Raw genomic sequence first — 144179 nt, 5'->3', positions numbered from 1 at the left:
GGACTCAGACCCTTAACATAAAAACTAGCCATGTGACCTTGGGCAAGTCACTTAACCCCAATTGCCCTCCAAAAAAGCAACAAAAAAAAAAAAATCCACATTATAGTTGCCTTGCCAGGGGCAGGTGGAGAGGACAAGGGTAGCAAGAAAAATAAAGAAAAAAATATGCTTCAATCTATTTAGAGTGCATCAGTCCTTTCTCTGAAGGTAGATGGCATTTTCCCATCATGAGTCCTTTGGTAATGTGGATCATTTTAACATAGTAGCTAAGTCTTTCGTGGTTATTAATAATTACAACATTGCTATTATTGTGTACAATGTTTTAGTTCTGATCACTTCACTCTGCAAGAGGCACAAACATTTCCAAGTAACTTCTGTAAACATGTAGTTCTCATGAGACTATACCACCAATGTAAATGGTCATTCTTCCTGCACCATAATCTCTGCAACACTTCTATTAATGTCAATGTCACAAGACAAAAAAAAAATGATTTTTTAAAAAATCAGCTTTGCTTTCTAAACTAAGCAAATCTGATGTGTGTGTCATTAAGAAAAAATATGGGGGCGGCCAGGTAGCACAACGAGTAAGAGCACCAGCTCCAGTGTTGAGAAGACCTGGAGATCAAATCCCGGGCTCAGACACTTAGCACCCACCCAGCAACACCTGGCCGTGTAACCTTGAGCAAGTTACTTAACCCCAATTGCTTAGGGGCGGCCAGGTGGCTCAGTGAGTGGGAGCACCAGCTCCAGTGTCGGGCTGACCTGGATCAAATCTGGGCTCAGATGCTCAGCACCACACCCAGAGATAACTGGCCGTGTAACCTTGAGCAAGTTACTTAACCCCGATTGCTTAAAAAAAAAAAAAAGAAAAATATGGGACCATATAATATAATTTTCAGAAATGCTGCTAATCACACTAAGGCTCATTGTGGTACTGCTGAACATGTAATAAAGTATTACAGGATCGTAGTCATAGATTTAGAATTGGAAGGGACCTTAGAGGTCATCCATTTGAACTCCTACCTTTTAACAAAGGAGAAAATAGGTTTAGAGAGAATGAGTGGGATTTGAATCCATCTTCCTGACTCCAAAGTACTGTAAGTTATTCACCATGCAATAATTCCCATATCAACAAAAAGTCTGTGATCTGGGGCGGCTAGGTGGCTCAGTGAATAGAGCACTGCCCTGGAGTCAGGAGGACCTGGGTTCAGATCTGGCTTGGACACTTAACACACAAAAAAACAAAACAAACAAACAAAAAACAAGCCATGTGACCTTAGGCAAGTCACTTAACCCCAATTGCCCTACCTTCCCCTCTCATAAAAAAAAAAAACTAAAGTAACAGTCATTTTCATTAGCACTATTAAAAAAAAAAGAGGAAATGAAGCCTATTTTTAAGACAGCAAAAATCTACAGCAACCATAATAAAGTGAAGGAAAGTAACTGTCAATTCAGCAAAATTGTACAAAAATATTTTAGTAAGCTCTTCAAAACATTTTTTAGCAGGTTAAAGTCAGCTGGAAGATCCAGGAGACTGTAGGCATGACTGTCTTTGAAGTCTTGGGAGACAGGAAATGTTAACCCAAAAAACTCACAAATGCTATTCATATCATTATTTCCAGGATATTCCACCACACCAATATTTAAATGATGTGTTCTATTCTTATTCAAGATATTAAATATATTTGTACCAAAATATACCTCTCCAAAAGAACCTAGCACAACAATTCTTCCACAGTCTACCTTATATTTACTATTTTAGATGTATGTTGTAAGTGTGCCCCACCACCACTTCAGTTCCCTAGAATAAAAAGCTCAACTTGGAAAGGGCTGGTTTTTTTCATTTTTTGTCTTTGTGTCCCCATTAATAAGTACATGGTAACTTAATTAATGGTCGCCGAATTGAAAGGCAGTAGATTTTTTAAAATTCGCATTCCATTATATTGTGCCTGTGTCCAAACTCTGAGATAAAAATTAAAATTTTTACTCATAAAAATCAGTTCTAAATTTCTCAAACACTGTCTCATCTTCTGAGAACTGAGAAAACTTAATACGATCCCCAGAATGATCCCATTTTTCAAAATTGTTCATTCTTCCAACATTATTTTAGCACGTACTGTCAGGCATGGTGCAAAGCACTGGGGATTTAAAGAAAAAGTAAAACCAGCTCCCATCCTCAAGGAACTTGTATTCTAATAGAGAAGTTTAATACATACATAAACAGGAACCTATGAGATAAAAAAAAAAAAAAGGAGAGATGGAAGGCAGCCTTAGAAGAAGAGTCATGAGCACCACTGCTGGGGGAAGTAGAAAGGCCTGCTGGAAAGGATGGCACTTGAGATGTCTTTAAAAGAAGCCAGAAAAACTAAAAGGCAAAAGTAAAGAGAGAGAGCATTCCAAGTATGGAGTACAGCTAGTCAAAACACTGGAAAAATGGACACACCACATCCTTTGGGAGGAACATTATGGTTGGGTCATAGAGTGTGTGAAAATATCTATATGTTAAATGTGTTAAATAACTGCTGCTGATTGAAAGGTGAATTGGAGTGAGGAGAGATGTGGGTCAGGAAGAACAACAAGAAAGTTAATGGAATAGCCCAGACTATTAAGAGGTTACTGAAAGCATGAACTAGGTGATGCTTGTGTGAGTGAAGAATAAGAAAACTCTATAAAAGACATGTTAGAGAGAAACATTATACGATTTTAGCAGTTAACTGTATATGAGAAGTTCCTCACACCAGGAGTGAGAGAGTAACTGAAGATAACAATGGGGTTGCAAAAGCTGGGTTGAATTGAAAGGATGGTGGCACCCACAACAATAGGAAAGTTCAGAAGAGGGGAAGTTTTTAGTAAGGAAAGATGATGAATTTTGTTTGAGATATGTTAAGTTTAAGATACATCCAGTTTAAGATATTCAATAGACAGTTTGTGAGATATGACTGTAAACTCAGGAGAGAGATTAAGTTGGATAGATATACCTGAGAATCATCTGCAAAGAGAACTGAATGGATAGAAACTGTTGAGATTCTCAAATGAGAGAATACAGAGAGAAATGAAGGCCTATGAAAAGAGCCATAGGGGACATCCACAATTAATAGGAGAGTAAACCAGATGAAGATCCAGCAAAGAAGACTAAGAAGAAGCAGTCAGATAGGTAGGAGGAAAACCAAAAGAGAAGAGTTGGGAAAACCCAGAGAGGAGAGAATATTCAGGAAATGGTCAACTGTGTCAAAAGCTACAGAGACATTAAGAAGAGATATTAAGGGACAGCTAGGTGGCACAGTGAATAGAACACCAGCCCTAGAGTCAGGAGGACCTGAGGTCAAATTTGGCTTCAAACACTTAACACTTACTAGCCCTTTGACCTTGGGCAAGTCACTTAACCCCAATTGCTCTGCCCTCCCCCCTCCAAAGAAAAAAAAGCAAAAAAAAAAAAAAAAAAAGAAGAGACATTAAGAGGACTGAGAAAAGACTAGTAGATCTTTCAATTAAGAGATCATTGGGGTCTGGGTCAAGTAAGCACCAAGATGAAGGATTCAACATTTTCTCTGATCCCTGCCTCTCAAATTTCTCTAAAACAGAAATTATGCACCAAAGATAAAGCAAATCAAGACTATGGATACATCCACATAATCTAGGACACTCAAAATCCAAAAGAAAATTTAAAGGAAAAAAACCCTATGAACTAATGCTCACTGACCCCGAGCTCACTTAACACCCTGCCCTCACCTCCCAACCTACAGGCAACAAAGCCACCAAGGAGAGGAAACAGGCTTACAACAAAATCCATGTCCACAACCCAGTCTCCCTCCCACTTTTAAGTGCCATGGAGATCCCAGCTCCAGGCTGCAAACATTTGCCCTGGCCATGACAGATAGCCCTTCAGAAATAAATGCCTTCCAGAAGCCAAAATCTCGTATCATCAGAGCTGCAAAGCTCCAAACTGCTGGTGCCAGATCAAAGAACTAATGAACAGAGGGGAAAAAGACAAGACACCAGGACAGGACACTGTATATGCATGTATATGTGGGTACTATTCACCACTCCACTAAGTTTGCTGAAAACTGCATGCAGCTGGGGTCATTTCTGATGACCCAAAAGTTACTTGGGGCAGGGCCTAGGCAAGTGAACCATAAATTGGCCAGTGTGGGATGAAGGTGAGAAGCTTTGAGATCAAGCCTCCAAGGAAACCACCATCAGAGGGGAGGAAGCCAGAAAGTGAGTGATAAGTAAAAATAAAGGAGGAGGACTGAAGTTACCAAAAATCTCAGAAAGAAAAAAAATTCACAGACTTTGAACATAAGTAGATAAGTCAACAGGGAAAACACTTAACAAGAAAAGGAAATACGGTCTCCAGATCTAGTTCAGATAGAACAAGTTCAGGTACCTATGAATAAATAATTGTAAAACAAAGAAAAATGATCCAGTACTTGAAAAAGACAGAAGATCCTGTCTTTTGTGAGAATGTGAGAACATGGAATCACAACACACTGTTCCTGAGTGGCTCAAAAGAGAAATGAGAATTATGAAAGCAGAACTTATGACCTGTGCAGCAAAAATGATGGGCAGAATAAAAAACAAAAACAAAACAAAAAAAAATCACAAATCCTGCCCCTCCCCCCCACACATACACACAGAAAACTGGAATCTGCGATGGCAAGTCTTACCAATGAAACAAAAGAAAGAAAAGAGTGGGAGTACAACACACAGAAGTAAAAGACAACCTAAAAAAATATAAGTAGAAAACTATAACAGTAAGAGAGAAAAAGAAAGAAGTACAGAAAGTTCCCCCACAAAAATAAACACACACACACACACAAATTAAAAACACCTCCTCCAAATAGATCTAGAAAATGCACCAGACCAATCCTGACGCAGAAATCCAAGAAAAAAGGCACAGTGAATCTCCTCAGCCCAGGTCTACATAGTGAGAAAGAGAAGTCTGCACACAGTGGGAATAAAGTCTGGCCAAGACCATGCCACTCAAAGCATTCCAGCAAAGAGAGGCTATGCACCAGGGCAACATGAGGTCCCAGATCTAGAATGAAGCACTCTAAACTCGTGTAGGGTATAGGAACAGTTATCAACCGGCAGTTCTGTTGCTTGGACCAATTCCAGGTCCAAGGTAAAAAGTAGTCATTGAGGGGCGGCTAGGTGGTGCAGTGAGTAGAGCACTGGCCCTGGAGTCAGGAGGACCTGAGTTCAAATTCGACCTCAGACACTAACAACACAAAAACTAGCCATGTGACCTTGGAAAAGTCACTTAACCCCAACTGCCCTCTAAAAAAAAAAGCAAAAAAAAAAGTAGTCCTTGATCCTAGACTATATATACTAAACAAGAAGCAAGTTCAGAAGCAAGGAGAAGTTATATGGCTCTGACCCTAGAAGAAGAGCAGGGTCCCAAATCTGGATTCTAAACCAGTCTGAAGGCTGCACAGGAATAACTAAAGCAGCAATCCCAGACCAAAGGGGTGCCTGAAGTTCTCTCACCGTAAACCAGCAGAGCCTTCCAATTGGCTGATAGTAACTAAGTCAAGCAGCAGTCTACTGGTACTCCAAAAGAATACTCCCAAAGGCCTATTGCTCAGACCCAAATCTACCTTAGGAACTGGCAAAAGTAAGATCGAGAGGGCAATACCAGACTCTGTCCTGGAGAGCACTGAAAACTTGCAGTTCCTAAGCTGTCCCTGAGATCCTAAAATAATTCAACACTCAGTATTCTGAAAAAGTAAAAGCCCAGAAAATCCTTCCAGAAGTACACAGAGCTCAGACATAATATAAAGTCCAAAGTCAAGAAGTAGACTAGAAGAATGAACAAACAATAAAAGAATCCCACAACTGAAAACTATTATGGTAACAGGGATGCTCAAGTTATAAATACTGAACAAGAGAATGACTTTAAAATATCTACAAACAAAGCCTCAAAGAAAAGCTTGGGAACAAATTCAACTAGAATTCATAGAAAAGATGAGGAAAGAGTTTTTAAATGTTGGGGTGGCTAGGTGGCGCAGTGAGTAAAGTGCTGGCCCCAGAGTCAGGAGAACCTGAGTTTGGTTCCTGCCTCAGACAGACACTTAACACCCACACAAAAAAACTAGCCGTGTAACCTTGGGCAAGTTACTTAACCCCAACTGCCCTCCAAAGAGAAAACTAAAAACAAACAAACAAACACATTTTTATTCATGAAATCAAGGCTCTAGAGAAAAAAACTGGAAAACAAATGAGAGTTAAGGAAGAAAGAATGGCAAAGGGCATTAACAGGTTGACACAAAAAATACAAAACCTTGCCCAGGCAAAACATTTTTTTGAAAATTAGAATGGACCATGAAATAAAAAGAAATATTAAAACAAAGTCAAAAGACAGAGAAAAAAAAAAAACAGAAGAAAATGTAAGGTACCCCACTGCAAAAATGACTGAGCTGGAAAACAAAACAACGATAAAACATGTAAAGATCATTGAACTACCTGTTTGTCATGACCAAAAAAAGGGAACCTAGACATATTTTGAGAACTTTTTTTAAATTCACCAGATCTCTCAGAGAGGGCTAAATGAAACTAGAAAAAAATCCACTGGTGACTACCTAAAAGAAACCCCCAAAACGAAAACTCCCGGGGAACATTATAGCCAAAATCCAGAGCCTCTTGGTCAAAGAGGGAAAAAAATACTGCAAGCATCTAGAATGAATTTAAGTACTTAAGGAGTCCATAGTCAGACTCACACACAATTTAGCAGTCACCACTATAAAGTAGCAGAGAGCTTAGAATATGCTACTCCAGGGACAGCTAGGTAGTGCAGTGAATAGAGCACCAGCCCTGGAGTCAGAAGGACCTGGGTTTAAATCTGGCCTCAGACACTTAACACAAAAACTAGCTGTGTGACCTTGGGCAAGTCACTTGACCTCAACTGCCCTCCAAAAAGCAAAAAAGAAAAAGAATATGCTACTCCAAAAGGCAAAGGATATATGTTTGGAGCCAAGAATAACATACCTAGCAAAACTGAGCATAATTCAACAGGGGAAAAAAATAGATCTTTAATAAAAAAGACTAATTCCAAGCATTCTGGAAGAAAAGAACAAAGTGGAAACTTTGAAGTTCAAACACAGGAATCAAGAGAAACAAACAAAAAAAAAAAAACATGAGAGAAGCATCAGAGACTAAACAGGGAATAATTTGCTTATATTAAAATATGGGGAGATGTAAGTATCCCTTCTGAACTCTACTATCATCAGGGTTCACAGAGGGGGCCCAATTAGACAGAAGGGCTGGGAATTGTCTTATGTCTTGCTGGTTTTAAGAATGGAAAGAGAAGAGGAATACACAGTTTGGGGGAGGGAAAAGAAGGGAAAGGAAAGTTAGGGAAAATTTATTCCATGTGATGGTGCACAAGTAGACATCTAAACAAAGAGGACATAGAGGGGGGCTATTGACACTTGGACCTCTCATGTGAACTGGTCAAAAGAAGAAAGAAAAAGGAAAAAGATCTACATGTACAAAAATATTTATAGACTCTTTGTGGTGGCAAAGAACTGGAAACTGTGGAGCTGTCCATCAACTGGGGAATGGCAGAAAAAGTTGTGGCATATGATCATGATAAAACACTATTGTGCTATAAGAAATGACAAACAGGATGGTTTCAAAAAAAACCTTAAAGACATATACGAACTGATGCAAAGTGAAGTGAGCAGAACCAAGGGAACATTGTGCACGGTGAACAGTAATATGACGATGATCTCTAATAGACAATGATGTAAAACAATTCCAAAGGACTCAATGAAAACATGCTATCCATCTCCAGAAAGAGAACTGATGAACTGAGTACAGACTGAAGTGTAATTTTTTCCACTTTCTTTATTTTTCTTGACTTTTTTGTTTTGCAACAAGGCTAATATGGGACTATGTTTTGAATTATTTCATATATATAATTGATATCACATTCTTTGCCTTCTCAGTGGGTGGAATGGGGCAAGAGGAAGGGAGAGAATTCAGAACCAAAAAAAATTTTTTAATAAATATTCAAAATAAATAATAGGTGTACTAAAATAAAATGTGACAAAATAAGGAAGAATACACATACACATACACATACACACAGGTCAGGTATAGAAATACATTTCATTCAACAATGAAACAGGAGGGAAAGGGAAGAAAAAGGGAAAGGGGAGAAAAAGGGAACAAGAATTAAAGGAATGGATTAACCCTGAGCAAAACAAATTCTAAGATGTATAAAAATATTTATGGCTCTTTTTACAGCGGTAAAGAATGGGAATCTGAAGGAGTGCCTAAAATTATGGAATGGATGAACACATTATAGTATATGGACTTGATGTAATACTACTGTCCTAAATTCTTATCAGTGTAATGACCTATCAGGATGCCAAAGTACTAAGGTTGAAACATGCTAACCACCTCCTGAAAAAGACACAAAGAACTCAGAATGCAGAATGAGACAAATTTTTTTTTAGGACATGGGCATTATGGAAATTTGTCTTGATTGACCAAACATGTTTGTAATGGGTTTTGATTGTGTTCCCAAATTGGTGGGGATGGGTGGGGGTGGAGGGAAGGTTTGGTTGAGGGGGAAGAGATGGGATCTTGGCTAAATAAAACAAAAGAATGTTTTTTTTTTAAAGAGAAAACTTGGGAACCCTGCTCAACAAAATGAACAACTACAAATCCTGAGGACTCCTGATGAAACATGCTGCCTACCTCCTGACAGAGAAGCAATGAACTCAGCACATTTTGAACCATATTATTTTTAGATATTGCTAATTTTGTTTCGCTTGAATATACAGGCAAAAACAGTCCCTTCTCTCAAGAAGTTCAAATCCTAATGGGAGAAACAACATGCAACAGCTATGTACATAAAATCTATATATACAGAGTAAGGTGGAGGTTATCTCAGAAGGAAGTTACTACTAGCATTAGAGTGGAATAAAGGAAGTCGACAAGCTAGGAGGTAGAGATGAGGAAGGAAAGCTTTCCAGGCTTGGAGGAAGAGTGAAAATGTTTTGAGTTGAGAGATGGAGTATCTAGTTCGTGAACAGCAAAGAGGTCAGTGTCACTGGATCACAGACTATACAGAAGAAAGTAAGGTATAAGAAGACTGGAAAGGTAGAAGACTTTAAAAATCAACCAGGGAATTTTATAGTTTATTCTGAAAGTAACAGAGAGTCACTGGAGTATACTTAATAGAATCACAGGGTTACACCCTTTAGGAAGAATATTTTGGCAGCTGAGTGAATAATGGACTAGAATGGGGAGAATCATGAGGCAGACAGACCAACCAGAAGACTATTATAAAAGTCCAGGTATGAGGTAATAAGGGTACACCAGAGAGGTAGGAGTGCTAGAGAGGAAAGGAGGACTTAAAAAAAAGATGTTGCCAAGGTAGAAATGATAGTACTTGGTAACAGATTGGATATGTAAGATGAAAATGTGGAATCAAGGATGACACCTTGAGGTTGTAAGCCTGGGTGACTGGGAAGATGGTGATACCCCTGATAATAAGGAAGTAATAAGGAAATTCCAAAGAGGGGTGGGTTTGGAGAGAAAGAAAATGAGTTCAGTTTCGGACAAGTTGAAAGTTAAATCTAAGATATCTATGGCACATCCAATCCAATGTCCACCAGGCAGTTGGAAATGTGAGAATGGGGGTCAGGAAACAAGTAAGGACAGGATAAGGAGATCTGAGAATCATCAGCATAGATACAGATGATTATTTAATCCATGGGAGTTAACAATGTTAATATGAGAGATAGTATATAGGAAGAAGAGGGCCCAGGACAGAGAGCCCTGGGGAGACACAGTTAGTGCTTATAATCAGAATGAAGATCTAGCAAAGAGATTAACGATCAGTCAGAGAAGAGTAAGAGTGAAGGAGGGATGTAATAGGAGTGATACACGGTTGAGATTTGGCAAGCTGTCAGCATTGCTGGGATAAAAGAACAATCAATCAATAGATCAATAAAAATTTATTAAGCATCTAATGTGTGTCAGGCACAGTGCTAAGCAATGGAGATTCAAAAAGAGGTAAAATACAGTGCCTGCCCTCAAGGAGTTTACAATATGATGCAAACAAATATAGATAAAGCAGGAATATACAAAATATATAGAAATATATAAATATATATGTATATATAGACTATACAGAATAGAAAATAATTAATAGGGGAAGGCACTAGAATTAAGAGGGGCTGGGAAAGGCTTCCAGAAAAAGATGGGATTTTAGTTGGGACTTAAAGGAATCCAAGGAGGTCAACAGCTGGAGTGGAGGAAGGTGACCATTCCTGGCATTGGGACAGAGAAAATGCCAAGAGCCAACAGATAGAGTGCCTTGTTTGTGGAAAATCCATGAGGCCAGTGCCAATGGATCACAGAGTAAGTATAAGGGAATATGGGGTAAGAAGACTGGAAAAGTAGGAAGGGGCTAGGTTATGAAGAGCTATGAATGTCAAACAGAGCATTTTGTATTTGATCCCAGAAGCAAAAGAGAAACACTGGAGTTTGGGGGGGGGGGTTAGGAAGGAGGAGGAAAGGTGGTTTACATGGTCAGACCAGCACTTAAGGAATATCACTTTGGTGGCTTAATGGATGATAGAATCACATGGAGAGAGATTTGTGGCAGAAGACCCACCTGCAAGCTACTGCAATAGTCAAGGTCTGCACTACAGTGGTGGCAGTGTCAGAAGAGAGAAGAGATAGGACAGATGTTAGAAAGGTGAAATTGATAGGTCTTGGCAACAAATTGGATGGAGGGTGAGGGGGGAGTAAGGTGTCCAGGATATCTCCCTAGGTTGTGAGCCTGAGGAACTGAGAGGATGGTGCTGCCCTCTACAGTAATAGTAATAGGGAAGGAATGGGGGAAGAAGAGTTTAGGGGGGGAAATAATGAGTTCCATTTTGGACATACTGAATTTAAGATAACCACTGGACATCCATTTTGAAATATCTGAAAGGCAGTTGGAGATTCAAGATTAGAAGTCAGCAGAGAGTTTGAGGCAACATAGATAGATTTAAGAATCATGAGCATATAGTGAAGAGTCAGAAGGACCTGAGTTCAAATCAGGCCTCAGAAACTTAACACTTACTAGCTGTGTGACCTTGGGCAAGTCACTTAACCCCAACTGCCCTGCCTTCCCCCTCCAAAAAGCAAAAAAAAAAAATCATCAGCATAGAGATGGTGACTTAATCAATAGGACCTGTTGAGGTCACCAAGTGAAGTAGTATAGAAGGACAAGATGGCCCAGGATAGAACCATGAGGGATACCTACCTATGGTTAGAGGGCATGATCTGGAGAAGGAACCACCAAAGGAGACAGAAAAGGAGAAGAAAAAGGACATTCCAAGGTAAAGAATAGTGTGCAGATACGAACTTGTTCAACAAGAAATTGAAATGCAGAAGGGAAGAGAATGTAGCCAGAGAAAAGGGCACTATTCAGACCAAGACAGTACTTAGGAATGGAGGGATTGGGAGTCAGGGTGAGGACAATGAATAAGTTTAAAGCATAAGCAGACATGGAAAGATTCAAAAAGTCTATAAAACAGATAAAGGAAACTCAGAGTTCTTGAACAAAAAATAGAACATGTGTGTAGCAGAGGTAGAGGGGTAGAGTAAGTCATGGAAGCTGGGTAGATTGGGAAGTTAGGATATACAAGGAAACATCAATCTGCATGCTGAAATCCCTTCATATAAGGGCAAGAAATGGATTAGAGGAAAGGGGGGATGGGAAGATTCTGGTGTTGGCACTGAATTCATTCAGAGAGGAGGGCAAATACCCTGAAGGGTTGGTATCCAGAATCTGGATTAAGTAATAAATATGGATTGGACAAATCTCAACCTGAAATTGGCAAATTCTCCCTACTAGAACCAGTGAAGAAAGGAAAAAGAAAAGGGGCTTGAGTGAAAGTGCAGCCAGTAGTACCAAGATGCAGATTTCTTCCAGAACATTTGCACCTCTGAGATATTTGTATCTGTTTCTGGTTAGTGTTGTTCTTTGTTAATATTAAGTAAAAAATAAGTTGTTGTAAGTCACATTTACCTCTACAATCTATAACTTCTGAGTTCTTTTTCTAGGAACTGCCCCACCTTTCTAACTCTTCACATTTCTGTCACTGTGGTCCCCCGGTTTCCCAAGTCTGAAAATTTAATGTTGCCTTAACTCTTCTCTCTCACCTCTTATATCTAATGGTTACTATGTTCTATAAATACAGCTACACAATCTCCTCCTCATGTCTTTCCCTTCTGTCTACTCCCTATGTCACTCAAGTATAGGGTCTTATTACCATTCACGATACTTAATTCAACACACCACCCCCCACAAAAGAGCTTCCCACCCTCACTCTGACCAACCCCACCCCAAACCCAACACATTTCTACTTTAAACAGAAATTTTCAATGGCTCCTTGTTGCCTACAGAGTGAAGTTAAACTCTTTTAGTGGGCATGTTGGGTGCTCTGAAATCTGGCAACAATCCTGTATTACCTATATATACCAAGGAAACTGGACTTCTGTCTCCCATACACTCCATCACTTTTCTGATACAATGTATTATTGATCAGAATGGGTCAAATTGTCCTCCTTGTCCATAGAACTGCTATTCTTTTAAAACTCAGCTCAGAGGCCTCCTCCATGAAACCTTCCCTCATCTCCCATCAATCATTAATTACTTTCTCCCCATATGTACTTCAGGAATTACTGTTCTATGTAAATTCTTTGAGCATAATTATATATTATTTTATAATTTAATTATTTATGTCATCTTCCCCTTGCACTATCAGTCTGTAAGGTCCACTAGAACCTTATTTTTCCTTTATACTCCCCTCAGTATTTGGTTCTAAAGGCCTATAAAAAATGAAGGGTTGAATGTTTCAGATTCAATCCTTTCATAAGCTATTATAACAATCTTCCTTCCAGCCTTCCTGAACTCTTCTGTTTGATTTAGGTTCTCCCTGCTTCTGGAATCTTAAAGTTTACTTTATTTTACCTTTCATTCTCATAATCATTTCAATGTCTTGATTTATGATTTTAGTTTTCTTCATAGCCAGACTTTTTCTTTTTCACCTTTCAGTTAAACCCAAATCTTTCTGCATTTGTATCCCATTTTTCTACAAATTCAGTAGTCTAACTAAACAATAAAACTCTCCCAATAAGGCTCAAATGTGTGTCTACTATACCAAGTAATCAGTCAGACTCTGTGAAATCAAAATTATAATCCACAGCCTCTACCCACCAAAACTGTCCAATATAATTGAAGAGTAAATGGTGATATTTGTAAAACAATTAGTATTTTACGTATAATACAATCTCAGCTATACCAAATCCATATGGAATAAGACCTCTTTGAAGAAGAAAAAAACTTTTCTAGATAGCAAAGCATTCATCCCTTTAAAAAAATAATTGTCAGGACAGCCAGGTAGCACAGAGAGTAAGAGCAGCAGCTCCAGTGTCAGGATGATCTAGGGATCAAATCCGGGCTAAGACACTTAGCACCCCCCCAGAAACACCTGGCCATGTAACCTTGAGCAAGTTACTTAACCCCAATTGCTTAAAAAAATAATAATAATAATTGTCGGGGCAGCTAGGTGGCGCAGTGAATAGAGCACCAGCCCTGGAGTCAGGAGGACCTGAGTTCAAATGCAGCCTCAGACACTTAACACAAAACTAGCCATGTGACCATAGGCAAGTCACTTAACCCCAATTGCCCTACCCTACCCCCTCAAAAAAAAAATAAAAATAAAAAAGTACTTGTTTAAAAGTATAATCAACTCGAATATAAATATTTTTAAGCAGAATACAGTAACCTGAATGTAACCTTTTCTCGAAAAATCGGGATTTTTATGAACGTTGCTATATACAGACTATTTCCCCCAACACTAAACTGTCCCCAAAATGTTGTATTTTTTTAATTCCTGCATCTACTTTTAAAGTATTTTTTTTCTTAAATTCAGAACAGTTATTTCTTGCTGTTGCTTGCATGCCACTTCCAAGTTTCTAATTTGTTATTTTAATCTGCTGGGTGGTTGGAAACCACATAAACAAGTCTGTCAGAGGTTAGTGTAAAATGAGAGTAAAGAGTCTTCTGGTAAGATTCTGAGGGGCAACCTTTGACTAAAGAGAGTGGATTTTAATGAATTAACATCACATTTATTTTTGGCTGATATTTGATATAACATCACATATATTTTCTTCCTCATTCTCAGTTACATCTAGAGTAAGGTGTTACTGTATATCAGAATTACATACTGATGTAATAAAGTGCTAAACTGTGTAGCACAGACAATTAGAATATAAAAGGAAAAAAAAAGTACAGGTGGGGTACTGTAGCCAAGATGTGCAAAAAAAAAAAAAAATAAGTTATGGATAGCATCAATGTTACCCTGGAGTCTACTAGGACTAGATGAGATTCGAATAGGGTCTAGAAGCATTGACACTAAGTATATAGATAAGAGGTTAGAGGTTGGGAACACAGACTAATAAACCAAATGTGTCCTAGGCATTAGCTATGTCAAATTCACATATGTGTAATCATAGATTCCATCTAGGTCTACAAAGTCTTGTTTCACACAGAAAAACAACACTATGTTGTTTATGTATGACACAGCATGGCAGAGTGGACAGAAAGTCAAACACAAAGAATAAGTTGGGGATTCAAATATGATTTCTGCCACATACTAGCTCAGTGACTCTAGGCAAGTCACTTAACTTCTCAGTATCCCAGGGCAACTTCCAAAGACTATAAAATGGCAGAGTAGGTTCCAATTTGCCTAAGAAAAGGGAGTCTTCTCACTAGGTTTTTATCAACCTAGTTGATATATGGTGGGGGTTTTTTTTTGGTTTGGTTTGGTTTTTGCTTTTTTGGAGGGCAATTGGGGTTAAGTGACTTGCCCAAGGTCACACAGCTAGTAAGTGTTAAGTGTCTGAGTCCGAATTTGAACTCAGGTCTTCCTGACTTCAGGGCTGGTCTCTGTTCACTGTACACTATGTGTATATATGGAGATAAATAGAAAGATACTTAGACAGACAGATATAGATAAGCAGATGAAATTACAGGTCCAAAAGAAAAAAACCAAGTTGTAGTTAAGATTCTGGGGGAGGGATGATGTAAGGGGGCAGTGGAACGTGGGCGTAGAGAAGGAATAAAAGAGGATAGAGAAGAAAGGAGTTATGGGGAAAAAAAGCAAAATGAAATGAGACAGTTCTTTGATTACGTGGTAGGGCAAATTCAAGGGTTTTGAAAAAGAACACTAACATTTCTACACAAAAGGAAGAAGAATCACTGACCTAAGTAATATTTAAGTTTATGTTCTCATTGGGTAAGAAATCTTTCAATACTTTTAATCAGAGACATCTCTAAGAAGGTCATAATTAATGACACACCTGGCATAACTAGTAACTAAAGCATCATCCTCCCTGCCCCCAGGAGCCATGGGAACAAGAGACTGGAGCAACACTTATACATCTCTATTATCATATCAACAGAGGAATGAACAAGTAAGCCCTATCTTACCCTAGAGGAATGAAGACAACACCCACCCTTTAACAAGAAGACAAAATGCCAGCCACAGTAACATAAAATGAGCTCAACTGTGATTTCATAGTCTTCCTATCGTTTGGAAGCTAAATTCTCATAGAATATCACCAACCAGGGTGGTATCTGTCTGTGACTGGCATGTGACTATCTATATTTGAAGCTAAGAAATTTATGAGACTCCACTACATCTCATATTAATAAGGTATTCTAGAGAATTATGGTGTCATTGCCAAACACCTCAATACTTCATGATTCATCTGGAGTAAAAGTTCACCTATCTATCCAACCTTGTTTTTCACAACAAAAATCATACCTTCTAATCCAATTAGGACTCTCTTATACTATCACCAACTGCTGTTGGTGTTGTGTCCGACTCTTTCTTGGCAAAGATAACTGGAGTGGTTTGCCATTTCTTTCTTCAGCTCATTTTCCAGATAAGGAAACTGAAGCAAAACAGGGTTAAGTGAGTTGCCCAGGGTACCATAGCTAGTATGTGTCTGAGGCCAGATTTGAACCCAGGAAGAGACTTCTAGACTCCAGGTCTAGCATTCAATCCACTGCACCACGTAGCTGTCCTACACTAGGACTTCCCTGTCTTTACTACTATTTCCCCTACTATTTGGAATGCCACAATCTCTCTCCATCATCTATTCAAATCCTATCTATCTATTAAGGTTCAACCTAAGTCCCCCATTTCCTATGAAGATTTCCCTGAACAACTCAGCCCAGCATACCTTTTCCTATTTTGAAGATCTATTGTGCTTAAATTAAATACAGCATACTATGTTCCAGACACTGTGCTGGCATTGGGGATTGAAAGACCAAACAATAACAAGAGATTCAAAGAGGCAAAGATGAGGAAGGTAGAAAAGAACACATTCATAGGTAAAGGATGGAGGCAGGAGATGGAATGCCATGCATGAGAACAGAAAGTAAGCCAGTATGGCTGGAAAATAAATATATAAAAGAGTAATACGTAGTGAGTCTGGAAAGGTAGGTTGAAGCCAGATTGTAAAGAGTTAAATACTAGCGGAGTTTATTATATGCACTAAAGGCAACTGGGAGTCACTGGAGTTTTATTTAGTACTTTTTGCTCTTCACTTGTTCCATTTTAATCTTGTCTCTTAAAGGAGACTAGGAATCAGGGCAATTTTACAATTACACTTTTATATCCCAAAACTACCTAGTATGATGCTAAGCACCGAAGGTACTCAATAAATACTTGTAGATTAAATGAAGTTGGACACATTTGAAATAAGCACAAACAACTAAAACAAAAGGGCTAATGCGGAAACAAAAACTAACAAAGCCATTTCTAAATAACTTCCACTTCTTAAAACCTCAAAAATAAAACGGGGAAGGAAAAGAACCCAGGCTACAAAAGAAAGCTGCTGAATCACTATCAAATTCTACACATGATAACAAAGCACCCCAAATTGTCTTCTAGTCACAAAAAATGTTTGTTTTTTAATAATCGTTCCTGCTACTATCTACTTACACTTTTAAAGTCTCAGTGAAAGTTAAAAACTACCCCATTTTTAAAAACATCTTTCAATTTCTCTCCTTTTATTAGTGAGCTCAGTGATTAATCCTTAAAAGTGCAATACCCTATTGTGGTTCAATTTGAGGAATTCAAAATGTTTTACGTTTAGCGTGAATTAAAAGAAAAGCATACTAAACTTGATGGACGCAGAAACAATTTAACAATCTGCCCATAAGCAAGCAACATGAGCCAGATCATATGGAACCAGATGAGGCAAGCAGCAAGGTCTTCCTAAGAGAACAGAATCAACAAAATTCCCACTGGGAGGAAAGAGTAGATTCTGCATCTGGGTAGCAAAGGAAGTAGCCTGATAAAAGTGACAGCTGGTGACCCATAACGGACATAGAGGAAGCCGTGCCATGAGGTGGAGAGTGCCACCTGAGCACAGCCTCAACCTTACCAGTGCCGCCGAATCGATACACCTAGCAGCAAGCACATGGTAAGCGCTCACACTGCTATGGTGTTTTAAGGTTTCCAAAGCCCTTTGCTCACAACGACCCGTGGAGTAAAAGCAACTCAATTATCAACATCGGTTTCTCCAGATGGGAAAAGTGAGGTTCGGAGACTTGACCCAAATCAGCCGTCATACGGTTTAGAGCAGAGAGACCGACTTCGGAGTCTGGTCCAACTCTGTTATATGACAGTTGAGGAAAATGAGTCTCCATATCCAAAGATTGAGAAATTTGCCCAAGGTCACACAGGAATTAAGTGCATCTGCATCCCTCTCCACGTACACACCCAGGGGGACCCTGGTTGCCACTCCAGGGGGCATGCACTGGACCACACAGCTTCCAGGGCAGGACCCGAGCCCTCTTCTCTCAGCCTGTCCCGCTGGGCTCCGGAGCCTCGGCTCCTGGAAAGTGTGTGGGGGTGGGGTGGGGAGGGGGGTGTGTGTGGGGGTTACCTTCGCCTTCCTCCCGCCCCATACCCCAGGTGCTTGGGCCTCCCTGGGGTTCCCCCTCCCTCTGGCGCGGGCGGGGGCAAGGGGAGGCCCGCCGCGCGCCACCCCTCTTCCCGCGAGGCTCACACCCACCTGAGGAGACTGGAGAGAGGGTGACTGGAGGAGCCCAGGCCGCCGCCGCTGCCGCCTCCCGAGCCACCCCCAGAACCGCCGCCAGAGCCGCCGCCGCCGCCGAAGCCCGAAGAGAGCCGCTTCCCGGACAGCAGCTTCTCCACAGCCGGGAGGTGCCCGGTGCGGGCCGCCTCCAGCAACTCCTGCTCCTTCCCCATTCTACCGGGTCCGTCGTCCTCCTCCCCGGACCCCCAGCACCCCGCCCCGGGGCCACTGCGTCCGCTCCGGATCCCAAACTTTCTGTCTCCGGGCAACGCACCCCCCCCCCACCGGCCGGGGACGCCACCTCCCCCCGCCCCGTGCCGTTCCCTCCCCTTCCCCCACCCCGCCTCCCGAGAGCGCGTCACTTCCGGCATCCGGCGTACGCGTCACCGCACCCCGCCTTCCTTCTCCCCAATCCTGGACTTTGTGAACGTCCCGCCCCTTTTCCTACCTAAGCGGGAAAGTACAATACGGGCGAGAGTTGTGTGGCTGGGTCCAGAGCGGGGGGCGTGGCTTCGGAGTAGGGACCGAGCTGAGCATTTCACGGACCCGGCTCTAGAAATTATTGCCTTATGCTGCAGAAGTAACGTTTGCTTTCTGTCTCTCCGCTGGTCTGGGGCACACCTAGGAGGCCCTTTAGGGAATGCTCATTTACTTCCCCCAACCTTGGGTCTCAAAAACTCCCAGACAGGAAATAGAGTCGGGGAACAAAGGGCTCAAATCCTAGGTTTGCCACTTACTACCTGCGCGACCTTGGGCAGGTCACTTAACCTCTCCGGTCCTCAATTTCCTTCTTTGTAGCACAGTGCCTGGCACATAGTGGGCGTGTAATAAATGTTTATTTTCTGTTAAATGCATTTATCACAAATCTTGTAATAAACGTTTATTGGATTGAAATGGAATTGGACCAGATGGCCCACCAAGAGCCTAACAAGAGTAGGTCCTAGTATTTAGAGTTGGAAAGGAATCATCTGGTCCAAACTAATTTTACAGAGGAGGAAACAGGCTCCTAGAGGGGAAATAATTTGACCACGGAGGAAATTAGTGGATGGTAGAACCAGGATTCAAATCCAGCTAAGTTTGGGGTTTTGCTGTTTTTTAAAATTCTGGCTGAAACACTTGGCAGCTCATGAAAGATGTCTAGAAGCTAGATGGAAACGCTAGACTTGGAAACAGGAAGAACTGAGATTAAATTTGAGTTCAGATACTTAGAAGTTGTTTGATTCTGTGCAAGTCACTTAAGTTCTGTCTGTCTCAGTTTCCTCATCTGTAAAATATAGCACCTCCCCCTGGGATGCTGTGAAAACAAACTGAGATCATATTTATAAAGCACTTTGCAAACCTTCAAGGCCTATATAAATGCTAGCTTCTCTTAGGAAAGAGCTGTTGGGGTCAGTCAGGCAAGCTTTCTATCTCCTGCACTGAACAAGAGTTTCAGAGACACAGGAAATCAATGAGGGCTTATAAAATGACCCAGTGTGTTCCTTCCCTAGAGGCTATGAATCGGAAAGGGCGTTCACGGAGACAATAAAATAGCCTTGAAAGAGTCAGAAGATGTGGGTTGGAGTTTAAATTCTGCCTCTGGCAGTATTAATAAGAACTCACATTTGTATGACACTCTAGTATTTCCTTACCACAACCCCGTGAGGTAAGTAGTAACAAGTTTTATTACTCTCATTGTATAATTGAGGAAACGGGCTCAGATTAAGTGAACTGTCCAGAATCACAGTACTGGTAGAGTCAGGACTCTGAACCAGACAGGTCTTGTGACAAAGGATCCGGTTGTCCGGTGATCTTTGAGTAGAAAAGGACCTGAGAGAACTTTTTTTTTGTTATTTTGCTTTGTTTTTTAATGGGATAGAGCTCTGGGTGGGTTCTGGTTTGGTGATTTATCAAATAGTTGAACAATAGAAATAAATTTAACTTTCACTTTCTAGTTCCTCTGATTTGGCTTCACAAAGAACTACTGCCCTATGCTTATTCTCGGACCACTTTCTTTGGGAACTAGAAAAAAGAAAGAAAGCCAAAACTAGAGTCAGGAACCAAAAAGGAGATAAATAAAAAGCAATGTTGTAGAAGAGATTCCTATTCAGATGTGGGTTTTACTGCGTGTTCATTGATATCTATGGAAGCATATTAACCTTTTTTAAAGTTTTCTAAAGATATTTTAAAAATAAATATTTCTCCAGCTTAAAACTCTTTCCAGAGTACTCCTCTTTGATAGGTAAATTAACTCAAAAACAGATGGCCTATCTGAAAGAAACTAGATTAAGGGTGCTAATCAAATTTGGGACCAAGGTACCTCTTGTCTTTTTTTTTATTATTAAATTTTATTTTATTTTCAAAGGAAAATCTACTTTCTGTCCCTTCCACTTCCTGTAACCCTCCTCCTGTTGTAAACATGCATAGTCTAGCAAAACAAATTCCTGATTGACCATCTATATAAAAATGTCTTAATCTGTGCTCTGAGTTCATCACCTGTTTATCAGGAGTAGGACAACACATTCATCATGAATGCTCAGGAATTGTGGTTGTTGCTTATGCTGATCAGAGTTTCTAAGTCTTTCAAAGTTGTTTATCTTTACACTATTGTTATTGTTGTATAAATTGTTCTCATTCTTTTCACCTCACTCTGCATGGGTTTATGTCTTTTCAGATTTATTATACTGTCACCATCATTTCTTACAGCACAATAGCACAGTTCTTCCTTGACATTCAAATATTATAATTTGTTCCATTATTCCCTGATGAATGGGTACCCCTCACTTTCCAATTCTTTGCCACCACTAAAAGAGTTGCTATAAATATTTTTTATGTAGGTGTCCTTTTCCTCTTTATTTGATCCCTAAGGTATAGACCCTAGTAGTGATATTACTGAGTCAGAGGGTATGCATACTTCAGTAGCTATTTAGGCATAGTTCCAAATTGCTTTCCAGAATGTCTGGACCAGCTAACAGTTCCACCAAGATTTCCTGAACTTACCTGTTTTCTACCTCTTGGGAAGTTCCTAGCTTTCCTCATTGCCCATAGTCATTGGTCAAGGATGCACTTAACAGAAGTACTCTCTTTTTCTTTCAAAAAAATGTCCTCTTCTCATTCATTAAAGATTATGATAGGGGCAGCTAGGTGGCATAGTGAATAGAGTACCGGCCCTGAAGTCAGGAAGACCTGAGTTCAAATGCAGACTCAGACAATTAATACTTACTAGCCATATGACCCTGGGCAAGTAAGCTAACCCCAATTGCCCTGCCCTCCCCCCTCCAAAAAGCAAAAAAAAAAAAAATTATGGTATTGATCACAGACAGGAGATCCTTTCAGTCTTGGATGGAAGTGGTCAAGGAAAGAGTTGAGAGGTTCTAGCTGAAAGCTGAGTGACTCTTATTCTGCAATGTTAACCCAAAATTGTTGCTTTGTGACATACTGTGACCTTCCTTATTCAAGAATTCTATACATGTTGCCTCATCTTGTCTTGGCTTAGGGGGATATGTCTAAGGGAATGGAGTAGGGGGAAGAATCTATGCCAGTTTTGACATTTCTCTCTTTAAACTAGAAATGCTTAGACTTAGAATACTGTTGAATCAATTTTTAAAATTGCTTCTGGCAGATTTCTGTCTAAAACTTAAAAACATTCCAATAACTTTTTTTGACACATCCTTTCTAACTCTGAATGAAGTTCTATGACTGTAGGTTGGTTTGTCCAATATATGTGATAAACATTTTGCAGAATAAAGAGTACAGTTTTCCAGATAGCAGTACTTTTGTTGGAGAATCAGTGTGTTGTGGTAGATAAATTGTTGGATTTGGACTAAGGAAGACCTGTGTTTAAATCCTCTGACACTGGCTCTGTAACTGATAAGAAAGCCACCCAAATTTTATCAGTTTCAGTTTCTTCCTCTATAAAATAAGAGTAATGATAGCATAATAATACAGTAATACATAAAGCAGAATTGTCACATTCATATGAAATAATACATTTAAGGTGCTTTGCATTTTTGATTCTCCAGAATTTTCTACCATCCCAGAGGGAAGGGAATAGGCATTTATAGAGTATCTGTTATGTACCAGGCACTTTACAAATAATATTTCATTTGATCCTCACAATAACCTGTTATTATCCTGATTTTACATGAGGAAACCGAGGCTAAGTGACTCTCTCAGGGTCACACAGTAAACACCAGCTTGGATTTGAACTCAGGTATTCCTGATACCAGATCTATCCACTGTACTACCTAGCTGCCTGTAGGCAACCTATTCACCTTCAAAGTTCACACTGTACCTTAAAGGTCTCCTCTGATTGGTTGGTTCTTCCTTGAATCTTCATTTTTAAGGAAGTTGCTCAGGGAAGTCATTCCTTTATTCCCTCCCAGGCTCTACTAGGGATTCTCCAGACTCCTTTCTGCCCCACTATGCTTTTCTCCCATACCCCAATTTCAGCTTCTTTTTGTCTTCCTCCATTAGAATGTAAGATCGTTGAGAGTAGAAATTGTCTTTCCTTTTGCTTCTATTTGTCTTCCCAGAACTTGGCACAGTGCCTGGCACAAGAGTAAATGCTTTAAAAATGCTTATTGACTTAATTTAACTTTGCATACTTTAGGCTTTGTCACCCTGCTTAGAATCTCAGCTCATTTCCAGTCCTTTCTCCACATGCTACCACACAGCTACCAAAACAATCTGCCTAAAGGACAGAGGGAAGGCAGAGAGGGAACAAGCATTTATTAAGTGCCTACTACATACCAGGCACTATGCTAAGTTTTAAAAATATCTAATTTTATCCTTACAACAACTCTTTGAGGGAGGTACTATTATTCTCATTTTATACATGAGGAAACTGAGGCAGACAGTTTAAGTTACTTACCAAGGTCACATACCTAGTAGTGTCCAAGGTTAGATTTGAATTCAGGTCCCCCCCTAACTTCAGGCCCAGTGCTCTAGGCACTGCCTACCTACCTGACTGTGAGCACAGGTCTGATCATCAGTCCTCTGCATGGATATCTTCACTGACTCCTTATTATTTCTGTTCATCCTTTGTTTTCAAAGAGGATCAGTGACATCACAGGTGATGACTTGCCCATAAATTGGTTTTCAGGGAGGCAGAGCTGTACAAAGTCATCACCTCACTCTCTCTTCCAGAGTCATTGAAGTCCAGTGGTCCAGGACAAAAGTCAAGATGACTGGCAATGGCCAGGGATGCAGTGGATGACCTTGGCATCTTCAGTGTCTGACCAAACTCTAAGCCCCTTACAATACCTGCTTCAACCTTCTTCATGGCCTTTGGAACAAATTGTTTCCATCTGCCCATTCCACTGGGGCAAAGTCTTTACATGCTTAGGGTAGACTACCCCCCCTCCAATTCACCTATGGATTTGATACATGTTGGTTACCCTCAACCTGGTTTAGTCCATCTGCCTAGAAGGTTTTACTGAAGTGTGGCCTCTGGGAATGCTACAGCTTCTTGGAGCCACAGGTGAGAATTGGATGACAGGTGGACATCAAAGGTGGATGAGTAGCCTCACATCAGAAGTGCTAGTCCATCCTGAATACCCCATATGCCCTTTATTATTTTCCATAGGGAAAATACAAACTCCTCAGCTTGGAACTTAAGACCCTTTATACTTTGGCTCTAGTCTACTTTATTTATATTAGTCCAGACTTATTTATATCACTCCTCTTCCTTAATTCCATAATCCCACCAAAATAGCCTATTGGCTAGCTTGTTTCCCAAATTTAGTATTTTATTTCCTCCCACTCCTTTGCACAGACTGTCCCCCTCCCCATGCACCAAGCTTTCTTTACTTCTGCCTCTTAGGATTCTTAGCTTTGCAAGGTACAATTCAGGTAGAGAAACCTTTCTTCATCTCCATAGTTATTAGTACTTTCTTCCTTTTTACTCAAGGATAGTAAGGCTTTTCATGTAGTAACATGGGGTTAAACTAATTGTAAAATTTTCACTCCAATTTTATGAGGTATGAAGTTTCATGAGTTAATCAGAAAGGAACAACACAATTGGCTGAATAACAAATAAGCCACATACCCCTGAGGCTTTAAATTACCAAGTCCTAGAAATTTCCAGATAGACTCACAAACAGCTTTGTGGAAGAGATCCCTGAAGAGTGAGAGAGAGGAGCCAGGGGTAGGAGTCTGTGGGGGAAGAGTAGAAGGGGTAAGGGACAGATTTTTCTATGGCATTTCAAAAGATCAGTGATTCTAGAGTTGGAAGCACAATTGAGGGAATAGAGACACATACTTGACAGAAATGGATACTGAAAGACAGTCACTAGAGGGAAGAAGCAGCTTTAACAATGGGAAATCTAAGAGCAGGTTGTGGAGAGGACCAGACCCAGGGACCCCAAATGAGTGGCTCATCTACCAAACAGAATCTAGCCAAAGGGAATTTCATGAGAACGCTATAAAAAAGGGAAAGGATATTCAGTATATGTAGTTGTGAATTGCTTTTGCAATAAATTTACCATACATGTGTGCCTCGCTACCATTATACTCTGAATTTGTAATCTTCCTATGGACTCTATATTTGTGGGAGAAAGCACCCCAGTAGTAAGAGGCAGGCATCATTCCAAGACTCCTGGTTCAGGTTCTGTTTTGGAATGAAATGATGTACTTGTAAATCACTGAACAGTTAACAAAAGCAAACTTCACTCTACCTTAACACAGCAAGGATATGCAACAAGGATATGAAAACATCTGGTCAGGAGGTCAATAGGGCAAGATAGAGCAGGGCATGGCAACATGTAGTCTCAGGCACCTATGAAGTCTTAGAGGCTCAGACTCCACCTAGTATGAACTTCTTATTCTCGTAAGTGATCGAGGACAGAGGTGCCAATCAGATCCAGGACCACTTTGCCTCCTTTTAGGGAAAACTAATTGTAGCAGCAAGCACCCCAAGCGTCCTCAGGGTTTGCAGCTACCACAGGTTCTTGGATCTGCTTTGTTAAAGGAAAGCAACTCAAAATGGATTAACAAGCTTACTTTAATCAGTCAGACATATATTGTTTACCTTGTTCAGGAGAAAAGGTCAGCACCCTGAACCTCAAAGTATACAGGCATAATTATCAAGACAGAAACATCAAGTAGACAGATTTCCAAACTGTCCAACCATTACATCCATACCCAGTCAACATCTGGGTTTCCACATTCTGGGTTTTTCAAAGCCGGGGGGCTCAGGAAAACGGCTTCCCAGAATCCATATCAAATCACAGAACACTTCTCAAAGTGAGCCCCAAAACAAAGCTACACATCAGTGCTTATATAGCCTTCTCCTGGCTCAGAGAATGTAACAACCTTTTTGACCCACTGGCCAATCAAAAAGTATCTACTGAAAAACAAGCCTCCCTCCCCAGGCTTCTGGTGCACTTTAGCCTAGGGGCAGGGAAGATCTTTAAATCTGCATTTCCATTACACTAATCTACATCACAGGATGAAAAAAAAGGAGGGGAAGCCTAACCTATCTTGTGGGGAAATACTGACAGATATTAATCATATCACACCAGATTTATGGGGAGAATAGTTTGTACTTTCTCTTTTCAGACCCTGGGACTCCAACTAAATGGTCAATCGAACAGAGACGATATAGCCAAATTGCCATTGTGAGAAACACGGTCATGAGCATCATGGGCACTTCCCATGCAGGGAGATCCACGTGATAGACCCATTCTTACTGAAAGAACTCAGAAACAGAGTTGGCAGAGGAAGGTGTTTATTATGCTTCTCTTGTGAAAGAAGGTGCAGTGCTCATGAGGAATACCCACGCTATACAGGAGCAAGAACAAGCTTAAATATTGTTAGCGTAGTCTTACTCCTCCCATTAGAGTTGGGATTCGTCCAGACTCTTTCAGGCTACAACTCTTCCTTATATTCCCACTACATGCCCTCATTAACATGTTTCCCCTCCTAGATCATATATCTCATGTTTAGAAAATGGTGGAATCTCCACCCTTTGGGCATGTAAGTTAGTATTAATGAGGTTAGTTGAGCAGGTACAGTAGCGAGGACACTGGTGACCGGGGCATGACCCCTCAGGTTTGAACGAGTTGTCCTGTCCCAACCTTTTCTGATTCCTCTGGCTCCAGGATGGCCATTGTCTTAGTAAAATAAGATAAGGGAGCTTCCCCAATAGCTTGGGAGTGTTAATTATCTCCCAATAGCATCTGTGGGAGCAAAACAAAATTCCATAATATCCCCTCTTACACCAATTTAGTAAATACCTTTGCTAAGAGCTAATTATGTCTTCTGGCTAAATATTATTAGGAAATAGACTAATGTAGGCTTATGAGCTATCTAGTTTTAGGAGTGGGTATATTCTTTGACCCCTGAATTTAACAGCTTCCTTCTGGGGACCCAAAGATTCAATGCAAGTTGGGGAGTAACTGAAAAACACGACTACATCTGTAAATATTGAATTCCTAAGTAGAATATAAGGTCCTTGAGGACAAGGACAGCTATTTGTTTTGTTTTATTTTTATTTTTTGCCTTCGTATTCCCAGCAGGAGTATGATGCTTCCCTAAGCACACAGTAAGTGCTAACAAAATACCTCTTGTCACATCTACTTAGGTATATATTGATATACATATATGTGTATATATATATATTTCATAAGCTAAGCATAATGCAGTTTAATACAAATATTAAATGTCATCTTAATTGTATTTTTTTTTATATAGCTCTAATAAAATATGTAGTCCCTAAGTTTATGGTCTTAAGGAACTCAAGGTCATCTTTAGATACTAATTCAGATAATCAAACGAAGTTTTTATTTTCTCCTGTCCCCTTTACAATGAAGAATGTTCAATATTTCTATTCAAATATTAAACAAAAACACAAGAATACCTTAGTACCAACAGCTTCCATAATGTGCCAGGAAGAAGCTTAGTGTATTTATTTGTGGAGAATTGGTTGAAACTGAAAGTTCAGAATAGAGGGTATGGAGAAAATTTGTTCCCTGAAACTAGAATAGTACCCCTCCACAATCCCTCTTGTCTGGTGCTTCCTCTGACTGAGTTCCCCTCTCTCTTCTTCCTGTCACTGTCCTCCATCTCTTCCCATCCTTTATCTACCTTCCTTCTCTTTACATCCCTTCCCCATACTCTCTTCTCCTCTTTGTCTCCTCTCTCTTCTTTTTTCCCCTCTTAACTTTTTCTAATCACTTCTTTTCTATTCTCTTCTCTCTCTTCCCCTAATTCAATCCAACAACTTTTATCAAATGCCTACTACATTCCAGACATTATACTAGGCTCTGGAATTAGTACAAAAAAAAGTCCTTGGCCTCAAGGAATTTACTTTGTAGATGGAGTTGATAAATGTTACCTATACATAGGTAAGAAAATTAGAAATATGGAGAGGGAGAGGAGGCATTAACAACTAGGTGGACACTGAAAGGTTTACCAAGGTACAGTTTTCCAAATTCTGAAGATTCTAAAAAGAAAGGCTCTTGCTTTTCAGGGGGTAGGCAAAGCTATGGCTAAACTTATAAGGTATTTTATAATACATTTCTCAATAAATAATTCACTTTTTTTCAGAAAAAACAAAATTCAGAGTCAATAAGAGCTATTTTTTAAGATGTAGGTATAAAAATTATATAAAGGATTTTGTCATCAAATATCTGAATGTTCCATTGCTTTATTGTAAGTTTAAGGTTTGTGTGCTGTTATAAAAATTGTGGTATGAATAACTTTATTTCAATAAAGTATAGCTAAGAAAATTTGATTTATAAAAAGTATTGGGAGAATAACACAACATTGTAGTTTTAAAAAAACAACAATTGGGAGTTACCACATAAATTTTGAAACCATAGCCTGAGGAGGTGGCAACTGAACTGGACTTTGAAGGAAGTCATGAATTCTGAGGAATGAAGATAAGGAGGGAGGACAGACATTCCAGGAAAGGGAGATAGTCCAGCAAATGGGGCAAGGAAGCAGTCTATGGCATGCTGAGTTCTGAGAACAGCTACCAGTTTGACTGGGTGAGGGCTATAAAGTGAAATGAGGCTATAAAGGTTGATGAGAGACAGATTGTGAAGGACCCGGAATGTTATGATAGCTAAGGAGTGTGTATTTTGTCCTAGAGGCAATAGAGGAAGCCATGGAAGATTTTTGAGCAGGCAAATGACACATCAGATGATCTTAGAAAGACTATTTAAGAGATGCATGTGTATCTATATATCTTGTTTGTATAGTTGCTTGTATGTTGTCTCCCCTATTAAACTGTGAGCTTCTTAAAAGCAAAAAGTGTCTTTTGCCTTTCTTTGTAGCTTCAGTACTTAGCACAGTCCTTTGCACATAGGAGGTACTTAATAGATGTTTATTGACTAACTCAGGGTGAGAAATCTTTGGCCTGGAGGCCACGTGTGACCCTCTAGGTCCTCAAGTACCCTTCGACTGAATTCAAACTTCACAAAACAAATCCTTTTATTGGGGGGGGGGATTTCTCACCCTTGCACTAACTAGTTAACAGAGGGATAGGTCAGATTAGGGAGTGACTTGAGGCAGGAAGCACAGTTACAGTAGTCCAAGTGAGAAGTGATAAGAACATAAATTAGGTTGGTGGCACTGTCAGTACAGAGAAAGGGATGGATACCAAAGATATTGTGGAAACAACACAGCCTCTCTGGCCATCCTTTACAGTACTGACTGTACCTACACTCACTATCCATGGCTTTAAAGTGGTAGAGTTGGAACACCCCTTTCCACTTCCACGTTCTCCCCCTATCTCTGCAACTCAGTAGCCTTTCTTTGTTTGAGGTCCATGTTATTCATATCTACCCCCAATCAAAATTCTAGTGGCTATTATCAATAGCCACGCCGCACCCCCCCCCCTTCCCCCAAGACAATTCCCTTCCTTCCTCAATGAGTTCCATACCTGGCTCATAATTTTCTCTTTTCTTCATCTCCTGTCCTCATACTAGAAGACTTCAACAATATGTTGACTCTCCCTCAATCTTCCTAACCATTCAATTCCTCAACCTACTCACTTCCCATGAGCTACTCATCTACCCCACCTCAGCCACATACAAAGACAGTCATATCTTGATCTTACCATCACCCACAAATGTACCACCTCCATGTTCAAGAATTCCAAAATCTGCTTAGCCAACCACAGCCTCCTGGCTTTTTATCTCTCCCTCTGTCTTCCCTTACAAAACCCTATTATTTGTGCACACCAAGACCTCTAATCCCTTGACTCCTCAGTTCTCTCCCAGACCATCTCCCCTGCACTAGCCACTCTCTCTTCCTCTCCCTATCTTGACCCTTTGGTGAACCAATTCAACCCTACACTTTCCTCCATTCTTGAATCCTTATCATATCACCAGTCATACCCAGGCTTGGCCTTGGATCCCACCATTTGCTTCTTTACTCCTACACACATGCTGCTGAATGAAGATGAAAAAAATCATGGAGCCATTCTGACTGGATCCATTCCAGTTTATGTATCAACTGGGCCCTAACTACAGCTAAGCAATCCTTATCACTCTCCATAGAGGTTCTTCTAAGCCTTTTCACCCCTCCTCAAACTTTTCAAGACTTCCCCTCCCCCTACCATCTTAACTGAGAAATATGTCTCATATTTTGCAGGAAAACAATTGAAGCCATTTGTGCTCAGAGTTTTCTTCTACCTCTTCCTTATCTCATCTCACTCATTTCTGCCACACTATTTCCTCCTTTGCCCCTGTCTCACATGATGAAATGACCTTACAGCTTACCAAGGCTAACCCCTCTACTTGTTCAAGTGATCCCATTCTATCCTGTCTCCAGATTGTCCATATCCTCATTCTCCTTGACCTCCCTGCAGCCTTTCACACTACTGATCACTCCTCCTTGATATTCTCTTCTCTCTAGGTTTTCAGGACACCGCTCTATTCTCCTGGCTTCCTCTTACCTATCTGACCACTTCTCTGTCTCTTTTGCTTCATCCTCCTCCAGAGAATGCCTTCTAACTGTAGATGTCTTTTGGGGTTCTGTAGTGGGCCCTCTTCTCTTCTTCCTCTATGCTACTTCACTTAGTGATCTCATCAGCTTCCATGGATGTAGTTACCATCTCTATGATTGATTCTTGAATCTACCTTTCCTGCCCCAATCTCTCTACTGACTTCCAATCTCAAATCTCCAACTACTTATTAGACATCTCAAACTGAATGTCCAGCAGACATCTTAAACTAAATGTGTCCAAAACAGAATTCATTATCTTTTCCCCCAAACAATTCCCCCTCCTATCTTCCCTGTTACTGTAGGGGCCAACACCATCCTCCCAGTCCCTTGAGATTGAAACCTAGGAGTTATTAATTTCGCTTCTGCAACATGTCTCTCCAATATACCCCCTTCTTTCCTCTGACACTATTGCCACCATTCTGGTGCAGGCCTTCATCACCTCACACATTGATTATTGCAATAGCCTGCAGTTGGGTCTGCCTGCCTTGTCTCACTCCATTCCAATACATCCTTCAGCCACCAAAGTGATTTTCCTCCACTCTGACCATGGATCAAATAAAAAATACTCTGTTTGGCATTCAAAATCCTTCATAATCTAGCCCCCTCCTACCTTTCCAGTCTTCTTACTACTTACTCCCCAACACTTATTCTTCAATCCAGTGACACCGCCCTTCTTGGCTGTTGGTAGAACAAGACACTTCATTCCTCCACCCTGGGCATTCTTTCTGGCTGTCCCCCCATACCTGGAATGTTCTTCCTTCTCCACTCCCACTCCCAACTCCACTGTTTTCTTTTAAGTCCCAACTGAAATCCCACCTTTTTCTGGAAGTCCTTCTCAACTTCTGTTTTATTCTCTTAATTATTTCCCATTTGTCCTGTATATAGCTTGCTTTGTAAATATTTATTTGCACATTGTCATCCCTGTTAGATTGTTAGTAAGCTCCTAGAGGGTAGAGGCTGTTCTTTGCCTTCTTTTGAATCCCCAGGGCTTAGCACCCTGCCTGACACCTTGTAGGCGCTTAATAAATGTTTATTGATTGATTGAAGCAACACTTGGCAACTAATTGTTTGGATGTGGTGAGAGAAACGTAGTAGACAACAATGAAAGCTGTCAGCCTGGGTGATTGGAAACACATGGGCGTCCTGGACTGATAGATCAAGTTAGGGTAGGTTTGGTGAGAAATTAGAATCCCCCGCAGGGCACCTAGCACAGGGTAAGCGCTAGATAAATATTCATTTCTGGGAAAGGGAATGATTCCGGGAGATGCCTCCAGGTGGGAATGTCCACCCTGGGTTGTAGCTGCCCCAGCAGAGATAAGATCTGGGCTTGTTCTCTAGCGGAGGAAGAAGCAGGAGGGAGAGGTGGAACAGAACTTCCCTCCCTTCGCCCAGCTCCCCCAGCTCGGCTCCCCCAATCCCCCCCGTCCCGGTCCATGGAACGGATTGGCTCCTCCGACGCTCCATAGTGTGTCGTCATTGCTGCGCGACGAAAGGAAGTCTGTTTTGCCCTGCAGGCCCTGCTCTGACGGCTTTACACTGGGCTGGTGGAAAGGCTACACGCTTTCTTCCGTTCCTGCGGGGCCGCCATGGTTGAGCCCGATCAACGGTTGTCCCAGGTGAAGGCAGGAAAGGGCTCCGCGTCAGACGAGGTGCCCGTCTTTGCCGCGCCGCCGCCACCCTTGAGCCCTTCCTGGCAACTGCCCAGCCGCCCGACGCGGTCCGGGAGGAGACAGACGGAGAGGGGAACGGGGACTCCAAGGAGGCTGCGGCCGAAGACGCTGAGGTGAGCCTCCCAGCGGGCCTGGGAGGTTAGGGGGGCTCGGACCCCGCCCTGACCCCGCCTCGGGGCCTTCAAGGAGCTCCCCCACCCCGCCCCCTTCTCGTCGGTGGATCGAGGGCTGCGGACCTGAGTGCATTGGATGGAGTCCAGGTTTGGAGCCAGGAGACCTGGGACCCACGAGCAGCTCCCACAGCCGGTGACCGAACACCGGGTGTCCGCGGGATGTGGGGAGGAGAGCCTTGGTAACCTTTGGCAAGGTGATATGGTTGTAAGCTACTCTTCCCGCGCTTACACTTGGACCGAGTGACCGTAGGAGAGATTCGATGTGGTGCTGTCCTTGGACCCAGGAGGCAAAATTAGGAGCAGGGGGGTGGATGTTAAAAGGGAGTAGGATAATGCTTTTCTATAAGAAAGAATTAACATTTTCTTTATTGGTTTTATTCCTGACTAAAGACAGACCCTAGGTTTTTACTGTCTTGACACTTCTACACTTCCTCTCCTCTTTTTCATCTAAGACACATAAGTTTTTCATTCACTGAAAGAGCCCAGTTTTGACTTGATTTGACTCCAGTTCAGATCCTTGTACACACATATTATAATAAAAATATTAAAATAAATTTATTTGAAAATTTATATTGATATCATTTGCTTTTTATATTGCTTTTGTTTCTACATATTACCTCCTTTACCTCCCTCCCCTGAGAGCCATAACTATAGCTGTGTAACCCATGGATATGTCACTTTAAACTCTCTGAGCCTTAATTACTTCATCTGTTAAGTAGAAATTATAATACTTTCACCACCTACAGCACTATTTCTTAATGAAGAAATTGCTTTGTAAATCCTAAAAGTAAATTTATGTTATGAATATGTGTACTTTGTGTGAGTGTATTTTTGTAAATCTTAAGCATTTATGTATATAAAAATTTATGGATCTGTGATTTCATTCATTCAACAAGCCTACACACACACACTTTGTAAATCTTAAAGCATTTTCAAGTATAAAAACTCAAATGGATCTGATTTCATTCATTCAGCAAGATAGCTCACCTACAATTTGCTAGACTAGGTATTAAACACTAGGGATACAGACAAAAACAAAACAGTCCTCGCTCTCAAAGAGCTTACATTCTGTTGGGGGGAGGAGAAATACATGTTCATGGAAAAATAAACGATATATACAAAATAGATACAAAGTGATTTGGCTGAGTAGAAAGGAGCTGACAGCTGAAATGCCTTTTGAAAACAGATTGCAGTTGAGCAGATGCTTGAAAGAAGCTCCAGTTCCAGGAGGCAGAGGTGAGGAGGAAAAGCATTTCAGGTATAGGAGGCAACCTATATGCAAAGGAAAGGAATAGGGGAATAGAATATTTTGTATGTAAAAGCAAATAGGTTAGTTTAAAGTCTAGAATACATGAAGGGAGAGTAAAGTGAAGTCAATTTGGAAAGCTAGGCTGGAGCCAGATTACAAAGGGCTTTAAAAGTCAGGTGCCTTCTCAGCCTTGTCTTCTGCATATACTTGAACTAATACAGCTGCATTTCCCCTTTTGTTCTTTTTAATGAGAACTTCTATAAAGCATATTCAGGACTATGATATTGAGTCCAAATGTGGCATCTCCATTTTCCTTGATGGTGAAGAGTTCACTGCAAGTCTTTTTTCCATCTTTCTTTTACTTGTTGTTCTCTTTCAATTAAATCCTTAAATGCCCCTGGAATAACTAGTCTTGTAATTGAGTCTCCTAGGCTTTTTAAAAACAGGATTTACCCTCTCTGCTTTCCTGTTTTATTTGGTAACACTGTTCATAATTTTCCATCATCCTTCACCCTGAGATTTTAACAAATGAATTTATAATCTAAACTACCAAGGTCACTTCTATACCATGATGAGTCTACCATATACAGAGGACCCTGAGAGGCACTGCAGTGTGTACAGTGGTGTATACTACCAAACCCTCATGCAATCTCATTCTCCACTGATACAAGGTGTACAAAGATCACTACAGTCAAGTGACAAAAAAGTCACTGCAATCAAGGAGTTTATATCCTGTTAAGCTACTTAGGAGGTGGGGTATAAGCATAAAAGATAGAAATAATACAAATAGCAAGGTATAGATGTTTGAAGCTTTAGACAGGGGTGTGATTACATCCATTTGGTAATCTCATAAAAGGTTTCATGAAGGAAATGGCATTTGAAGTGGACCTAAAAAAATAGAATTTTGAAAGGCAGATGAAGGATATAAGCATTTCAGAAAAGGGAAAGGAAAGTTGAGATAAGATGGTAGGTAAGCTAAAGGTGGTCAGAATAGACCAAATTGGTAGGAGTATAATTATATATAACAGAATCAGTAGGAAATAAGGGTAGAAAGGTGGGTAAGAAGCCAGAGCAAGCAGGGCTTAAGTGGCAGACTGAAGAATTGGCCAAAACATGACACTGGTTATACATATTGAGCTTCCAATGAACTAAAACCCACAGATTTCTTTTTTCAAACTACTCTAATCCTTACTAACCTGTGCTTGAAAAGTTGATTGTCTTAACCCAATATAAGACATGACATTTCCTTATTAAGTTTGGCCCCAATGCCCTAGCCTGTCAAGATGTTTTTAATCCTGATTCTGTCATTCAGTGTGTTAGCTTCCCTCCCCCCTCCCAAATTTGGGTTATAAGCAAATTTATGATCTTGCTATTTGTATCTTTAACATATTTATCAAGAGCTTATATAAACAGCACAGAATCAAGCACAGATTTCAGGGTAACTACTGCCAAGTTGACAGTGAATTATTAAGAACTACTCTTTGAGTCTAACTATCCAACCAGGGCCAAATCTATCTCACTGTTATTGTCTAGTCCACATCTCTCCTCTGTGTGAATGAGCTACTTTTTAAGATGCTTTGCTGAAATCTAGTTAACACTTTATAGCTTCCCCATAGCTATTAGTTCAGTGACCCCCATCATTCCAAGGTTTTAAGCCAGGGTGAATAGGAGGCTTACACCTATGTGGTACCCTGACCAACATTCCGTTAATACATTATAATTATTAAATATTTAATGCCAAACCTTCATGCAATCTCATTCTCCATTGATAATTGTATCTATGGAACAAGCTTAGCCCTGTAGTATTTATTTAACCACATTTTTTGAGATACTGTATCTCAGAAACTTTAGCAAGGGATCTGGTAAGTTATGGAAGAGAAAATAACAAATTCGATTTTGAATAACATCCAGTGGAGGTGTTAAAAAGGCAGCTGGGAACATATTATTAGAAATTAAAAGTTTCCTAAAACAATCATATCTTAATCACTGACAGGAACCATTCAGATTTGGTTGCCCACTTTTTTATCTCCATCACCTACTTTTGAAAGAAAGGGTTATCTCTTTGAGACCTTTCAAACAGTTGCCCAAAGCACTAAGATGTCACACATCTACTTGTCAGAGGCAGGACTTGAACCCAGGTCTTTTTGACTCCAAAGCCATTCCTCTTCACTACCTGAGTCACAACTATACTTTTTTAAGGAATGGAAGTATGATGTGAGTTGGGCAAGCTCAGTAGTCACAACTAAATGAGGTGCCCAGGTTAATATGCTAGATGTGCCTTTACTCTCACACAACATGCAATTGGTTTATGTGCCTGGAGTCATGGGACTTTCTCTGCCTCATATTTGTCCTGGAATATCTACAAATTTTTGGGAAGAATAATCCTGGAACTATGATATCCCACTCCTATTTCCTAGGACCAGAATTAGACATGAGACCTAGGGTGGCAGTGGGACCAAAAAAGTACAGATTCACCTCATATCCAACAAATTGGTAGCTCTGTATACCTTGGTAGGTAGTTTTAAAACATTAGCCTGACTGTTCCTTTAAAGCCCTGTATGGAGGTAAAATTATTTGCTGCTAAAAAATAGTAGTTTGCTAAGACTGAAATTTGATTGCTGTGTGTGGATTCTAATGATATCATTCCATTATCGCTAATAACACAAGAAATAGAATTGTATAATAGTTCAGATATAATATAATTTAGTTTTTTCATCTGTTAGACATTTCCCCTAAAAGACCACTAGCTCCTTGAGGGAAGCAACCTACCCAACACAACAGGTCCACAATAAATGGTTTGTTATTATTCTTTTTTAATGATGTCATCAAATCCAGTCAGCCTGTAAAGTTGAATAACTTTAATTGAATAAGTTGGTTTCTTTAATTTGTCCTATCTGTCCAAGGGCCAGGAAGAATCAGATTTAACAGGAACTGGAAGGGAGGACCCATCTTTACTTCCTCTTGCAGCCAAGAAGATGAAGATAAAAACTAAAAAGAGGAAAAAGCACAAAGTAGATGAAGATGCAATTCAGAAGATGCAGTGAGTTGCATTCCCATGCATCTTCCCAAGTCATCTTCCCTGAAAGCTCAGATTTGTCCACAAAAAAAGTTTAATCCTGATAACTTCTGTACTGGTTTAGGTACAATTTACAATATTTAACTTTTACCACAAATCTAAAGTGTCAAAAGATTAAAATGCCAAGAGGCAAAGTCAGCTTCTAGAAACACTGTTCTTTTGGAAGGCATATGGAGTACATACTGTAACTCTGGGACACATTTGTGCCCAGTATGGTGCCCAGGCTAAAATCCATTTTCCTATTTCACTGCTGCCTCTCTTGGAGTGAGAGGTATAGTTCACTCTGATTTGTTGCAAGCTCACTGAGACAAAGAATTGTTTTCTGAATCTCCCACCTCGTAATATATTTCCGTGTACATCAAGGGAACTCAAATATTTCCGTTATTCTTTTTTTTTTAATTTTTTTTTTATTAAGTAATCAGGGTTAAGTAACTTGCTCAAGGTTACACGTCCAGTTATTTCTGGGTGTGGTGCTGAGTGTCTGAGCCCGGGATTCGATCTCCAGGTCATCCCAACACTGGAGCTGGTGCTCTTACTCGCTGAGCCACCTGGCCGCCCCTAAGCAATTGGGGTTAAGTAACTTGCTCAAGCTTACACGGCCAGGTGTTTCTGGGTGGGTGCTAAGTGTCTGAGCCCGGGATTCGATCTCCAGGTCGTTCTGACACTGAAGCCGGTGCTCTTACTCGCTGTGCTACCTGGCCGCCCCCGATTTCCGTTATTCTTTTCTCAGAATCTTGGTTTCTTCCTTTTCTGAAGAACAGCTAAACTGCTATGAAATGTACCATCGATCAGTATTCCCTAAAGCTGCTATTAAATGGGTAAGGATGGACTGCTGGGTCCTCACCCATCACCCCTTAGGATGAAGCCAGATTTAGAGGTTGGCACTGAAAAGCAAAGATGAAAACCTAGATAATACAGGTGGGAAAAATACTTTCCCCTCAATTATGTGGATAATAGTTTTGTTTCTTGTGATTATATTTCAAATGATAAAAGGAGAAAGTTATAAAAAGTGCTTTGTAAACCTTACAGCCACCTGAATTATTCTAATCACCAAACAGTCTTTTGAGTACATTAAGTTCCAAAGACTTATTGATCATACATTTATCTTAATCTTAATGTTTTATCCTTCAAGCTGATCCATTCCATTACTGTCACCTCAGTATCTCAGAATGTTGTCATTGCTATGTCAGGTGTTTCTAAGGTTTTTGTAGGGGAAGCGGTAGGTGGTGAGTAAAGCCTGATATATATACTAGGTGTTATTGTAAACATTGGGCTGCATCCTTAATGCTTTTATTTTCAAGAAAAGTATTAAAGGACCATATGTGTTCATTTTTTACTTGATCTAGTGAGGTCTCTGAGCAGCGTAGGCTCCCCTGTTTGCAGCAGGGCAAATGGGGAGCATTGTATATTCACGTAAGCATGCCATCTAATTCTCTCCAGACCCCTATCTTAAGTGGCTAGAGGTGTGTGGGAGAACTTTGGCTCTTTAGCCCAGAAAAGTGAAGCTGATGCTTTGATCCTTCTGCAAGCCAATTGCTGCTGCCATGGTGAAGCAAACCAGAGAACTATAAGAAGTGGCCACAGTGGTCACACACACTCACACACTTACACATGGCCCCTGGCAGTAGTGAATCTTCATCAGCTATCTCAAGTCTACATAAAATCTCTAGCAAGTTAAGTTACTATTGTAATTTGAGTCACTTTTAAATGGAGGTATGCTTTAAATAGTCACTTAGGATGAAATCTCCTACTGCCGGGTAAGAAGCAGCATTCTGCTACAGAAAGAAGCACCTCTTACCTGTTTCCATAGCTAGCTCAAGAGGTGAAGGAAAAGTTAGAGGGCTCAAAAGAAATCAGCTTGTAAATTAATATGTAGTAATGAAATACTTTTCTCTTGGATTTTTTCTAGCTTTGGATGTGTGTGAGAAATGGGGAGAGCTCCCACCACTACAGCCCAGACACATGCAGGAAGCTATTCGAAGGCTGAAGTCAAAGGGGCAAATTCCTAATTCAAATCACAAAAAAATCATCTTTCACTAGGACTAGAAGCTTCCTAAGCTGTACTACTAAAAATGGAAGGACCGACTTCCATACATCCTTCCACAGTGGCATTGTACTGATATTGCTCAGATATCCCAGTCCTTTAGGGAAACTGTGATCAAACATCTGCCCCCAAATCTTCAAGCTCAAAGTTACCTGGTAGAGAAGTGTAGTCATTTTCAGATTTGTTTCCTGTCAATGTAGGACCATTTAGTTCAGGCTGTGATTGGTAACTCTTACTTGGCTAACCGAAAAGGGGGAGTATCCTTATATATAGACATCTTGTGAAAACCATACAAGAGTACTGCTTTCCAATGGGTAGAACTCTTCTAAAGATCAATCTTCTTGATTAATCTCAAGAGTACCTTATTTTGCAAGTTTCACATTGGAACCCTAAACTGCTACCCCCAGAGTTTCACATCTGGTTTGAAGTTGATAACAGGCCAGAAATTTCTAACTTGTAAAATGTGACAGTTTAGTTTACAATGTTAGCAACTGGTGGAATGACAGAATAGTTTTATTCCCTTGCAAAAATTAAATATTATCATGTGGTTTTTGGCATATGATCATTAAACTATTTTCTAACTTGGAACATATGTACTTTAATTTGTGTATTCAAAGCTTAAAGTCATCAGCAGGGATGATTGGGGTGTGGAAAAATGGTTCTTGTTCTCACCTTCCATAGCTTTCTGTCCAGGAAATAGATGATTTTTCCTTAGCCTTCTCAATGTAAACATTTGAAATTATTTTATCTGGCATTACTCTTAATCTGATTCATCTCACATAGAAAGGGTTTATAAATGGATTTGAAGCAGGATTAAAAGGCTGCTTTCAGTTCCTCTCAGACGGACAGACAGACAGACCTGTAGCCAATGCTGTTCAGTAAGTTTAATTTACCATTTTTCCAGGTGGTTCACAGAACCAGTACACGCATGGAAATGTTAGATATTATAACATTAAAATTCCTAATACTGACTAGAATTCTGGTTCAGCAGATACATCCACACTGTTTCCTCAGACAGAGGAGAGTGAAGTGACTTTTTATGGACAGTGATCAGCAGAACAGGGCCAATTCAAAACTTCAGGAATTCCCAGAAGTTGTTTCCTTTCTGTTGTATATCACTGGGAAAAAGGGAAGGCATTGTTTTCATTACAATTCAAGCAAGTTCTTAATTTTTCTTACTAAGGCAGAAGCTCTACCTAGCAAATATGAAGGAATTATTAGAAGAGATCTATCTGCTAGCCTGATTTTGAATATCTACTACTAAAACAAAGTTTTCCAAATCAGGTTCCCTCAGTCCACACACAAGATGCTTTAGTGGTTTCCACAAGGAAAAAATTCAAGACTCCATTTGTCTTGATCAAAATTCAATAAATTAAGCCAATTCAGTCTTTACTGTGAATGTATAAAAGCAGGAACCTCTGCTCCAACTATATTTTTGAGCATTTCATAGGGCTGATGGGTCACAATTGACCACCACTGTCAATGGTGCCCGGTAAGGCTCATAGTTAGGGTGGCAATGATTTCTAAGTAACTTGGAAAGAACACATTTATATATTTGCTACTTAGCAAACAGTGTCACAGTGAAGAGACATGTGGAAGAGTTTGGCTCCTGAGCTTCCAAAATTAAAGGGCTTATTCTATGTCCCTTTTCAAAATCTAAAGGTCTTACAGAGCTTCAGCTGATGCTGGAGTATTAGTTGCTTCCCCCTATCCACATGGTGGAGGAAAGGGAAATTATTCAGTAGATAACAGTGGCTACTACCCAAACCTGATTAATGGGATCAATCCTTGATTACTAATTAAAGAACAGAAGAGGTAACTAAATGCCATGTTTAAGTTTCCTGAAAGTATGATACCATCTAGGCATGTCAGCAAACAGTGACAATATATTAACTAAAAAGTGACCAAGGCCTTTCTTTGTCTTTGGGGCTGTGACAACTGGGTAACATAGCACAGCTTTTACGTTTCTTTATAAATGCAATGAAATCCCTGCATCACCTAACATTTCAAGTTACCTTTCCAATTCACAACATTCTCAGTTCTAGTTTTATCCAGTTTAAATAGATTACCTATAAGCACCTATAGGAGTATCTAGCACCTGCATTCAAATTTCATACACAAGGACCACTCTTTATAGAGCTATGAAAAAAGCAAGGCATACAGTGAGATCCATGACAATTCCATGGTCAAACTGAGTCAGGAAAAGTTAGTCATATCATGCAAAGATTATACTCCTCCATTTGCCACAGGTCAAAATAACTGAACCCTAGCAAAGGCTGAGTTGCAAAAGCATTCTGGTGTCAAATTCAACCTCTCCAGACATGGAAGCAGCAATAACTACAACATTTACACAGTATCTCACTGACTCTGGAGAAGGTCCCATGTTTTAGCCTCTATGTGCAGCAATGTAAACAAGAAGTCTGCATGACAAATTCAGATGATACAACTTTTAAGTACTTCATATTCAAATCAATCATGAGAGCAGAATGTGAAGACATTGAAGGAAAGCAAAGTTGCAGTTTGGACAAAGAGCTGCTGAAGATCGTCTGCATTTGTCTTGTTCACAGCTTCTTCATTGTTTCACGTATAGGAGGTAAAGCTGCTCAAAGGCAGAGCCCCTCCAAGGCCAAGGAACCAGAGAGGAAGTGGGCAGAGAGACATTGCAATTCCCTACCCATCACTTTCAGCAGCACACTGAGCAGGGGACTACTGATTTTTCATGTTTTCTTCATTAAGAAAAAGTCTTCTTTCCTCCCTTAATACAGGGCAGTGAAGAAGCCACGGAAGACAGTGATTAGGTGGTGTCATCCTAGTAAAGCTAGAGGGAGATGACCTGTACTACCTTCCCCAAGGGAAAGTTTCAAGACACAATGGCAGAAACTGCCTGGTAGAAGAAAGCCAAAAAGCTCGAGGTCTTTGCCACTTTGCCCTGCCTTTTACAGTTGTTCACAAAGCTTCAACAAATCCTAGGACCCGGCAGGACAGTATTAAGGTGATAGCCTTAGTCATAATTTGGCACTTTTATTTATCCAACTGTGACCCACTGTTAATTTTTGCCAGATGACATCTATTGCAAACTTTCTCCTATTTTCTTTGTAGGGGAAGAAAAAAATATTACCTATGAGATATTTATTCCATCTAAGTGAGCATGAGGTTTAGCAACCTCATTTTCAAATTTATGTCTTTTTTAATCCCCTTAAAAACACAAATAATGCTCACTTGGTTAGACAAAAAGTCCATTCCACTTTCTCTGTTTCAAAATTCCCACACAAGATGGTTTGTGGGAGAACATGATTGCCCATTGTTATATATACTCCCAAAGCTCTAACTTCCCCTGGCAGCTAATTAGGAGGCTATCAAACATGAATTTATCTTAAGACTTCTCATAAGCAACCTACTTATATTCTCTGTCTGTACTAGGCAGAGCATATTCCACCAATCCATTGTAACTTTAGAAAAATCTGGTGTGGAACCTCAAAAAACAAATCAAGCAGTTTCCTGTTTAAAGAAAAGACTGTTAACTTTTCCCCAATCAGTTATGGATATAAAACTGTTAAATTATTCTATCTAGTATTGATTTTACCAGCTTGCCTGGTTACAGTTAAGCAACTGATATGCTTCCTGGGGCTGCACATCATGGAGGCAGCCTGCTTAGAAAAGGAAAGGCAAGTTCTTCTGTGGAAGAAGAGGAAATACACAGGCAGAAGGGTTTGTTTCTCCCAGAAAAAAGTCACAACTACAAAGGAAGCAAGGTTTGGCTATGGTGAATATTTATACTAAAGGCTAAAAACTACTAGCTTCCACTCTGGTAAATACTAAGAGAACAGTTGCCGAGTCATACTCTCATCTAAAGGGGGAATACATAAGAAGGGTGAGAGAAGGGAAGAACTGATGAAGGTTGGGGATGGAATTGTAAAGAAGGTCTAAGATCCTCAGAAGGCCAAGAATACCAGGGCTCAAAACCAACAAATTACTCATCTGGATCCCACTTCTATGATCAGATCTTCAACTCTGCTCTGGGTTTACCATTTTTGTTGCTTTGAGTTTTAAATAAACTCTTATAGAAGGAATAGACAATGTTGGCATTGCACCCTTGTTTACTAATATTACATTACCACAATGAGTTTGGTTCCTTCTTATATCTAACAAACCTTCCTGAAAAATCTGATGGCAGTATATGCAAAGATGAAATATGCTCAGCTCTTTTTCCAAGAATGACAGGGTGTGTCCCTTTCTCTCACATGCCTAAGGTGTTACATCTGAATCCTCTTGGGCTCCATCCATCCCTCTGCACTCATTACCATGCTGTCCTACTCCCTGTGGAGCTGCAACTTCCTCAGCTGGGGCTCCAGGCCAGGTTGGTTCAGTTTTGCTACAGGAAGCTCTGGAACATGTGATCTTTGGTGGTTCTTTCTTGAGGATATTGGAAGGGGCAATGTTTTCTCCCTTATGCAAACTCATGTTAAGGAGGGAGCAAATATTTTTGCAAAGACATAAGGAGGTAAAATGGTCCTACACACTGAAAGTCTCCAGCCCATTAAGCAAATGGAGCTTTAGACAGGTTGTAAATAGCACTGGAACACTGAGAACCACACACAAAACTTCCCACACTCCTGGGGCTAGATATAACTGCCCCGTCTTTGGCTACAACAGCTGGCAGGAATGAAACATGCCCCAAAAGGGCAAATTCAGGAATTCCTGCTCTCCCTCCAGTGTAATAAAACAGACATGTTCAACATGAGATGGAGCTTTTTTCCTTCTGTGGCACTGCTGCTGGTGTTATTTTCCCGGGGACGGAGGCAGCTGGTGTTGCTGCTGTCAAAGCTGGAATAAAGGATTGTACTTCCTGATTTCTTGCAGAAGCTTCTCTTTGTCTTTGTTGGCACAGGCTAATGCTTGCTTCATGGCTAAAAGTTCCTTCTGTAGGGTGGACAGCTCCTTCACCTGCATAATAAGAAAATGAAGGTTATATATAATAGAAAGAAGATTCAATTTGTTGTCATTGGGCCAGAATTCAAATTTTGGCTCATCCACTTACTGACAACAGGCAAGTCATTTAACTTCTTTGGTCTTCAGTTTCTTCATCAGTAAAAGAAGGATATGGGCTAGATGACCACTAAGGTCCTTTCCAACTTTAAATCTATGATCTTATGAATATTGTACTACTATACTGATTCTCTTCAACATCACCATATTGTATCCCAGGTAAATATTTGATTAGGATTCATATACCAAGATCTAAAATTCCCAAAGACTATATAGCAGCACATCTGGGACAACTGGAATGTGTGATTAGCAGCCAATCATTTGAATGAATGTGACTGTGTGCTACTCAGCCCTATTTGGAGCTGATGCTACCAGAAGAGAAGAGCTCAAACTACCAAGCTACAACAAAACATCTCCCAGCCCTCAGAGAACATCATTGCCTAGGTTACAGACACCTATGAGTTTGTGGGAGCCACATCCTGCTTAACAAGGTCTTTACCTGCTGTCCAAAAAGCATTCCTGTAGATAATCCAGCCACCTGTTCCTCTGAGTGTTGTTTTTTCTCATGCCGAGGTCCTTCTGATGATGGCTTGTCCTGGGCAGCAGCTGGATAAAAAAGCAATGGCACAGCATCAAACTGTGGTCTCTAAGCAAGTGGGTTCCAGAGTTCTTACAAGGGAAAAAAAAATGGAAGGGGGGAGGGCATGCTCAAGAGAGAAGCAAGATCTACTTACCTACTATGTGGAAGACACCATCATCATCCCGCTTCACCACAATATGCTCCAAGGCCAGAGTGACAGGGACAGGTCCTGGGGATGTGGGGTAAATTGGGGGGCTATCATCCTATAGAAGAGAAGAGACAACCTCCTGATGTCCTTAGCCAGGCCCTGTCAGGCTAGACAATGCTTTGGCCCTCTGGAGCATCTTCTTCCCATGAAGCTTAAGTTTTCACATCTATTAATTTCTTAGAACATTCTCATCATGTACAAGGGGCAAGAATGATTCTCCTCTATTTCACAGGAGGAACTAAGGACACACAATAAATTAGTGACAGTTAGAATGGGAAACAAAGTTTTTTGATTCTGAGGACCAGGGTGCTTTGCTAAGAGAAAGGAGATTTGGTGAATGAGCCTTAACTACTGTCAGACAAATTTCTCACACAACACATTTCTCACTCATTCAACAAATATGTACTACATACTTACTTTGTGCAAATCACAGTATCACTAAGGAAAAAAAATTTAAGTCATGATCCCTACCCTCATGAAGCTTATAGTCTAGTAGGGATATAAGACACCAATAGGGATAGTTATATAATATTACATGACAAGTATACTTACTAAACTATACAGTGCTATGTGACACCTGAGGGAAGGGGTGGAAATCACTACAATGGCTGGCTAAGGATCTCTAGGTTGAATCATCTAGACACACTATCAAAAAAGGCTCCAGAGTCAAGGAAAATGAGAAGTTTTTCCTCACCTTCAAGGTGATGCTCATGTTCAAAAGTTCAATTTGCATAGGGATAACCACAGGAATCTCCTCATCCTCCAAGAAGGGCCCCAGGCCAGTGAGCACCGAAGTGAACAATTCCAGACTGCCACCATGGAGCAAGAGGTGAAGGAAACCATTCTTTGAAGCCAGGGGAGAGTGAACAGCAGCACAGGGTCCCACCTCAAATCGGAGACCTACAGCTGGCTTGGTGTGGTTAGTCTTCAGAGTTGGGGATTCTGGCACGAAACACACAAACATCACTCTGATGACCCTGTTAAGACCTATCCTCAGGACAAGAACAAGTAACTTGTGAGCAATGCTTAAGACACAGGACCTTCTGCTCAGGACTCTGGTTTCCTTGTCAATATAAACATAACCCAGAGAGAAACCAACAGATCCTCACTTATCCTACATTTCTAAGTTTCCTTTTTTTTTTTTAAGGACAATGATTATTTAAGGATGGATCCTAGATGTTGATGAAGTTGAGAGTGCAGATGTAGATGTCAACAGAAATGTAGACTAAGACAAGTCTACACTTGGTGTGTGTTCTAATCTTCAAGGTGAAAGGAAAACATGGGAAAGGAATGAAGTGGGAAGCCCATTAAAAATTCAGATCTGCTTCTGTCAGAGAAAGATGTTATCATTTTCCAAATAAAAAGAGGCTTCCATGAGATGCTTCCTCCCCTACAGGTCTCCCTTAGAGAATGAGAAGGCTCAGCACTGAGTATGATGCCATAGTAACACACTTGCCATAAGGAGAGATAACAATACATCACCATGCACATACAATGATAGAATAATTTGACTTTCGTATTAATTAGCTCATTTGATATAATCATCCTAAAAGGTAGCCAGAATAGGTTCTATTATCCCAATTTTGTGGACATGAAACATCAATATCACAGAACTGAACTGAGGTCAGATCTAGAACTAATTCAAATGCCCTTTATGCTAACCTATCTCAGAGAAAAATTGGGTTAATGACCCACCAGGCAAACTCTACCAAGCCTCAGTGCAGGAGTTACCCTTACCTGGGTACTCCTCATGCAGGAACTGCCAAAGCCTCACAATGCCTGGCTGCTGGAGGGTTAGTTCCTCTGACTGCAGGGCCACAGCAAAGTCCTGATCTCGTGTTTCAATACCAAGAGCCACCTGGCTTACCTTCAGGACCAGAACTGATACCTGTAAAAGGAAGATCATCAAGGCCTGACACTTAACAGCAACCAATGCTAATGGCCTATTCCCTACCCCCGAAGAAGAAATGAAGGACAACTAACCGGCTGAAGAATAGGGTCTCTCTTGCTAGGTGAAACTGAGCTATTCACCTCTGGAGATATTAAGTCATCATCATTTACTCTGGGGCTCTCTTGATTACCACTATGATCCAATGCTGGTGGGATTTGTTCTGGAGGTATTAATTCCAATCCAGACTCTGTAAGAAAAAGTGAGTATTTGTGAAGTGGCCCAGAACCTATGTGGGTTGCTAAATAACTGAATGACTTGTGCCCTCTCTCCCTAAATCCCAGATTCTCTCTTAGTTACAAGCAAAACACTAACCAACACATTTATAATGGTATAAAGATAAAGTCTGAGGTATACTTTTAATCTTATTCTACTACTAAGTTAAAAATCTGCCATTTTTTTAAGTTAAGAAAATTTTATGAAGTTTTAACTCTTGAATCCTGCTGTTTGAATTCACTTAGGATGATTTGCCAGAGATGAATATAGGCACTGATGAGCACATGAATTCTTGAAGGTTCCTCTAAACTTTGCTTTTACTCACCAGATTCCAAAAGCATTACAAAGCTATCACTTCCATCACTGTCCACTGAAAGCCTATCTTCAGGGCCACCACCATCCTGGGAGCCACCATCAAGTGACTGCTGGGACACTGTCCTCTTTATTGAGAAATAACGAAGCTTGGCACTTCCTCCACTTGCTGAGGTTCCTCCCTCTTCCACCTTGGCCATGGGCTCCCTGTTTTAAAAAATAACATAGACAGGGTTAGACATTATATTTGTTCCTCGCAAAGCGATCTACACTGACATGAACTGGATTTCATGTATCACCTGATACACAATAGAGATCAAGACTTTCTTCAATAGCTGCCAACCTGAATTCACCTAGTCTAGTCCAGAACCTATGTATTTTTCTCACTCTATCACTAAAACCACCTTCTCTATCACCTCTCTCACCTTTAGCTGCTCTCAGCCCCTGAGAAAAAATGAGAATATATATCTCCCTCTTCTTTCATTAGAGGAGTAGTGAGGGACTGTGGATAAAAAATGGTGCATAGGCTGTCAGCTGAGTTATGCTGGTTTTATTTAAATCTTTTTTTTTCGTTTTTTACAAAGAGACTCATAGGATGAGGAATGGGGGAAGTTAAGGGGATGGGGGAAGGAGAGAGGATATCCATAAGTGACTATGATATTTTAAGAAATATATCACTAATATACTTTTGGGGAAATTGTGAACTGATCTAACCATTTTGGAGAGCAAATGGGAATTATACACAAAGAGTTAAAAAAACTATGTTTATCCTTTGATCTAGCAACACCACTATAAGGTCTGCTTCCCAAGGAAATAGGGGAAAAAGGGAAAGAAATTATATGTTCTAAAATATTTATAGCAACTCTCTTTGTGGTGGCAAAGAACTGGAAAGTGAGGACATGCCCATCAGGTGGGGAATGGCTGAATAAGCTATGGTATATGATTGTGATAGAATACTACTGTGCTGCAAGAAATGACAAGCAGGTTGGTTTTAAAAAACATGGAAAGATTTGCATGAATGAAATAAGAGAACATTGTTTGAATGTGACCATGAAGAACACTGAGGAAGAGTCGGCAATATTCTAACAGCAATACTGTTTTAAGAGTAACTGTGAATGACTAAGTTATTCTGAGTAATATAATAATTGAAATCAATATGAAGGACTTATGAAGGAAAATGTTATCCACCTCCAGAGAAAGAACTGATAAATAGTATGTATTATATAATTCCACATATATACCTATATCAAATGTTGGCCTTTTCTAATGACGGGTTGGAAGGGAAGGTGACAATTTGGCACTCAAAATGTAACAAAAAATAATAATTGGGAAATTAACAAAATATATAGATAAGCTTTTTTTCAACCCTCACTTTTAGGACTATACTTCTAAACATTAATCTGAAAGGCTTACAGAACTTATTCTATCAAGTGACAGTATTTACAGAAAAAATTGCAACCCACAATCCTTGCAACATTAAGTAGCAACAGAGGCAATAATGAGAGGCAACAATCACTCATTTAACAAGTATTTGCTGAATAAAACTTATAATCTCCCAATAAGTTTAGGATTTTCAATTCAACAAATATTTACTGAAGAACTAAAGGTAATTGTGTAATCAGTATTACGAGAACTACAAAGTGCTATCAGATTTCAAAGGAAGAAAAAGACTACTTCTATCCCAAAGGATTAATGAAAAAGGTGGCTTCTGAGCTGGGTCTTGAAGGGCATATAGGATTTAAACAAGTGGAGTTGAGAGGAAATCAGTATTCTAGGAAGAGGAAATGCCTTGAGCAAAGGCAGGAAGGAAGAAAAGCAAAGGGCACATTTAAGGATTGGTGAATATTCTAGCTCAGTTAAGACATATGGCAGATGTAGAAGAGTTGAAGAGGAGGCTAGAAAAATAAAGCAGAATTCATTCTTTTTATAGTTGGAATCAACTTCAGAGATAACTTATTCTAACTCCCTTATTTGATCAATGAAGAATATGTCCAGGGATGGTAAGTGATTCACCCAAATTTACCTGAACAGTTGGTGGCAAAGCTGGGTCAAGAGGTGAGGGTTCTTGTCCTTTGCTTTGGCACCTTGGTCAGGCAAGCCTAAAGATCTGGTGCAAGATTACGTACAAGAAAGCACTTACTCTGAAAACTGTAAAATGCTAAATACATATAAGATATTGGAATGATATCAGACGAAGGCACACCAAGGGCTAGAAAGGATGGTTCAGAGGAAAGCAGAGTCAACCAGGACAGCTTTGGAAAAACCTGCTGAATTATTAGACTTTTAAAAATCTGTACAGAACTGACGTACATGATGGAGATTCACTGTTTCATATGCAATCCTTTTCTATTTTCCTTTGTATATGAAATAGCTTATATTATTGGTGTTTGTCCAGTTCAGAATAACAAAAAAAAATTATCTTTAAAAGACCTGTACTCTATGAAGTGATATAAATCACAGGCAACCTTTGTGCTACTTTATATGCAGAAAATACTTGTGTTCCACCTGCTTTACAGAACTGAATGTGGCCCTAATGATGAGCTCTCCAATAGGCATATATGTTTTGCTGTCTGCCCATTACTATTGGTTAATAACATGAGTAGTCTAAAAATTAACCCCTTTTTCTGTATTACAATGCAACCTTCTGCATGACATGTCTGTTGCTTCACATTTTAAACGTGCACCACACACAAAGGTATATCTGAAGTCTAAGATTTAGAGAAAAGGGAGAGGGTGTGTGGGATCATATAGGAAGCAGACAAAGATACTCACTTGGCTGGAGGAAGGAATAACATTTTGTGCATCGTAGAGGTCATCCGATCCCTGCCTAGGCTAAAGGCATCTTTGGTCAATGACATGGCTTCCTTGGTGAGGTCCATGGTGGCATGAAGGGCCTCCTTGGTTGCATCCTTGGTCAAATGTATAGCACTGGTCAGCTCTTCCTCAATGTTCTTCACGGGGTTCAACTCGCCCTGATCATTCAGAACTATGTCCTTACTCACCACCTGTTGCAGTGTGCCAGATGGGTAAGATAGCTGGGTTTTGCTCAGTTTTTTACTCTGTAAGGATTCCATGGATTTATGGATCTCTTCTTCATGGGCTTTGTCTCCCAGCTGTGAAGAGGGATCCTGGTCCAGCAGTACTCCATTACTATGGGAGAGATCTGTTCTGTCCTGTAAAGTGCCCAAATTCTCAATGCTACTGTCTTCTAGGACCTTTGTTGGACTTAACGGACCCCTATCTGAGGAAGCATCAGACTTCAGCTCCCTTTCCTCTGAAGGAGAGAGCTCTGAATCTATGAGGCTAGTGGTTTCTGCAGAACCAGCCTCTCCAGTTGGAGTGGTTGGGTGCATGAGTAAGGCTATCTCAGTGCTAGGGAACAAGATCCCTATGCAAACTGTCCGGTGTGGCAAGGGAGATCCAGTCATAGCTTCAGTGTCCTGAGCTAACTGCTCCTGAAGGCTCTGAAGTGCCTCCTGCAATCGGAGCAGAGCCAAGTACTGGTAGTGGTTCAGCCTCACTTGAACATGGGAAGAAGAGTGTATTAACACATGGATATCTGCTGTAGCCTCCATCTCCATTGTGGACCCTTTGCTGTCCATACCTTTATTCCCTTCTCTCAGAGCATTAATGACCTCAGGAAGTCCAGAAAGACTCTTCAGATCACACTCTGTCTTTGACCTCTGATGAGACCCAGACTCTGGGGAAAGGGACATGGGCTGGACAGGACTTCCAAAACTGGCTGATGGCTTCATCTTTCCCTCCCTGACCAATAGCAGTTTCCGTGCCTGGGCTTGCTGCCAACAGATAGGCAGACAAACCCATATGGATAAGGGGAAAGGAGCCACAAAGTTCAATGTGTGTGCTTTGAAGTTCTCTGTCCCTTCAAAGTCCATGGATATTTGGGTGAAGTAGATTGACCAGAGATCTTGGGAGGCCCGATCCCTCTGAGGAAGGAGAGGACTGAATTGAGGGACACGGGAGTCCATTTGGAAGGCATGATGCAGGAAAAGCATGTGGAGGAGGCTGAATCCACCTGGGGCTTTGGGAAAATGAGAATAGTTGGAATGAAAGAACTCAGTAGCAGCAAAGCTACGAAAGATGTTCTGGAGATCTGTACAGCTACAATGCAGGGCATGGCGTGTATTAGTGGCAGTCATAGCAGAAGTAGAGATGACAAGGGCCTGCGGACGATGCAAGGAAGCCAAGTCTTTTTTCTCCAGAGGGAGGCTCAACTGCAGGAAGAGAGTGAGATATATTTCACAATGGCCATCTAGGTACCTTAACCTCCAGCAACACTAAAGTATAACAAGGTCATCCACGCTATCAGGAGGCTTTACTTATTCACCTGTTTCCTGGGATCATAGACAATGGATGACTAGAATTAAGAGAGATCTTAAAGATCATCCAGTCCAACCCTTCACTTGATAAATAAAGAAACTCGGGCCCAGAAGAGTCTACTTTGCCCAAGATCATCCAAGTAATAAAGAGAAGAATCTAGATTTGAATTCAGGTCTTCTGACTCCAAATCCAGTGCTCTTCTTCAGGATGCTATACTGCCTCTTAGGCCAGAGTGAACCCAGGAACTGTGGTCAAAAGCTGAGAATAAGGGACTGAAATTTTACTTTTCTTTCTACCTTCAAATGGAAGGCATCCATCAGGACATCCACATGTTCGTCCTGATGGCTTGAAGCCTCAAGCTTGTAGATGGCCTTGAACTGTTCCAGGCTGCGATACAAATCCAGCAAGAAGAGGTTCCCCCAGAGCAAACTGATGGGATCTAGAGTGAAGGTCAGGCCATTCAGCTGCACGTAGAGATTGGGACAGGGAACTGGAAAGCAGGGAATAAACAACTTTAAACAACACAGATGTAGTCATATATGGTTCATTAAACAACAACCAATTTGGAATTAGAAGAAGTGAGGCTATCCAGGTCAAGATTACAGATTTGGAGCCCAAGATACAGAAATTAGCCTTAACTCAGGCAAATGTTTGCAGCCAGAAAACAACATAATGTATGCAGGGAAGGCTAGGTGGCACAGTGAATACAGCTCTGGCTCTGGAGTCAGGAGGACCTGAGTTCAAATCTGGCCTCAGACACTTAACAATTACTAGTTGTGTGACCTTGGGCAAATCACTTAACCCCAATTGCCCTGCCTCCCCCCTATGCCTCCCTTCCTGCCAAAAAGCAAAAAAAATAAAGTAAAAAAAATAATGTATGCAATGGATATATCTCTAACAGATGTGAAGAGACAAAATATAAAGCACTGAAAGAGTTGGGGTACAACACAGAGAAATAAAAGGAGACAGAAACCAGGCTACTCTTAGAAGATGACCCCTCATCTTTAGGTTGAACTGCTTACCTGGGAGTTTTTGATTATCTGGGAAGTAATACTCTGTGAATTCAATATGAATGGCAGAGACCTGAATGGGAAGATTGTAGAGTTTTCGGTTGCAAGAAAGGAGGGTGGATGGCTTCTTCCTTGGTTGCCCAGCTGTAGAAACCTAAGCCATCAGGAGCTAATATTAATATTGACTGCAAAATTCAAAAGAAAACTCAGCTGGGTTTAGGAAACAAAGTGAATGTCTCTATCACCCTTGTCTGTGAAAGACAAGAGTCTGCCATATAGAGCAACGTTTCTGATATACTCTCATAGGAATGATATGTAAATCAGTTTTCACTATTTCAATTCCATTTAATCAAATCCAATACAAGTGCTGAGTGTTTACTAATAATAATTTAATCAGTCAATTCTTTGTCTTAGTAAATACATAGCAGTAAGGTATACAGGGAAATCCATCAGCAGATTCCCTGAACACATTTCTATTTAAGCAATAAGATTCAGAAAGATACTCAACTTCCTAAAGGACAGGCAACACATTAAACTCCTAAAGCCTTCTTCACACCAGCATCTTCTAGGAACCTCCCCACGCCCATCTGTAAATATGACTTTTGTCTAGCAGCAACACTAGGGACTACTATCTCTCCTTACCTGATGGACATCCAGGTCATCCACCCGTACCACCAAACAACTAGAGCGCAATCGGTTCCAGGCAGGGGGCCAAAGTGGAGTGGGGGCAGCCTGGCGGCTGTGTAATGAGCTCTTGTCTAGGGGGGTCTTCTGGGGACTGGAGAAAGAACCTAAAAAATACCAACAAAAAGTTTGGGACAGATTGGAGGAGAGGGGAGAGTCAAATAAGTTTAGCCAAAATGAAAAATGCCACAAGAAGTTAAAACCCCCAAAAGACTTTCACGCTGGGCATGGAAGAGAAAACCTCCACCAAAGTGTCAAAGAAATCATTCTATTGAAGAGCAAGGCAATCAATCTGATGGAAAGTGATGGTAATCTCCTTTTTGCTATTATAGCTCTCTCTGAAGAGGGATGAAACTTTAGTGGGCATTAAGTTGGAGGCAACTTTCCAGAAGCACTAGATAGAGTCAAGCAACTTATTTCTCCATCTCCACTAGCTATGTAAAGGCAAACAAACAGGCTAAAGCAATTAAATTCACAACCCACCTAACTTCTTGTGGAAAGGTAAGTCTGTTTCCAGATGCAAAGAAGATTTCAGATCTGACTCTTCATTCCACTTTTCTATCTTGCTTTGAAATTCCATCACCAGCTTCTGAGCCCACTGGCCTCGGGTCTCCATGGCCTCACAGTGCCTTACCCAGTGCCTACAATTCTCTCCTATAAAATAGACAAGTAAGAAACTTTCAGCAAAACATTCAGGTCAAGGAATCTTTATTTCCTTTTACTCCCAAGCTACTGAGATAGACTCAGCACAAAAATTTGCTCTCCAATGCCCCCTCCCCACGCCCAGCCATTCTCACTTCTTGGAGTAATCAATTACTAGCCAATAAGTGTTCAAGCTGCTTTTTGATGCCATATGTGGTTCTTTCTCCCCTACCCTTCCCCTTTTTTCTCCCCCTTCCCAAACCAAGGGGAAAACCTATCACTTCCCTTCCACCTCCCATAACCAACTTCACTATTTCAGTCAGTAGCATCGATTTTCTACACACAAAACCTTAAAGTTATCCTTGATTCCCTTTTCTTCCATCTCTCATATACTATCAGTTTACAAGTCCTATTAATTCATTTTACAATATCTCTTGAATCTGTCTTCTCTTCCTACTGCCCAGCCTTCCCACTTACATTTCTTCCCTCCTCTCTCTTCCCGTCTAATCTATGCTTCATGCCATTTGTCAGCTAGGTAGTTATATAAAGACATTTGTGAGAAGATCTGGTCATATCACTCTGCCACACAGAACCTTTTAATGATTTCCTATTGTTTCCCAAATAAAACAAATCCCTGTGGCTGGTATTTATGGCCCTCCACAATCAGGCAGCAGAATACCTTTGCACCATTTTCTCCCACTACTTACCTCTACTTAAGTCAATGACTTTCTTAATTTTTTACAGCTTAGCTCATGCTGTTTGCTATACCTAATATGTTCTCTCCTCCCTTTGTCAATTGAATTCCTGCCCATTAAAAAAATATTTTGATACTTTTTGTTTTTTAACACCACAGTCATGTCTGCCAGATAACTCCTCCCCACAACAGAATCCTTCCTTAGAAGGAAGAAATAGAAGAAAACCAGTTAAGGAAACAACCAAGAAAACGACTATATCTAACACAACAAATCATGCAACTTTATATCAGTAGTGTACCCCTTTTCTAAGATCACAGGATCATTGATTAAGAGCTAGTAGGGACTTTGGGGGTCTCTTAATCCAACCACCTCAACATAAAGGTAAGGCAACTGAAGTCCTAAGAGATTAAGTGATTAGTCCAAAGGCGTACTGGTAAATGGCAGCAGTCAGAGCTACTGTCCAGAAAAGAAAATTCTTGCCACTATAGTCTCTAGCACTATAAAAGAGTTCAGCATGTGACTACATTTGACAACATACATAAAATTTTGCTCATAGTTATTGCTTCCCTGACAAATCATTTACAGAAACATATATGATTTTATTAGTAGAAATTATACTAAAAAGACACATTATCATCTGCTTTTCTGCTCTACTCTGAGGACCCCAGACCATTTAAAAATAATTTATTATTTATTTTTAGTTTTCAACATTTACTTCCACAGATTTTGAGTCTTAAATTTCCTTCCCCCTCCCAAGATGGCATGCAATCAGATATAGGCTTTACTTATACATTCATATTAAACATATTTTGACATTAGTCATGATGTAAAGAAGAATTACAACTAATGGGAGGAACCATGAAAATTAAGAAACAAAAAAACACAGAAGAAAACAAGAGCAAATAGTATATTTTCATCTGCATTCAGACTCCAAAGTTCTTTCTCTGAGTGCAGATAGCATTTTCCATCATGAGCCTTTTTAGTTGTCTTAGATCCTTGCATTGCTGAGAAGAGCTAAGTCTATCAAAGTCAGTCATGGCACAATGTGGCTGTTACTGTGTGCAATTTTCTCCTGGTTCTGCTCCTTCACTCAGCATCAGTTCATATAATTCTACCCAGGTTTTTCTCAAGTCTGCCTACTCATCATATCTTACAGCATAATAGTATTCCATTACATTCATATACCGCAACTTGTTCAGTCATTCCCCAACTGATGGGACATCCCCTCAATTTCCAGTTCTTGGCCACCACAAAAAGAATTGCTATAAATATTTTTGTACATGTGGGTCCTTTTCCCATTTTTATGATCTCTTTGGGATGCAGCCCTAGAAGTGGTATTGCTAGGTCAAAGGATATGCAGTTTTAGTGTTCCAATTTTGCCACATCTTCTCCAACATTTGTCATGTTAGCCAATCTGATAGGTATGATGTAATACTTCAGAGGTGATTTGATTTGCATTTCTCTAATCAGTTGTGCATTTTTTCATGACTGTAGATAGCTTTAATTTCTTCCTCTGAAAATTGCCTGTTCATATCCTTTGACCATTTATCAATTGGGTAGTGACTTGTATTCTTATAAATTTGACTCAGTTCTCTATATATTTTAGAAATGAGGCCTTTATCAGAGACACTGGCTGTAAAAATTGTTTCCTGGCTTTCTGCTTCCCTTCTAATCTTGGTTGCATTGGCTTTGTGCAAAATTTTCAATTTGTGGAATCAGAATCATCCATTTTGAATTTCATAATGTTCTCTATCTCTTATTTGGTCATAAATTCTTCCCTTCTCCATAGATCTTAAAGGTAAACTATTCCTTCTTTTCCTAGTGTGCTTATAGTATCAGCCTTTATACCTAAATCATGTACCCATTTTATCTTGGTATAGGGTATAAGATGTTGGTGTATACCTAGTTTCTGCCATTACTATTACCATATTATTTCCAAGCAGTTTTGTCAAATAGTGAATTCTTATCCCAGAAGCTGGAGTCTTTTGATTTATCAAATAGATTACTATAGTCACTGACTACTGTGTCTTGTGTTCCTAACCTATTCCACTGATACACCACTTTATTTCTTAGTGAGTACCAAATAGTTTTGATGATTGCTGCTTTATGATACAATTTAAGTTCTGGTACAGGTAGGCCACTTTCCCTTGCATTTCTTTTCATTAATTCCCTTGATATTCTGGAGCTTTTGCTCATCCAGATGAATTGTTATTGGTTTTTCTAGCTCTATAAAATAATTTTTTGGTAGTTTGAGTGGTATGACACTGAATAAGTAAATTAATTTAGGTACAATTGTAATTATCATATTAGCTCAGCCTACCCATAAGCAACTGATATTTTTCCAATTATTTAGGGTCTGCCTTTATTTGTGTGAAAAGTGTTTTGTAATTATGTTCATATAGATCCTGGGTTTGTTTTGGCAGAGAGATTCCCAAATATTTTATAATGTCTACAGTAACTTTAAATAGAATTTCTCTTTCTGTCTCTTGCTGCTGGGCTTTCTTAGTAATATAGAGAAATGCTGATGATTTATGTGGGTTTATTTTATATCCTGCAACTTTGCTAAGTTTGTTATTATTTCAAGTAATTTTTTAATTGATTCTCTAGAATCCTATCTGAGAAGAGTGATAGTTTTGTTTCTTCTTTGCCTATCCTTCAATTTCTTCTTCTTCTTCTCTTATTGCAAAAGCTAACATTTTGGGGTGGCTAGGTGGCATAGTGAATAGGACACCGGCCCTGGAGTCAGAAGGACCCAAGTTCAAATCAAGCCTCAGACACTTAATACTTACTAGCCGTGTGACCTTGGGCAAGTCACTTAACCCCAACTGCCCTGCCTTCCCCCTCCCCCAAAAAGTAAAGCTAACACTCCTAGTAGAATACTGAATAAAAGTAGCAATGATAGACATCTTTATTTCATCCCTGATCTTATTGGAAATGTTTCTAGCTTATCCCTATTGCATATAATGCTTGCTGATGGTTTGACAGATGCTACCTATCATTTTAAGGAAGACCCCATTTATTCCTATGTTCTCTAGTGTTTTTAGTAGGAATAGGTGTTGTATTCTGTCAAAAGCTTTTTCTGCATCCATTGAGATAATCATATGGTTTCTGTTAATTTTGTTGTTGATATGGTCAATTATGCTGACAGTTTTCCTAATACTGGCATTCCAGGTATAAATCCTACCTGGTCATAGTGTATTATTCTCAAGATAAGTTTTTGTAATCTCTTTGCTAATATTTTATTTAAATATTCATTAGGGAAATTGGTCTATAATTTTCTTTCTCTGTTTTGACTTTTCTTGGTTTAGGTATCAGCACCACATTTGTATCATAAAAAGAATTTGGTAGGACTCCTTCTTCATCTTTTCCCCCAAGTAGTTTATATAGTATTGGAATTAATTGTTCTTTAAATGTTTTATAGAATTCACTTGTAAATCCATCTGGCCCTGTGGATTTTTTCTTAGGGAGTTCAATGATGGCTTGTTCAATTTCTTTTTCTGAAATAGGGTTAAGTATTTTATTTACTCTTCCAATAATCTGGACAATTTATATTTTTGTAAATATTCATCCATTTCACTGAGATTGTCAAATTTATTAGTATACAGTTGGGCAAAATAGCTCCTAATTATTGTTTTGATTTTCTCTTCATTGGTGGTGAATTCACCCTTTTCATTTTTGATGCTAGTAATTTGGTTTTCTTCTTTCTTTTTCTGATCAAATTAACCAAAGGTTTATCTATTTTTTTTTCATAAAACCAGTTCTTAGTTTTATTTCAATCGTTTTCTTAATTTCAATTTTGTTAATCTTGCCTTTAGTTTTCAAATTTTCTAATTTGGTATTTAATTGGGGATTTTAAATTTGTTGTTTTTCTAGCTTTTTTAGTTGTATGCCCAATTCATTGATCTCTTCTTTCTCCATTTTATTCATGTAAGCATTTAGAGATATAAAACTTCCCTTAAGAACCACTTTCACTGCATCCCATAAGTTTTGTTATGTTATCTCATTATTGTCATTCTCTTGGATAAAGTTATTGTTTCTATAATTTATTGTTTGATCCACTCATTCTTTAGGATTAGATTATTTAGTTTCCAGTTAATTTTTAATCTGTATTTCCATGGCCCTTTGTTACATGTAACTTTTACTGCATCATGCTCTCAAAAGGATACCATATACAGCACTCATGTAAATATATATGCCTTTTGTTTTTTAGTTTTATCTTTATTGATGACTTTTGTTTTCACAGCTTAATTACTTCCAGATATACCCACCATATCTCCTCCTCCACAGAAAAGAATATTCCTTTGTAACAAAGAAAAGCACTTAAACAAACAAAAACTACCAACAACTTCTATTCTACTCTCATAGTCCCCAATTCTCTGCTAAAAGAAGGGATGTATTTTTAATTAACTGTTTCTAAGAACCACTATTCATCTTTTAATTACTCCAATTTCAATGTAATTTCACTCAACTACTTTTCTAACTGTCATTGTTGACTTATTGTGTATATTTACTGTTCTTCTGGTTCTATTTATTCACTCTGTATCAGTTCACAAATATTTTTCCAGGTTTCTATGAATTCCTCATATCTGTCGCAATAACATTCCATTAAAATCGCGTCATGTTTGTTTAGTCATTCCCCAATCAATGAGTAACCACTTGGTTTCCCATTCTTTACTACCAAAAAAAGTGTAATATAAAAAGGGAAAGGAGTGTCAAAACTACCCCACTCTCTATTTTAGCCTGATTTCACCTAAGTTAGGTGAGATCATATCTCAATCAATCACTTTAGACTAAGTACAAAAAGGGGAAGGACTATGCTCAAGTGTTGAACAGACTGGGGACTCCTCAGAGATCTTTTCATAAATTATCAAGCTAGAGAAATGAAATCATTCCATGGAGTGAAGCAAGTATGGTGTTCTAACACACTTTTGAGTGTTAGGCACCAGTATTTTAGGATGTTTACCTAGGTTATAGAAGCTACAAGTATTTGATCTATCTGAAACCTTTCTTTGTCATTGATCTCTTTGGAATATACACGTCTGGTAGTAAGATGGAAGTAGTAGGATCAAAGGGTATGAAGAGTTTAGTAACTTTGCTTGTATAATTCCAAACTGTTTTCCAGAAGGGTGGACCAATTCACACATCCAACAGTGTATTATCTTACTTAACATCATAGCCTTTTCTGACAATGACTATTTCTAGATTTAATTATCTTTGCCATTTTTGATGGGTATGAGAAAAAACCTCAACACTGTTTTAATTTACATTTTTTTAAAAATTTATTTTTTAGTTTTCAACATTCATTTCCACAAGATTTTGAATTATAATTTTTCTCTCACCATCTTTCCTCTACCCCCACCCCAAAATAGCAAGCCTACTGAATACCCCTTTCCCCAATCTCTTCTCTCATATCTTCCCCCTTCACCCCGCCTAAGTTTCTAGTAGGGCAAGATGGGTTTCTATACCCTAGTACCTGTATACAGTTGCGTGTAAAAAAAATTTTTTTTTTAAACATTTGTCTTTAAAACTTTGAGTTCCAGATTTTTTTTCCCTTCTTCCCTCCTCACCTACCCCCCACTGGGAAAATAAGCACTTCAATATAGATTGTATATGTGTAGTTACCCACATCATTTCCATAGCAAGATGGGTTTCTATACCCTAGTACCTGTATACAGTTGCGTGTAAAAAAAATTTTTTTTTTAAACATTTGTCTTTAAAACTTTTGAGTTCCAGATTTTTTTTCCCTTCTTCCCTCCTCACCTACCCCCCACTGGGAAAATAAGCACTTCAATATAGATTGTATATGTGTAGTTACCCACATCATTTCCATAGCAGTTATATTGTGAAAGACTAACTATATTTCCCTCCATCCTATCCTGCCCCTTAATCTATTTTCTCCTTTGACCCTATCCCTTTTCAAAAATGTTTGCTTCTAACTACCCTCTCCCCCAATCTGCCCTCCCTTCTATCCTACCCCCCTATTTTCCCGTAGGGTAAGATGCCCTAATGAGACTATATGTTATTCCCTCCTTAGGCCAAATTCAATGGGAATCGGGTTGTCCCATTCCCTTTCACCTTCCTGCTCTTCCCCTCCATTGTAACAGTTTTCTCTTGCCTCTTTTATATGAGATAATTTACCCTAATCTATTGCTCCTTTTCTTCTTCTCCCAATAAATTCCTCTCTTACCTCTTAATTTTATTTTTTAGATATCATTACTTTATATTCAACTCATCCTGCTGATGGGCTGAAATGCCCATACTCACATATATATTTGTATATACATACATCCTCCTACACATACATATATGTATGCATACATATATATTCTCTTCAACTATCCTCATACTGAGAAAAGTCTTATGAGTTACAATTATCATTTTTCCATGTAGGAATGTAAATAGTTCAACTTTAATAAGTTACTTATGGTTTCTTTTTCCTGCTTACCTTCTCATGTTTCTCTTGCTTCTTGTATTTAAAAGGCAAATTTCCTGTTCAGCTCAGATTTTTCATCAAGAATGCTTGGAAGTCCTCTATTTCATTGAATGACCATATTTTTCCCTATAGCATTATACTCAGTTTTGCTGGGTAGGTGATTCTTGGTTTTAGTCCTAGCTCCTTTGACCTCCGGAATATCATATTCCAAGGCCTTTGATCCCTTAATGTAGAAGCTGCTAGCTCTTGTGTTATCCTGATTGTGTTTCCACAATACTCAAATTGCTGCTTCCTGACTGCTTACAGTATTTTCTCCTTGACCTAGGAACACTGGAATTTGGCTATATAATTATATATATAATATATATTTTATATTATATACATATATAACATATATAATATATATATATAATTACATATAAAATATTAAAAAAGGGGTTTTCTTTTTGGGATCTTTTTTGAGAGGTGATCTCTGAATTCTTTCAATTTCTATTTTGCTCTCTGGTTCTAGAAAATCAGGGCAATTTTGCTTGATAATTTCTCAAAAGATGGTGTTTAGGCTCTTTTTTAGATCATGGCTTTCAGGTACTCCAATAATTTTTAAATGATCTCTCCTGGATCTATTTTCCAGGTCAGTGTTTTTTCCAATGAGATATTCACATTGCCCTCTATTTTTTCATTTGATTGGATCTGTTTTATAGTATCTTGATTTCTCATAAAGTCATTAGCGTCCAATTTATCCAATGTAATTTTGAAGGAGTTATTCTCTTCAGTGACTTTTTGAAATTCCTTTTCCATCTGGCAAATTTGGCTTTTTAAAGCATTCTTCTCCTCATTGGCTTTTTGATCCTCTTTTGCTATTTGAGTTAGAATATTTTTTAAAATTTGTTTTGGAGGGGGGAAAGCAGGGCAATTGGGGTTAAGTGACTTGCCCAAGGTCACAGCTAGTTTTTGTGTTAAGTGTCTGAGGCTGTATTTGAACTCAGGTCCTCCTGACTCCAGGGCCAGTGCTCTATTCACTGCGACACCTAGCCGCCCAAGTTAGTCTATTTTTTAAGGTGTTTTTTTCTTCAGTGTATTTTTCGGTCTCCTTTAGCAGGCTGTTGACTCACTTTTCATGATTTTCTTGCATCATTCTCATTTCTCTTCCCGATTTTTCCTCCACTTCTCTTACTTGATTTTCAAAATCCTTCTTGAGCTCCTCCATGGCCTATAACCAATCCATATTTTTCTTGGAGGCTTTTGATGCAGGGGTTCTGACTTTAATGTCTTCCTCCTGCTCCAAGCCTTTATCCTTTTTGTTCCCAAAACAGGATTCTATTGTCTGTTTGTGCTTCCGTTGCTTGCTCATACTGGCAGTCAATTACTTGACTTTTGAGCTCTTTGCGTCGGTAGAACTCTGCTTCCAGAATGGAGAGAGCAATGTCCCAAATCACTGGGGTTTTTGCAGCTGCTGGAGTTATTAGATGGGCACCCTCTCTACATGCGCCACACTCTCTGGCTCACTGGTCACACATCCCAGGACCACCACCTAAGACTGTGATGTGGATCCAAGCAGGTCAAAGCAAGAGCAATTATCCTCTGAATGGTCTCTTGGTCCCCCTACAATCTGCAGGCCAGGAGCTCCAGAAGGAGTCCATGTGGCCGTGGCACCAGCTGCAGACACCACATCTCCTCAGCTTCTCACTCCAGTAGTAGCAGCTGGGGTGAGTGCACTCTTCTATCCTCCCCTGGACCAAGTTCCACACTGACCTTTTACTTTGTCTTTGGCATTTATGGATCGATAAGTCTGGAAACTGTTATAGCTGCTGGTGATTTAACTCTCATGCAGTCTACTCTAGTCCCTGCTCTTGGGGAGACCCTGGGGCAAAAACTGTGGCTCAGGCAGGACTGCCCTTGGCTGCCAATGTGCTGCAATGGACCCTTCCTGCCGGGCTGCTGGGCTTCCTTCAGTGGGAGATTTGTTTCTCTCTGTCACTTTGTGGGTTCTGTCCCTCTAAAGTTTGTTTAGAGTCATTTTTTACATGTATTGGAGGAGGTGGAAGCCAGAGCTGCTAGGAAGTCCTGTTTCTACTCTGCCACCTTGGCTCCACCTTTAATTCACATTTTTGAACTTTATATCCTTTAACCACTTATCTAAAAGGAATGTCTCTTAGTCATATAGTTCTTTAACAAAGTAAGCACCAAATAAATGCTTTTTCATTCATTCTATTTGTGTAAAATCCCTATGCAGTTTGAATATCAGACTTTTATTAGAGATATTTGGTATAAAACTTTCATTACCACTCAACAGTTTTTCTTATGCTAGTTGTACTAAATGTGAAAAAGCTTTAAAATTTTATATTATTTAAATTGTCAACTTTGTCTTGTGTGGTTCCTTCTTTTCTGTGTTTATTTATGAAATCTCCCCTTAAAACCTGAGTTGCAAGGCTGGGTGACTGGAAGGATGGTGGTAACCTCAACAGTAATGGGGATGTTAGGAAAAAAGGATGGTAAAGGGGGAAAGATAATCAGTTCAGTTTTGGACACGAAAATGAGAAAAGGACACAGGACAGAGTCTTGGAGAACACACCAGAGATATACTTATTATATAATGTACATAATTATTAATACTTTTCCTTTCTTATTAATGCATTCAGAGATATAAATTTTCCCTCAAGTACTTTTTTAGCTATACCCCACAAATTCTGCTATGTTGTCTCACTGAGATGATTTCTAAAAATTAGTTATCCTATGACTTGTTTTCTGACTCATTCTTGAGTTTAACTTTAATCAGTCTCCACTGAGGTCTAAGTTTTTTGTTCATGTTTCATTTATCAATTCTAATTTTTATTGTATTATGGTCTGTAGAAGCTATTTTTTAAAATAATTCTGCCTTTTTACTAAGTTCTTTATGCCTTAGAATGTGATCAATTTCTGTAAATATGTTGCATAATGATGAATACATAAATACATAAAAATCATTTTCAATAATCACTAAAACCTATCATATCTAAATTTTGTAATCTTCTGTTCAGATTTTCATTTTTTATTTTTCTGTTAGATTTTTCTTGGTTCTGAAAGAGGCAAATGGAATTCCCCTAGCACTTACTCTGTTTTACTCTCTAGGTCTTTTTGTAATTCAGTTGGTTTTTCTTTTTAGTACTTAGATGCCATGTAATTTAATGCATGAGCAGTTAACATTGATATTGTTTCATAATATATGGTACCTTTAAGCATAATGTAGTTTCTCTGCTTGTTCTCTTATTCATATCCATTTTATCTTGTTTGAGATGACTGCCATACTTTTTTGGATTCAGATTGGATATAATAAATCCCACTCTAACCACTCATGTTAACTCTGAGTATTACTATTTTATGTTTGCTTCTTATATATAGAAATTGTTGGATTTTGCTTTCTAGCCTTTTCTGCACCCTCTTCTATTTTATGAGTTTATCCCACTTATATGAAGTTTTGATTAAGTCTGCTTTTCTTTCCATAGGATCTTGTTTTAATATTTCTTCTCACAATTCTTTCTTTAGAAAAAAGAAAGAAAAAAGACAAATCAACACTGGGTATCCATAGCTTATATTGCTTAGAGCAATCTGAATCCAGTTTTTTTCTTTGCCCTCTTTTCTTCCAGCCTAGAAGTAAATAACTATGCCTTGCCCTCCTTAAAATAAAAATGTGATCAGCCCTCTATAGCTATATTTTATTTTGTTTTAGGTAATCCCATTCCTCAATCCTACTCTTCCACTAAGATAAGTGACTCTATGACCCTGTGCTTTCTACCACTATGAGATTTTTAAGCCTTTCTTTACCCAGATTGGGTAAGAGTATGGTTGATTTATGAGATTCTCACTTCCCTATCTCTATGGTTGAATAATTTTTTACCTGTGGTACTTCAGTTACAAGAAATAGTAAGTCCTTCCCTATTTTTCCACATGATGTTTAGTTTATTAATATTTTTCGTAAGTTCTTGAGCACAAAACTTCTGTTTATTCTCTAGCCATTACAAAGGGTAGGGTAGGACTGCAAAGATGTCTTTTCTACCCTCCAAATGTACACAGTGATTCATCACAACTCTTTCAAGCTGTTCAAATTTGTGTTTCTTTCTTAAAATTTTTTTTGTTTTTTTGTTTTTCTTTTTGTTTGTTACCTGTTTATTTGTTTTTCAAAGACTCTTCCCAGGTCTGGTTTTCTTAACAAGAATGCTTAAAAGTTGTCAAGTCTATTTCCTCCTGAATCATTATGCTCAACTTCACAAAATAAGTTATGCTTGGGTGTAATTTATTTCTTTTTGCTGTTGAGTATAATACTTGCCTCTTTTAGACATTCCTTTTCCTGTCATTTATATTAATAACATCCCCATTTTACAGATAAGAAAACTAGGATAGATGATAAATGATTTGCGTAGGGTCACACAGTTAGGAAATGTGTGAGGCTGGATTTGAACTTAGGTCCTCCTGGCTTAAGCCTAGTGCTCTATCTATAGGTAACATCTAGTTACCTATAATGAGGAGCCATGCTGACTAAGATTCTAGGTATGGATTTGCCTTTTTCTAGCCACTTTTGTAATAGAATTTTATCATGGGATTCTCTTACTTCATGATATTTCTTCATTGTTACAAAGCATTTTTCTTTTTTTTACTCATTTATTCACTATCTCCATTGGTCTTTTTTTCTTACGGGGACTTAACTTCTGTGCTTCTATCTGAAGGGCAGAATATTCTCTCCCCACTTACACCTAATGAAGTCAAGGAAAAATTGTACAAAGCAAAGATGAGGAACCTATAGAAATTATATCATTGTAACTAATGAAAGCCTTTGCTGAGGTTCTGTTTTTGCAGTTCCCCTACATGGAGCTTACAACACTAGGCCAGGGGCAAAGGTGGAAGACTGTGGGCTTTTACTGTTTTTATTGTATGTCAGGATAAACTTTGTAGAATTCTTTTCCTCTTAATTGCTGTTCTTTTACTTAATTTGATGTATTCCTTATTCTTGAGATGATAGGGAAAAGCTAAATGCAAACTTTTACTTAACAGGACTGCTGGAAGTCCCTGAGCTAGTCTTTGGAGCACAACTGGAGTGCTACCTACTCCAGGAAGTCATCTCTGATCTACTCAGTAGACAATGGCTTTCCCTTCACTTCAGATTTCACATAATACTTTCTTTGTACTCTTTAATGTGCTTATCATGAATTACTGTGTATTATAATTATCTGTGTATTTGTCATCTCTTATACAAAATTCACAAAGTCAGGGACCGTTCAAGGACTATGTCTTCTCTAATCCTTCTACCTCCCTTAGCAGAGCCTAATTGCTCTGTACAAAGTAATAATAATGGATGAAATTTTGCTAAATTTGTTTGATGAATGTGCCCAAGGTTCACCGCATTCAAGTGCTGATCCCCAGGCCCTCGAAAAGATCTTGTCTTGATGGGCATGAAGTCTAGCTGAAGCATATAGCACAGTCCTCATCATTCCCACTTTCATTGTTCCCTGCCAATGGACAATTTACACCAAAATCTCTATAAGAACAGTAAAATGATGCCTCGAGGAAGAAGTCTAAAACATCCTTGTGAGCAATAAAAACGATAACCTAACTTTGACTCTCCCAAATATTAGGGACTGAAACCTAGAAACTGAGGCTCCATCCTCTGGCCTTAGAGCAATGTTGTAATTCCTTCTCTGTTCAAGATATCCATACCTGCCCAGTGGAAAGGATAGTAATCAAAGGCCATTTTCCGGAAAGTAAGTTGCATGGCACCACCCATTACTCTGTTTGCTGAATCCCCTGGAAGAGAAGATTATGGATTATTAGCTTAAGATGGCACAAAGAACCCAAAATGCTACTTGAAGGAGATTCAAAGCCCATTAAAGGCACAAGTCTAATATCCTGCTGATATCCTAGGGATGGGGAACCTGTGGTCTTGAGGTCACACACGGCCTTGTAGGTCTTTGGGTGCAGCCTTAGAAATGAGTCCAAGTTTTACAGAACAAATCCTTTTATTAAGGAGATTTGTTCTATGAAGTGTGGATTCAGTCAAAGGGCCTCACTTGAGGACCTAAAGGACCACATGTGATTTCAAGGGTGCAGATTCCCCACCACTATCCTGGACTCAGGGCAGATTAAAGGAAATATTTTCAGATGACCTACAGAAATTGAGACACTGGTCCTTTGAGGCACATTGCTAAAGAATAAAAAAGTTCCATTCAATCTAATTCTCTTTGCAAATGGATCCTGAACATCTAAGAAGGTAAGAGAAATAGTCAACTCAAGGATAATTTTAATCTCGGGTTCTCCAACTGATACTTTGTGACTCTGGCTAATCAATGTTTTTCTTTCTGTGTTTATTTTTTTTTCTCTGGTGAAAATAATTTCCCCCAGTTGCAACACTGCTCATTGTACCATCTTATAACACAATACTCTGGTATCGAAAGTACAGGCATAACCCAAAGTCCAAGAAAGTGAGAGCTAACTCTCATTTCTTTCCCTTTAGCTTTGGGTCTCAGATCTTCCGCAATGATGAGTAATTCTATAAATAAATAAGAACCATAAATTTAGAGTTGGAAAGGGCCTTAGCAGCTATCTAATTCAACATCTTCATTTGCAGATAAAGAAAACCTAAGGTTTCAAGAAACTGATGAGTGGAAGAACTGATATTAGAACCTAAGGCCTTTATCTGCAAATCTAACACTTTTTCATTGTGCTATTCTATCTCCCACCAGAATCAAACATTCAGGAAAAAAAAACAAATCAACAAATATTTATTAATTGTCTTCTTTGTTCCATTCACTATGCTAAGGGCTGGAGATAAGAAGTAAAAACAGGATCTGTTCTCAAGGTTATATTCTAATGAGGGAGACAACATCTAAACAATTGTGTACAAACAAAATATGTACAGAACAAATTGGAGATAATTTTAGAGAGTAGGCATTAAAAGGGAGATCAGAAAGGGACTCTTGCAGAAGACAGGGTTTTGTTGAAAGGAATAATGGGAGGGGGCAGCTAGATGGTGCAGTGAATAGAGCACCAGCCCTGGAGTCAGGAGGACCTTAGTTCAAATCCAGCCTCAGACACTTAACACTTACTAGCCCTGTGACCTTGGGCAAGTCACTTAAAACCAATTGCCCTGCCTTCCCCCTCTCCAAAAAAGCAGAAAGAAAGAAAGAAAGAAAGAAAGAAAGAAAGAAAGAAAGAAAGAAAGAAAGAAAGAAAGAAAGAAAGAAAGAGAAATAAAGGAAGGAAGAGAATGAAAGAAAGGGAGAAAGGAAGGAAGGACGGAAGGAAGGGAGGGAGGGAGGAAGGAAGTGGGACGGCTAGGTGGAGCAATGAATAGAGCACCGGCCCTGGAGTCAGGAGGACCTGACAAAAACTAGCTGTGTGACCTTGGGCAAGTCACTTAACCCCAAATGCCCCTCAAAAAAAAAAGAAAGGAAGGAAGGAATCAAGGGAGGCAAGGAGACAGAGAAAAGGAAGGAAAGAAGTGAAGGCAAGGAGTATAGTCAGTGAAAATGAGCAAAGTTGGCAGATAAGATGCCAAATGAGAGAAATAAAAATGATGCCAATATCAATGAATCACAGAGTATGTGAAGGACAGTAAAGTCAACACAACAGGCATTTATTAAACACCTACCATGTGCCAAGCATGGTGCTAAGCAATGTAGATACAAAGAAAGGCCAAAAAAAAGTCCCTGTGCTCAAGGAACTCACAATCTAATGTGGAAGATAGTAAGTAAGCAACTGTGGAACAAGATAGAGATAAGACAAGATAATTTTAGAAGGAAGGCACTAACATTATAAAGGGAATTAGGAAGGAACTATGTGCCAGGTGCTCTACTTAATTGTTTTATAAATATTATCTCATTTGATCCTTATAACAACTCTGAGAGGTGGATGGTGAAGATCACACATCTAATAACTGTCGAAAACTGGATTTGAACTCAGGTCTTCTGGACTCTAGGCCTAGCATTTTATCCACTGTGCTACCTAGCTGACTAAAGGGGAAAGGCTTTTTACAGAAGGTAGGATTTTGGCTGGGACCTGATGGAAGTCAGAAAAACCAAGAGACAAAAATGAGAGAATTCCAGGTATACACAGAGTTGGGAGATTGAGTGTTTTACATAAGGAAAAGCAAGGAGGCCAGCATCACTGGATCACAGACTATAGGGGGAAGGGAGAGGGACAGAATAAAGTGTAAGAAGACAAGGAAAATGGTAGGGGGCCAGATTATAAAGGACTTAAAAAGCCAAATAGAGGATTTTAAATTTGATCTGAAAGGTAAATCAATTACTCAACAAGAAAGCAAGAAATAGCAGAACAAAATCAAGACTAGAAAAATAGAAGAAAATATGAGGTATATGATATCAGAAACAGTTGAACTGGGAAGCAAGTCAAGGAGAAATATTTAAAGAATCAACAAACTCCCTGAAAACCATGATTTTTTTTTTTGTTTTTATTTTTTTTAAAGCAATTGGGGTTAAGTAACTTGCTCAAGGTTACATGGCCAGTTATTTCTGGGAGTAGTGCCAAGTATCTGAGCCTGGATTTGATCCCCAGGTCATCCCGATACTAGGTCTGGTGCTCTTCCTCGCTGAACCACCTGGCCACCCCTAAGCAATTGGGGTTAAGTAACTTGCTCAAGGTTACACGGCCAGGTGTTTCTGGGTGGGTGCTAAGTGTCTGAGCCCGGATTCGATCCCCAGGTCATCTTGACACTGGAGCCGGTGTTCTTACTCGCTGTGCTACCTGGCTGCCCCATGATTATTTTTCTAAAAGCCTAGACATGATGTTTCAAGAAATCATAAACGAAAACTACTCAGATCTATTAGAACAAAAGAAAAAAGTAAAGAATCCACAAATCACCTCTTGAAACACCAAAAGGAAAAATCCATAAGCATATCATAGTTAAAATCCAGGGCTCCTACAGCAATAAAGAAAAACACTTCAAGTACCAAAGAATCAGTCAGATTCACATTAGATCTGGAAGCTCCTACCATAAATGAGAGTAATTCTCGGAATATAATATTCCAAAAACCAAAAGATACAGGCTTACAACCAAGAATAACTTACCTTGCAAAGTTGAATATAATCCTATGTGGGGGGGAGGGGAGGAGGGAGGGAAGAGGAGAGATGGACCTTCAATGGAATAGAGGACTTTCAAGTATGTGTTTTTATTTTTCTTCTTTGGAGGGGGGAGGGCAGGGCAATTGGGGTTAAGTGACTTGCCCAAGGTCACTTGGCTAGTAAGTGTGTCAAGTGTCTGAGGCAGGATTTAAACTCAGGTTCTCCTGACTCCAGGGTCAGTGCTCTATTCACTGTGCCAGCTAGTCACCCCACTTTCAAGTATTTCTGATGAAAAGCCCAGCACTGAGCAGAAAATTTTAAATACAAATGTGAGGGTCCAGAGAAATCTAAAAGTTAATTTATTTGAGTGAATGAAAGCAACTGCATGCTAATATGTAGTGAAAACATTCTAATATGGGGAGAAGACACAGAGCATCCTTTCAGAACTTTAATGTCATCAAAGTGTCCAAGAATTAAATAAGAAAAATATAGGACCTGGGGTTAGATTGGTACTATTCTGAGGGTTTTAAGAGTGGAAAGAGAAGAGATGATAAAAGGAATACACTAGGGCAGAAAGGAAAAAGGAGTGTAACTTCCTATTGTAATAATAAGGGTATACAAAGAAAAAGAACATAAAATATGGAATAAGGAGTAAGAAGATCAGGTACAAGATGAATCTCAATCATATCTGAAACAGACAAAAGATGGTTGAACACAGTTTTGGTATAGAAATACATCAAACTCAACAGGGAAACATACAGGCAGAGATACGTAAGGAGTGATAGAAAGAAGGATAGAAAAATGGAATGGCCACAAGCAAAAAAGAAAAAAAACCTTACTGATTCTGAAGGAAGAATCAAAGTGGGGGGGAATAGGAAAATAACTAGAATCTAAAGGGATATCTAGAAACTGTGGAATGGTAAAACAAATTGTGGTATAAGAACATAAAGGAATGTCACTATGTCATGAGAATGATGAAAGATGTAATTTCAGAAAACCCTGGGTAATTATGAATTGATGCAGAGTGAACAGACCAAAGTGAACAATTTATACAAAGACAGCAAAAAGGTAAAGAAATAAAACATTGGAAGGCTTAAGAACTCTGATTGATGCCATGACAATCATGGCTTCAGAGGACCTATGATAAAACATGTTACTCACCCCACACATTTACACTTTTGGACATGTCCAAAATGTGGATTAAAAACAAGCTCTCCGCACCCTAACCTACCCCCATCCTGCTTTCTCTCATTTATGAATTGGAGATTAGGGAGGAAAGGATTTAAAAAACCAATGATGCAAAAAAATTTTTTTTTAAAAGGCAATAATTGAAATATTTTTGGTAACAGCACAAAAGGAAAAGGAAAGAAGATTTAAAAGGAAGCAAGTGAGAAGAACAATTATAAAAATAACATGTAAAATTTAACAATTTTTTTCTATTTGTTTATTTTTGGAGGGCACTTGGGGTTAAGTGACTTTCCCAGGGTCACACGGCTAGTTTTTGTGTTAAGTGTCTGAGGCCACATTTGAACTCAGGTCCTCCTGACTCCAGGACCGGTGCTCTATTCACTGTACCACTTAGCTGCCCTGCATATATATATTTTTTAAAGCAAGTAACATGAAATATACAGTCTTTTTTTTGTGTTATGCTTTGTATCATGAAAATGCTCTTTTTTGGTTCAAGATACTATATCTGGAGTATTAGTTTGGGGGAAATCCCATATTAGGAAGGGCACCGATAAAGGAGAAAATATCCAGAGAGCAACAAGAAGGGTGAAGGGCCTCAAGTTCATGCCATATAAGGGCTATTGTGAAGGAGCCGGGTATAGTAACCTCGGAGAAAAGAAGGCTCAGGAGAACATGACATCTCCCTTCAAATTGGAATACAGAAGAGTAATTCGATTTGTTCTATTTGACCTCAGAGGGAAGAATTAGGCTCAAGCTGAAAAGAGGTAAATTTAGTCTCTGTGCACAGAAGAAACTTTTCAACAATTAAAGCTCTCCAAATGTGCAATTGGCTGCCCTAGGAGAAATGGGGTTCTCCTCATTACAGATCTTTAGTCAAAGGTTTGATGAGTATGTTGGGATAAATTATGGAAGATATTCTTTTTTGTGTATTGGGTGAACACTGAGATCCTTTCCAACTATGAAATTCTATGATTTTGTGATAAGGTCATATAAATGACATAAACTGAGAATTTTAGGGTCAAGCCCTGGGTAAGGAAGAAAAAAAAAAGAATGTTCTTTTCCTACAATTCCAGTCCTACATCAATCAATCAATCAATCAAGAAGCATTTGTTAAGTGCTTACTTTGTGTCAGCCACTGTTCTAGGTATGGGATACAAAAACAAAAATGAGAACAGAGATGAGGAGAGAGGCCATTGCAAACACAATGGACAGTCAGTGCAAAGGCATCGAGATTACAAAGAGAGAATAGTGTATAAAACTTAAATCTGACCAAAGAGTATGCAAAGGGGAATAATGGATAATAAGGCCAGAAAGGTGGGTTGGGGATTAGGTTGTCAGATTTTGAATGCCACAGGAGCTTACAGAGGTAATAACGAACTATTAGAAGGTACTGGGCAGGGTGGTGACCTAGTCAAGACCTACACATAAGAAAAATCATTTTGGCAGCTAAAGGTAAGACAGATTGATATAGGCAGAAATTTGAGTAAGAAACTAGGAAGAAGGAACTCTCACTCTACTTCTCCTTCCACAAGCTTCTACCAGATGTCTGAATACTAGGGCTGACCTTATACTACAACATCTTAAGCAAGCAGGCCCTAATATTTCAGTGTACATTGGTTTCTAAAAATGCTTGGGGTCAGGTCTCCTCTGTTCTGAAAAAACCCTTACTTCATCTTTCCATACCCACTAACTATTGTCCTATATCTCTTTTGCCCTTTGTAGCTAAATTCCTTGAAAAGGTCAACTACAATAAGTGCCTCTACTTTCTCTCCTCTCACTCTTCACTGCTTACAATCTGGTTACCAACTTTATCATTCCACTGAAATTGCTCTCTCCAAAGTTACCAATGATGTCTTAGCTGCCTTTCTTCAATCCCTAGTCTCCTTGACCTCTCTTCTGGCTTTGACAGCACTGATCACTCTCTACTCTACTGAGCAAGAAATTAGCTAAAGAAAGCAAATCATTAAAAAACATCTACTTACAGTAAATTTTGGCTGAACTCCAGATGTAACTGGACTCCTCAGTCCTATTTCCCTTATCAGGAAGCCTGACATTTTGGGAAAAGTAAGAAGAGGATTTTTTTTAAAACTGTTTGTCAATTTCATTTTAGTCATTTAAACTCAATCAAGTTGTAAAAATGTTTCTTTAGAGTGGAAAAGATAAGAGATACAAAGAATTTTGATTCACTTCTCTCAAAGTCTCCCTGCAAGCAAAATGAAGTCTGAGAGGTTTTTGGCTTTTCTAAGACACTCAGCACATAGCTAGATGGAAGTGAACAAAGCAAACTTAAGCAGTGGCAGGGCAAAAAACAGGAACTCTTTTCTGACAGCATAAGAAACAATGGGTGTCATACAAAAGGTAAGGTAGAAGAGACATGTGGGATGTAAGCATGCCGCAACACAGAACCAACAAGGACTGCAGAGAAGGAATAAAAAATGTCATAGGGGAATGTAACGAGAGTAAAAGGATACAGGCTCAATCACATGGAGAGGACAAGAGATGACAGATAGGATGTCAGGAGAAATCAAGGAAAGCCCCTGTGCTCTTGGGTATAGGGGAGGGGGTGTCTACCGTGTGATGAGCTCATGACAAAAATATTTCAGAATAGGCAGTCACGGATAGGTCCCAAACTTTGTGTATTTGAGGTATTAAAAAAAAAACCCAACAATGTAATAATGAAACAAAATTAAATGAAAACTAAAAAGTGTAAAGATATCATGAGAGTACAGCAAAAAAGCTACTCACACCAAGATTATTTGAAACTGAATTACAAATCTACAACTTGTGGGGCTTAATGACTACTAAGCAAACTAATTCCTCACACTTGACATCAAAGGAAAGGAAAAGAACAGCTTAGTCTTTAAAAGCATTTACTATGTAATAATATGTGTTCAAGAAATGTTCATTGGTATCTTATCTCCTAATAGTGAGATCCTTAAGGTAAAGGAACTTGTTTTACTTCAGCAGTGCACATCCCCCAGGCTGCATTAGCTTCCACATTGCAAAATAGAAAACTCCTCTCATTCTCCTTTTCTAAGCCCTGATACTCACCTTACAGCTATCTTCCCCCGTCCCACATCCCAAGCCTCCATGCTTAATTCCCCATGCTATTCTGGCCACTTCAGTGCCTTCTTTGCCTTCCTACAGTACTCCATGCCTCAGAGTTCTCTTTACCACCATAAAATAACAACAGAAGCAAACATGAAGTGCTTACTGTGTATAGAACACTATCATAAGTCCTGGGGGAAATTTTTTTTTAATCTGGGCCTCATTTTATTGGTGTAGGGAAGTCCTTTTGAGGAAAGTCCCTTTATCAGTGAAGAAATCTTCTGCAACTTCTGTCTTAATGTGGAAGCTAATCCTCTCCTTAACGTCTAATCCACTTCCTTCCCCAAAACCTACCTTATGATTAGGAGTAAGAGGAAAGGAAAAACGTTGAGTGACCAAATGGGAGATACTTCTGATGGGGTGCTTGGGATCTATGTTTGTAAAACCAATCTGTAAACTCAATTTGTGATACCAATTTGTAACATTAGTAATGATGGGGTGCTTGGGATCTATATTTGTAACATCATTTTGTAAAACTTTTTTGTAACATCAATTTATAAAACCAGTTTGTAAAATCACACTCCATTCCACCACCACCCCCGCCCCCGCCAGTCTCAGAGCATTAATTCTGCCCCTTCTCCCCCGCCCCTAGCTTCAGAGCAATAATTCCGCCCAGCAACAATTATCTCAGCCTTGGAACACTAACAAGCTATACCTATCAATCCTTCACCAAAGTATCCATAAACATTCCAGCTTAGGCAACTATTATCTCCCCTTTGTATAGTGTTCTGCTGCCCCCATGAATTCTTCAGTACCCTATCTCTAGGTTGACTCCTTGGCTGCCTCAATGAATCTTTCAGGACCCTATCTCTGGGTTAACTCCTTAGTCTATTATCCACTGAGTCTCGGTTAGCCTTGGTTCCCAGATATTAATCTTGTCAAACATGATACTGATGGGTGGCAGACTGGGCACTTCTCCATCACCCCTTGACCGCTCACTGACTTAGTGATGTTTTCAAGCCTAAAAGCACACCTCCAGGTAGCCCATCCCTGCTCTTTTATTAGAACCATAACTTAAACACAAGAAGTCTTAATAATGTACTCCTCTGTGGCCCCAGAAGACTTATTCTTAGGCTCTGTCTGATGACTTCCTCTGAACTAAAGGTATCTATATAATTTGCAGTTTCATGCCTAGTGCCAGATCTCACCTGGTTCCCGGGACTGGCTGTCATCACAAATGTGTAGATCCAAGCGTGAAATAAGCAGATGATAAGATGATTCCTTCACATCAAACTTCTCAAAATACTGGCTGATACGGCTGTTGCTAACATGGCTCTGACCACTACCAAATGTCTGGCTCCAAGAATGATGGGCACTGGGAGCAGCAGGTGAAGTACTCTGTAACATAAAGAATACTGCATAAAACACCAATACTCTTCCTATAGGCTTTCTTAAAGTAGACAAAGCATATAATAATACTGGGGAAAGCCAACATATATCATGAACTACACTGTCCCAGGGCAAGATACTCCCCTTCTCTTATACTCATAAACTTGGCTGCTCACTTTGGGCTGGTTCCACCCTTTACAGCAAAAACTCCACAGTAAGAGTAGAACAAGTCAGTTAGATTGTAAAGGAATCACTAACACATTTTTCTAGGCTCCAGAAAAGCCTAAGAGAAAAGACAGATGGCAGATCTACTAATAAATCACACTGAAGAACTGGTCATCCTACCAACAGAATCTTCTACTATTCCCTTCTTATACTCCTCCTATGCTGTGTATTCTTCCCACTTCCATTATGGGTGGCACTGTACCAACTCACTTGTGTGGGCTCAGGTGCCAAGCTCTTTCTCTGTTGGGCTGACTTCTCCACGGCCTCACTCAGTGACTCTGCATACTTCATCATAGCCTTTAGCTGTGAGTCAGTCAGTACCCACAGCAGGTCATCCAGCAGGAACATCAACTTGGAGGCTATCACATTGCAGTCTTTGGTCTGACAATGAAGAAATAGTGTGGAATTCATCTTCTTGTATAATTTCTATTTCCCAAAATCAACTTAACCTGGTTAACCTAAAAAATGGCTCCTCAACCCCTAGGGTTTTGTTTTATTTTATTCTTGTTAAGTGGCTTGGTTTCATCCTTAGCATTTAGAAAAAAAATTGTACAAAGGTCTGTTGAACACACCCTCTGCAAGCCTCCATCAAAGTCACAAAGATTTCATTTACACATACAAAATTAACAAATTTTTTTTTTGCTAACTTCATGTTAGTGACCCCAACTATCACTGCCCCAACTATTTAAAAAGTTTAACTGTGATATGGGAAGAAATATTTCCGAAGTCTTCAGGATATTTACAAATGCCCTATTCAAGTTATGTGCAAGTATATAGCACAAGTTTCATTGTTGGAATATGCCTTTGTATAAAAAGTATATTTGGCCACTGGCAGAAGACAACAGTATGTAAAAATTAGTATTCAGATGATACTGTCTCAAAAATATACATACTAACTAGATTCGGAACTTTCCTAGGGAAATTTTATGTTGACTTGAACTTTGGGGTTAAAATCAAGGGGATGGTTAGAATTTATTTAAAAATTATAACCAGACCTATCCATATAAATGATATGGAAGACTTCTGAAGATGGGGAACTCACTGTCCACTTCCCTCCAGGCAAGGCCTAAGGCAAATTATTTTGTATTCCCTCCCCTGAGGTAAAATGGAGTTTCTGTGAACATTAACAGTCACAAGAGGGATATGTTTGGTTAGTGGGGTTACTGCTGTTGGTGGTATCTTGGTGACAGTGTGTAGAAGGATAAAAAAGGAATTTTTTGAGGTGAGTTTCCTTCTTCCCAACCTACTGAGTTCCTTAAAGAAAATAAAGAGAACAAGGAGGGCAGAGAAACATTTGTTAGCTGCTTTGAGAGATCTGGCTTCTCCTTGCCCTAGAATTTGAAGGGTGTAAAGGAAAGATAGATTTCTATGGACTAAATTGCTCCAAAACTTACTTTAATTCTGAAGGCACAAAGAGAAACAATTTTAAGAAGGAAGGAAAATGGATTTGTTGAAAAGAATAAAATGGATGCACATAGAACTTACCAATCAACTCAAATAAAAGATAAATGTATGGAATGATGGAAGAAAGGTCAGGTAAGTTAAGGACAATGAAAAGACCTTTGATTTTTTTCAACCTATATTAAGGGTGAAAAAGAAGATCAAAGGTTAGCACTATCGCTTTGCAGTGGATACAATAACAAAAAGAAGATACAGCTTCATAACTTTCATTTTGTTTCTGTTTTCTCCATCAAGGAGAATGACTGTGGTACTGTAAATTACTAACAGAACAAAAATTACTAATCGAAGTTGATACTCCAAGTAAGTAAAACAATAGTAAATTAGATGAACTCATCCCTAAGTCCTGAAAGAATTGGCAGATGTGATTGCTGAGTTACTGTCAGTAATATTTGGAAGATCATGGAAAATGGGAGCAGCACCATAAGATTGGAGAAGAGCAAATCTAAATCCAATTTTCTAAAAAAGGAAAGAGAACAGAATCTATAAACTATAGGTCAGTAAGTCATATTTTAATTCCTGAGAAAATCCAAAAATGGATTACAGAAAAGATGGTTGGTGAACATCTAGAATCTAGAAAGGGAAGCAGTGATGACAGAGAGCCAACCAGGTTTCATCAAGAACAGGTTGTGTTGGAGAAACATCATGTTTTTTTTGACAGAATTATTAAACTGGTTGATGAAAGGAACGATGAAGATACAGTTTACCTAGCTTTTAGCAAATCTTTTGATAAAGTATTTCAAACTATTTTTTGGGTAGAAAATGGATAGATATGGAGTTGACGATAACACCATCAGATGCATTCAGAAGTGGCTGGATGGCCAGACTCTGAGTAGCAGTTAATGGTTAAATCTCAATGTGGCAGGAGTTGTCCAGTAAAATAAATAGTCCAGGGATCATCAACAACTTGGATAGATGATATATTCTCACAGATGATATGTTCTCATCAAATTTGCTGATAGCACAAAGCTGGAAAAGACAGCTAACAGAGTGGATGACAGAATCAGAATCCAAAAGGATCTTGATAGGCCTAGAAGATGAATTTTTTTTTTGCCTTTTGGAGGGCAATTAGGGTAAAGTAACCTGCCCAAGGTTACATGGCTAGTTTTTTTGGTGTGTATGGGTTTTAAGTGTCTGAGGCCGGAACCAAACTCAGGTCCTCCTGACTCCAGGGCCGGCGCTTTACTCACTGCGCCACCTAGCCTCCCCTAGAAGATGAAATTCTGTAGGAATAAAGTCTTGCACTTAGGTGTAAAAAAATCAACTTCACAAGTGAAAAATGGGGGAAGCATAGATAGCAAGCAGCTGTTAAAAAAGCTGGTGCATGGGGGTAGGGTGAGGGGTGGTATTATAGATTCAAATTCAGAGTCAGTGGTGTGCTTTAGCAGCCAAAAAAAGCTGATCTTGAATTACATTAAGAGAAGCATAGCTTCCAGGAATAGGGAGGTAATAAATAGTTCCAACTGCATTCTGCACTGGTCAGAACCTCATCTAGGCTCTGGACACCATACAATTTTAATAAAGACACAGGTAAACTGGAATGTCCAAAGGATGGTGAAGGGCCATATTATATGAGAATTAGTTGAAGAAAATGGGTGTTTAGCCTGAAGAAAAGAAAACTCACATCCACATTAACTGCCTTCAAGTGTTTAAAGGGCTGTCATGGAAGAGGTATTAGACTTGTTCCAATTAGCCTCAGAGGGCTAAAGCAGGAGCAATGTATGGAGCTGCAAAGAGGCCAATTTAGGCTTCATGTCAGGAAAAATTTCCTATCAGTTAGACCTAAAAGTGGAATAAATTTTCATGAAAGGTGATGGGTTCCTTTTCCTTGGAGATCTTTAAGCTGAGGTTGGATGAACATTTGTCAGGTATATTATAGTGGGAACTGCCTTTGTGTATGGGACTAGATGGCTGCTGAGGTCCCTTCTAACTCTCAAATTTCATGATTATATAATTTTTGAATTCTCTAATGTTTTCTGTGCTTACTAAGAAGTAATAAAGTTGAATTTCTCAGTGATTGAGTCAGTTACTCTACAGCAGAGGTTCTGAACCTTTTTTTGTGTCATGGACCTCTTTAACAATCTGGTGAAATCTATGAACCTTCCCTCAGAATAATGTTTTTGAATTCATAAAAATAAAATACAGTGGGTTACAAAGGAAATCAGTTATATTGAAATAGTTATCAAAGCATTAAAAAAAAAAGTTCACAGAACACAGATCAAGAATTCCTGCTCTACAGCATTTCCAGAACATAGGCTATACCCTTTTCCCTTTGCTAGACTCCATAACATTGCATAACAGGCCCTCCCTCTCACTGTGTCATCCTATATGTCAAACCCAACTTTCTCTTCTACTAAGAGAAAGTACCTACTTTCACAGGGCTGTCCATGAGAATGGGAAAAAGAAACTGTTAGGTGGAGAAAGACACTCACTCTTCTTTTGAGGGCTATTTGGATCCTGCCCTGGTTGGTAATGAGCCTCAGTGGAGTAGTGACTGGGTCTTGATCACCATTGTCAGTGGCATCTGCCTCAATCCGAAGAGTCTGCCATGTTATCTCCTTAAATGTCAGAACCTGGCAGGTGAGAAAACATTTCCTCAGAATGATGATAATGACTGAACTGACCAAAAGGGGGCAGTAAGACTAAGGCCATAAAGCATACAAGGAATAAAGGCTCCCACCACCTTCAGCTGAGCAGAGCTCCAGAAGGGAACTGACTGGAGCACCCACAATTCCAGAAAAAAGGTATAGCATCATTTATTGGTCTGAAGGTTGTTTTGGTAGTAGTTACTATGTTTAAAAAAATTGTTTTTTTAACTTTTTAAGGAAAAAAGTTTCAAGGGTATATAAATTTGAAGAGCACTTAAGGGAGTTTTAAAAATTCAAAGTATTATTATCCTTAAAAATAAACAAGGATTACTCTTATTTCAATTCTCCCCCCATTTCCCTTTTAGGCTGTCACCTCTCCTCGATGGGGGTCAGTGATTCGGGTGAGGCGGAGGTCACTCTGCTGCCAATTAGGATTAACGCTGTAGCCCTGGAGCTGCCACAACTCAAAAGAGGCGTGAAAGGCCTTGGAGTGAATCTTGATGGTGATAGAATTAACGATAATGAACATTCCCTCCACCACCTTCTCAGCAAAGCCATACTCACTGTAAACAATAGATAGAACAGTTAAAGGATCAAGATAACCTGAAGGCATTCTCCTTCAGCCTAAAAGATGAATGAATTGAGAGGCTATTTCCAATCTTTAAAGTACTGTTCCTTCAATGATAAACTAGATATTGTTGGACAACGAGCATCACAGAACTAAGGGAGAAAATAATAAAAAGAAGAAAGCATTAGGTTTCCACAGGTATTTTTTAAAAAAAGAATATATTCTCTTTAAGCACACAGGCACCAGAACATTTCTATACTTCCACAGTGAAAGGCTAAAAAGCTAAAAGGAAGGAGAAGGAACAATGTTCTGAGGGCCTTTTACTTAATATATAGCTCTGCCTTACTTGGTCTCAAACCTGTCTAAAACAAGTTACCTTTTCCCTAAAAACTTTTCTCTCCCTACTCCTTTTTGATCTCCCCATTTCTTCACCCAGTCTCATATACTAGGAGACGGAATGGAGAAGAGCTTAAACAAAAGACATCAGAGTGGCTTGATACTTTGAAATGTGAGGAATAACCATCCCCACCTCTCTTCCAAACATTAAGACATTTTTATTCTTCTACTACCACACATCCCATATTTAATCCTGTTGATTTTAACTTTGAAAACTCTCATATATGTGCCTTTTTTTTTAAATTTCCATTACCAACACTGTGCCCTAGGCCCTCATGACCACTCTAGATTTTTAAAGTAAGTACTAAAAGGTCTTCCCACCAGATTAATCTCCTTTACACACAAATCTGATAACATAACTCCTTTACTCAACTCTTCAAAGATTTCCTATCATCTACCAAAGAAAGTTCACAATCCTTAGCCTGGACAACAAAGTCCTCCACAATCTGACATGATCCTGCCTTTCTTAAAAAAAAAAAGTTGTATTGATGCCTTATGTTTTTACAACAGTGTCATTTCTGCATATTCCTGGTTTTCACTGTGCATGTGTATGCACATGTGCTCAAACACACACACACACACACACACACACACACACACATACTCTTAGTTCTCTATTACAAAAACAAAAATTAGTTAAGCCAATCAACCAAAACTGCAACTATATCTGACAAACACCTACTTCCTACTGAGAAAAGTCAATGTTTTTGTCTTTAATTTCTTTCCCTTGTTTTATGGGATTTACAAATAATAGTCAGAAATAGGAGCATCCTTACTTTATTTATTGGGAAAGCTTCCAGTATTTCTCCACTGCAATCTACCTTTCCAGAATTATCTAACATGACTCTTCTCTCCATGTATACTTAGTGCTCTAACCAAACTGGACTACTTTTGATTCTGTACTTTCCTGCCTCCATTTCTTTGTTCATGCAAAGAATGTTCTCCCCTGACATCTTCAACTGTTTGAAACCTACATATCCTTTTAAGGCTCAGCTCATAAGCCATCTCTTCCATGAAGCTTTCCCTTATTTTCCAGTAAAAAAAAAAATCTTCCCCCTCTCCTTGCCTGGATAATACAAAGCACTTGATTTAGACTTCTCTGATGTACTTATGAAGTATTATTGTCAATATCAAGTATTACCAATTATTAGCAAGTATTGGTTTGCGACATTTTTCACTATAATTATTTATGTCATGTCATCAATATATTAATGTCAATTCCATGTGGGGAGGGACCATACCTTATTTATCTCTGTACCTCTCCCAGGAAGACCAGCCATAGTGCTCTGAATATAATAGACACTTAATGTTTATTAAAGTTGACATTGGCTACTCCTGGCTTATTTGTCATACTACTTCTAAACACAGAAATGAACATCTTAAAGATATAAATGGGATCAGAGCAACTGACCTCTGTCCTGAAGCCAGGGCAATAGGAGACTGTCCATTGGGGGGCCGAGGCTCTTCACACGTTCTCATCTCTACTTCTACTTTATCCAGACACTGTAAGTGAAGCCATTGAGAAGTGAATACTCAGTAAAGCACATAAAAAGATCTTGGGATTACCAGACTTGGAGCTGGAAGGGATCTTAGAGATCATCTAATACAACTACCACATCTTACAAATCAAGAAACTCAGAAGAGTAAACAACTTGCCCAAGGTCACAAGGTAGTAAGTAAGATGGCTGGGATTTGAACTTAGTCATTTGACTACAAATCCAATGTCCTTTCTATATCACACTGTTTCTCAATTATTCCCAGCAACTACCCAATTTCATCTCCCTTTCTCTCACTTGGATGCATTAAGTTCATTTTTATAAGGAAACTATAGCTGAGAGATGTTAAATGTCTTATCCAAAGTCATTTTGGATAAAATGAGTCAAACTCAGTGTTTCTTCTATTTTATAATGAACTGAGATCCACAACAGAGATTCTTGGAAAAAACGATGTATTCTAAGGGTAAAGCAAAACTAGAGAACTCATAAGTCCTGATTTCTGTTTTCTAGGTATAGTCACTACACCACAAAGAACTCTAGGGCTAATTAAGCAACAAAGTATCTTCAAAAAAAAATCCAAAAGACAAGAAGCAGCCACAGCCTACCATTTTCCAAAGGAAGAAACAAAGTCTGAGATGAATGTCTGAAGTTTCCTCAGAAGTATAAACGAATTTTACTTGTGCCTTGGTGGGGCTAATATGCTAGCATTTAATAATTACTGTCTCACCATGGAACCTACAGAGAGTAAAAAATTAGGGTAACTAAGGGCAACTAAGAATGGGATTGGTTGTTTCGTCAAAGAAAGAAAAAAACTTGGTGCTTTGAATAAAAAAAGGTATGAAAGTTGAAGAGTAGCTCTAGCCTAATTTTCATAGCTATTTGATATTATTCCCCTTCAAATACTGTTTTTCAGTCAAACCAACTTATTTATTGCTCCCTAAAGTCAGCCTTTCATTTCCCACCTCCAAGCTTTTGAATCTCAAATGCCTGTAATGTGCTCCCTCCTTCACCTCTAATTCTTAACCCTAAATTTCCTTCAAGGTTCAATTAAGCTACTACTTCTTATGGGGAACATTTAATGATCCCCCTTTATGTTCTCTTTCTGCTCAAATTATTTTGTATTTATATATCTGTTTAATCACTGAATCCTCCAAGAAAACTATAAGTACCTTGAGGAAAGGTACTGTTTTTCACTTTTGTCTTTATATCCCTAGCATCTTTCATGGTGCCTTGCAGTAGTAGGCATTTAATAAATTCTTTAAGAAATGCACTGATTCCAGAGATAATACCCCAGAGAAAGTTCTGAGAAGGGGCTTCAAAACTAACAGACTACAGGGTAGCTAGGTGGCACAGTGAATAGAGCACTAGCCCTGGAGTCAGGAGGACCTGAGTTCAAATACTGCCTGACACAACACAAAACCAGCTGTGTGACCTTGGGCAAGTCACTTGATCCCAATTGCCCTACCTTCCCCTGATCTAGTCAGTTCCTTTTAGATTTTAGCCGGTTTTTGAGATTCACTATAACTTTCCATCTATGCTTGCTATTTTAAAGTCTTGCTAGTTTCCCTGTAGTAACTAGTAGAGAAAACCTAGTTTAAAAAAAAAATAAACTTAAAGGAATTGTCATGTATTTGTTTCAGAGATAGCCAGACAGAAGAGAAAGTCATGTCAATCTATTTCCCATTCTGCATGGACACATGAATGATAAGAAATCCAAATAAAAATCAGGCCCAATGATAGCACTGAAAGACAAAAGTGAAAACTAAATTCCTCAGGCCCTGAGAGCAGCTGTTATTTCTGTGTTGTTTCAGTTGTATCCAATTCTTCATGACACCTTTTGGGGTTTTCTTGGCAGAGATACTGGAATCATTTACCATTTCCTTCTCCAGGCCATTTTACAGATGAGGAACTGAGGCAAAAAGGGTTAAGTGACTTGTTCAAGGTCACACAGCTAGTGTCTGAAACTGGATTTGAACTCATGAGGATGAGTCTTCTTGATTCCAAGCTCAATGTTCTATCCACTGTGCCACCTAGCACTTAATGAGAAGCCAACTAAGTCTTGGGGGAATTTAAACCAGAAAGAGGCCTGTTCATCCACAGAAATTTCTTCTAAGCATCTAGACTATGCTAGGTATTTAACTGATCAGCATTAAAAGAACTATGATATCACAAAATTAACAAATGCCTGTCCATCTTTAACTAGCTCCTTCAGAAAGTTAGGTGACAAGCCTTGTTTGATTAGATAAAATAAAAGAAATACATTTCCAGGAAAAAGGCTGTATGTAGACTTGCAACATGGTGCAATGTAAAGAGTACTGGACTTAGAAGACAAGAGCTCAAATTCTAGATCTGATGCAATCTAGTTATATGCCCACTGGCAAGGCATTTCACCTATCCATTTCCTCAACTATAAAACCTACATTGTCTCCAGCCACAGAGTTACTGTGAGGAAAAATGCCCTAAAAGCCTGAACATTATATCAATTATTATTATTATAGCCATCATTATTATTACCAGACAGATTGGGTGTGTCTTCAGCTTTGTCCATTGGATCTGAAAATAAAAGGAAAAAAAGAGGAAGGAATTAATAATGTTTCCTTTCCAAGCAGACCTACGCAGCTAATAAAGTCCCATGCTCACCCTGATGGAGGCCTTGTTGCAGAAGACCCGAGTGATAGCTAACCATGTGGGAAGTTCTAAGACATTCTGCAGAACCTCTTCATCCAGTTCCAGGTTGGTCAGTTGTCCCTCCCCTTTCAGAGTACTCAGGTTGATTTTGTCAGGTGACAAATTCTTAGTAAACCTGATGAAAAATGAGAATCAATTACTTCCTCAGGCATCTGCTAAATGGACTAATTCAGTCCAGAATGTTTCAGTGCTCAGGGTAAAATCCTATCTCTGATTAAGATATTTAACAATAAACCTATACATATTTTCTCTGAGTGTGTATTATTACCCTTTCCTGTAGTCAGGGTCCACGGAAAGTAACAGTTCAGAAAAACTGAGGTCTTCACAAGTTTAGTTCTTAAGAACTCTGAATAAAAGATGTTCAAATAATGTCAGTATGAACAATTTTCATTACTGTTCCCTCCAAAAGTTTCATTCATTTTCTTGGTACACTATCTTAAAATCAAACATTTACATCAACAGAATAATAAAATTAAAATATTTTGCTAAAAATTATAAAAAAGAAATGAGCAGGTAATGTCAGTAAAGTAGCAGGGTATATCAGTTACCAAGAAGAGATGAGGATGAAAATAGCAATGCAGTTGTATCAGTCGTGGAGAATAAGGAGAAGAAACAGGAGAGTGATTTCCTTTCACTTACTGCCCTACAAGTCAGAGAAGTCTCATTCAAGTTAACTGTGAAGTGGTGATAATTAATAAGCATTACTGAAGCCTCAGTAGAACTGAACAGCTTAATGTTCTATTCATGCTATACCAGTAAATAATATTATACAGCAGTTGTTATTACAATATTAATAGTAGAGAAAATGAAAAGTATGGTAAGTTAGAGTGGGAGGAGAAGAAAGCCAAAAGTCAGTCAATTTAAACAAGGGCCTAGTTCCTGATGCATCAAGAAAATATAGCTGTCTGGTTTGGTTTGTCTTTACGATGGAGGCATTCCTCACCCCCCAGCAGCATCTCCCAGTTAATCCTTTTAGCTCTCCAAGGGTCTTATATTTTTAGTTGCTATGGATGCCCTACCATTTCACCACTTTCTAACCACTCAATAAAAGCCCACATTTAGGAAAGGAGATAAATTATCAAGTATCAAAGCAAAAAAAGAAATCATGAGATATACGTTTAATGAATTCAATTATATAAAAACTATTAAGTTTTCAGAAATACTTAGTCTAAAAGGAAAATAAATGAAACTGTTATATTCATGACAATTGATGGATAATAAGTAGCTTGCCTGACTTACAGATCTTAGATTGTATTAAAAAATTTCAAATCAAGTCTCCATTGGTTGTGATAAATGCATGTGAACAGACAACACATTTACAAGGAGAATGAATGTTAGCTACTTCAAGTCCTACAAAACGAGAATTAGATTTTAGTATTTTTTTTTAACTGCACTATAACGAACAATGTGGTACATAAAAAGACTACAGGAATGAGACCTCAATTCTAATCCAGTTTGGCCAATCTGAAATCCTAAGGTTACTGGTTGTGACCTTGAAGCAAACTACTTCCCCTCTCCAGGCCTCAGCTTTCTCACCTATATAACAAGGACAAGGACACACTGATATAAGAGGGGGGTTGGACAAAATAAGCGTTACTCTAGAGTATTTTCCAGATCAAATATTCTTATTCTGTAGCTGAAGCTCCGTGTGCATGTGTGTGTTGTGGACGACAGAAATTAGAAAGGGGCAGATTGTCTACCAAGTTTATTACAATGTAACATCACATTACATACAAAATAGGAAATAAAATTCTATAGGCTCTTATCACTTGTATTCTTTTCTAATTGCTGATGATTAATTAACATCTATTGTAAATCCCTTTTCTCCTTGAGCAACCTATCAGCTACCACAATACCTCTAAGCAAAGGTCCTCTGATCTTACTACAAAAATAGAAACCATCAGTGGTAAGCTCCCTCTTATTTCAACTTTATACTTGAAATCAATCCACCAACCAATCAACAAGCATTTATTACATGCTTACTATTTGCCAGGCACTATACTAAGGCTAGAGATTTTTTTAAAAAAGAAAAGATAACTATTACACTTTGATTGATGATTAGCCTATTCCTATCCCTATTCACCCTATCCCAGAAATACTGAACCACCAGCTGTCAAATCCCATTCCCCCATGCTCAATTCACTTCTCCTTCAGGCCTGTCCACCTTAACTCTACTCCCAATTTCTCACTCCAAACCTGCATGCCTCTTCCACTGTGCCCTCTAGAACATCTGTTCCAAAATAAAGACTTTTTTCTTTCTCATTCCTTCTATCTTCTGACCCTCAATGAGATACGGCTCTTGCCCAATGACATCATTTCTCTTACTACCCATTGTAGTACTGACTGATTAAACTTATTCTCTCACATCCCCAATTAACTTGTCATTAGTAGGGCAGTTAGAATACTCCTTGCTTCCTATGGCCAATTCCAGATGCTCCAAGATCACCTTCACTAAGCAACCTCTCCAGCTCTGAGGTTAACTACCCAAATTTTATCACTCAATCAAGATATTAATCTATAGACTCCCAGGACATTCTTATTCTTGGTTCGATGACTTCAGTGCCTGGCTCAAAGTCTTTCTTTCTCTTTATTCTCCTGCCTTCATTCTAGGGGACTGCAATATACAAACTGATACTTTCTCAAATACCCTAACATCCCAGTTCCTCAATTCACTGGCCCCATCTTAACTTTCCAACCTTCTAACATCTTATTCACCATTCCTCACTCTCCTTCAAACACTCTACTCTCTACCTATACTGGTTTAATCATAGTTCCTCAGATAACATCACTCAATCGCCAGTCTCCATCCATGCCTTTTCAGTGACTATCCCCTATGCTTAGAATGCTCTGCCCTTTTACTTCCACCTCTTAGCTTCCTTCATTACCATGACCTACCATAGAGATCATATGAGCTTCAGAGGATTCTTATTTTGATACTTTGAAAGGTATATAATTTAATCATTATGGAAGCTCCTTTCAACAACACAGTTAGCAATCCCTCAACATTTCATGAATTGCCATGGCCCCCAAATTAGTCATCTGGTGACCAAATTTCTGTAATAAGCCACTCTGAATATGGCTAGGCAGATATTTGGTCTGTTGTTAGACACATACTATAAAGATGACTTTTGAATGTGTTAAGACATAGCAAACTTGTTCTCTACGGGGTCTGTGAGTACTTGATATACAATAGATATAGCAAAAAATCCCACCTTATACACTTACTAGCTATGGGATGATCCTGGGCAAATCACTTAACTTTTCTCAGCCTCCTCATCTGTAAAATGGAGATTATAATTTCTGTAGCACTTGGCTCAGAAATCTAGTATGACAATCAAACAAGATAATATATACAGATATTATATGTATACAGATTATACATATCATATATTACATATAGGTTATGTATATGTGTGTACATATGCATGCATATATATTATGTGTGTGTGTAGCTTGAGGAATATTCAGTACTCGTGGTTGGCTGTGCCAATATGATAGTTTATAGAACTAAATAAAATAATAAAATTCATTTCAAGAAACAAAAAATCTAGAATATCAAAGAAGATAATGAAAAAAAGGTAGGGATGAAGGGAGAGTAGCACTTCCAGAACTCAAAACTATATTATTTTTTTGGAAGGGGGAAGGTGAGGCAATTGGGGTTAAGTGACTTGCCCAAGGTCACATGGTTAGTTAAGAGTTAAGTGTTGGAGGCCACATTTGAACTCAGGTCCTCCTGACTCCAGGGCCAGTGCTCTACTCACTGTGCCACCTAGTTGCCCCTTCAGAACTATATTATAAAGCAGGAATCTTCAAAACCATTTGGTACTGGTTTAAAAATAGAAAAGTAGATCAGTAGAACAGACTAGACAAGAGAGAATTACTATCAATGGAATTTAATCCAGGGTCATGTGACCAACAAGATGGAGGACTAGATATGTTCTCTACCTTGATAACCTATCAAACCTCTCCAAAACAGAAATTAAACACTAAAGATACAGCAACTTCTATGACCTCTATGGTCCAAGACACCAGGGACCTAAAAGAAGGTTAAAAAACACAAACAAAAAAACCCCCAAAAGCTCACTCATTCAGTGCCCCTCTGCACTGACCTAACTATGGGCTTGCAATAAAATACACGCTGTTCTCCCTCCCTCTTCATGGTGTTGTACTGGCCTAAGCTCCAAAGTGTATAAGTTTGCTGAGGCCACAACAGCCGATGTCCCCACACTAGGTGCTACAAAAATGTCTGTATGAGAGTAGAGGATCAGAGGGAAAGAGGCAGAACATATGTCTGGGCTAGAAATAGGAGTTTAACCACACACTAACCCCACCTTCTCCCAAAGCCCTAGATACAAATTCCAAGTGACAGAAATCAATCCCAGCTGCAATAATGTGACAGTGCTCTGAACTGCTAGTGCAGGGAACTGAGGAACAGAGCTAATAGGACAGGATACTGTATGTGACTATGAGGCACTCCACTTAGCCTAGTTAAAAAGCACAGAATCCAACTGGGATCAGTTCTGACCCCCTAAAAGTCACTTGCAGCAGAGACCTAGGTTAAACTGTAATTTGCCTAGAGTGGAAGGAGACTGAGATGTTTTGAGATCCAACCCCCAGGGAAACCACCATTAGAGAGGAGGGAGCTAGAAAGTGAACAATAAAATAGGGGAAAAAACTGAAATTACAAAACATTTCAGGAGGAAGAAAAGACAAAGACCTAGAACACAAGCAGATAAACCAGGAGAACATTGACAACAGCAGAAAATATAATCTCCAGATCTAGTAAACGAGTTCAGACCTCTGTGAATAAATACTTTAAAAATAAAGTAAAATGACTTAATATTTGATGAGACAGAGGATCCTGCTGAATTTGAGGAAAACATAAAAACATGACATGCGGTTCCTTAGTGGTTTAAAAGAGAAAAGTGGTTTACAAGAGCAGAATTTATGGTCTGTACAACAGAAATAATTGGCAGAATAGAAAAACTTGCATCTGCAAAGACAAACCTTACCAAATAAACAAAAGAGAAGACAAACTGATGGGAATTCAAATATACAGAAATATGAGACAGAACAATCCAGGAGAAGCAAAAAGTAATTACATTAAAAGAAAACATGTTGACAAAAACAGCAGAACTTAAGGGGAAATTAAACATATAACATCCAGGAGAAATATAAAGTAAATATTAAGGAACATTTATAAGGGATTTAATAAGGTCAAATAATTTACTTCTTATATATAAAAATATTATTAGTTCTTTTATGATTATTATTCTTACTTGGGTAGTTTGAAAGGCTTGGACTGAGATGAGTATAATGAGGTGATTCTAAAAAAAATAAAATTGTGCAGGGATAGATAAAAAGGAGTAATTACCTCACACAAATGAGAAATAGAAGGAAAAACTTAAACAGAAGAAGTTGGGGGGGGATAGTACTAGAAACTTACTCTCATCTGGAATGGGCTAAAGAGGGAACAACATATATATCTAGAAGGGTATAAAAGTCTTCTAAACTCAGGGAAAAAAACAGGGCTAGGAGATAGGGTAGGGGGAGTGAATAAGAGAGGGACTGTTGGAGGGATGGGTAAGTTAATGAATAGGAGGGCAAGGTAGCAAGTAGAAGTAAAGCACATAAGTGAGGAGGGATAGGAATAAGGTAAGAAGAATAGTGAGGAAAAATAGAAAGAAGGAAAATATATAACAAGTAATTATAGCTGAGAATGTGAATGGGATGAATTTACTCATAAAATGAAAACTGATACCAGATTAAAAATTTGAATTCAACAGTATGTTACTTTCAGGGAATGCTATAAAAATAAGAGATACACACAAAGATAAAATAAAGGAGAGGAGTAGAATATATCATGTAAAAATGCAAGAGTAATAATCATGATTTAAGACAAAGCTAAAGCTAAAATAGATTTACTCACAAAGGAGAAAAATAGGAAACTACACTATGTGTCGGCAATATTATTCAATATTGCTTTAGACCATTTAAAATAGCATAAAATTCCTGAGAGTATACCTGCCAAAAGAGACACAGGAACTATATGAACATAAACATAAAACACTTTTTATACAAATAAAGTCAGATCTAAATAACTGAAGTAGTATTTATTGTTCATGGGTAGGTAAAGCCAATAATAGTTTTCAAAAATGACAATTTTACCTAGCTAATCTATTTATTCAATGACATCCAATTAAATTACTAAAAAATTATCTTACTGCATGAGAAAAAATAATAACAAAGTTCATTTCGAAGAACACAAGGTTAGGAATTTCAAAGAAATCACAGAAAAAAGATCTAAAGGAAGCAGATTGGCAGAATCAGACCTTAAACTATTCTATAAGGTGAGAGTATTGCTGAAGAGTAAAATGGCTAATTTTGATTATTGAAATTAAAATTTTCTTGTATAAGTAAGACCTATGTGGCCAAGAATATAAAGAATGTAGAAAATAAGGGGGAAACTTTCATAGACAATCTCTCAGATGGGATATAACTGGGTTTGACTATTGCTGTAGTGTAAAAAATAAACTGGTTGATTTAGAAAAACATGGAAAAACTTGAACATAAGAAGGAAGATGATATCCACCCTCAGAGAAGCAGGTGACAAGTGGAAATAAGCATAGTATATTCTTATACATATGTGTCTGTATGTTCACAGATATCTATATACACATATATGTGTGTGTATATTAGCACTTAATATTAGCACTTAATAGTCACGTTCTTTAGGGTGGGAAGAGAGAGTGAGGGGAAAAAAATAAAGTAAAAAGTACACAGCAGAGAACAAAGAAACCTACAAGGAAGAAAAGAAAAGCTGGGCAGGCAGCTTTGAAAGCAACTTATAGTATTTATTATATAAGTTTTCGGGGCAGTTAGGTGGTGCAGTGAGTAAAGTGCCAGGCCCCGGAGTCAGGAAGAGCCAAGTTCAGTTCCAGCCTCAGACACTTAACACCCACACAAAAAAACTAGCCATGTAACCTTGTGCAAGTTACTTAACCCTAATTGCTCCAAAAAGCAAAAAAATAAAATAAAAATATTACGTAATTTTTCTTGAAATGGAAATTTATTATTTTATATTGAATCCTCTGTTATGTTCTACTGTGTACATGGCAATGTTTTTTTTCTTCTCTTGTTTTGTATTTAAGTTTAAAATAAATAACCCCCCCCCCAAAAAAAAGAAAAAAGACAACATGCTCTCCATTCAAGCAAAACATATTGGTCTTGAAGACAGATATACAGAGATAACCTAAGGATTATAGGAATCCCAGAAGAACAGAAGTAAAAAAAAACCAACAAAAATCCAAAACCCAGAACACTATAACGCAAAAACTAATACAAAAAAAAAAAACTGCCCCAAAGTTCTGAGCATAGAAAAACAAATACCATTTGAAGGGATGTATAGATCACCTCCAGGGAAAAAAAAAAAAAACCTAATGCTGCAATGCCCAAGACACATGTGATTAAATTAAAATATTTAATTCAGAAATAATAATTTCTGTAGGAGACCAAAAGAAAAACCTTCAAAAACAAAGGAAAGATAATTCAAATAACACAAGGCTCTTCTGTATCCACCAGAAAAAGCAGGAGGCAATGGAATAACATATTAAAAAAAAAATGGAACTCAGGGTACAGCTCGAGGTGATATACCATACAAATAAGAGCTTAACCATAAATTTAAAAATAGACATTCAATAATAAAGAAGCATTCAAAAGAAAGATAGCCAGACTTGAGATTATTTGCTTCTCAATATCCCAGACAACATAAATGTAGGAGTGATGATTGAAGCAACCAGACTATTGTAGCAACATTGTGACACCATAGAGACAACACAAGTAAGAGACATTTCTTTCTAAATGTACACAAGGAGACTGGGAGAAGCAGAAGTCAAGTGGAGCTAATGGTAGAAAGGCAGGCCTGGGGTATTATGGATGAACCTCCAACAACCTGCTTATAGGTCAATCACTCTTTTGTGGGACTGACTAAGAAAATGCACCTCTCCACTTTCTAGACATATTGGAGATTTGGGGTATGGAATGCTACATAAGCTGTATAACTCAGTCAATGTACTGGATTTTTCTTTTCTTTTGTAAACTTTGTTATAAGAGAAGGCTCACTGGGTCAAGAAAGGGTACACCTGGAAACAGAAGGTTTCAGTAAACAAACAAACGAACCAGGAAGGGAAATAGTGCTGGTGACTGGTATCTGCAGTAAAGATGATCTAGGGTCAAAACCCAATTAAGGGAGGGCAGAGTCAAGATGGCTGAGTAGAAACTGGACTTCTTTGGAGCTCCAGCTTCCACTTCCCCCATTTCATGTAAAAAGTGACTCTGCTCAGCAAGTAAGAGCACCGGCTCCAGTGTCGGGATGACCTGGATCAAATCCCGGCCTCGGATACTCAGCACCACACCCAGAAATAACTGGCCGTGTAACCTTGAGCAAGTTACTTAACCCCGATTGCTTTAAAAAAAAAATTTTTAAAAAAAGTGACTCTGAAGAAACTTTGGAACTACAGAACCCACAAAATGACACAGAGAAGCTAACCTCCCATTAAGGACAGCCTGGAAGGCTGGCAGGTATCGGCCTACGCGGCGCTCTGGGAGCTGAGCCCAGCCCTGTGCCTGGCGGAGGAGGGACTCCAGATCACCAACAGCTGTGGCAGTTTCCAGAATTATCAACACACAGATGCTAAGGACAAAGTGAGAGGTCAGTGCAGTGTGGACTTTGGGATCCAGTAGTTGGGAGTGTGGTTGGCTTTTGCCCCTGGGGTGAGAAGCCGCTGAGGCGCTGGGGCCGTGCAGCTGCAGCCACACAGCTGCTTCAGCTCCTGGTCTGCAGATGGTAGGGGGGGCCAAGCAACCAGTCTGAGGGGTAATTATTCTTGCTTTAACCTGCTTGGATCTGGATTGAAGTCTAGGGTGGAGATCCTGGGGTGTGTGACCAGCTTGCCAGAGGATGTGGACGCTTCAGAGAGGACACCCAAATAATACCTTCGGCAGCTGAGAAAGCCCCAGCGTTTGGAACGAAGCTCCCCTTTCTGGTGGCAGAGTCCTACTATGGCAAAAAGCCCAAAAGTCAAGCAATTGAGTGGCAACATGAGCAGGCAAAGGAAACAAAACAAACAGAGCAACCCAACTTTACTCTCCTATTTTGGGGACAAAAAGAATCAAAGCATGGAATAAGAGGAAGACAGTAAAGTTAGAACTCCTGCACCAAAAGCTTCCAAGAAAAATATGAGCTGGTATAATGGGACTGCAAATTTGAAGATCTTCCCTGCCCCTAGGCTAAAGTGCACCTGGAGCCTGGGGTGGGAGGCTTGTTTTTCAGTAGATACTTCTTGATTGGCCAGTGAGTCAATAAGGTTGTTACATTCTCTGAGCCAGAAGAAGGCTATATAAGCCCTGATGTGTAGCTTTGGGGGGGGCTCACTTTGAGAAGTGTTCTGTGATTTGATCTGTATTCTGGGAAGCCGTTGTCCAGGGCCCCCCCCGGCTTTGAAAAACCCAGAAGTGGAAACCCAGATGTTGACTGGGTATGGATGTAATGGTTGGACAGTTTGGAAATCTGTCTACTTGATCTGTTTCTGTCTTGATAATTCTGCCTGTATACTTTGAAGTTCGGGGTGCTGACCTTTTTCCCCTGAACAAGGTAAACGATATATGTCTGACTGATTAAAGTAAGCTTGTTAACCCATTTTGAGTTGCTTTCCTTTAACAAAGCAGATCCAAGAACCTGTGGTGGCAGCAAACCCTGAGGACGCCGGGGTGCTTGCTGCAACAGCTGGTTACAGGCCATAGAGGAGTTTAAGAAGGATTTTGAAAAGCAAATAAGAGAAGTGGAGGAAAAATTGGGAAGAGAAATGAAAATGATGCAAGAAATTATGAAATGAGAGTCAACAACCTCACTGAAGAAAATAACACCTTAAAAAATAGACTAACTGAAATGGCAAAAGAAGCTCAGAAAGTCAACAAAGAATGTCTTAAAAAGCTGAATTTGCCAGATGGAAAAAGAATCTCAAAAGCTCACTGAAGAGAATAATTTCTTCAGAATTAGACTGGAGCAAATGGAAGCTAGTGACTTTATGAGAAATCAAGATACTATTAAACAGATCCAAACAAATGAAAAAAATAGAAGGCAATATGAAATATCATATTGGGAAAACCACTGACCTGGAAAATAGATCCAGGAGAGATAATTTAAAAATTATTGGACTACCTGAAAGCCATGATCAAAAAAAGAACCTAGAAATCATCCTTCAAGAAATTCTCAAGGAAAACTGCCCTGATGTTTTAGAACCAGAGGGCAAAATAGAGGTTGAAAGAATCTACCTATCACCTTCTGAAAAAGAAAACTTCTAGAAATATTATAGCCAGGTTCCGAAATTCCCAGATCAAAGAGAAAATGTTACAAGCATCCAGGAAGAAATTATTTCAATATTGAGGAAAATACAATCAGGATAACACAGGATCTGGCAGCTTCTACACTGAGGGATTGAAGGGCTTGGAATATGATATTCCAGAGGTCAAAGGAGCTGGGATTAAAACCAAGAATCACCTATCCAGCAAAACTAAGTATCATGTTCAGGGGAAAATATGGTCATTCAGAGGAATACAGGACTTTCAAGCATTCTTGATGAAAAAAACAGAGTTGAATAGAAAATCTGACATTCAGATACAAGAAGCAAGAGAAGCATGAGAAGGTAAACAGGGAAAAGAAATCATAACGAACTTACCAGAGTTGAACTATTTACATTCCTACATGGAAAAACGATAATTGTAACTGATGAAACTTTTCTCAGTATGAGAATAGTTGAAGGGAATAGAAATATAGATATTTCTATATAGGAGGGTATATAGGCATATGAATACATATGTGAATATGTATATATATGTTTACAGGTATACATAGATAGAGGGCACAGGATCAATTTAATAGGAAGGGATGATACTTAAAAGAGGAATTAAAAGGTGAGAGAGGAATATAATGAGAGGAGATGGGAAGAGATAGAATGGGGTGAACTATTTCATATAGAAGAGGCAAGGGAAAATAGTTACAATGGAGGGGAAGAACAGGAAGGCAAAAGGGAATGGGCTAACCTTGTTCTCACTGAATTTGGCTCAGGGAGGGAATGACATACACACTAAATATGGTACCTCACCCTGCAGGAGAGTAGGATGGAAAGGGATGAGAGGGGGGGATGATGGAAGGGAGGGCTGGCTGGGGGGGAGGGAAGTTGGAAGCACCCACTTTTGAAAAAGGACAGGATCAAAGTAGAGAATAGAACAAGTGGGAGGTGGGATATGAGGGAGGGAAATATAGTCAGTCTTTTACAATATATCCACTACAGAAATGTTTTGCATAGCTACACATGTACAACCTGTACCGAATTGCTTATCTTCCCAGTAAGGATGGGTGACAAGGGAGGAAGGGAATGAATCTGGAATTCAAAGTCTTAAAATCAAATATTTAAAATATATATTATTATTAATATTATTTTACATGTAACTGGGAAATATGATATACAGGCACTGGGGCATAGAGATCCACCATGCCCTACTGGAAAGTCGAAGAGGCATGGGAGAAGATATGGGAGAGAGCAGAATGGAAGAGGGGATATCCAGTGGGATCACTATTTTGGGATGGTGGGTAGGGGAAAAACACGGAGAAAATCTGTAACTCAAAAGCTGGTGCCAATGAATGATGTAAACCAGAAGTTAATAAAGCTTTTGATTTTTAAAAAATTAAAAAAAAAACAATTACGATTAGTTGTGTGATCCTGCCTAAGACAGTTAACCTCTCTTAAGACTTATCTTCCTTCTTAAAAAATGAAGCCTTCCCAGAACTGTAAGAAACAAATGAGATAATATAAAGCCCTTATAAAACTACGCAAATGAACTATTACTGATATTATGTGGAAAGCATCATTAACTTTTCCTTTTTGAAAAATTCACAGCAGAGCCCACTATCTGGTATCTACATCAAACTGCTCTAATTCAACAAAAATAAAAGTTGTCTTCTTTTAAAAAGCTTAAAGCTATAGAACACAAATATAAATCCCCACCTTAATAGAAATAAAATTTAAGTTGAACTTAAGGTTTTTTAAACAGATAAAAAATGGTTCACAGAAGAAGATGCATTAAAGGAGACCAATAAATAGAAATACTAGCTTTATGTCAGAAGTATTATTAAACTTAAAGAGAAACTTTCCACTGGTAGCTTTGTTTCTTAAAATGAAACAGCACTTGGTTCCACAGGCCCAACATAAAACAACAATCATAAAACAATTATAGTAACAGGTCCTTTGAAAGGTAAGTAAACAGAATAATAACCAAAATAAATTCTGGAAAAGCACTATTCAATTTAGAAATTCTCTCTAGGCACTTTGTTTTGGTCTTGCTTAATATGAGTTTATTTGATATGGGTTTTTTTTCCCATTTCTCTATGGAATCATTTCTTTGGACTTAGAAATTTTAAGAATTGTTTTCCCAATAATGATTTATCAAGACACTCTTGAAACTGGAGGAGTTATATATATAAGAATATACGTTATATAGATAAGAATATACCAGGCAATACACAGAGTAAATGACCTCTCTCACTGGGTGTGAGATAACTCAGCTCAACTCAAGAGTCATTTAACTCACCAAAAAGGAAGTTCCCTGGCATTTCTAGTGCATCAAGCTGGGGAAAAGGGACATACTGAGCCACCAAATCCTCTAAAGGTTAGTTTATTCCTGTGTCTTTCTCTCCCTCCAAGGACTTCTCTTTGAAGAGAGCCTGGAATCAAGAATGTCTTTTTTTAGGGGCGGCCAGGTAGCACAGCGAGTAAGAGCACCGGCTCCAGTGTTGAGAAGACCTGGAGATAGAATCCCAGGCTCAGACACTTAGCACCCACCCAGAAACACCTGGCCGTGTAACCTTGAGCAAGTTACTTAACCCCAATTGCTTAGGGGCGGCCAGGTGGCTCAGCGAGTAAGAGCACCAACTCCAGTGTTGGGATGACCTGGATCAAATCTGGGCTCAGATACTTAGCACCACACCCAGAAATAACTGGCCGTGTAACCTTGAGCAAGTTACTTAGCCCCGATTGCTTTAAAAAAAAAAAAAAAGAATGTCTTTTTTTAAATCTGGAAGCCAGAATAAGAAAAGCTCTCCTCTCCCACAATCTCACCAACCTTACCCTCACTACAGGTACCAAGAAGTGAGTAAACACTCTTTCCACCAAAAAGGAGAACTTTATGCAAATAATTAGGCTTAAGTCCTAGGTTACACAAAAAAACAATAAAAATCTGTTTTTTTTTTAAAGATACTTGTAAAAATCAATCACGATGATTTTTTTTTTTTTTACCATTTTGCTTAACTTTAAAAAGATTCTATTTTATTGAGATTTTTTTTTTTAGAGGGTGGAAGGCAGGGCAATAGGGATTAAGTGACTTGCCCAAGGTCACATGGCTAGTAAATGTGTCAAATGTCTGAGGCTGGATTTGAACTCAGGTCCTTCTGACTCCAGGGCCAATGCTCTATTCATTATATCCAGCCACCCCTTCTATTGAGATTTTTAAGGGGGTTTATCTATTTTGCTAAAATTTACAGATGTTTTAAAAATTTGTGAGGCAGTCAATCTTTGAGACCCTGGCCACTGATAAGTTGGAAAAGACAAAACTAGTTTCTGCTTTTTACAGGATTTTGTTTCTTTTGAAAATCCTGGACTTAATAGCAAAAAGAAAAGAAAAAAAAAGAGCATTTTTATACGCAGAGTAGAACAGAAAAAAGGACTATATAAAAAACCACAAATCTATTCCAAACAGCTTGTCTTTTTAAAGTATACCATAAATTCAACATACACCTTTCAAAGCTTTCTGCTAGTCTCTGTTTCTTTATGGCTTTTCCTTTGTTCTCTCTTGTGCATTAAAAAAAATGTTTCAATGACTTTTTCTCTCTTCTCTCTCTTTCTCTTTTAAAAAAAATCAATATTAATAGTAGCCCTCTACTTCTCAAACCCCATTCTTCATTGAAAAAAAAAAAAGGAAATAATTTAACAAATAAGCCTAGACAAACAAAATAAATCCATATATTAGCCATGTTAAAAAATGTATTTATAATTTTGTATCTTTAGTCTATCACCTCTCTGTCAGAAGGTAAGTAGTTATGCTTCATCATCAGTCCTTTGGAGTCTTCTAAGGTTTTTTTTTTGTTATTATTTTTAACAATGTTGATGTTACCATATAAATTGTTTTCAGGTCTTAACTCAATTTGCTTCCCATCGTTTCATATGTGTGTTTCCAGGTTTCTTTGATAATGTCCCTTTCATCATTTCTTGTATCATTAGAATATTCCATTACACTCATATACCATAATTTATTCAACCATCTCCAATACATGAACATCCTCCTTCATTTTCTGTCCAGCTTATTGACTTTTGGAACTTGGTTCCAAATTATTTTCCAAAATGGTTGAATCAATTCATAATTTAACTATGCATTACTGTATATGACAATCTCTCCAACTTACTTGAAGTAACAGAAAACCATAATAGTTTTAAATGGTCTTACATGTTTTCCACATTTTGGCAAGGCCTACCTATTTATTTGGACCATTTCCACATACAGACTGACAAAAAGACCATTTCCACACAGAGACTAACAAATATATATTCCTCTAAACTTTCCTTATCACTAATATTTCCCTATGTATAACAAGTCTACATGAAGGGCAGGTAAAAGGTTCATCATCTTTATCCTCTCTTCTGATTTGTAACTGGTTGGTTTATGCAACTGCATGTCAGTCAGGACAATTAGTATCTTCATCTACTTGGTTTTCCCATGTTGATACTTAGGCTGAACTCTTTTGAGTGATGAGTTTCTCTACACATAGTAGATACTTAATAAATATTTATTAAACTGAACTGAATTCAGAATACAAAGAAGAGGTAACCTCATAAAGAAGGCACATGTTCTGAGCTTTTTAAAATTTAATTTATATTTATATTTAATTAGTAAATATCTATTAAGCACATTTACTATACAGTAGCAACAAGACTGGTCAAAATGTCTCTCACACTCATGTGTGCAGAGATTACTAAATGAGTGGGACAAATATACTCTGCACATAGTAGGTACTTAAGTGTTCATTGAATAAATGAATGAATGAATGTTCAGTTGTTATGTGCAATCTATGTCCTATCATCCTATTCAACTTCTAAGACTGGCCAGGTTCAAGGGTATAATCAGTTCACAATTATCAATGCTCTGTGTAAGGCTGTGGGATGTAAGGTCACATATTACCTTAATAGAAACTATCAGAAACTGACTAATTTTTTGTTTGTTTCTTAAGATTAATAGCTATTAAAGGTTCCCTTTCTAAAATAGACACTTTTGTTTTAGAACATAATCAGAGGAACTAAAAAGACAGCATAAAATAAATGATACATTAACAAATCCTCTAGGAACAAAGTTTACCTAGGCACAAAGTAGGTTCAGGGAAGTTCTGGTTTTCCAAAACAGGGTCCATGCCAGGCATGGCTGAAGAAGGTACTATCTCAAGTAGAGATCTCAGATCCAGGTGATGAGACTATCGCATTCATAGGGTTTATATAGTCAGATAGCTTGGAAATGAGAAAGATGTCATCTACATCATATATATGTAGATGTATGTAGTCATTATATTTCTTTTTTAAAATTTAGTATTTTATTTTTCCTTCATTACATGTAAATCAACATTCATTTTTAAAATTAAGTTCCAAATTATCTCCCTCCTCCTCTCATTGAGAAGGTAAGCAATTTGATATAGGTTATACATGTGTAGTCAGGAAAAACATATTTCCACATTAGTCATGTTGTAAAAGAAACAGATCAAAATAAAAAACCTGAACAAATAAAGTAAAAAAAAAAATGCTTCAATCTGTATTCAGACTCCATCAGTTCTTTCTCTGGGGATAGATAGCATTTTTCATCAAAAGTCCTTTAGAGTTGTTTTAGATCACTGTATTGCTGAGAACAGCTAAGTCATTCACATTTGATCATTTTACAATATTGCTGTTACTGTGTAGCACATTCTTCCAGTTCTATTCATTTCTCTTTGCATCTGTTCATGTAAGTCTTTCCAAGCTTTTCTGAGTGCATCTAGCTCATAATTTCTTAGAGCACAATGGTATGCCATCACAATCATATACCACAACTTGTTCAGCCCAATTCTCCCTAATCAATTCTCCCTAATTGATGGACATCCCCTCAATTTCCAATTCTTTGCCACCATAAAAGAGCTGCTATAAATATTTTTGTACATATAGGTCCTTTTCCTTTTTGTTTTTTTCTTTGGGATACAGACTGAATAGTGGTATCACTGGGTCTATTGGTATGCATGGTTTTATAGTCCTTTGGAAATAGTTCCAAATTACTCTACATAATGGTCGAATCAGTTCACAACTCTTCCAACAATGCATTTGTGTCTTAATTTTCCCACATCCCCTCCAACATTCGTCATTTTCCTTTTCTGTCCTATTAGCCAACCTAATAGGTGTGAGGTAGTACCTCAGAGTTATTTTAACTTGCATTTCCCCAATCAATAGTGATTTGGAGCATTTTTTCCATATGGCTATAGCTTTAATTATATTATCTGAAAACGGACTGTTCATATTTTTTCATCACTTACCAATTGGGAAATGGCTCTTCTATAAATCTGACTCAATTCTCTATATATTTGAGAAATGAGGCCTTTTTCAGAGAAATTGGCTTCAAAAAATTTTTCAATTATGATTTTTAACTATTTCTTTCCATCTTATTTCTCCTTCTACCATTTATTCTATTCTTTTTCTCCATTCACCCTGCCCATCCTCAAAAATGTTTTGCTTTTGACTACCACCTCCCTCAATTCCTTTTCCTTTGTATTATCAATTCCCTCCCCCTCCCACTTTCCTGTAGGGTAAGACAGATTTCTATATCCAATTGGGTATCTATGTTATTGCTTCTTTGAGCCAATTCCCATGACAGGAAGGTTCATACATTCCCCTCCACTGTAAAAGCTATTTCTTACCTCTTTTTTTTTTTTTTAAGGAATTGGGGTTAAGTAACTTGCTCAAGGTTACATGGCCAGTTATTTTTCTGGGTGTGGTGCTAAGTATCTGAGCCCAGATTCGATTCCAGGTCTCCCGACTCTAGGGCCGGCGCTCTTACTCAGTGCGCCACCTGGCTGCCCCTATTTCTTGCCTCTTTTATGTGAGATAATTTACCCCATTCTATTCTCCCTTTCCCTTTCTCCCAGTGCATTCCTCTTTCTTACCTCTTAATCTTATTTTTTAGATACCATTCCATAATATTCAACTCACATCTGTGCCTTAAGAAAATTCTTATGAGTTAAAAGTATCATCTTCCCATGTAGAAATGTAAAGAGTTTAACCTTAAGTCCCTTATGATCTCCCTTTCCTGTTTACCTTTTTATAGTTCTCTTGAGTCTTGTATTTGAAAGTAAAATTTCCCATTCAGTTGTTTTTTTTCCCATCAAGAATGCTTGAAAGGTCTCTATCTCATTGAACATCTATTTTTTCCCCTCAAGGACTACACTCAGTTTTGCTGGGTAGGTGATTCTTGGTGGTAATCCTAGCTCCTTTGCCTTCCAAAATATCATATTCCAAGTCCTCTGATCCTTTAATATAGAAGCTGATACATCTTATGTTATCCTGATTGTGGTTTCATAATACTTCAACTGTTTCTTTCTGGCTGCTTGCAACATTTTCTCTTTGAACCAGGCAGGAGCTCCGGAATTTGGCTATGATATTCCTGGAGTTTTCCTTTTGGGATCTCTTTCAGGATTCTTTCAATTTCTATTTTACCTTCTGGTTCTAGAATATCAGGGAAGTTTTCTTTAATAATTTCTTTTTTTCCCCTTTTTTTTTTTGAGGGGCAATTGAGGTTAAGTGACTTGCCCAAGGTTACATGGCTAGTAAGTGTTAAGTGTCTTGAGGTCAGATTTGAACTCAGGTCCTCCTAACTCCAGGGCCAGTGCTCTATTAACTGTGCTACCTAGCTGCCCCATAATAATTTCTTTAAAGATGATATCTAGGCTCTTTTTTTTTTTTAAATCATGGCTTTCAGGAAGTTCAATAATTTTAAAATTCTCTCTCCTGGATCTACTTTTCAGGTCAGTTGTTCTTCTGATGAGATATTTCACACTTTTCTATTTTTCCTTTCTTCTTAGTTTTGCTTTATTGTTTCTTGATCTCACAGTCATCAGCTCCTACTTGCTCAATTCTAATTTTTAAGGAATTATTTTCTTCAGGGACCTTTTGTACATTCCTTTCCATTTAGCCAATTCTACTTTTTAAGGAATTCTTCAGTGAATTTTTGTATATCTTTTTCCATTTAGTTTTGCTTTTCAAGGCATTCTTCTCATTGGATTTTTGTACCTCTTTTAACATTTTGCCTATTCTATTTTTTTAGTGTTATTTTCCTCCATATTTTTTTGAGCCTCCTTTACTGAGCTGTTGAGTCTTTTTTCATGATTTTCTTACATCACTCATCTTTCTTCCCAATTTTTCGTCTACTTCTCTTATTTGATTTTTTAAATCCTTTTTGGGCTCTTCCATGGTCTAAGATCAAATCATATTTTTCTTTGAGGCTTTGGATGTAGAAGTTTTGTCTTTGTTATCTTTTATTTATGTGTTTGGATCTTTCTTGTCACCACAATAACTTTCTATAGTCAGATTTTTTTTAATGTTTTTTGCTCATTTTACCAGGCTATTTCTTGACTTTTAAGTCTTTGCTAAAGTTGGGCTCTGCTTCCAGGATTAGAGGGCACGCTGTTCCAAACTTCAAGGGTTTTATGCAGCTATTTTCAGAGATACTTTCTAGAGATACTTCTATGTTTTCAGTTCTTCCAAGGTGGCATGATCTAAAGAGAGATGTCTTTACTACTCTGCTGGCCTACACTCCAATCTGTGAGCAACCACAAGCACTCTTTTCTACCTGGGAGCTGTGAAGAGGTTCCCTGCTCCAATGTGGCCCCAAGCTCTGGTGTGCTAGTGCTCCTCTTCATGCTGGGACTAAGACTCAGGACTGCAATTCAAATTCAAGTATAAGCAAAGCCACAGAGTCCTGCCCCAGTTTCATCAGAGTGATCCCTGTAATCTCCTTCTGACTAGTTGTTCAACCTCCTTACTGTCTATATGATGAGTGCTACAGAAACAGCCACTGTCATTGCTGATTCTGTCACTCCCAAGGCCTGCTCCTGGTTTGCTGCACTGTGCTCCACTTTCACCCCAGTGTGACAGACCTGTCCTGTCAACCTTATAAGTTGTCTTAGGCTGGAAAATTGTTTCACCTATCCTTTCATGGGTTCTGCCACTCCAGAATTTGTTTTAGAGCATTATTTAAATGTGTTTGGAGAAATTTGGGGAAGAGTTCAAGTGACTCCCTGCCTTTTCTCTGCCATCTTGGCTCCACCCCTCTGGTCATTATATTTATAAGGAAAAGTATCATAATAAGATGCAGTAGGGATAGAATACAGATGCTTGAATGCAACCCTAAGTTTCTGAGATCAATTCTACCTCTGAAAAGGTTTCTAACAACAAAGGACATAACTAGATAGATTTTGTTAATATAGGTATTATTATATTGAAAAGAGAAAGCTTGAAGAGAAACTTGGGAAGTAAACCTCTATCAATAACTAGAAGAGTATTGATTTAGTTGAAAGAAGAATCTGGTTGCCCTGGGTAGGACTATCCCTCTAGGCAGTTTTGTTTCTCTGAAATCATAAAAAAGTAGTCCTTAACTGATATGAAATTCATAAATACTGATATTCTACAACCCTTGCTGCACTATTCTCACAGGAATCATGACAGAAAAACTTGGCAATTTTTAAAGAATCTGTGAATTGAGATGTGAAGTAAGAGAATAAGCTATTAACAACAGAAATAAATTATGACTACTGACATTAGAGACAGTTCCCCTAAGGCAGAGCTGGCCTGCCTATATAAAAGTCTTCCTACTTACAAAACTCCTCCAACTACAGTTCCCTGAATTTTGTCATTTCACCTTGTTATATTATATAATCTGAAATGCCACTAAATTAGAGATTTATTTGGGGCAATTAAATCATAATTTCAAAAACGCAAATATTTCTGAGAAGGGTAAGGGGCTCACATTCATTCACAGAATATAAATTAGTTTAAGAAATCTCCTAATATTTATCCCATCAGATAAGAGCCAATCCACTAAGTGCACAGGGATTTTGTGTAGGTGAGCGATAAGATGAAAAAAATAATTTTTTTAATGGAGCATCTAAGTGGAATACCATACTAAAAGGTTTAGGGCATCATGAAGGCTCTATGTATTTACAAAGAGGAGTACAAAGGGGTAGGAAGATTCCAAGGAGAAACTGTAGACTTCAAAATTCTGCCTTAGCTGGTCCTACATCAGAGGAAAGTTATTTTTTTTTTTTTAGAATTAAGGACATCACTATTACAAGTTGAGCAGAATACATTATGGGTTACTTGTTATGACCCTACCTAGGAAACTATCTACTACTTATAACTTTATTTCTAAGGAAAAATGCATGCATTCTATCTTAAAAAACAAACTTTTTGCAATAGTATCCATCATGTTCCCTCTACTTTTTTCACATTCTTAGAAGATTTCCATTCTAAATGAGTAAACTATTAAGCCTGATTATTTATGTACAAGGCTAACAATTTTAATTAAATAAAACTAAGTTACTCTAACCCCTCTATAGTTATATATAGATAATGCTTATTCTAAATAATGGCAATGAGGCAAATGGCCTCAATTTTTTCAGTGAAGTGTGAGGCAATGTTCTTAACTGAGACAGTGGGCATGCCATAGAAAGCCTAAAGAGAAATGAAAAGGTTTGGAATAACTATGGTGATGAGAGGGAAAATAAATCTATCAAAGTAGTATAAAAGGATTATCTTGCTGCACTGAGGGCAGAGTTGAGATTATGTAACAAATTTGTAGTGAAACCAGTCAGTGTGGGTTCATGATTTTATATAGCTCTGTTCTGCAGCACATGAACAGGAACAAAAGGAGTGGATGGTGTGAATAATCCATGGTTGGGGTATGGCAAGGCATGATAATCAACAGGATAAGGTGGCAAAGGTACTCAAGTGTAGAAAACACTGTAGAATTGAACTTATTCACTAAGGAGCAGAGATAGGGAAGGGAAGAGAGTATAAGCAATAGAGGGATGATGGCCTGGGAAAGAAATGAGGGGTAGAAGGATTAAACATAATGGTAAGGATTAAGAACAGGGTTAGGAGTCATCAAGCAGAAGGAAAGACAAAATGGGTTGTTATGAAGGTTTTTCTGTTTCATTTAATGGGGGCTGGGAAGGACATGAGAGGGAAAAGAAAATGAATGCTTATTAACTGAATAAAAATGAAATTAAAAGTTCCTACTCTAAATCATCTGATATTTTAATTCTTTATGTGCATACAAGCACACACACACACACACACACACACACACACACACACATTGCCTCCCTGATGGAATGTGAAGAGGAACAATTTCATATTGGGTCTTGAATTTGCAACACTGAACACAGTGCCTAGAGTACAGTGGGTTCTTAATAAATACTTCTTAATTGGTTTTTTAAGTAGAATTTCAAATTGCTCTCCAAAATGTTCACACCAAATCACAGCTCCATCAACAGTATATTAGTGTGCTTGTCTTCCCACAACCTCTCCAACATAATCTTTACCAATTTATATTATATATATATATATATATATATATAATCTCAAAATTATTATTATTATTATTTTGCTTTTTGGAGAGGGAAGGCAGGGCAAATGGGGTTAAGTGACTTGCCCAAGGTCACATGGCTAGTAAGTGTTAAGTGTCTGAGGCTGGATTTGAATCTAGGTCCTCCTGACTCTCCAGAGCCGGTACTCTATTCACTGTGCCACCTAGCCACCCCAGTCTCAGAATTATTTTGATTTGCATTTCTCTTATTAATGATGTGGGGCAAGGTTTCATATGATTACCAATTGCTTGACATTCTTTTGAGAACTGTTTGTTTATAGCTTTTGACCACTTATATACTGGGATTATCTACTGAACTCTTTGTCTTGTGTTATTTCCTTATATTTCTTGAATATAAGACCCTTAACAGAAATATCTGATGTAAAGATCTTTTTCCCAAATAGATGCTTTTTCTTATCCTAGTTGCATTGATTTTGTTCTTTTTTAAAATTTCGCATAATCATCATTCCCTATTTTATCTTTTGTGATCACCTCTATCCCTTGTTTGGTTAGGAGGTAGCTGATGGTATAATGGAAAGAGGGTTGGACCTTGAATCAGGAAGGCATGAGTTTAAATCCAGATTCAGACACTTACTAGCTTACTTGACTCTCTGGTTAAGTCACTTAACCTGTTTGTTTCTGCTTTCTCATCACAGTAACTTTTTGTCAAATAGTTCTCCTTCAAGTAATTTATGTTCCTGGGTTTATTAACACTAAATAAAATATTATCCTTTTGGGTCATGATGAATTTGAGATGCCTATGGGAAATTTAGATGAAGCTATCTAGCAAGCAGTTGGAAATACCATTCTGGAAATCAGACATGAGACCTGGGAAGAGCTGAGATGATAACCAAACCCATGAGATGATCAAAGGAGAGAATACAGAGAGAAAGGGAGGCCCAAAACAGAATTCTGAAGGATGCCTCCACAGTGGTAAAAGGATGATGATGACACAGCAAAGTAGGCTCAAAAGGAATAGTTAGACAGGTAAAGGACAACCAAGAGAAAAGTGTCACCAAAGTCAAGAAAGAAGAGAATGTCTAGGAAGACAGAAGCCACAGAAAATTCAATTATAAAGAAGACCAAGAAAAGACCATTGCAATTAGAGGCTGATAACGCTGTACAAACTGGCACATAGGGAAGATTTGTCACCTGGTTTTGCACAACTTCTTTTCTTTGTTACAACTGAAGGTCAATCTTGGGACTAGGAGGGGAGAACAGACATTTTCAGAAATGACTATGATATAAAAAAACAAAAGGCATTAATAAAACTTTTAAAAAGAGAACAATGGCTTAAAAGATGAGTTTCAATCAAGTAGTAGGGTACAGTCATACTAAAACAGATTAGGAAATAAGTGGGGGGTGAGGAGATGAATGCAATAAATGCAGGCAACCCTTTCTAGGAGTTTGGTTGTGAAGGGAAGAAAATATATATGACTACTTGAAGAAATGGCAAGGTAAAGTGATTTTTTTAATGGCGTGACCCTTTACTTTTTAAAAAAGCAAATTATAGTTTATTTCCAAGTGAAGATCTGTCTTATCTCCTTGACCCCTCACTGCCCAAGAGAAAACAAGAAAATGAAACCCTTGCTACAAACATGTGTCACAAAATAAAACACATTCTCAAATCGGCCATGTCCAAAAAAACTGTCTCAGCCTGTCCATACATCACCACTATCTACTCCAAAATAGGAAGGTGATAGACTCAGTGGAGATTGAGTGCAGATGTGGGCATGTCTCGTCATAAGTCCCCCGGAACCATGATGAATCACTGTATTGCTCAGAGCTCCAAAGTCTTTCAAATTTGATCATCTTTACAATATTATTGTTATTATATGCATTCTTCTTCTGGTTCTGCTTAACTAACTCTCGATCAGCTCATACACATCTTCCCAGGTTTCTCTGAAACTGTTTCCTTAATCATTTCTAACAGCACAATGCATTATATTTATATACCATAACTTGTTTAGCCATTCTACAACGGTAGGCACCCCCTGGGTTTCCAATCTTTTTGCCACCACAAAAAGGGCTACTACAAATATTTTTGTACATTTGGCAAAGGAAATGGCAAACTACTCCACTATCTTTCCCAGGAAAGCCCTAAATGGGGTCTCAAAAAATAGGATATGACTAAAAACAACTGAATAACAACAACATTTGAATCTTTTCCTCTTTCTTTGATATCTTAGGAATATAGACCTAGTAGTACTATTGCTGGGCTAACAGATATATGTAGTTAATAGCTTTTTGGCATAGTTTCAAATTGTTCTCAGAATGGCCAGTGCAGTTCACAGTTCTACCAACAGTATATTAATGTTTTTTCCACAGGTCCTTGAGCATTTGTCATTTTCCTTTTTGGTCAACTTTGTAGAAGAGTATGTGAGGCAGAATCTTAAAGTTGGTCTAATTTGGATTTCTCTAATTATTAATGTATAGAGTAATTTTTATATGGTTATTGATAGCTTGGATTTCTTCTTTAGAAAGCTACATATATTCATATCATTTGACCATTTATCAGGGTTTGCTCATTCTTATATATGTGAATGTGATTCTTATATCTCTGAATATGATCCTTTTATATAATAAAAATGTTGCCTTTATCATCTCATTGCAAAAATTTTTTTACGGAGTATATCATGTCGGCAGATAATTTTCTCAAGGGCAGGACAAGAAATGTAATGCTACAGTACATCAGGTTAAGTAGGAAACCCATAACTCTTGGGAGGGGAGGAGCAAGATAATACTATTATTGCCGAGAGTCTTAAAAAATACATGCATACTATAAGAAATGATGAGCAGGCAGATTTCAGAAAAACCTGGAAAGAATTACATGAACTGATGCTGAGTGAAGTGAGCAGGACCAGGAGAATATTGTACATAGTTGTGCAATATTCAACTATAACAGACTTAGTTATTCTCAGCAATACACTGACCAAGGACAGTTTCAAAAGATTCATGATGGAAAATGTTATCTACATCCAGAGAAGAACTATGTCTGAATGCAGACTGAAGCACATTATTTTCACTGTTTTTGCGGGTTTCCCCTTTTGTTTTGATTCTTCTTTAACAAAATGACTAATGTAGAAATATGTTTAACAAGATTGTACCTACATAACCTATATCAGATTGCTTGCTATGTTCAGGAGGGAAGAGGGAAGGGAGGGAGAGAAATTTGAAATTGAGAATCTTATAAAATAAATGCTGAAAACTATCTTTACATGTAATTGGAAAAAATAAAATCCTTTTAAGTGAAAAAAATAAAAGACTGAAAAGACAAAAATTTATATATGCACACCATTAATTCTACAATTTGTAAATGATATATTAACTATTGCTGCCTCTTTACATTTGTTTGTAATATCTCTGTGACCTTGCACATGGTCAGTTTTTGTAAAAGCTCTATGTTGTGCAGATAAATATGTATATTCATTTGCTGTCCCATTAAGAAGACATAAAAGACCTTAAAAAACTAAAAAGACCATAAGCCTTTTCATTCTAGTTTCTTCAGAAATTTGTTCAGTTGTGTTTTCCCTCATTTCTGTTGGACTTACCTGAAACTTACTGAGAAGTACTAAAGTCTCTTGTCACTATTGTGTTATTGTATAGATCTTCTTGAAGCTCAGTTAATGTTTCTTTTATGAATTTGGATGCTAAGGTATTTGGAGTACATATACTTATTACTAATATTGGTTTGTAGTCGATGGTCCCTTTCATCATAATGTGTGTGTGTGTGTGGGGGGGCAGGTAATGTGGTTTCTCAGAGACTATCTGCTAAAGTATGTGAAGCCTTAGGCCTCAGTTAGGTGACCTTGGGGGAAAAAATGAAACTCTGGAAATCCCCTTGTCACCCCACCTGCCAAATAAGAGAATGTTAACAGAACAGCCAATCAACTTAAAAGATTACATGAGGAAGGGGAGGGTTGCAGTTTTCACGCAATTTTTTGGCTATATAGCCCAGCTTTGGCTTCTGTACAGCAGCCTCCTCTCCCTGTGTTTATTTTCCAGTGACTGGACCACCGGCTTCTCACGAGATTCTAATAAAACTTTCTACCTTCACTTTGAGAGGTCTCCAAGTAGTCAATTTGGGTTAGGGTCTCTGCCCCACACAGTTTTGGGGGCTCATGTACCAGGATCATGTGACTCGGCGGGGACTGACCACCACCCCTGTTTGAAGGAAGGTGCCTGTGGGACACTTTGTTCCTGTGGTCTCCTGAGCATGGTGGTGTTTCTCCTCTCTGCAGAGCAAAATGCCTGAAGTAGAGAGACTCAGTGAAGGAGAAAGTGAAAGTGACGTATCCGAAGCTTCGTGTGCAGATGTTGGATTCATTGAGCTCGCAGTCAGGAGAACCTACATTCATGTAGCCCAAAGGGAAGCACTCAGGAGTCTGGGGGGTCAATTGGCTGGGTCAAGGGAGATGGGAAGGGAAGAGCGTCACACGTAAACTGTGTGGTGAAATGGACTGCAAACGACTCCAGGGGAAAGGACTCTCTGAGAACACTGTCAGGTGACTACTGGCAGAAGGGCAACCCCTGTTGAGATAATATGGAATATAGAGCAGTCTAAGGGCGGTCCTTGTCAAATTATGGGGAAAACGCAGTCCAAACCCCAAAATCAGAAGCAATGTCAGGAAGTGCTGGCTAACAGTCCCTTGGGAGATAGGTTATAGAATTGGGATGAGCTGCCAAAATATAAAGGGAAGGATAAAAAAAATGATCAAGTGAAACTGGCTTGTATATTTGTTCTTTGTGTTTCTGTATAACAGTGTCTGTGTAACTAACAGCCTCTTTATTCAAGGACAGGAAGAGCTACTGTTGAACTTTCTTGGAATGCAGCTTTCTCTTTGTCTCCCCCTCCCTCTTCCATCAGGTGGATTTAAAAAAAAAACAAATACTTGTTTAGGTTATATGATGGTAAATGCAGGTCTAAGAGTATAGGAGAAGTATCAGGTCAGAATTAGAAAGAAATAAGGTATGTGTAGTTTTAAAAAGGCTTTAATCAAAGTCCAACAGAAAGATGAGTAGACAATAGGAAAAGCAAGGAAGTTTAAGCATGTAGCAAAGAAAGTAACATGGATAGGAAGTTAAGATAGGTATAAGTTATTTGCAATTGAAAAGTGTGAATAGAAGTTTTAAGATTTTTTAAAAGTCTGAAAATCTCCTCCTCTTCATTCCAACCTGGCCAAGTGGAGTGAGGAGAAGGCAATAAGAAAGGAAGGAATCTTCTCCCCTCAGATCAAAGAGGTAGACAGATGAATATTTAACTATTTTCTGTCTCACCTAAAAAAAAGAAAAGTTTTGTGTATCAGAATGCAACTGAAAGGCAACTGAATACATTCTGGTCATTTTTGAAGAATGTCACTCCTAATTCAATGCTAAACATAAATAGTATTTGGCACTGAGGTAAATTAGGAAAATACATAGATCTGTGAAAGAGACACTTCAGAGGTGAAGTTTTGAGCTCTCCAGTACAGAAGGGGATACCAGGGCCCCACTCACTTGACTAGCAGATTCAAAGCTCTCACTTTCAAAGAAGTTTCCAAGGAGTGGACACATAAGTGAAATTTATGGGAGTAAGTTAGAACAGCTAAAAACATTTGAGCAGATTTTGATAAAGCCTTTCCCACCAGATCAGATTAAGGAAAGACAGTGCTGAAGAATAGTAGGGAATTTGAGTTACCCTCCCCCACTTGAAAAAAAAGTGGGGGGGAGGCACAGCAGCTATATCGAGGGCCTTACTGGCAACAGCCCTGGGTCCCTAGGTACCCTGAAACCCACACTTCTAGGAAAATCCTGGGTCTACAACCAGGCTCTGCAATTGTGGCGAGAGGAGAAAAGCCTCTGCACTTGGTTTATGGATCACCACATTCACCATCTATGTGAGATTCCAGAATGTAATTGACTTCTAGCGATAAGTTGATCGATTGTGTGGCACCAAGAAAACTTTAGTTCTGTGTAACTTCAAAAACTGGAGTTTTAAGGTCACCAGATTGGTAATTCATTTGTTTTTATTTCAAAGTTCAAATTTAAGAACATAATAATTGTTTATGATATTGTTAGTGGTAAACAGTTGTATTATCTATGTTGTATGAGAAGCAATTTCTCTTAAAGTCTTATAGTATTGTAATTTGGGAAATCATAAGCTTCCAAGTCTGTCTTTGTTTAAAAGGAAGCTTCAGTTAAGATTTTCAACTTGTAAGATTGTTAACTACCGTGTTTCCCCGATAATAAGACCTATCCCGAAAATAAGCCCTCCCCTTACTGTGTAAGATTCCTCTAAAATAAGCCCTCCCCCCAAAATAAGCGCTATTGAGATTGCTACTGTAGTGAAGGTGATCCCCTGCGCTACATGCTACATTATGGTACCCTCTGTATGCACTGTCCCCCCCCCCGGGGTGAAACGCACGCCATGCTCCGAGCTGCATCCAATCAGAGCTGCAGCAGTGAGCGCGTCATCCTGTTCTTCCCCAGTGATTTGCTTGCTGGCGCCATCGAGAGCAGTGCCGCGGAGGAGGCTGACGCAGGACAACATAAAAACCCGGTATGTAAGTGGGAGTGAGGGGGCATGATGGAGGATAAAAAGGGCATGATGGAGGAAAAAAGAAGAACTCAGGGGGCATGATGGAGTGAAAAGAAGGACTGATGGTCATAATTTTATTATTCTGTCTGTTTTGACCCCCAGACATGAGTACAAAAAGGAAGAGCTAATACTGTTGAGTATAAGAAAGCAATTGTAGAGGAGTCACATGGCAAGAATCTTGCAGTTTTCTGTAAAGAAAAGCTTTTGGATCTTCGAATGGTCAGAAAATGGAGAGCAGATTATAATAACCTCAATCAACAGGTGGATGAGGGAAAAGGGAAAAAGCGCAGGTCTGGATCAGGTCGGCAGCCCTTATATCCTGACTTGGAGATCCTCATTGGTGAATGGATTGCTGACAGGAGAGCAAAGGCCTTGGTTGTGCACAGGGCTGATATTCAAGCATTTGCCCTTTCAATGGCACCAGAGTTTGAAATGGTCTCAGAAGGATTCAAAGCATCACAACACTGGTTGGACAGTTTCCTTCAATGGTATGAACTGTCCCTAAGAAGACCAACAACACTGTTTAAGCTGGAAGATGCTGAAGTTATTAAACGTGCACTTGCATTCAAGTCCGTTATTGATAGGATCGACATTTTCAAGTACCAAAACTGCAATATGATTGCTATGGATGAAACTGCAGTGTTTATGGGACAAGGATCTCAAACAACAATTCATCACAGGGGTGCAATGTCAATCTACATTCCCACCACTGGCTATGAAAGTGTACGGGTTACCTGTGTTTTGGCAATTCGTTTGGATGGAAAGAAAGCCACACCTCTAATCATCAGTAAGGGCAAGAAAGATAAGATTGAACGTGTATCTGGCATTTATGTTCTTGAAACCGAAAAAGCCTGGTGTACACAAGCCGTTATAAGAAAGTGGGTTGATTTAATGCTGCCACTTGTTATGCGAGGTAACCAAAGAGGTCTGATAGTCTGGGATTCAGCCAGCACTCACCGGCGCTAAAGAAATGAAGAACTTCCTTGCAGAGAGAAGAATAGATCAAGTAATGATTCCTGCAGGAATGACTGCCTATCTCCAGACCCTTGATATTGCAATAAACAAGCCATTCAAGGACCATTTGTGCATGGAAGTCAATGACTACATTGAAAATAGAATGGAAAGAAATCAGCGTGGAAACTTTGTGAAGCCCTGTCTGCAAGAAGTGGTGACTTGGGTGAAGAAGTCATGGGATAAAATTACTGACAGCTGTGTTGCCAAGGCACTACGAGCAGGTTACCTGGACAAGACATATTCATTTAAAGAGAGCTATATTGCTGGACATGACAGATTGGGTCCACTTCTTCTGAAGGAAATGGAGGCACAAGACATCCAGGATGGAATTCAGGGTATGGACACTTATGACGATGTTGTTGAAGAAGATGACATGATCATTATTGAATAAAGGTACATTTTTTTGTTCACATTTACCTGTTTATTAAAATTGCTGTCAATGTTCTTAAAATAAGCCCTCCCCTGAAAATAAGCCCTCTGGTGTTTTTCTGTCCAAAAAAATAATAAGACAGTGTCTTATTATCTGGGAAACATGGTAAGTTATTTGGCTACTGTTTTAATGCTAAAACCTAAAATTGTTAATTAATTACTGTATGTGGAAAGGCGGAGACTGGATGAAAACTTTATTTTGACTAGTTCTTCTCATTCACAACAGTCCTCCTGCATGATGTTGTATGATGTTGTAAAACTGCCAAAGCCCCTAGAAATTATCTCTATTAGGCAAGGTCATTCAGCCTGGGAAGGGCGCTTGTTTTAGTTATGAAGCTCCTAAACAATAAACTTGACTTGCTGAGAAGTAGCAAGTCTATGTACAAAAGGATAAAAAGGATCTCTAACAATTGGCTTTACCAGGACGAGTTCAAAAATTGTGAAAGGAAAGATGTTAAAGGGAATCCTTTATGTATGTGAGTACTGGTAAATCTTTGTAGTATATTACAACTCGATGAGAATAAATTGATGTTAAGGTAAAAAGGTTTTGGGATTATGTGGTAGTAATGGAATAGAAAAGATCCCCCTGTATTGGCTTGGTTTTCAAACTGATTGTGTTAAAACCCAGAGCTTGTTAAATCCCACCTGTGGGATGGACTTGTTGACTTGAAGAGACACGAACTGGGAGGAGCTGGTGACGTAGATTTGGAGAGACAAGAGAGAGGCAGAAGAACTTTTTTTGGAAGCAGCACCTCCTGGAGGTATAGAGAGACTGAGAGAATTGCTGGGGGCCACTTTGAATTGCCCTGGACTTTTGAGACCTGCCCCCGGAGCTGCCAAGGACTGAGGAGACATGGCTGTTTTGCTGGTACTTTGTCTGTCTGTTTTGATGTTGTTTTGCCAGATTTGTCCACTGGTGAAAGACAGTCCTTTTGTTGAAGAAGTCCTGGAACCTGGCTGTTGGCTAAGAGCTCCTGAGACTGTCTTGCAGACAGAGAGTGAATACTGTCCACTGGTGAAGGACAGTGCTGTTGTTGCAGGGGTCTGGGAACCTTTCTGTTGGTTCAGAGCTACTGAGACTGTCCTGCAGGCGGAGAGTGAATACTGTCCACTGGTGAAGGACAGTGCTGTTGTTGCAGGGGTCTGGAGACTGTCCTGCAGACAGAGTGAATACTGTCCACTGGTGAAGGACAGCGCTGTTGTTGCAGGGGTCTGGGAAACTTTCTGTTGGTTCAGAAGCCCTGAAGAAGGATTTTCTTGTTGTATGTTTACAGAAATCCTGGGAGAGGGTTTTGCTAATGTTTTCAGGGCTTCTAGGACTGTTCTACAGACAGAGGATGAATTAATGAAGGGACTAGCAATGTATCTTGTGGCCTTGCTAAGCCTTGTCTCCTCAGGAACTAAGATTGCTAAGGACTTGCCTGTGTCAAGATGAAGAAAAGACCTCCATTTGGGTATTAAGTGCTGTGCTTAAACTTGATGTAACTCTGGGGTAGATTCAATTGTGATCCAGGGGTGGGGAACTTTTGACCTTTGTGTGTTCTATGGTTGAACAAATGAATGTACTTTACTTAGATTGGAAACTAATCTCCATTTGAGTAGAGGGGCTTTGTGGTGGACTAAATGAAGTTACAGCCTAGGGGTGGAGTAGTATTTAGAACAGGGACTTTGTAATTGATTGAATGATTGGAAGGTCCTGGGGTGGGGTAGTACTTGGAGATTATTTAATCACCCTTAGTAAATGCTGTATTTTGAATGATGTCATGTTTTGATCTTCTCTGTTCTTGGTTTGCCACTGAATAAAATGGAGAGCACCCATGCTGGTATTTTCAACCTTGGGAAGTTGCCTTTCCTTGGCATTACATTACAGATTATAGTGCATGTTGATGCTTTGTCGAATCAGGTCCCTATTTTTCATCTTTATGGCAGTTCAATGGAAAGTTAGGCATAAGGCAAATCATGAAATATTGCGGTTTTAAGGACCTTCTTCCAGAATATTTTTGAGAATAATTGGATACATAATTAATTAGCTTGTGAGGTAGACATTAACTTCTTTGTTTATTTACTCTAGGATTCTAGTACAGAACAGTTAGTAATAGAGATCAGAGGGTTGAGAAGATAAATGAAGATTTGGTTAGAAATAGGAATTACAGTATGAGTTCAGATTAAGCATAGTCCCAGGAAGATAGGGAAGCTTGGGAAGTAGATGCAAATCTATTAAAGCAATCATTTATAATCCTGATGGGAGATTTGATTTTTATGAACAAGAATAAATATAGAAATGAATTCAGGTTATTTGAGGCTCACTTTAGAGATGTTTCTTAACCAATGTGAGATTATAATCATATCAAACTGTTGGAGCTTGTTATTTAAGATTTGATGGGACTGTTAACTGACTATTCCTCTGAGTCTAACTCCAGGTATGGGAATTAAGAAAGGCTATCCAAGCTATCTGAGCCACTGATCCATGATGCCAGACCCTATGAAGTACAGGTGGAAGCCCTGTGAAGTATGGGTATAGAAGGTCAGGAGAACAACTGTTCTACATGAGCTGAGGTAGGATTCTCCTGACTCAACCCTCCCAGTGACACCTGACAGACTCTGAGCTTGGCTCAATGCAGATTGCAGCCTGGTATACATTTTGCCTGGAATTGACATTCTGAAGTTGGGGAAAATGGTTCCCTCATTTCAATAATTTTCAAATTTCAATAATCAAAAGTTTTGAAAACACAACAACAAATCTATTAAATACTTGATTCTGGGACATCTCAAATTACTATAAGATAAAGCTATTTGGCTTAGGATTTAGTATAGGTATTCCTGTATAAATCAAGGTCCTTTAGTTCTTTGTAATAGTGTAAGGACAAATAGATCAAGCGTTTGTGGGAATATCATTCTGTTATTTAGTTAGTATCACACTTGTCTCAGCTTTCTCATAATTAGTCAATGTTAAAAGGAGCATAGTTTTTGTACTTGGTAAAATTTTAATTGTTTGAATTGTTTTGAATTGTGAGCTTAATGTAAATCCCTTAGTGAAATCCCATTCTCCCAGTGGAGGAATTAATAATGGATTAATGCAAAATATAAAACAAACAAACTGATTTTAATGTATGGTCATGACAATTGACCAAGACTCCAATTTTAATTTTGTAAGAATGATAAGGGTTCTGGAGTGATCATTTAGATTGGTTCCAAGGTTCCTTTTGTAGGTAAATGAATGAAAGAAGGCAGAAGAAAGAGAGGCTGGGATGCAGAACTGAAGATGGATGACCCTAAGCAAGGACTTCCATCAGATGGTATACCCCTGCCAGATAATAGTGTGAAAATAGACTTTTGGACTTTGGAAGGGACAATTGTTTCTTATTATTTTCTTTTGAATCTCTGTATCTGCACTCATAAAGTGGACTTCCCCCCTTGTATGTTGTCAATGCAACAACGGGAATTAGAATTAAGAAAAGTGGGGAAACTTCAAAGGTATTAGACTATCTTTTAGCTGAAGAAGGAGGGTGTGATAGTAATGGAATATAAAGATCCCCCTGTATTGGCTTGGTTTTCAAATTGATTATGTTAAAACCCAGAGCTTGTTAATCCCACCTGTGGGATGGACTTGTTGATGTGAAAAGAGAGTCCTGAACTGGGAGGAGCTGGTGACGTAGATTTGGAGAGACACAAGAGAGAGGCAGAAGAACTTTTTGGAAGCAGCACCCTCGTGGAGGCAGAGAGAGACTGAGAGGATTTCTGGGGGCCACTTTGAATTGCCCTGGACTTTTGAGACCTGCCCCCGGAGCTGCCAAGGACTGAGGAGACACGGCTGTTTTGCTGGTACTTTGTCTGTCTGTTTTGATGTTGTTTTGCCAGATTTGTCCACTGGTGAAAGACAGTCCTGTTGTTGAAGAAGTCCTGGAACCTGGCTTTTGGTTAAGAGCTCCTGAGACTGTCCTGCAGACAGAGAGTGAATACTGTCCACTGGTGAAGGACAGTGCTGTTGTTGCAGGGGTCTGGGAAACTTTCTGTTGGTTCAGAAGCCCTGAAGAAGGATTTTCTTGTTGTATGTTTACAGAAATCCTGGGAGAGGGTTTTGCTAATGTTTTCAGGGCTTCTAGGACTGTTCTGCAGACAGAGGATGAATTAATAAAGAGAGTGGCAATGTATCTTGTGGCTTTGCTAAGCCTTGTCTCCCCAAGAACTAAGATTGCTGAGAACTTGCCTCCTGTCAAGATGAAGAAAAGACCTCCATTTGGGTATTAAGTGCTGAGCTTAAACTTGATGTAACTCTGGGGTAGATTCAATTGTGATCCAGGGGTGGGGAACTTTTGACCTTTTTGTGTTCTATGGTTGAACAAATGAATGTACTTTACTTATGTTTGGAAACTAATCTCCATTTGAGAAGAGGGGCTTTGTGGTAGACTAAATGAAGGTACAGCCCACGGGTAGAGTAGTATTTAGAACAGGGACTTTGTAATTGATTGAATGAATGGAAGGTCCTGGGGTGGGGTAGTACTTGGAGATTATTTAATCACCCTTAGTAAATGCTGTATTTTGAATGATGTCATATTTTGATCTTCTCTGTTCTTGGTTTGTCACTGAATAAAATGGAGAGCACCTATGCTGGTATTTTGAACCTTGGGAAGTTGCCTTTCCTTGGCATTATATTACAGAGAGGTATGTGGGAAGCTCAATTCATCCAATTATTGCATGAGAATTGACAATAACGGGGCTGTAGTAAAGGAAATTACACAAGATATACGGAAATCAGCACATGTCCCTGTACAGATTTGGTGGTCACCTTTTACTACATCTTGGTGGTCCTGGTTTGGAGGAAGTTGGTGGAAACAGGCCTTGTGGTTTCTGCTTGTAGCTATTAGTAGGATTATATTGATTCCTGTATGCCTCCTGTGTATGATCAAGTTGATCACAAATATAGTGCGAACTGCCCTCACCAAAATGATCAGATTGGAGACAAAGACTATTGAGGGAATTAGACTGATGGTTGTAAAAGGACAAGGTTGGGAACCAGTACCTACTACCACAAGGGATGAACCAGAAGGAACCGATGACTTAGAGAAGCATTGTGAAAATATGCTCTGATTATTTGAGGAGAAGGAATGTGAAAGAATTCTGAGAAATTTCTAGTGAGAAACCACAGTAGGGTATAGAAGAGGAAGGATTGTGTGCTGGGGGAGAGGGGGGGAAGGAGCAGGTAATGTGGTTTCTCAGAGACTATCTGCTAAAGTATGTGAAGCCTTAGGCCTCAGTTAGGTGACCTTGGGGGAAAAAAATGAAACTCTGGAAATCCCCTTGTCACCCCACCTGCCAAATAAGGGAATGTTAACAGAACAGCCAATCAATTTAAAAGATTACATGAGGAAGGGGAGGGTTGTGGTTTTCGGCTATATAACCCAGCCTTGGCTTCTGTATGGCGGTCTCCTCTCCCTGGATTTATTTTCCAGTGACTGGACCGCTTGCTTCTCACAAGATTATAATTAAACTTTCTACCTTCACTTTGAGAGGTCTCCAAGTAGTCAATTTGGGTTAGGGTCTCTGTACCCCACACAATAACATAGTTTTTCTTTTTTCTTTTTTTATTTCTTGAATGTTTGTTTTTGTTTTGCCTGATAGTATGATGGTAATTCCTGCTTTTTTTTTTCTGATTCACTTTATACATAGTAAATTTTCTCCCAACCCCTCAGTTTTATTTTGCGTCTGTCTTTGTATTTTAAATGTTTCTTGTAAGCAACAGATTGTAAGGTTTTGTTTTCTTATTCAATCTGTCACTCTTTTTCATTTTATTGTATGTTTAGTCCATTCGTATTTAAATTTATAAGAATTATTCAGGTTTATATTTTCTTCCATCTGTCTCTAAAACTTTTTTTTTCAAGTTATAATTTTTCCCCTTCCACTGTAAACATAATATTATGTTCTTTTTTTTTTTAATGTTGCCCTGTTCTCACTGGTTGTCTTCCCCTCACCTCTGATCCCCTCTTCTCATCTGTTATCCCTTACCCTTTATTAGTATCTCTCTCTTTTTTGCTTTTATCTGGTTATATATTTCTTGTCCCTCTTTTTTCCTTAGTCCACTCCTCTTCTCCCTTTCGGCTAGTTCTATTCATTTTTTAAAATTCTTTTTTTGTGCCCCTTTCCAAAACGGATATCTCTTACTCTCATCATTATCCATTTCTTTCTCTTTACTCTAGATCTTCATTTTCTGATCCATGACCCCTATAATAATCTGTTTCTCTCTTTTTTCTGTATTCTTCCTACAATCAAAGCTTCCAAGGAATTAGTTGTAGGTTCTCCCCTCTAGGTGCTTTCTGCCACTACCTGGTAGGATTTACTCCAAGGATTCCCCTCTTTCATTGTGCCTCACTCTCAGAATAATACCAACAAGATGTCAGAGAGGACACAGTCCCATGGTACTGTCCCTCTTCCACCACTGATCTATACCTATTCTTGTTGGCCTTTCTTATACATTTACCTGGAAATCTCCGGGTGTTCAGGCTGTATCAAATCCTCTGGATACTAGTTGCCCCCAGGGGTTTCAACTCTACCCCAATCCCTCCCAGGACAAATAGACTTTTCAAGCACCAAATCCCTCAGGCCTAATCCAGTGTCAGGTCCTCATCTCCCTTCACTCCTAATAGTGTTTATCTGTGGAACCCCATCCTACCTTTAAAGTAAGACCTCCCTCCTCCCCTCCACCCACTCCTCCTGAGGCTCCTCTCTTTCTGAGACCATAAAGATAACCTTCACTTCATTGGTAGCCTTTGACTTGATCCTACCACATCACATAGTCCTCTCTATTCCCCTACTGTTCTCCCCCATCCCTAGCATGTACCATCACATGCTATAATGTAATCCCACAAAAGAAGCCTTTACCTATAATGCCCCCTGTCCACCTCTTCACTATCAGTCCTACCAGATTTCTGCCTTCACCCCGTCTCCTTGTATACATTTAGAATGACGGTTCTTACCAATCTTTCTGTTGTCACTCTGTTGCTATAGCTGTCTTTGCTTGCTGCATTTATTCACTCCTGCTTTTCTATTTGAGGTGTTTGAGAAGCAAATAATCTCTTCAGTTCTGATTATCTTTCTAAAAATCTTTTAAACTCTTCTTTATTACTGAATCTTTTGTCCCATAAAGTTAAACACATGTTCGCAGGACAGATCGTGATGGATGGCATTGCCACACATTCTACTACCTCCTTTTCCTCGTGAATGAAGAAGAGTCTTAATGTTATTCAAAGGTCCCTTCCTTTGTTTTGGAGGTCTTTCTCCAGATGACTTGCAGAACTTGTGGTTTCTGGATTGAATTGTTAAGTTTAGCCATTCCATGACTTGGGAGTTTGTAAACTTCAATTGTGTTGTTTTTGTTTTTCTGGAGGTGATCTGTGAATTCTTTCAGTTGGAATTTCATTTTCTATGTTCAGAAGTTCCAGATAGTTGTATTATTTCCTTCACTATAGTGTTAAGGGGTTTTTTTTTTTGGTCCTGTTGTATTCTTCTCAGAGATCTATGATCTTTAGATTGTCTCCATGCATTGTCTTTGAGTTCACTATGTTCTGTTTGAATAGTGAGCATATTTTCTTTTACATTAATTTTTTGTTTTTCTTCTTCTAGGCATTCTCAATCCATTGTTCTTTGTTTCGGTTTTTTTTTTTTGGTGAGGCTTGCTATCACAGATTCAAATTTTTTCTATTGTGTTCATTATTTTTGTTGTGCAGGACATAAACTCTTGCTCTCAAAAATTCTAATTTCTCTTTTAAACCATTCAGGAAAAGTATGTTGTGATTTGTGGTTCTGTGCTCTCTTCAAATTCCATATGGTCCTCTCTCTCAAGTACTGGATCATTTCCCTTTATTTTGCAGTACTTATCCATGCATGCCTAAACTCATTCACTAGATCTGTAAGCCATATTTCCTTGTATTTTTCCTGTTTATTTACCTATGTTCAAGGTCTTTGAGATTTCTTCTTCCTGAAATCATTAGTCTTTTTTCCTCCTTTATTTTTATTATCACTCACTTCCTAACTCTTTCTCCTCTGACTGTGGTTTCCTTGGGTGTTGGATCTCAAAGTATCTCAGCCTTCTCCAACACTGAGCAATTCATGGTTCACCTGTCTAGGTCTTTCTGCCTCAACTCACTTTTGGGTGGTCAGAACTGTCTCTAGCTGGGTGCTGTGTTCTTTTCCTCAGGCTTCATGGAGTGCTACACAGCCCCCCACACTTATGTGTCTTTTCCTGATGACCTGACCCACTCCTACTGTTCCTTGGTTCTCTGGCCCTACACTAACAGTTTAGAGCCTATTGTTCCAGGCACTGGCAGTTCAATACTTTGTAGCACTTCCGGACTACAGTCCCTGGCAAGCTTTTGCTTGAGAAGGAATGGAACCAAGAAGGACTGAGACCAAGCTGACTATTGAGGTGCAAGCAGTACCTATCAGTAAATCCTTAGATAATTTTTGTTTCATACTCCTGCCACAGTCCAGGAAACAGGACCATATGATCCTTAGGAATATGACCTACCTACAAGACACCTGCAGCAGTACCGCTTCTGGAATGGTTCCCAGAGAGAAACCTCCTCAGCTACTACAACTGACTGAATACAGAGGAGACAAAAACTCCTTTCTAATCCCCAACACACACAGGCCAACATAATTATGTTCAAAGGATCTTGCTTCTTGAGAATTCAAGTCAATTTACAGCACTAATTATTTGTCCTTAAAAACATTTTCTTCATAGAAAGTAGGGAAAATCATTTCTACTATAATCAAAAGAGCACATAGCCAGTAGTGGAGTCAAGGTTTTTAGTCCTAGCTACTAATGAACTGTATAAACTTGACAATTAACTTTCATGGGTCTCAGGTTCCTCATCTGAAATACATACAGATTGGACTGGATGACTTCTAAGTTCTAAAATTATTTTATTCCAGTGACTAAAACAATGCAAGATTAAAAGATCACCAAAAGGAGGTCAAACTCTGTATAATTAAAAAAAATGTTCTTGGAAAACAGAAAATGAAACATCCTACCCCTATAAGTAAGGAATTATAAGGGCAAGATATTGCATGTATTGTCAGATGTGATCACTGTGTCCCTTGTTTTCAATCAACTGTTTCTCTTTGTGGGAAAAGAGGGTTTAATTTATAAAAAGGAGGGGTATATCTGAAAATGATTGTGATTTAAAAACAAAAAGAATAAAAATAAAATAAAGTTCTGTGATTCTGTAATTTAGCCCATGCTGAACTTTTCAGTATTCTCTTTCATTTATCCTCAAACTTAAGGCAACCAGAAAACCTGACACTCAAGAGAACAAACAAATTAGCAGCATTTAATTTGGTGAACCACTTCAGTCTACTGGATACTCTCCCTTCCCTATGCAATATGCTCTGCTCTACATTTTCCATGGCTTCAAAAACTTATTCTCTAAAAATTTCTGTTCCAGTATCCTTGCCTGGTTCCTCTATCTCTTACCAACCCCTTAAAAAAAGTTCTGTCAGTCATGTCTTTCAATCTCTCCTCTCACACTACATTCTTGTCCTTGGCAATTTCATTCATAGCCACAGGTTCCACTATCACATTCATAAAAGTGACTCTGAAATCAATATCTTTAGTCTTTACCTTTCTTTTGAGCTCCAGACAACACATCTACAATTGCCATAACAATAATGATAACAATATTTATATAGCATTTTAAGATTTGTAAAGCATTTTACATATGTAACTCTTTTGGTCCTTTCTACTACCTATCTTCTCTCTAAAGATTTTTTTAAAAACCCAACTGTTTGTATAGCTCATTATGCTTGCAAAGTGCTTTTACAAATATCAAATTTTATCTTCACAATAACCCTGTGAGGTAGGTGTCATTATTATCCTCATTTTACAGATATAGAAAACCTGGTAGACACAGGGTAAATGACTTGCCCACTAAGTATCTGAGACTGGATTTGAACTCAAGTCTTCCTGACTCCAGGCTTAGCACTTTCCAATCGAATGTCCCACCTGCAAAACTAAATATGTCCAAAGCTAAGATTATCTTTTCTCCTAAACAAGTTCTTCCTTACATTACTACTACTTCTGATAATAGTACCACCATTTACCCAGTCCTCCTAACCCTAACATTAAACATTTTCATGTGTATGTGTCGTCTCCAATAGACTATAAGCTGTTCTTTAAGGGCAAGTACTGTTTCATTTTTATCCTTGAGGTCACTAGGTGGTAGAGTGGTGGACTTGAGGTCATGAAGACAAGAGTTCAAATCCCACCTCAGACCCGTTACAGTGTGACCTTGGGCAAGCCACTTGCCCTCTCTTATCCTCAATATTCTTTTTGTTTCTATTTAATTGATTTTTCTTTTCTCTCTTTTTTAAAAATTTATTTATTTACTTTTAGTTTACAACATTCAGTTCCACAATCTCTTAAGTTTCAAATCTTCTCTCCCTCCCTCTCCTCCCCATAGTGGCATGTAATCAAATATAGGTTCTACAAATACCTTCATGTTGAAGGTTAGTCATGTTGTAAATGGTTATAACCAACAGGCTGAACAATGAGAAAGAATATCCTCAATATTCTTGACAGGATACTTCCTCATGTGAAAAGTGAGGATAATGAGAGCACCTTCCTCACAGGGCTATTGTGAAGCTCAAATGAGGTAATGTATGTAGAATGCCTTACAAATCTTAAAGAGCTATATCAATGCTAGCTATTAGTAGTAGCAGTATCCTCAGTACCATGTGTTGTTATTGACTCTTTTCTCTCCCTCACTTCTCATATCATAGCTAAAAATTCTGTTTATTTTACTCTCAATTCTTCATATCCATCATCCCTTCTTCTCTATTCCTACCTTCACTTCCCTCCTCTCATAATAAACATGAAATATATAGGTACCTTCCTCTACTGCAGTATACCATTTTACCACAAGGGATTTACTAAATATCCTGGGGGCTGTCATCATTTCTCTTTACAACAGGAGCATACCAAAGAACATATGAACTGTCTATCTGTTATACCTCTCTCTCCTATGTGACTAGCCCATTGTCTTTTATGCTCATATATTTCTTGGATAACATTCTTCACTTTACTTCTTCATAATTTCCTGCTGGTAATCTACTGCAAACTTGCTCATACATTCCATTTGCTTCTCCATTGTCTTCTTGGGAGAGTTTCATTTTCAGTTCTTCAGAAGCTATAATGTTACAAGATTCACAGTCTTTTAACCCTGGAAGAATACTAGTCTTAAAGTGCTCATTTTTCCTTTATTTCACGGAGAAGCTGGGGGGGGGGGCACTAAAAGAATGATACAATTTTCCAAAGGCAATTTGGCCCTCTGAAATTGTAAAATACACCACAGCAGGAGTATGTATATTAAATAAACTTTGTATTTCCCACAGTACCTAGAACAGTAAGTCTTTACATAGCAGATACTTAATAACTGTTAGCAGAACTTAAACAAACTGAACTAAATTAAGATTAGATAAAACAGTTTTTCAGGGAGGAAGAAGCTGGGTGAGACTGGACCTGTTACATCACTGGTATACTAAGAACCACCAATGCACATCTGAATTTGTTCCACAATATAAAGTCTTAAGAAAGTTGCTTAGAACACTGGAAAGTTCAGTGATCTGTCTGAAATCATTCAACCAGTTTGTGCCAGAGACAGAAGTTGAACTGCCACCTAGCTGCCCCTGAACCCAAGTCTTCCTAATTCTGAGGCTTGTTCTCTAACCAGAAAAATTATAACTCTCCCAATATACATATGCCATTAATCTGACAACAGTGATCTAAATAAAGGCCCTTCCAGCTCTAGGTCACATTCCTAGTTGGTCCATTACCAAAAGTTAGAACCAAATTTTACCACTAATCCAAATACAAAATGGCAAGCAGACCAGCATGTCAACCAGGGAAAAGGATGCTCCAGGCAACAGTAGAATCTCACTCCATTTTCATCAAACCAATTTACCACAAGCCATAAGGTAAAATGTGGAAAAATAAGGTCAGCCTTATTGCTAGGTCTGAGTGACTGGTATTGGTTACAGTGTTTAACTTCTCCTCTTTCCATAAAGATTCACCATCCTGGAACCAAACTAAGGCAGTCACTAGATGTTCCTATATTCCAAATATAAACAGACACCCAGAGTTAAAGGTATTACTAAGTCAATGTCACATCAAATCTGATATGGATGAGAGAAATGAAGTTAAATCTCTTTGCCACAAGTTCTGGCAACCTTCAAACATAACAGCTGGGACAGACCCACAATTGCCTATCAAACTAGTGTCGTGCTTGCCACCTCTCCTCAGCCACAAGATTACCCAGGACAAATCATTGCTTAATAAATGGCTACAAAATTGTATCAGATTTTCTTTTGCAGGGGTCTTGAAAGAGTTCCAGTTCCAAGGAAAAGGCTGTCGAACTTTTCCTCCCACCCCACAAGATCTACCTCTAATCTTACAAATGAGTAAAATAGGAAGGTGGGCAGGGTGAATAGCATGTATACAGGATCATACAGAAATAATAAAGCTCGAAACTGCACTAAGACATTTGGGACACCCTCTATTTCAAGGGTGATGAAACAGGGTTGTGGAAATAGAGACTGGCCGCCTCTCAGAATAAATACCAGATGCAGGAAAGCCTGGGGGAATAGCAAATAATGGAGCATGAAGATTTGGGACTACAGGAATTCAAATGCTAAGGGTGAAAGAAACAGTCTGGCGGCAGGAAGATGGGGAGAAGAGCAAGAGCCTAGCTGCTGGCGAAAAATGCCGGGAGAGAAGGAGCATCGGAATCAGACATACATAGCACCATGGATTTAGAGCTGGAAGGGTCTTTAGAGGGTGTCTGGTGCAACCCTTCGTCTGAGAGAGATCCAGAGTACGGCCTGGGGAAACTGTGGGGCGGGGGAGGGGAGGAGGGGAGAAAGGCAGGAACGCAGCATTTGAATTCAGGTTTTCTGTCTCCAGATCTGTCCCACTTTTTCGGGGTACCACCCAGCCCCGAAGAGAAGTGTAGAGGAAGGGACGGGTAGGGAGAAGAGATTGGGCTAAAAGGGTGGGGAGCTCCAGCAGCACGAGGTGGGAGATCCCCAAAGAGAAGCAATGGAAGACCTGGGTTCAAATTATGACTCTGGTATTTTCCAACTGTGTGTGACTCTGGGGCATGTCACCTCACCTCTGTGGGCCTCGGTTTCCTTCTCTGTAAAATGCGGGGGTTGGACTGTGGGTGCCTTGATCTGCCATGTATACACACACACACACACACACACACACACACACGGGAGAAAGAGAAAGAAGGGAAGGAGAGGGAGAGGCGGGCCGCCCGTGGGGCACCGAGCGCCTACACCCGGGGGTGTCAAGCGGCCCGGCCTGCGGCCACTAGGAGCGAAGGGACCCGGGGAGGGGGCGGGCCGGGCCCGGGGCTCTCACCGGGACAGGTGCTTCAGGATCTGCTTCTTGATGATCCCAGCCATGCCGGAGCCGGAGCCGGGGCCGGGGCCGGGGCCGGGGCCGGGGCCGGGGCCTGAGGGAAGGGCTTGGGTGGCCCCGACCTCAGTCCTGAGGGGAAGGTGGCCTCCGCGCCTCGCTGCTGCCGGAAAAACCGGCCCCCGCCGCTGCTGTTGCCGCCCTCACCGTCGTCGCCATGACCGCTCTCCCAGCCCGGTCGCCTCACCCTCGATTCCCCGGCGTCTGCGATTCCTCCACAATCCCACCCACCCGCGCGGCGCCGACCTGCACGGGAGCGAGGCCGGAGCGAGCTCGCGCCCGCCGCCCTGCCGTGCCAGTTCGCGCCTAGAGGCGCCTCCCAGCGGGCGGTGGAGGGAGCACGTCTGCAGCGACGGGAGAGGGGAGGGGAGGGGAGGGGAGGGGGGGAGGGGAGGGGAGGGGAGGGGGGGAGGGGAGGAGCCGTCCAGTACCTTTCTGAAAACCAGCCTAGCTCGTTCCAGAGAGGCTCATCACTAGGTATAAGTTGGTGTCTTGGTGATAAATTATTCTTCGACAGTGGCAACTCGTGAAACAAAAAGAGAACAAAATAAAATGCAAAATATCTCTCAGTTTTTAGCAGGCTTCTTTCTACTTCCAGAGGGGATGTGGATGAAAAAGAGACAGAAGGGGCTAAGAATAACAAGGGTTTGTTTTGTTTAAATTTAGACCTGTAAACATTAACTTAATGGTAGGTATTTTAATTGTGAGATCCATGTCAAATGACCAGCAAGTACACACAATAACAACAACAAATCATTTTTATGTACGGTGTCCTCAAAATCTTAGTTCATTTTTGCTCTAAGATTCAAGCTATTAAAGATTAAAATTGAACTAAGACTTTGGGGACACCCTGTATGGTAAGTTTTGCACATAATCATATAGATGTATGTGTGTGTGTATGTGTGTATGTATATACTGTAGACATATATATAATTTCATTTGATACTGAACTGAATCATAGTAATCCTATTGTTCAGTCATGTCCAACTCTTTGGGTTCTTCTTGGCAAAGATACTGGAATGGTTTGCCATTTTGTTCTCCAGATTATTTTACAGATGAGGAAACTGAGGCAAACAGGGTGAAGTGACTTGCCCAGGGTCACACAGCTCTTGTCTGAGGCCAATTTTGAATTTAGGTTTTCCTGACTCCAGGCCTGCTTTGGGACACCTGGGTGCCCATATCATTACTGATAGGGGTAGAAACTAGAGCTAGCCTCTGAACGCAGGCAGAGCTGGACCCAATTCTTCACTCTGATAGACGCTGACTGGGTGATGTTAGAAAAGTTACTTACTCTCTCAATGACCCAGTAACTTTCTAAGACTTCAGGTTGTAGAACAGGTGCAGGTTTACTTTAGTAGAGGGAGCTTCCCTACAAGAAGTAAGTTCTTCATGTCATTGAAATCCTAGGTCCAATTCAAATATAAATAAATTAAAAAGTTGGTTTTATCACCTGTCCATTGATCATCTCACATTTCCAGGGTCACAAAAGAGAATAAGGCAAAAGACCACTAGGACGGCAGTCACAGCTTACCTGCCAACAGCAGTTGCAGAAGCTGAGTCCCGGGGACCATCTCTTGTCTTTCTTCACATCCCCAGGACTTGGCACAGTGGCTGGTACATAGTGAGCATTTCATAAATTCTTATTGATTGACTCACTGACTGGGGAAGCCTATGGACCTCTCAGAAGAATATTTTAAGTGTATAAAATAAAATAGCTAAAATTTATATAATGTTTACTAGGTGTAAAGCACTCTACTAAGTACTTTACAATTATTTCCTTCAATCCTTACAACAACCCTGGGAGATACACTCTATTTTTATGCTCATTTTATAGATGAAGAAACGGTGCCAAATGAAGGTTAAGTGACTTGGCCACAGATCAACCCAGCTAGTAAGTGTCTAAGACTGGATTTAGAATTCAGGTCTATTCCTGATTCTAAGCCCAGCATTCTATCCACTGTACCATCTAGGATTGCAAAGAAAATCAAATATATTTAAGTACATTATCAAAATATTTAAGAAAAACACACTCATGAATCCTGGTTTAAGAACCTCTTTCTAAAAGGATTGGAACTTAATTTTTAAAAACCCTCCAATTTAAGTCAATATATACTTTAATACTCTGAGCTTAGGGCAAATGTGTACAGGGAAGATGGTGAAAAATATGTAGGAGAATATGACTCCATAGTAAGACATAAAAAACTTTATATTTGATATCAGAGTCAGTGTGTATTTTTGTGTATGTGTGTGTGTATGTATGTGTTGGGGGGGATTAGATAGGGCAATGTTATGGTCAGATCACTCTGATAACTGAGTGGGGGATGGACTAGAGTGGGAAGAGATCTGAGAAAAGGAGGCCAATCAGAAGGCTTTTAATGGTCCTGGCATGAGATGATAAGGGCCTCTACTAGGGTGATGGCAGTGTCAGAGAAGAGTATGGAGAGTATGCTACAAAATGACAACAGTTGGGTAACTGGGAGGATGATGGTGCCCTCAAAAATAATAGGGAAGCTAGGATGAAGGGAGCATTTGGGGGGAAAAGATTTAGTTCTGGACATGTTGAATTTAAGATGTCTGTGAGACATCCAATAAAAGAGACTGAGATAAAGTAGTCACAGAGGCAGGAGGTGAACCGTAACTTTTGGTCTTTGTTTTTTGTTTGTTTTTAGCTTTCTTTTTAACCCCAGTGTTTAGCATAGTGACTGACATTTACTTAGGTGCTTAACAAATTCTTGTTGACTTGACGACCAGAAAAAAATAAGGTTATGAAAACCCAGCAAGAAAACAGTATGTAGGAGGAGAGTGAATCTTCTAGAGAAGACTGAAAAGGATGATATTATGCATCCATGTAGAAGGCCTGGCCTTGACAAAGAGAAGGACTACATTTTTATCAAAGCCTGGAGCAAAGGAGAAGAAAATAGGGGCTAACAAGGAATTGTGAGATGAAGATATGAAGACATCTATTTTGTCAATAAAGTAGGAGGGAAGGATTAACTATAAGGGTGGAGAGAGGGTTGTCCTGTGAGGTTTAAGGAGAGAAGAGGTTTAGAATAGTCTCTGTGGGGAACAGGATAGATCAATTAGGAAGAATCAAAAGGAGAGTCCAGTTGAGATTCTATAATAAGAATTTGTAGTAGACCCAGTCATGACTATTGTGTGACTTCCTCCATCTCTACTTAGGAGCTGGTTGGTTGGTTGTTGTCCTTTCTGCTCAAAAAGGACCAAAATGACATCACTACGTTGAGGTCAAGATATAGTATGTCTCCCTGTGGCTGATCAGATCAATAGGAGCTCAGAAGACTGTACCATAGCTTAGGCACAGGTAGTCCATGTGAATATTTGGAGCAGAAATGTCTCTAAATCTGTGCATCTCATCTCTCCCCAGGTACCCTCATGTGAGTGATATCGTCTTTAAACCCCACATGGTAAATCCTAAAGCACCTTCAAAATGCCCAGGGAAGACAGGGTTACTTATCTAGAAATCCAATTACACCCTCAAGATGATCCAACCTTTGGATGATTATTCAAAATGCTTCATTGTGGGAGCAGACAATGTAGGCTCCAAAGAGATGCGGCAGATCCTTCCATGGGAAGGAAGTATTGATGGGAAAAAACACCACGATGCACAAAGTGGGCATCTGGAGAACAACCCTGCCCTGGAGAAACTGCTGCTTCATAATCAGGGGAATGTGGGCTTTGTGTTCACCAAGAAGATCTGACTGACATTAGGGATATGCTTCTGACCAATAAGGTGCCAGATGCTGCCTATGTTGGTGCCATCGCCCTATGTGATGTTACTCTGCCAGCCCAGAACACCGGTTTGGGTCCCAAGAAGACTTCCTTCTTCCAGGCTCTGACTATTGCCACCAAGATTTCCAGGGGCACCATTGAAATCTTGAGTGATGTGCAGCTGATTAAGACTGGAGACCAAGTGGGTGCCACCAAAGTCACATTGTTGAACATGCTGAATATCTCCTGGTTCTCCTTTGGACTCATCATTCGGCAGGTGTTTGACAATGGCAACATTTATAACCCTGAAGTTCTAGACATCACAAAGGAGACTTTGCACCTTTGGTTCTTAGAGGGTATCTGTAACATTGACAGAGTCTGTCTGCAGTTTGGCTACCCAGCTTTTGCATTAGTAATCCACTCAATCATCAGTGGGTACAAGCAGGTCTTGACTGTAGCTGTGGAGACTGAGTATAGCTTCCCACTTGCTGAAAAGGTGATGGCCTTACTGGCTGACCCTTCAGCATTTGCAGTGTCTGCCCCTGCGGCCACTGCTCCAGCCGCTGCTGCTCCAGCCAATGTGGAAGCCAAGGAAGAATCAGGAGTCTGATGAAGATACAGGATTTGGTCTATCTGATTAGCCCACAGGAAACCACGATTTCAGCCAGTTTATTTATGAAACAAAGAAATAAAAGTGCTCATTTATCTCTGAAAAAAAAATTTGTGCATCTCACAGTTCTTCTGTTACTGTAATTCTGCTTTGCCTCATAGAGCATATGTAAGAGCATGTGAGTAGGAGAAGAGGCAGATGGAGGGCTGAGGTTTGGCAAGGCATGAAGTGATATATGAGTGATATAAGTGATAAGGAACTAGGGATAAGAGAGTAGAGGTTAGTATAAAGTCAAACTGGTTAATGAAAAGGCAAAATTTGAGAAGGGAGAAAGTTAGTCAGAGGAAGGGTGATTGTTTAGGAAATAACTAAGAAGACAGAATAGAGGTCATGGTGAGGAAAAAGAATACTTTTAGGAAGAGTAAGATATAGGAAAAAATAAGATGAAAGAAGATTATGATCATGTAAAGATCATGGTTCTACAGTACCCTGAGGAGGTGTGATTTCTCTCTTCTCTAATGTCATCAGCTTTAGCCCATATGAGAGCAAAGAGTGGGAAATCAACCCTAAGAAAATCTAGGATCTAGCCCACTCAGTCAAGTTTTGGGGAATACAGTGAACAGGAAAAACCAGTATTCCAGGCACAGTCCAGAATAAGCTACTGACACTTGTTTCCCCATGATCTAAGAGGGAAGTCCCAAGACAACTTAGACTCTTTAGGTTTTATAGGACACACATTCCCCACTTGTATATCCTAATGGCTCCCCATTTACTAAATCATCCATAAGTCTGCCTCTTCAAGTGGAGCACAGAACAAGCTACATCCCTGGAATATTAAAGTAAGCTGTCTAGAAATCTTGCTCCTTATGTTCTTATGAGCCTGAAAGGACCATATTTCAGGAGGTCTCTGTCCACAAAGACCAGCCTGAGCAGAGCTTTGGCAGGTACCAAAAGGGTCCAGAATAAGACACTGTTCAGTATCTAGAGCTTAAAGTGCCCTAGAGCAGCCACTCATTTATACCACTTTTGAAAAGCAGGTTTGGGGTTTTTTTTTTTTTGCTTCTTACCAAGCCTTAGTTGCTACTGAATAGATGACACAGGGTCATACAACTACCCTTTGTCCACAGTTGTCTATTATGGGCTGGGTGATGCAAGATGGATCATCTAGCAAGATAGGCAAGGCACAGAAGACTTCTATTACTAAATGGAAGTAGTTCATTCAAAATCATGCTTACCTGAGTCCCTCTGGTGTTAATGCTCTTCACAAACAGGTAATGATTATGTCAGAAATTGAGGCCTCCATTCTAGATCCTGGAATCCTGCTCCATCAATGGCTCCCACCTCTAAGGACTTAGCTTCTGAAGAACATCATTTTGCCTAGATAATTGATGACTCCATCCTCTACAAGAAAGGGATATTCAAATGGTTATTAGTAGCCAGTAATCTAGCAACAGGGGATACCCTAGGGAACAGTAGCAAGTCCTTCCTGTCAACTGAGCTCTAGGCTGCTTGGCTGTTCGGTTAAAGGGATGAGGTCTTGAGGAATGGGGGAGAGAAGATCATCTACCCGAGTTCCTGGGTAGTAGTCGTGGGTCTGACCAAGTATTCTGTGACCTGGAGAGCATGGGATTGGACAATCAAAGGTTTTCTGCTTTGGAGTCAAGACCAATAGAAGAATTTTACTGACATCTCCAACTGCATACAGTTATTTTGGGGGAACATTAGCACCCATCAGAGATATCATATGCTAAACAATCAGATTGAAGCTATTACAGTATAGGTTGGTTGAATGAGTCCAGTGTGAATTTGGACATTTGAGTGGTGGTACCATGCTATACTTAGCACAGGACCATATGATCCCCTTCACTAAGAACAAGGCAACTATTCCTAATTCAAATGGCCCTGAACTTCTTCCAAAGTAGCAAAATGGCACTCTCCCATCTCAAAGCAAGAGGATTGTCCATACTAATGGACAGCTGCATCATTATGCTCCTGACTACCTACATCAGGTGTCCTATCTCCCAGAATTATGTCACATGTCTATGACAAATCATTGCTACCCTAGAAAGATGAAAGGCTCTCTTATTCAATGCTTTCTTGAAACTAGTTTCCAAGAAGACTTACTTGATAAGAATGGACTGTTTTTACTAATTTTTTTTTATTTTTTTAAGCAATCAGGGTTAAGTAACTTGCTCAAGGTTACACGGCCAGTTATTTCTGGGTGTGGTGCTGAGTGTCTGAGCCCGGGATTCGATCTCCAGGTCGATCCCAAAACTGGAGCCTATGCTCTTACTCGCTGAGCCACCTGGCCGCCCCTTGGACTGTTTTTAGACATAGTTCTTGTTGACTCTTTCTTTTTCTTTCTTCTCCTTTCTTTTTCCTTTACCAGGACAGTGGCCTTGGCCTCAAGGTCATTGCCATCCTAAGAGAGTTCTGTATACCTTGGAGAAGTAACTCAGCTCTATCTCAACATTTAGGATTCTTTTTCTCAAGGACAGTTTGTGAAACTCCACCCCAAAAACAGCTTAGGGGATTAGGGGTAGTATTGTGGGGAAGAATCTTGCTTTCCAGTGGCATGGGGGAGATGAAACTATTGCTGTATAACTATGGCTGCTATGCATTTACCTGGAATAAAAGGGACCCCTTAGTTGACTTAGTGATAATACTGAGTCACTGGATAAGGGTAAAGGAGAGTCCTTCATTAGACACTGTGGAAGAAGGGAGCAGCCCCTCCACAGAGATCTCTAAGGAGGTACATATTTTATATCATTTATCTAATGTGGCTTTCAGTGAAGGAGAGGGTTTAGTAGATAGACCAGAGAATATTGACTGTGTAGCAGTACAAGGAGAGGCTCAGTATCATCTTAGATCTTGGAACAGACTTTATGTAAGAGACTTAAGACTTAGCCATTTTACTACAGATGACCCTATTGAAGGATGAAGAATTAATGACTGTCAAAAGTGTCCCTGCAGAGGCCCTGATATTCCAGGAGCTGCTCCTGCTCATCATCACTGCTTCAAATCAGGAGAAGAAATCTGTTGCAGTATCAGTTCTTGGTGCTGTGCTGGTTCGTTATTATTATCTTGCATTAGGAGATCTACTGTGAACTGCAAAGATGTAACATCAGCTGTCATATGAACCAGGCTGGGAGATTTCTGATATAGTCTTTCTAAAGCAGAGAGGAAAGGCAAACCTAGTTTTGTTTCTGTTCTCCCTTTTTCCTTTCATACTGCCCAGGCTAGGAGGACTGTCCAATAAAAAATTTGAGACTTGATGCTTCTGGGAAGGGAAGGAAAGAGGAAGGTTTAGGATTATTGGCTTTTGTTCTCCACATTGTTTTGGTTTTTCTTTCTTCCTCTCCTCTTCCCTGCCATAGTACTGCCCATGCCAAGAAGACTGTCCATTAAAAACCCTTTAAACATTTAAAGGGTGGAAAGTCCTAGAGAAGATTTTTAGGATCTTGACACCAAGGGATAGTATGACAAGACAAAGATGCCCCTGTGAACTGCTTTTAGCTTCCCAGAAGTAGGGCCCTCAGACTCTCCATGTGGAGAATTTGCATCAGCTGAGGACACCAATATACTCTACAGGTGCACCAATCCCTATTATACCTAGATAAAGGAACTTCAGAGTTCTTAATCATGGAGGTGGAAATCTTATGGGGCTGTCAAGAGATGAAGTTTATCCCCATTCTTGTGAGTAGTTGAGATGGAGAGAGGGAATGGGTTGAATGGTTGAAAGGAGTCGAATGGTTTAAGAAACTGGGAGGTCAGGTGTTTGAGAGAATATCAACACATGTACTGAAGTCCCTTAGTATAAGGGCAAGAGTTGGGGTAAGAATAAATATGGGCATTGAGGAAATCTGTGAACCTGGTGCTGAAGTCCTTGTGAAAGAAAGAGCAACCTGGGGGGCCTAAAGATAATATCCACTAGGATCTGGATTGGGTGACACATGTGGACAGAGTGAACCTCAAAGAAGGAGGAGTTGCTGAGTGATGGCAGCAACAAAAGAGTATAGAAATGGAAATGTATTAAAAATTGAAAATTTATATATATATATATACATATATATTATATATATTTGCTTTTAGAAGACAGTTGGGGTTAAGTGACTTACCCAAGGTCACATGGCTAGTTTTTAAAATTTTCAAATAACATATAAAGTGAGCATCATCAAGGAAAAGAAAAACAAAACCATTGTAAAAAATATACATAGTTTAGCAAAATAAAGTGCCACGTTAGTCCAAAAATGTATGTCTTAGTCTGCACTCTGAATCCATTACTTGTCAGGAGGTAAGTAGCATGTTTTATTATCAGTCCTCTGGAAACATGGTTGGTCATTGCCTTGATCACAATTCTTAACCCTCTCAAAATTGTTTGTCCATAAAATGTTATTTTGTAAATTGTTCTCCTGGTTCTGCTCACTGCATTCTACATCAGTTCATATAAGTCTTCTTGAGTTTCTTTGAAACTCTTTCTCTTGTCATTTCTTATTCTGGGTCCAGAATGGAAGAGGAAAATGAGGAAAAGCAATTGTGCAGTACTATTAATAGATCCATCTTTCCTCTGAAACAAAAACCCATCTCTGTGACACCAGTATTGTTCCAATGATACTAGATGGCTGCAAATTATGAAATGTCACAATTGACATTTCAAGCTAACCAAAGGATAATCTGAGCATCAATAGACTGCTGCCTATTATCCATAAGTAATTATGTGCAAAAAGTGAGATAAAAGATAACATCAAAGAGTTCCAGGACCAGAAAAAAAGAAGTAGGCTACTCATGTAACAATCAATCAACCAACACACGTTTATTAAGGTTCCAACTATGTATGAGACTGTATACAAAGATAACAATGAACAGTCTTTATCCTCAAGGAGCTGTACTGGCACTCACATCAAGAGATCTAGTGGAAGGCCTCCATACATTATGTGGACTTCCCATGAGAGATTTATTTTTATTTTTTCTTAAATTTTTTATTTTTCTGTACTTGACTAACATCAATATCAGTTACTCCCCTCAACCTCCAAAATTCTGCCCTCCCAAGTCCCCCAGGCATATTAAATAAATATATTCAAGCAAAAGAAATACACACATAGGCTACATCTAAAAATATCTAGTTTCCCATCTTGTATCTATTACCTCTCTGACAGGAGGTGAGTAGATAGCTTCATCAAGCATCTGTCAATCTCAGACATCAAGTCTGAGATTGTGATTGGTCATTGCCATTAATCAGTGTCAAAGTTGTTTAATAGTTACATTGTAGTTACTGTTTAAATTGTTCTCCTCATTTCATTCTGCATTAGTTCATACAAATGTCAGGTTTCTTGATCCTTTTTCTTTCTCATTTCTTTTTTTTTTCATTTTTCAAATAGTTTATTAACTGCTGATTTACATCATTCATTTCCGCCAGATATCGAGTTACAAATTTTCTCCCCATTTTTCCCCTACCCACCACCCCAAAATAGCAGACCCACAAGATATCTCCTCCTCCAATCTGCTCTCTTCCATATCTTCTCCCATACTGCCTTTGACTTTTCCAGTTGGGCATGGTAGATCTCTATGCCCCAGTGCCTGTATATCTTATTTCCCAATTACATGTAAAATAGTATTAATAATAGTTTAAACATTTGATTTTAAAACTTTGAATTCCAGATTCATTCCCTTCCTCCCTTGTCACCCACCCTTACTGGGAAGATAAGCAGTTCAGTACAGGTTGTACATGTGTAGCTAATGTAAAACATTAACATAGTAGATATATTGTAAAAGACTGACTATATTTCCCTCCCTCCTATCCCACCTCCCACTTGTTCTATTCTCTACTTTGATCCCATCCCTTTTCAAAAGTGGGTGCTTCCAACTTCCCTCCCCCCCAGCCTGCCCTCCCTTCCATCATCCCCCCTCTTATCCCCTTCCCTGCTACTTTCTTGTAGGGTGAGATACCCTATTTAGTGTGTATGTCATTCCCTCCCCAAGCCAAATTCAATGAGAATAAGGTTAACCCATTCCCTTTTGCCTTCCTATTCTTCCCCTCCATTGTAGCCATTTCCCCTTGCCTCTTCTATATGAGATAGTTTACCCCATTATGTCTCTCCCCATCTCCTCTCATTATATTCCTCTCTCTCACCTCTTAATTTCACCTTTTAAGTATCATCCCTTTATATTAAATTGGTCCTGTGCCCTCTATGTATACCTGTAAACATATATACACACATTCACATATGTATTCATATGCCTGTATACCCTCCGATGAAGACATATATATATATGTATATATATATATATATATATATATATATTTCTATTCCCTTCAACTATTTTCATACTGAGGAAAGTTTCATCAGTTACAATTATCATTTTTCCATGTAGGAATTTGAATAGCTCAACTTTGATAAGTTCCTTATGATGTATTTTACCTGTTTAGCTTCTCATGCTTTTCTTGCTTCTTGTATCTGAATGTCAAATTTTCTATTCAACTCTGGTTTTTTCATCAAGAATGCTTGAAAATCCTCTATTCTGCTTAATGACCATATTTTCCCCTGGAATATGATACTCAGTTTTGCTGGGTAGGTGATTCTTAGTTTTAATCCCAGCTCCTTTGCCCTCCGGAATATCACATTCCAAGACCTTCAATCCCTCAGTGTATAAGCTGCCAGATCCTGAGTTATCCTGATTGTGTTTCCACAATATTCAAATTGTTTCTTCCTGGTTGCTTTTAATATTCTCTCCTTGATCTGGGAATTTCAGAACCTGCCTATAACATTCCTAGGAGTTTTCTTTTTGGGATCTTTTTCAGGAGGTGATCAGTGGATTCTTTCAACCTCTATTTTGCCTTCTGGTTCTAAAACATCAGAGCAGTTTTCCTTGAGAATTTCTTGGAGGATGATTTCTAGGTTCTTTCTTTGATCATGGCTTTCAGGTAGTCCAATAATTTTTAAATGATCTCTCCTGGATCTATTTTCCAGGTCAGTGGTTTTTCCCATGAGATATTTCACATTGCCTTCTATTCTTTCATTTGTTTGGATCTGTTTAACAGCATCTTGATTTCTCATAAAGTCATTAGCTTCCATTTGCTCCAATCTAATTCTGAAGGAATGATTCTCCTCAGTGAGCTTTTGAGATTCTTTTTCCATCTGGCAGATTTGGCTTTTTAAGGCATTTTTCTCCTCATTGCCTTTTTGAGCCTCTTTTGCCATTTGAGTTAGTCTGTTTTTTAAGGTGTTATTTTCTTCAGTCAGGCTGTTAACTCGCATTTTGTAATTTTCTTGCATTGTTCTCATTTCTCTTCCCAATTTTTCCTCCACTTCTCTTATCTGCTTCTTAAGGTCCTCTATAGCATGTAAACAGCTTGTATTTTTCTTGGAAGATTTTGTTGCAAGCGTTTTGACTTCACTGTCTTCCTCCTGTTCCATGCTTTGATCATTTTTGTCCCCAAAATAGGAGTCTAATGTTGGATTGCTTTGCTTGGTTTGCTTACTTTGCCTGGTCATTTTGCCACCCAATTACTTGACTTTTGGGATTTTTGCCACAGTAAGACTCTGCCACCAGACAGGGGAACTTTGTTCCAAATGCTGGGGTTTTCTCAGCTACCGGGTGCATTAGTGGGGTGCCCTCTCTGAAGCCTCCACACACTCTGGAAAGCTGGTCACACACCCCAGGACCTCCACCCTAGACCACAATCCAGGTCCAAGAAGGTTAAAGAGAGATTACCCCTCACACTTGTCGCTTGATCCCCCTACACTCTGCAGGCCAGGAACTAAAGCTGCCACATGGCAGCAGCTGCGCCATGACTCCCTAGCAGCTTCTCACCCCGGGGGCAAAAGCTGATGCACTCCCAACTACTGGGTCCCAAAGTCCACACTGCACTGACCTCTCACTTTGTCCTTAGCATCTATGTGTTGATAATTCTAGAAACCATCACATCTGCTGGCTATCTGGAGTCCCTCCAGCTAGTGGTTGGTCAGGCCTGCCCTGGGGCTAAAACCTTGGCATGGGGCTGGACTTGGCTCCCAGAGTGTTGTGCTGGCCAATTCCTGCCAGCTTGCAGGACTGTCCTTAGCAGGAGGTTAGCTTCTTTGTGTCATTTTGTCAGTTCTGTAGCTCCAAAGGTTGTTCAGAGTCTCCTTTTACATGAATTGGGGGAGGTGGGAGCTGGAGCTGCACGGAGGTCCTGTTTCTACTCCGCCATCTTGTCTCTGTCCCCCTTCTCATTTCTTATGGTAAAATAATATTCCATTATATTAATATATCACAATTTGTTCAGTCATTTCCTATTTGTTTCCTATTCTTTACAGCAATAAAAGTTGTCTATATTTTTGCACATATGGATTCTTTCTCTTTGTGTTTGATCTCTTTGTTGTTTAAGCCTAGAAATAGTAAACATAGATCAAAGGGTATGTACAGTTTAGTGATTTTGGTTATAGTTCCAGATTGTTTTCCAGAATGGCTAGACCACTTTACAGGTTTACCAATCATGCATTTGTACTGGTCTTCCCACTGTGGGAGATTTAGAGCAAGACACACGCAGAGTTGCACAAGATGAGAATGCATAAATAGGTTTCAGTCTATCCCACTGGAGAGAGTTTCCATAACAATATGATCACAAGTCAATATGTCCATTGACAAGCATTTAATAAGCATGTATTACTTGCAGGGATATAAGTAAATATAAGTAAAAAGAATGAAATAATCCATACTCACAATGGGCTTAAATTGTAATTGGAGTCTTGAAGTTAATTGAATGCAGAATATGTGCTCAACCCATAATTCAAGAATTTGGGGGAAAGGAGAAAAGGATATAAGCAAAATCAAGGACAGCTAGGTGGTACAGTAGATAGAGTGCCAGGCTTCCTGAGTTCAATATGGCCTCAGACACTAATTATATGACCCCTGGCAAGTCACTTAACCCTATTTACCTTGGTTTCCTCATCTGTAAAATGAATTGGAGAAGGAAATGGCAAACTACTCTAGTATCTTTGCCAAGGAACTCCTCTTCGCCAAGAAATTTTAGAATATTTATTCTCCTAAGATCAGGAAACAGCAAACATAAAAGAAAAGAAGCAACAGATACTCTGGACACATTGCAACTAAGTGGGAGACAGTTAAGGATATGATGTAGACATGTTGGATAATTGTTAAAATTTCAATGTGGGGGGGTGGAGTCAAGATGGTGGTGTAGGAGCAGGACCTTCCCTGGGCCCCGGCTTCCACCTTTCCCAATCCATGTAAAAGGGGAATCTACACAAACTTTGGAGCTGCAGAACGAGACAGAGAAGCTAACCTTACACTGAGGACAGCCCGGCAGGCCGGCAACAAGTGGTCAGCATAGCACTCTGGGAGCCGAGCCCAGCCACTCGAAAGCCAAGGTTTTAGCCCCAGGGTGGGCCTGACCAGCCGCTGGCTGCAGGGACTCCAGATCACCAGCAGCTGTGGGCGTTTCCAGATTCATCAACACACAGATGCAAAGTACAAAGTGAGAGGTCAGTGCAGTCTGGACTTTGGAACCCAGTAGGTGGGCCTGCGTCATCTTTTGCCCCTAGGGTGAAGCCACTGAGATGCTGTGCTGGTGCCTCCTTGCAGCTTCAGCTCCTGGCCTGCAGAGTGTAGGGGGACCAAGCGACCAGTCTGAGGGGTAATCACTCTTGCTTTAACCTGCTTGGATCTGGATTGCAGTCTAGGGTGGAGGTCCTGGGGTGTGCGACCAGCTTGCCAGAGCATGTGGAGGCCTCAGAGAGGGCACCCAACTAATACCTGCAGCAGCTGAGAAAACCCCAGTGTTTGGGACGAAAGCTCCCCTGTCTAGTGGCAGAGTCCTACTGTGGCAAAAAGCCCAGGGGTCAAGTGACTGGCAAAGGAAACAAAGCAGACAGAAGATTCCAACATTACACTCCTATTTTGGGGACAAAAAGGAGTAAAGCATGGAACAGGAGGAAGATAGTGAAGTCAGAACTCCCGCACCAAAAGCTTCAAAGGAAAATACCAGCTGGTTACACACCATAGAGGACCTTAAGAAGCAGATAAGAGAAGTGGAGGAAAAATTGGGAAGAGAAATGAGAACAATGCAAGAAAATTACAAAATGAGAGTCAACAGCCTGACTGAGGAAAATCATACCTTAAGAAACAGACTAATTCAAATGGCAAAAGAGGCTCAAAAAGGCAACGGGGAGAGGAATGCCTTGAAAAGCCAAATTTGCTAGATGGAAAAAGAATATCAAAAGTTCAATGAAGAGAATCACTCCCTCGGATTTAGATTGGAGCAAAGGGAAGCTAGTGACTTTAAGAGAAATCAAGATGATGTTAAACAGATCTAAACAAATGAAAGAATAGAAGGCAATGTGAAATATATCATGGGAAAAACCACTGACCTGGAAAATAGATCCAGGAGAGATCATTTAAAAATTATTGGACTACCTAAAAGCCCTGATCAGGGAAAGAACCTAGAAATCATCATTCAAGAAATTCTCAAGGAAAATTGCCCTGATGTTTTAGAACCAGAAGGCAAAATAGAGGTTGAACGAATCCACCGACCACCTCCTGAAAAAGATCCCCAAAAGAAAACTCCTAGGAATATTATAGCCAGGTTCCGAATTCCCAGATCAAGGAGAGAATATTATGAGCAGCCAGGAAGAAACTATTTGAATATTATGGAAACACAATCAGGATAACTTAGGATCTGGCAGCTTCTACACTGAGGGATCAAAGGTCCTGGAATAGGATATTCCGCAGTGCAGAGGAGCTGGGATTAAAACCAAGAATCACCTACCCAGCAAAACTGAGTATCATCTTTCAGGGGAAAATATGGTCATTCAGTGGAAGGACTTTCAAGCATTCTTTTTTTTTTTTTTTTGCCTTTTGGAGGGCAATTGGGGTTAAGTAACTTGCCCAAGGTTACACGGCTAGCTTTTTTGTGTGGGTGTTAAGTGTCTGAGGCCAGAACCGAACTTCGGTCCTCCTGACTCCAGGGCCGGCGCTTTACTCACTGCACCACCTAGCCGCCCCCAAATTTTTAATTTTTTATTTATTTTTTGCTTTTCTTTTTTTTTGGAGGGGAGAAAGTAGGGCATTTGGGGTTGTGACTTGCCCAAGGTCACAAGGCTAGTAACTGTTAAGTGTCTAGGGCTGAATTTGAACTCAGGTCCTCCTGACTCCAGGGCTGGTGCTCTATTCACTGAGCCACCTAGCCGCCCTCAAGCATTCTTAATGAAAAAACGAGAGTTGAATAGAAAATTTGACCTCTAGATACAAGAAGCAAGAGAAGCTTGAGAAGGTAAACAGGGAAAAGAAATCATAAGCCACTGATCAAAGTTGGACTATTAAGATTCCTACATGGAAAAACGATAATTGTAACTGATGAAACTTTTCTCAGTATGAAAATAGTTGAAGGGAATAGAAATATATATATATAAATAAAAAATATATATGTCTATAATGGAGGGTATACAGGCGTATGAATACATGTGTGAATGTGTGTATATATGCTTACAGGTATACATAGAGGGCACAGGACCAATTTAATAGGAAGGGATGATACTTAAAAGGGGAAATTAAGAGGTGAGAGAGGAATATAATGAGAGGAGATGGAAAGAGACAGAATGGGGTAAACTATCTCATAAAGAAGAGCCAAGTGTAAAGGGTTACAGTGGAGGGGAAGAAAAGGAAGGCAAAAGGGAATGGGTCAACCTTATTCTCACTGAATTTGGCTTGGGGAGGGAATGAAATACACACTAAATAGGGTATCTCACCCTACAGGAGAGTAGGGGGAAGGGGATGAGAGGGGGGATGATGGAAGGGAGGGCAGACTGTGTGGGAGGGAAGTTGGAAGCACTCACTTTTGAAAAGGGAAGGGATCAAAGTAGAGAATAGAACAAGTGGGTGGTGGGATAGGAGGGAGGGAAATATAGTCAGTCTTTTACAATACATCTACTATGTTAATGTTTTGCATTAGCTACACATGTACAATCTATACTGAACTGCTTATCTTCCCAGTAAGGGTGGGTGACAAGGGAGGAAGGGAATGAATCTAGAATCCAAAGTCTTAAAATCAAATGTTTAAAATTATATATACATATATACTATTATTAATACTATCTCACATGTAATTGGGAAATAAGATATACAGGCACTGGGGCATAGAGATCCACCATGCCCTACTGGAAAAGTCTAAGG

General features: G+C 39.2%; 2 protein-coding genes and 1 pseudogene across 9 annotated transcripts in view; 1 reads left to right on the top strand and 2 right to left on the bottom strand.

Annotated features, from left to right (window-relative positions):
• Positions 1 to 18430, bottom strand: part of ANKS1A (ankyrin repeat and sterile alpha motif domain containing 1A) — a 270152-nt gene extending 251722 nt beyond the window's left edge. For 2 of the 5 annotated variants that reach the window (XM_069073496.1, XM_069073497.1), the window contains exon 1: positions 18106 to 18430. In XM_069073496.1, coding sequence (XP_068929597.1) covers positions 18106 to 18302 — 197 coding nt within the window. In that variant the 5' untranslated portion in view covers positions 18303 to 18430. Of the gene's footprint in view, positions 1 to 17810; positions 17870 to 18105 lie in introns of those variants that run through there. The other 3 variants (XM_069073498.1, XM_069073500.1, XM_069073501.1) reach the window with 3 other exon arrangements.
• Positions 18431 to 39144: 20714 nt separating this feature from the next.
• BLTP3A (bridge-like lipid transfer protein family member 3A) lies at positions 39145 to 127927 on the bottom strand. 4 transcript variants are annotated; one of them, XM_069073494.1, is made up of 22 exons: positions 87648 to 87662; positions 84375 to 84537; positions 84249 to 84287; positions 82340 to 82469; positions 81650 to 81741; positions 79648 to 79837; positions 79119 to 79259; positions 75439 to 75609; positions 74823 to 75012; positions 66019 to 66105; positions 53044 to 53214; positions 52519 to 52667; positions 51889 to 52030; positions 51163 to 51356; positions 49298 to 50760; positions 46539 to 46732; positions 46033 to 46187; positions 45787 to 45937; positions 44744 to 44991; positions 43996 to 44104; positions 43761 to 43867; positions 39145 to 43219 (listed from the first exon to the last, which is right to left on the bottom strand). In XM_069073494.1, the coding sequence occupies exons 4-22, from the start codon at positions 82340 to 82342 to the stop codon at positions 43094 to 43096; spliced, it is 4083 nt and encodes a 1360-aa protein (XP_068929595.1). In that variant the 5' UTR covers positions 82343 to 82469; positions 84249 to 84287; positions 84375 to 84537; positions 87648 to 87662; the 3' UTR covers positions 39145 to 43093. The 4 variants fall into 4 exon arrangements, with proteins under 4 accessions (XP_068929595.1, XP_068929594.1, XP_068929593.1 ...); XM_069073493.1 differs by lacking the exons at positions 82340 to 82469; positions 87648 to 87662 and adding an exon at positions 127616 to 127927 and having other exon boundaries at positions 51889 to 51949; XM_069073492.1 differs by lacking the exons at positions 82340 to 82469; positions 87648 to 87662 and adding an exon at positions 127616 to 127926.
• A 3193-nt stretch (positions 127928 to 131120) lies between these two features.
• LOC138150314 (large ribosomal subunit protein uL10 pseudogene) lies at positions 131121 to 132042 on the top strand (annotated as a pseudogene).
• Positions 132043 to 144179: the final 12137 nt, after the last annotated feature.

The sequence above is a fragment of the Petaurus breviceps genome, unplaced genomic scaffold (assembly GCF_028583685.1).
Source record: "Petaurus breviceps papuanus isolate PSGF00001 unplaced genomic scaffold, PetGlider_PUasm1.0 90865, whole genome shotgun sequence".
In the NCBI taxonomy this organism is placed as follows: Eukaryota; Metazoa; Chordata; class Mammalia; order Diprotodontia; family Petauridae; genus Petaurus; species Petaurus breviceps.
The sequence above is the reverse complement of the archived record's forward strand: the minus strand, read 5'-3'. Positions and strand labels throughout refer to the sequence as shown.

What these genes read in the sequence shown, in the direction of transcription:
- BLTP3A (XM_069073492.1), bottom strand. Translation starts at nt 127,659, where the DNA reads ATGGCTGGGATCATCAAGAAGCAGATCCTGAAGCACCTGTCCCG. An exon ending in TTATTCCTTCCTCCAGCCAA is followed by an intron (nt 46,733 to 49,297) that starts GTGAGTATCTTT and finishes TTTTTAAAACAG; the next exon opens with GGAGCCCATGGCCAAGGTGG. An exon ending in ACATGAGCATCACCTTGAAG is followed by an intron (nt 44,105 to 44,743) that starts GTGAGGAAAAAC and finishes TCTCTTCTATAG; the next exon opens with GATGATAGCCCCCCAATTTA.